Source organism: Mytilus trossulus, chromosome 5, assembly GCF_036588685.1.
Source record: "Mytilus trossulus isolate FHL-02 chromosome 5, PNRI_Mtr1.1.1.hap1, whole genome shotgun sequence".
Classification (NCBI taxonomy): domain Eukaryota; kingdom Metazoa; phylum Mollusca; class Bivalvia; order Mytilida; family Mytilidae; genus Mytilus; species Mytilus trossulus.
In genome coordinates this window covers 39541760-39685938 of record NC_086377.1, presented here as the reverse complement: position 1 = coordinate 39685938, position 144179 = coordinate 39541760, and the positions used below count along the sequence as shown (strand labels likewise).

The 144179-nt window shown below is 32.0% G+C and overlaps 4 protein-coding genes and 1 long non-coding RNA gene across 6 annotated transcripts; 4 read left to right on the top strand and 1 right to left on the bottom strand.

Moving 5' to 3' along the window:
- Positions 1-20886: 20886 nt before the first annotated feature.
- LOC134717934 (uncharacterized) lies at positions 20887-43906 on the top strand. Its single transcript, XM_063580433.1, has 8 exons — positions 20887-20907; positions 21387-21483; positions 22231-22401; positions 28625-28820; positions 36621-36672; positions 37346-37417; positions 41980-42100; positions 43761-43906. The coding sequence occupies exons 1-8, from the start codon at positions 20887-20889 to the stop codon at positions 43904-43906; spliced, it is 876 nt and encodes a 291-aa protein (XP_063436503.1).
- An 8259-nt stretch (positions 43907-52165) lies between these two features.
- Positions 52166-54749, top strand: LOC134719634 (uncharacterized). Its single transcript, XR_010107639.1, has 3 exons — positions 52166-52248; positions 52955-53026; positions 54631-54749. It is a non-coding gene; the product is annotated as an uncharacterized LOC134719634 (long non-coding RNA).
- A 3535-nt stretch (positions 54750-58284) lies between these two features.
- Positions 58285-61472, top strand: LOC134717933 (ficolin-2-like). The gene is made up of 4 exons (XM_063580432.1): positions 58285-58308; positions 58787-58883; positions 59212-59382; positions 61198-61472. The coding sequence occupies exons 1-4, from the start codon at positions 58285-58287 to the stop codon at positions 61470-61472; spliced, it is 567 nt and encodes a 188-aa protein (XP_063436502.1).
- A 19869-nt stretch (positions 61473-81341) lies between these two features.
- LOC134718833 (colorectal mutant cancer protein-like) lies at positions 81342-143753 on the bottom strand. Of its 2 annotated transcripts, XM_063581620.1 has the most exons (18): positions 143486-143753; positions 138972-139098; positions 130929-131052; positions 129372-129538; positions 105092-105205; positions 103716-103858; positions 101877-101980; positions 99781-99944; positions 98163-98429; positions 97376-97482; positions 94267-94375; positions 93356-93737; positions 92693-92837; positions 88376-88601; positions 87859-88035; positions 86675-86974; positions 82928-85894; positions 81342-82352 (listed from the first exon to the last, which is right to left on the bottom strand). In XM_063581620.1, the coding sequence occupies exons 1-17, from the start codon at positions 143635-143637 to the stop codon at positions 85817-85819; spliced, it is 2886 nt and encodes a 961-aa protein (XP_063437690.1). In that variant the 5' UTR covers positions 143638-143753; the 3' UTR covers positions 81342-82352; positions 82928-85816. The 2 variants fall into 2 exon arrangements, with proteins under 2 accessions (XP_063437690.1, XP_063437691.1); XM_063581621.1 differs by lacking the exons at positions 129372-129538; positions 130929-131052; positions 138972-139098; positions 143486-143753 and adding an exon at positions 108788-109016.
- On the top strand, positions 120076-122091 carry LOC134719632 (uncharacterized). Its single transcript, XM_063582619.1, has 4 exons — positions 120076-120357; positions 120811-120962; positions 121204-121308; positions 121499-122091. Exons 1-4 carry the CDS (start codon positions 120318-120320, stop codon positions 121811-121813), a joined length of 612 nt encoding a protein of 203 aa, XP_063438689.1. The 5' UTR covers positions 120076-120317; the 3' UTR covers positions 121814-122091.
- Positions 143754-144179: the final 426 nt, after the last annotated feature.

The following is a 144179-nucleotide window of genomic DNA, read 5'->3' as shown; positions in this document are numbered from 1 at the left end:
ATTTAAAATTCAGTTCAATAGAAAACCGAGTCTGATGTCAGAAGTTGTAACCAAATTAAAAAAAAAATGACAATAATACATAAATAACATAAGACTACTAGCATTTAACGGACATGCCAGCTTCAGACTTCAATTAAACTGATCGAAAGATTATTATTTCATCATATGAATATCAGGCACACTCCTTCCCGTTAGGGGTTTAGAATCATACCATCACAACATATATGAGAAAAACATTACCCGTGTCATGCTAGCAACTGGTTTTGTAATAAATGTGTTAAGTTCCGATGCAAAGACCCTATAAGTGAATCAATATTAAAGGCAAAATATGCAATCTTTAATGACATGACAACAGTATCGTAACTATATCTCTTCTTAAGAAGTCTATTTAAAGGTTTTGTTAGTTCCTGATGTGAATACCGTCATTTTTGTTTCTTATAAAGAATATTTCCACAAAAATTGGATGTGAAATACCTGAACGTATTAGAAGTCTGCATGTTGAGATATATATATATATATATATATATAACAAGTCAAAAAGAGTACAACATCACCATAAAATAACTATAAAATATACAAATATTAGATATTTCGGATAACAGATATCCTTCTTCAATAATAGCACGATGTCAAATGAATCGTGTCAATTCAAATTGAGACTCTATCAAAATCTTGATTTATACAATTTAAGCGAACGCTGGAACAATTTTAAAATTTCCAAACACACCGCAAAGACTACAGAAATATGCCAAAAATAAAAATAGTCATTTACGATGTGAATTGATAGAGTCTCAATTTGAATTGACACGATTCATTTGACATCGTGCTATTATTGAAGAAGGATATCTGTTATCCGAAATATCTAATATTTGTATATTTTATAGTTATTTTATGGTGATGTTGTACTCTTTTTGACTTGTTATATATTATATATTTTGTAGTGTACAGAATCATTTTACATGATCCATCGCCCTGTAAGATTGATCGTTGACTATTTATTCAGTCATTTTATATATATATATATATATATATATGTCTGGAGTTAATCTCTTTTCACGGGAGACCATTGAACTGAGCACATGTGTACAGATAGGAGTAACACGATAACTATTTATTATTTAATGTTTTACAGGTCATTGATGTCGGATTATGCATGCATTCTCGTAAGTAAACATGTTTACAAGATCAGATACAAGTATTTGTATTTTTATGCATGATTACGTCATTGTTCGAATGATGATCGGGTTGTTCGGAGGTTGTTGTGCATTTTTTGTGAAGTTGGTATTAAGATGTTCTGTTGTTATATGTCATTATACATTGCTTTTTGGATTCCTTCATTGACATTTTTTATTGATATAATATTGAATTTATCTGAATATCATTAACAGCAGAATGTTATAAAATTAGATATTGAAACTGATATGATCGTGTTTAAATTAATTACTACTGGGAATGTTTTAAGTAGATAATTCAGATTTGATTTTTTTAAATTCCATACACAATTTAGCCAGTGAATAACGATACCATGCGTTGTGTGAAACAATTTCACGCTTTTTCCTATTCCAATTTTAAAACAAAACTAAAGTTGTACAAATGTACATACATAATAAATAAGATAAATCTCAAATGATGTAATATAGATTTCTACCCGTTTACTAGAAATGAAATGTTTTATCATTATGATAATAATAATTTATTGAACAGCACACCAATAGACTAATTACGAAAATACGAAACCCCGACTTGCTAATGGATGGTACTTATTGCTGATGCGTTGAAAATTAAAATTAAAATGATTCTTTTTTCTGTTATTACCTTATACATGTTTTTTGTTTAAATAAATAATTTGAAAATAATAATCAATAAAGATTGACAAAACCAACCCACATGAGAAAATTATGTTGTTAAATGCTCTGGTAGTTAAACGTTTAACACAATAAAAAATTAGATTAAAATTATAATCGCCCACACATGGCCAAAGTAAAATCTCTAGATACAACCGATAATTATTATTTGCCAAAATGTGTCCGCTAAAAACGCCAGAACGTCTCCAAGCTAATGTGTCTCCAATGAAGTCAATATCGTCTACATTAATTCAATGATTGTCCCTTTAATTAAATGTAATTGTTCGGTTGAATTGTTATCCCTATATATAAGGACATCTCGAGGAAAAGAGTCGGTATCCGTATAGACAAATGTCAAAATATGGTACACCTTACAAAGTGACTTCTTCTGTCAAATAAATAGAATAAGAAAGGCACAATAAAAATAACGTTTACTTGAAGCGGTTATATTTTTCTACAATATGATTGTCATTGTTTTTAATTTTAGATGGAAGTAATTTAATTACAATAAAGAATTATAATCACATTTTAGCACGCAAGTTTTCTCAGTGCTTCCTTGTTAATAATAACGTGGTCATTTATAAGAATTGGTTTGTTTAACACCAGCTGTTCATATTTACATAATTGCAATCATATTTTTCGACACATAATGAACAATTGACTATTAATTGCTTAATGTCTAGTGACAAATATTTCATAGATATAGGAAGATGTGGTGTGAGTGCCAATGAAAGAACTCTTCCAAATAATAATTTATAAAAGTAAACCATTATAGGTCAATGTACGGCCTCGAACACGAAGCCTTGGCTCTCACCGAACAATAAGCTATAAAGGGCCCCAAAATTACTAGTGTCAAAACATTCAAACGCAAAAACCAACGGTCTACTCTATATAAAAAAAACGAGAAACGAGAAACACGTATAAATTACATTAATAAACGACAACTACTGTAAATCAGATTTCTGACTTCCATGCATATTTTAAAAAAGCCTAAGAAATTGCAATTAATCAGAGTTTTGTACAGTTTCTATTATCGTTCAAAAAGTGAATTACTCTATTCTTATATACTTATGCCTAAGTATCGTTATAATGTGTGACGGTTTTGCACGAACGGCTTTGTGCAAACTTGGTTTGTGATCTTTTTGCTTATAAGTACTGGACACGTTTGGAGAGTCTACAAGACTGAACGTTCATAAACAGAACTCTTTGTTGGTGCCTTATAACAGTTAGACTTGTTTTACAGTCCACTGACGTCAATAAGAAATTGCACTCGTTTGAAGGGATTGACACACTTTTGAGTGTTACATCTATTTTAAATGATAGCTCGAAAAGTATTTCAAGTAAATCAGCAACTATGATAATTGCTCAACTTTAGTTCAAGTTTCTTTAGTTACATTTTGGTTTAAATGTATGTTTCTCTTAACGAAACAATAGCTGATGGTTGTACGTGCTAATTTTTTCCAGATTTGAAAAGATCGAAGTTCGTACGTAGGCCTATGATGTTAATGTATGTGTCATTTTGTCTCTTGTAGAGAGTTGTCTCATTGGCAATCATACCACTTCTTCTTTTTTATTAATTATTTTGGATTTACAGAAAGTCCGTGTTTTGTTTAAGTTCCAGAAAATGCACTTCCTAAATTCTTATAAATAAATTAGTTGTATTTATTTAATATCTGCTGGTGCATTTGAAACGTCATTCAGTTATCAGTATTTGTAGTCTGGTAAAATAATATTATTTTAAATACAACAACCTACCTATTCAAATATTGTGGTATCTACACATATAACTTATAATGACGATGATATCCGTCTGAAGACTTTATTTCACTGTCTGTAGACAGAATTACCGATTTCTTTATAGAACAGTAAGTTAAGCCGGCAATATAACGTTGTATGGAATTATGTAAAGCTTGTACACATGTAGAGCAGGATCTGCTTACCCCTCCGGAGCACCTGAGATCACCCCTAGTTTTTGGTGGGGTTCGTGTTGCTTATTCTTTATTTTCTATGCTCATTTGTTTCAATTTTTTGTCTGTTTGTCTTCTTTCGTTTTTTGGCCAAGCGTTGTAAGTTGGTTAACGATTTGTGAGTTTGACTGTCTCTCTGCTATTATTCGTCCCTCTTTTATATATCGAAAACAAACAAAATAAGTATTCAGATTTGCTTAGAAAAGCTATTTTCATTGAAGCCGTGAAGAATTCATGATTCTCCAATAATTCATACTTGTCAAATGATAGGTTTTTTATATGTTCTTGTAGGTGGTATTAAAATAGAGCTGATTTTAATTGTATAGTTTCAATATCCACTCAACCCTCGTAACAAAGCGATTGGCTTACAAACTAAAGATTATTTGAATCTTTGTTTAAAGAACAATAATCCTATCATGGAGAGATGATTTTATTTGTCCTGAAAACAGATTTTTGTCTATCATGCAAATTTTCGACAAAACCTTATCAAATAGGTTAAGGTCTTATGAGGCTATTAACTGTATATAAACTAGTTCATCAGCCTACGTCTTTTGAATTGCGTGCTTTATCAGAGTTTTGTAGCCGATTTCGGAACTTTCTTTTGCACAGTATAACTTTACACGAGAGAGCCAACATTGCCAAAGAAACAATTTTGTGTTGTATTATACACACGGCATAATGTCTTACCCAATACACGGTAAGTTGCTTGGAAACATTTATGAGTATCAGTAAATATATTAATTAAATAAGTTACCTTAAGAATGTTCGTTTGTTATGTTTAGGAATTTTGTCAGATTTTCGGAATTCTCTGGTTCTATCCATTTGAATTCCCTTAAAAAATGCCCATTGACCCCTTTTTTTTCTTTTTATAAATCTTTCACATGTATAATGATAAGCCATCTTTTTAAGTCTTATAAATTTTTTTTAATAGTTTATGAGAACTTAAACTTGTTAATAATAAAGCTATGAAAAGTCATAAAAGAACATTTTCCTGCCAAAATGTCAATGGCTACCGTCTCGAAAACAAGCACATTGACCAATATATTTTTGATGCTCTTTTAATTTCTTATTTTTGACCTATCAATATATACTAGTGTTTTGAAAAGCCTATTACTTTTAAAATGAGAAGTCCCTTGATTGTCAAAAAATCGGTGGTAGTACAACATGAATTTGGTGAATTACATGCTGTTCAAAGTTTTTTTATACACCTTTTCACCTCATAATCTCACTACCAAAAAAAGTATGTATATACCTAACTAAGTGGGCATTTAAGAGTATGTATTTGAATATATATTTTCAATCTGTTGTCTTTTCTAAGTACATGTATTGACAAACGACAGAAACTTTATTGGATGTGCCTGCGTTCGCATGATTTCTTAATAAGAGCTGTTACCTGTTAACATTTTGTTGGCTTTGGAGATTTCGAATATTGTTTAGATATCGGAATTCCAATGTGGACTAACTACGTATTCTCTAAAAAAAACATATTTCTGTAATATAACGATTCAAAAATTATTGCTAGAATCAGCAATAACACCTCTTAAACAACATCTATCCAAAATTCAATAACACTTTTACATGTTTAGATGATATATTGACTCACAATGATACTCTTCAGTATGTAGATTTCACAGGTTTATTCTGATGTACTAACTTTAATAAAAAGCTAATACTGAAGATGAGATGACTATAATAGAAATTTTGTTATCCTGAGTTGATATCGTACATAGGGAAAATTTCTTTTTTTACTTGTAGCAAGAAAACTAATTCGATGACACCTTTTTCTTTTTTTTACATCGTTGTCAATATAATGGAAATTTAAGCGACTGTCATCCAAGTGAGAGGTTTACCTAGCTATTAAACCAGGTTTAATCCGCCATTTTCTACAGAGAACATTCCAATTCAAAGTCCGGAATGTGAAAATTGTTATCCATCGTTGGATATGTTTGAACTTTCGATTTTGCCAATTGACTAGAAATAATTCATTTTTGAATTTTCCTCGTCGTTTGGTATTTTTAAGTTTTTACTTTCTGATGACACGTTTTATAATTCAAACTGCAATGACACCGAGCAACCAAGAATTATGCTCTCAACTTATGGCATCTGATATACAAAAAAATGTCCTGTACCAAGTCAGGAATTCGTCATTGTTATATCATAGTTCGTTTCTGTGTGTGTTACATTTTAACGTTGTGTTTCTTTTGTGTCGTTTGTTTCCTGTGAATTCACATTATTTCTTTCCCAAATTCATGTATTTAGTTTTGATGTTATATTTGTTATTTTCATCGGATTTTGTCTAATGCTTAGTTCGTTTTTGTATGTGTTACATTTTAATGTTGTGCCGTTGTTCTCCTCTTATACTTAATGCCTTTCCCTCGGTTTTGGTTTGTGACCTGGATTTGTTTTTTTCTATCAATTAATGAGTTTTGAACATCGATATACTACTGTTGTCCTTATTATACAATATTGTAATTTGTAGTATTCATCGATTAAAACAACCTTTTTATAAAAAATAACACAATATATGATATTTGTCATGTACACGTCGTATGTCTTATATAGATATAGGAAGATGTGGTGTGAGTGCCAATGAGACAACTCTCCATCCAAATAACAATTTAAAAATTAAACCATTATAGGTTAAAGTACGGCCTTCAACACGGAGCCTTGGCTCACACCGAACAACAAGCTATAAAGGGCCCCAAAATTACTAGTGTAAAACCATTCAAACGGGAAAACCAACGGTCTAATCTATATAAACAAAACGAGAAACGAGAAACACGTATATATTACATAAACAAACGACAACTACTGTACATCAGATTCCTGACTTAGGACAGGTGCAAACATTTGCAGCGGGATTAAACGTTTTAATGGGCCTAAACCTTCTCCTTTTTTCTGAAACAATAGCATAACATCATAACATAGAAAAACATACGATAAAATATCAATTGGCAGACTTAACTCAATCAAAAAACGTATGATTACACAATGAACGAATAAATTTGATCTGCGATATCTGAATACAAATGCACAGTTTGCTCATTTAGGTTTTTTTTATTTAGACAATGTCGTGTTGATTGTTTTATTTGCAGAATTACTTTTTTCTACAGTATTTATGAAGTTTGATAAAACACAATCATATTTTGGATAAATATTTTGAATTTAATCTCATTTGCAGGGATGTTTCAAGTTCTATGCTCTTTGTTACTTATTCTTCAAATTAGTATATCTAGTAAGTATTTTATTCAATAATTTATGACAGAATGACATATCGTTAGTTTTTAATAGCATGGTTTTAAGAACATTTTTAAAAAAGAAAAAAGTCTTGCAATTTCTTGCTTAAGATGTACCTGCCTCAAGTTATAGAGTTCGCTTCGCAAATTTTGTTACTAACAATACTGCTGACAATGACTATGAATAAAGGCAACAGTAGAATACCGCTGTTCGAAATTCATCAATTGATTGTGAAAAGAACAAATCGTTACAAACTAAAACTAAGGGAAAAACATCAAATATATGAGGAGAACTACGACACAACAGAAACATAAAATAAAAATGTAACACACAGAAACGAACTACAACAAGTTTAGCCAAAATTATCAGCCAAGGAAAGCATCTTTCATGTAAATCCGATCACTTTAAATGATTTCTCCTGGTTTCAGGCGGAGTGTATAAGGAATTTTTAGACCGACCATTTTTTTCTTAAAAAGTCCTGTTATCTTTTACTTTGTACTTGTGTTTGTTGCGTTATTGTTTGGTTTTAGCTTACCTGGCCTACAGGGCCAAGTGAGCTTTTCCCATCACTTGCAACCAGGGCTAAATATAGAACATGTGAAATGTACTTTTGGCTTGTATATCTGAAGCCAATGCATTTAGAGCAAATCTGACATGGTTTAAAATTGTTAACGAAGTCAAGATCTATCTGCCCTGACATTTTCAGATGAATCGGACTTGTTATTGGGTTGCTGACCCTAAATTGGTATTTTCAAAGAAATTTTGCATTTTTTGTAAGATCTACAAGGAAATTATCATGATCCAAGTGGTCAGTTGACCGCTAAATGAGTTCGTGTCCCATACAAAAACCGTTAGGTATTCATCTCATTCGCACGAAACTTTATTCATTACCCCTTTCAAAACTTCATTCTCTTTTCAATTTATGTTTGGAATCCACTGTTACAAACCCTCATTCAAACCAATACAAACTACAGGCTATTATTTCGGATATTGCAAGTCACAGACTTTTCAAGCCAGTTCGCATTGGAAAAGATGAAAAAGAGAAAAGATCTTTTCTAAATCTTTCCTTTGCCAACAAAGGTCTCGATGGCGTCAACTTAGGCAATATCCTTCATCATAAATTAGTTCAATCGAAAATACCTCCTTATTTCAAAGACCAGTCTGTACCAATAATTTCTTATACCTATACCAAACCTATTGCAACTAAAATTTTCAATTACAAACGCGTTTTGCAGGATCTCGATATTGACGACTTCAAGTCTAAACCTCCTGATTGCACTCGTGCTAGTTCCCAATTCACATATAATCCTGCTGGCCACGTTATTACCGGTGACCTTAACATTGTTAATAACACTTCTCTACGAAACGTGTTATCGAAAGGTCCGAAATATCGTGAGCCTAAATCCATCAATTGGAAATACAACTTTAAAATTTTGATGGATTCAGTCGAGGATTATGCTAGGCAATGAAGGAAGACGTAGACACTCTTTCCGAATGGATTAAGGCAGTTAGGTCGTTAATACAAATCAGAATTAAGAAACTGAATGGGTCCATCAATGCCCATGCTACGTCAATCTTCAAAAACCCAAATATTGCTAAACACCTATCCGACCTCCATGATAAATATGTTGTTGTCCCCGCAGACAAAGCCCCAAATAACATCGTTTTTGTCTGTAAAAGTCATTACACTAATTGCTTGATAAACGAATTAGGTATAGACAATTCACTTGGAAACTCAACATATACCGTCACGACACTTACCAAAGAGAAAATCCTGGATAATCATAGGTCTGTTCTTTGTTCCTTTGGTTTTTCAACCAAAGATGAAGAACTGTATCTTCCATCACTGTATTGGATACCTAAACTACAAAAGTGTCCTTACAAACAACGGTATATTGCTGGGTCTTCCAAGTGCTCCACGAAACCCCTTTCTAAATTATTAACATCTATTTATCAGCAATAAAAGACGGGCTTCAAAGTTATTGTGAAACTGCCTATTCTAGAGGTGGCGTGAATCAGATGCGGATACTTAAAAATTCCAAAGATCTTTTAGAGTACATACAATCTAACTCTCTTTCATCTTGTAACAGTATAAAACATTTGACTATTCTACTCTTTACACAAGTATTCCACATTCCAAACTAAAAGACAAATTAAAAGAGTTGGTATTACTTTGCTTCATAAATAAGAATGGCCAACGCAGATACAAGTCTCTTGTCTCAGGGAGGGATACATCCTACTTTGTAAAGAATCACTCTGATTCAAACAAAAAATTCTCTGAAACCGATATTATCAAGATGCTTGATTTCTTGATTGACAACATATTTGTAACGTTTGGAGGACGTGTTTTTCAACAGACTGTTGGCATTCCAATGGGAACAAACTGTGCCCCTCTACTTGCTGACTTGTTTTTTTTTATTACTATGAGGCTGACTTCATACAGGAACTTCTTAGGAAGAAAGATAAGAAGTTAGCAATATCCTTTAACTCTACTTTCCGCTATATTGATGACGTTCTTTCACTAAACAATCCAAAATTATGTGACTATGTGGATCGCATCTATCCCATCGAATTGGAGATAAAGGATACTACAGATACAGTTAAGTCGGCTTCATATCTTGACTTACATCTAGAAATTGATTGAGTTTGACTGTCCCTTTGGTGTCTTTCGTCCCTCTTTTAAAGTCAATTTAAACAAATTTTTCGTAAATTTTTGTTATCTTTTACAAATATCGTTTTCTCTGAAACTACTGAGACAGTTTTGACCAAATTTGTCCACAACAATCATTATGGTATTTAGTTTTAAAAATATGTCCGATGACCCTGCTTGCCAACCAAGATGACCGACATGACTAGAAATAGTACATAGGGTAAGATGCAGTTTTTGGCTCATATCGTTTTAATCAACAGATTTGAGCAAATCTGACGGAAATAAATATGTTCATTAGGTGAATATATCTCAGTCCTGAAATTTGCAGACCAATCATGCAAACCATTGTTGGGTTGCTACCCCTGAATTGTTAATTTTAAGAACATTTTGAAACTTTTGATTATTATGGTGAATATTATTATAGAAAGAGATTAACTGTTAACAGCAATAATGTACAGCAAAGTAAGACCTACAAATAAGTCAAAATTACCAAAATGTTCAATTGACCGCTAAAAGAGTTCTTGCTGTTCATAGTAAATTATGAATTATTAACATAAATTTTGTAATTTTTTGTAAATTTTTACAAACTATTTTCCTCTTACAACTACTGGGCTAAGTTCATCGTAGATAGAGATAATCGTGAGCAGCAAGAATTTTCAGTAAAGCAAGATTAACAAACACATCACCTGTACCAAAACACAATTGTGTCCTCAATCAGTAGGTGTTCTATGTTTAATATGCACACAGACGAGCGACACACCTCTTTAGGGCCTCAAATTTGTTGTTTCTATTGTTTCGATGTTTCCCTCTTATATTTGATGTGCTTCCCTCAGTTTTAGTTTGTTACCGGGATATGTTTTCTTTGAATCAATTTATGACTTTCGAACAGCGGCATACTACTGTTGCCGTTATTTAGGAACAGAGTAGAAAGAAGAAAGTCGAGTATAATATTTGTATTTGATTTTCGAGTATAGGATCATTCATATATATACATGTCAATAAAACTATGGTAAAAACTTAAAAAATATCGCATTAGATTATTTAATGTTGATGATGGAGCAAAATGTTCTTACGGGTAAGTATATGTTAAAGACTGTTCGTTTTGTAGGTTGTGGACGAACTTGTTTGTCTTGTAGTGACGTAGGGAGTGTACACGAGTGTACAGATGTAGAAGTATGTGCAGATGATGAGGTAAATATGCATATTATCTTAAATATTAACATCAATACAAACAAAAAGAAATGTTCTTATCAAGTCAACTTATCGGCTTTTTAAAGTCCTGACTTCTTGTCTTTAAAACAAATTTAGACTAGAAATATCTGTTAAATTTACAACACAAATGTATCGATGGGGGGAAACCTGACTACCAAATACTGAAAATTCATAAATCATTGCGGTGTATGAAAAATGGACTAAAATGCGAAATGATTTATTGCTTTTTCATCTGCATAAAATTTCAGACATCAGAATGCGATACCGAGTCAGTCGCAGTAATTCTTGAATTTACAATAATTCCAAATTTGCACATTTTGACCAATATTTCTTTATGGTAAGTATCGAGCACACGCTTGTACCACAAACGTTTTCAATCAATATATGCATTGTATGGTTAAAATTTGTGCAAAATTATCGAGTTAAAGCTTCAATTTTCAGGTCCTAAACCTGTGTGACAAAAAAAAATCTTAACTTCTCTGACAAACATATAAAAAGTATGTTTCAAGTGTTATCCGTCATGTGACTACATTTATTTTCTCATTATTGATGTTAAAAAAAAACACGTTTCTAATTTTGCATAAATTATGACGCATCTTTTAAAAAAGTTTTCAAAGCTCCATAAAAAGATCATGTCTAAACTGTTTATGATAATAGTAGTAGAAAGGGTAGACAAACTTACATCGTTTCATGGCAAATGCTATTTTAATACCAATACGTCATTTATCAAAGGAGCATAATTATTTTTTTTCACAGGTTTGCTATACAAATAGATATGCCACAAGAACTATGGAAATATCTTATGATTTCGGATGTTCATATCATCAGGTGAGCATTTTGTTTAAATAGTGAAGGGAAATAATCGTATATGAAACATAGCATGCCTTTTATAAAAGTATTAACCCTTTCACCGATTGCTGCCCAGACAGAAGATAATGTGAGACGATGGCTTCCCTGACTACTATTACTCTAGTGGGAGATTTTCATAATAAATGTCAATAAAAACTTGTTTGTAGTTATTTGCGTATTTATTTTATTCACTAACACCATGTTCACAGTTCTTTTCGTGTTGTGGACTGTGAGACGACGGCTTCCCTGACTACTATTACTCAAGTGGGAGGTCTTCATAATAAATGTCAATAAATGTTCACAGTTTTGTTCAATTTTTTCTTCATAAAATATTCAAATTTTCGGCATTATCTAGGTGAAATTTTCAAAATTCGCCTTTTTGACCTCAAATCGTAATTTTTAAACCCAAAACGACAGAGTTTGGGAAAAAAATTATGAGGCTGTACACATTCCTCACACTGAACGATGTCCATTCAAAGTGTTTTGTACATAAAGCGACATTTTATGTAAAAAAAGTATACTAGTTTGGCTTAAATTCTTACATATTCCCTCATTTCAAATTCTCGTAAATTCCGTAAATTCCGTAAATTTCCTCTGATTTTGACACGGTTTTCAACAAACGCAAGCGCCATGTTTACACTTTTATCTGGGTATTCTTTAAAGAAAGATGACTCATTTTTGTACTGTTTTGAGTGGGAAATAAAAAAGAGATATTCCGATTCCGGTAAAACGGGACTCGTGCATCGTCAGCTGTCTGAAGTGTGAATCCCGATAAACCGGGACTCATTGGCGAAAGGGTTAAGCGGTTGAATAAAATGAAAAGCAAGAAGGTTTCATCAGAAATCAAGGTGTTTATGTTATTTCAGTTTTGTGCATCGATAATTGGAAAACGTCGAGCAGGTCACCATTTGGTTTGTCAGACTTGCTGCAATACGACAAATATTTGCAATATCCAAAGTTCTTGTATCAACGGCAGCGAATGTTCTACGATTTCTACATCTTCCAGTCCTACCGTTGTATCGCCAGGTATTTATTCCTTATTGTTTTATTTTATGTTAAAACTAGACATTACAATGAATTGATTCACTACGTCTGCTACTTTAAATAGTTTTATTTAGCATACATATAACTAACCCTGCGCATGGTCTTGCTATCATCGCTCTTAATTTACACACGGTTACACCACCCCAAACCCCCTTCCGAAAAAAAGATTTGTTGGTGTTGTTCTATAAATTGTGTCAAGCGTACTAATTGTTTACTGTTGCGTTCATTTTTTTTACACTCTTGGAAGTTAAGAATGTTTCGCATTTCATGGAATATTTTTAATTTTCCCAACCAGTCTGAGTGGGTAAAATGTTAAATGTTGAATTTATACGTCTTTTTTGACGACTGAATTATTCGTATTTTCAACCAAGTTTAAATAAACATTAGACAAGACACAATTTGAATGAATGTGTTATATTTATATTTTGTTTAAACGATAATTTTTCTAACTAAAGTTTGAAAAGGTCATTCATTCTTTTCTAAAACATATGGTATATTTTAGCATCGTGTTTTTATTAAGTGTTTCTATAACGATACGACATTATCTAAACAAGCACATACCATTAAAACGTTTAATTCCGCTGCAAATGTTTGCACCTGTCCTAAGTTAGGAATCTGATGCACAGTAGCTGTGGTTTGTTTATGTAACTCGTACGTGTTTCTCGTTACTTGTTTTTTTATATAGACTAGATTGTTGGTTTTCCCATTTGAATGGTTTTACACTAGTAATTTTGGGGCCCTTTATAGCTTGTTGTTCGGTGTGAGTCAAGGTTCCGTGTTGAAGACCGTACATTGACCTATTTACTTTTATAAATTGTTATTTGGATGTAGAGTTGTCTCATTGGCACTCTTCTTATATATAAGCACATACGTCTATAAATTTGTCAAACTGCAATTCTGGTGGGATAATCTAATGTTATGGTGTGAAAATATATCTCAACTTGTTCGATTCGATCGTGTATATAACAAAGTGTTTGATTTTAACGACAGAAATCTCTATATAAATGAGAGAGAAAAAAAATTCCCAGGATTTGGAATTTTACAAGTCAAAATATTTATCAAATTTTATTATCAGTACAAGGACAACATTCCTTAATACAAATTAGCCTGCAGAAATCGTACATGTTCAGGCACATACAATTTTTTATGGTAGTATTCTTTACAAAGCAAATAAATTTCGGCATTTAACTCGAAAGCTTACCAAACATAAAAAAACAAAATTTAGAAGGTAAAGTTATCATACCGTTGTCAAGTCTATAAAGTTGGCATATGTTGATATTAATATTTGTTTACTCATAGGGCCTTTGCATTGGAGATAAGCCTATTTATTTTAAAACCAGTTGCTGAGATCATATGGGTTATATTATTCGCATACATTTTATAATGGAATTATTCATAATCCTTTACAATGTAACGGAATTTGATGAGACTGTTATTAAAGTGAGAGGGTTAGCGCTATAGAACCAGGTTTAATCCACCATTTTCTACATTTGAAAATGCCTGTACCAAGTCAGGAATATGACAGTTCTTGTCCATTCGTTTTTGATGCGTTTTGTTTTTTGATTTTGCCATGTGATTATGGACTTTCCAAATTGATTTTCCTCTGAGTTCAGTATTTTTGTGATTTTACTTTTTACAATAGGGAATGTGCTTGATATGCATATGATGGACTTAGGCTGATTTCTGCAACTTGGTCGGGTTGTTGCCTCTTCAACACATTCCCCATCACCTTTGGTACCTTTGATAACTATTAAAATCATTACACAAAAGGATGATAATGTTTAATAAATCCATGGAAATCTCGAAAATATATCATATTATATTCGTTAATGAAACTATTGAAGTTTTCGTGATGTCGTAAGGTTTATCTCAATTTCAATTCTTAACCATATTTTTTTTATTGTATATACATTTGTAATTTCAATTTCTTCTTATTCTTAAAATGTTGTAAGGTTTTCTTGAGGAAAGCTAACTTCTCGGTTCTTGAATTGTTGATACTTAATTTTAGTTTCTGTATATTTTCTACCATTACACGTTTCTGTCTTTGTAGCAATTTACGTTAATATTCAAGATTGAAATACGTTTATGTTTCCTTAACATAAGATACAATACACAACATCCTATCTTGTATTGATTTCTTTGGTTTATAATTCATTTCCAATGATACGCAGGACATGAATAGTATTTGTGAACAAATTATCTATAATATGAAACAACTCGCTATGTAATGCGTTTTCTAAAAAAAAGGTAACTTAAAAGATAGTAGATTAAGGACCGAAACATGATGGCAAAAGGATAACAATTATTTTCAATCTATCTACGCATCTACGCATTAATCTTTGCAGGTACAAAGTTTATCTTGTAAGTACTGTGGTTTCAGTGATATTCGTTCGATATCAAAATCTACTGAAGGAATGTATGTAGACTTTGCCAAAACCACGATATAAAATACCCACGAATATGCCACTTTTCCTCTGTTTACAAAAATAAATAAATCCACAGTAACATGATGACATTTGTCTCCTAAATAATGTTGGGGTTTATCCTTTTTTGTCTTCCCAGTCGAGGTTTTTAAAGAGTTTGGAACACAAACAGGACCAACCTTAGCTTTGGTATAATAAACCAGCCGCCAACGATGACACATTGTCAGTCAATTGAAAAATGTTATCTAGACCTCTCTTCCCTTTAATCTGACGCATTCTGGGATCAATTGTGGATTGATAATTAAATACAGGGAGAAACATGAAAGTCTGCTAGTGCAATAGAATGAAACGTTCCTTTCTATCAATTGTATCCGTGATGGTGACTAAATTGTCGGCCTCATTTTGTATCAAATATCACCCTTTGTATTTTGGAACAACACCATCTAGAGCGTTAATACCGTCTTGATTCGGTTAAATTCGTGCATTGCAATGACTGTCAGGTATAGTCTTACCTCGGCATAGGAAACACAAAAGCTATGTGAGTACAAAGTTTCTAACCACGTTCGTAGCCCATATTCCCATATTCATGATAAAACTGCAGGGCCAATCCAAAATGCAATGGAGCGAATGTTGCTACAGAAATGATTTATTTTGTAATAGCCATACATTTACAATTTTTTGTTATCTTTTTGGACAATATACGGTCCAGAAGCTCCATAGTAGGATTTTTTATTAATTACCTAACAAATGAACTTCAGAAGCAATGAGGACATCTTTTCTATAGAAACATCAAACGGAGACATAGTTCATAACAGAGCTTGCGGCAGTGTGAAGTAATTGTTAAAAATATTAAACTCGTTAACTAAGCGTCTTTTTCGAGGTGAGTTGCAGTACTAAAGTGCATTGTAGTTACCCGATAATCAATTGTTTCAATGATCTTCAACTTTGTACCTGTTTGGCGTTGATAGGAGCGTCACTGATGAGTCTTGTGTAGACGAAACGTGCGTCTGGCGTAATAAATTATAATTCTGGTACCTTTGATAACTATTCATAAAACACGAAATACTTACTAAAGTACATGATCAACAACAAAATATTTCTCTTCAGCCCAATAATGCATGAATTTATTAGATTTATCAACTCCATAATTGTAAAAAGCTAGTTTCGAAACGGGATTTTTTTCATGAATTTGCTGAAAATATTTCCTCAGAATTTTACAGGAAAGTATGTTATATTTATATAATTTAAATGGTTTAAGTATGTTTTTATGTATTATAAAATGACTTAGATGATCAAGTGTGTGCCATATTTGTCAGTATGGGATACGAACAGGACGTAAGATTAATTAAGAAGATTTTAATTAATACAGGCATATGAAAACTAAAATAAGGGATGTAGTCCATCAGCTAGTTCTCAAAAGCGCTCTAGTTAAGGAGTTTGTGTTACACCCCAGGGTACCGCGATTTTTTTTGATAGAATTCAACATCATTATCTTATTGATAAAATACAAGGTGTTAGACTAACAAAAAAGTGTCCAAAAGAGGTTTAAAAACCTCCCTTTCAATGGTCCCCTCATTAAGCAATCACGACTAAGTAATTTTTAATTAAATTTTTTGATATAAAGCGACAAAAATTTTTTTAGTAAAGGTGTAAAACAACTAAAACAGATACAAAACTATCATATTTAATGTTAGTCTGAAGATTTTTTGTTTTGAAAAAAAGTTTTTTTACATTACAAACAATCCGATTTTTTGGGTTAAAACTAAGGCATATTTTTTCCTTTCATAAAGAAATTCGTTATAAATTTACCCGTTTTAGTTAATTAAACTTTAGAATTAATCATTATACAATGTTTCAACCATTTGCAGTATTTATATATCGTCTAAAATATGAAATATTTGAAAAAATATATGTACGTGCAAATACTAGTTAAATTACGGAAATCATCATATTACCGTCTTTGATTCAGTATACAACATGTACAATGCATTCACACATAAGCATTATCAATTTGCAACTAAAAACACACATGTAAATGTCGATTAATGATGTTTTGGTGAGACAAATTATTTTATAAAGTGAATGTGTTACAAAATATTACTGAAAAAGTACAAATAAGGGTTGTTTTTTTGCGTTCAGAAAAGGTGCACTCTATTGAACTCAATAAAAGTGTGCTTGATTACATTTTGTGTTTTGGCTATGTAGTGATTGACTTAAGATTATTAAGTCATTCAATCGACAAACATCGCTTTGAATGAACGTCAAATAGTGAGTTATGAGAATTTACTTTTTACGTTCTAAGGTTTCTAAGAGAAACAAAAAAATTGGCTTTGTTGTTTTCAGTTTAAGTAAAGATTCTGTTAAGCGTTGGTTGTTAAATGTACATGAAATTGTTATCAAAGGTACCAACATTATAATTTAGAGTGCCAGACGCGCGTTTCGTCTACATAAGACTCATCAGTGACGCTTATATGAAAATATTTGTAAAGCCAAACAAGTCCAAAGTTGAAGAGCATTGCGAATCCAAAATTCCAAAAAAGTTGTGCCAAATACGGCTAAGGTAGTCTTTTTCTGAGATAAGAACATCCTTAGTTTTTCGAATAAATCAAAGTTTTATAAACAGGAAATTTATATAAATGACCACATTATCGATATTCATGTCAACACAGATTGTTGACTACTGGTCTGGTGATACCCTCGGGGACGAAACGTCCACCAGCAGTGGAAAGAGCTTCAATATCCTTAAAATTCGAGATTTGTTAGGAATGGGTAACCCTGAAACATCCGCACAAAAAGAACTATAAAAAATCGAATGAAGCGAGACAAAACTGATGTTATGAAATTGTTTCAGACACTGCAAAGCTGGCCAAATCCATTTGAAAAATCTGAGCAGTTATATGGCTTGTTCACGGTTCTGTTGCTTCTTCGGAATTAATGTGCAACCTTCTAAACTCGTATGAAAAGGGAAAGTTTGCATCAAAAATTTTCATTAATGAACGGCTTATACAAAAGTCAACCGATATCTTCAAAACAATTAAAAGATTATCATTGCTTACATTTTTAAAAAAGGAAATAAAAGACAAGCAGTTAATGGCTGATAAGAACAACAAAACATTGAGAGCAGATAAAAAAAATGTCGCCTGCTTGTCATAGCCCAGACAAGATAGTTGGTTGCGCAAAAGGCTCTCCAGTTTGAATTAGGTCCTCTTCCAATGTATCTTGCAAACTTTGATGGCACACATGTAATGAAAATTAAAATCTGTCCTGGATGGTATTTTATAAAAATGGTCATTCCTAAGGAGAGCATGCGGATATTTGATGACATGGCAGTTATTCAACCCATTACTAGGATACCAAGCACTTTTTTATTTGGCAATTGTTATTTTAAAAACCATCCTTTTAGTTTCGAAAAGAGGTCCCGCATTAATTTTGTCACTGATTAGTATCCCACAATATCCATAAAAAAATTAAAACAGCAGGTCCTTGGGAGGGCAAAGCATTACGATAAGTTTTAGACCATCACAATCGTGTTCTTGGGAATGGAAGAAATGTTTGTTAGTTGAGGAAAACAAAGTTGCTCTTGTTGAATTCTTTGTTTCGAAAAAGAGTAAATAATCCTATAGATTTACACTTAAATGTATTGATTCATTTGTATCACATGGAAGTATGTGCCACAAAATAAATGTTGGAAATGAAACAGCGTAGAATGGTTTTATCTTATAATCAAACATGAAGAAGCCGATTACAAAATGTTTCTTAATGCAAAAATATGCAGCTGACAAAAGTTACGACTCCATTGTTACAAAACCTTCTGACATTGATGTGGAAGTATTGGCTTACTATTTTCCCAGTTGCATATCAATTCTAACATCGTTAGATTGGTGAGAATATTTGTAGAAAACTGCCAGGATTTCACAGCAGTACAGGTTGTGATTCAGTAAGTGTTTTGTCTGGTAAAGGAAAAAAAGCAAAGTATTCGACTTTTTGACACGTTATGTGTTTTCGGAAGGTCTATTCCATCGTGGTTAAACCTTTGAAGAGGTTGACGAAGAGTTGGCAAAACACTCGAGAGGTTTTCGTGTTCTATATATGGCTACTAAATTAAAAATATCGATGAATAAAGATCAGAACGTTTTGAAATGCAACTAAAAAAAAAATTATTGTCATCTACTGCCCCCAACAAAAGATGCAATGTTAAAGCACATTAAACCATCCAACTTTTAGACGAAGATTTGGAAATCTGCTCTTAAACACAACACTGGTATGTTGCTAAACAACTACAGTTGGATTGTTTAGAACGATTTGATCAGTATCAATTGGATAGACCAACCACCAGCGTTAGATGCAGACTTGGGGTCAATTACATCGGAATGTAATTAATTAAATTACACATTACATTGCAAAAATGATCAATTACATCAATTACACATTACACTGTTTTTGAAATGTAATTAATTAAATTACAATTACTTTACTAAAGTAATTAATTAAATTACACATTACATTTCGTCATGGTATTTTTTTTAACAATATTATACATGCATAAATAATGCATGTGTAAAATATTCATGTAAGCATAGTTTAAGCGTTGCATTTGATAATCATTAGCTATTTAATGTTTTGTCACTTAGTCTGAATCTCTCTGGTCTGAACACTTTGACAGCAATTACCCCATCCCTGGTTAGATGCATTAATAATTCTGAAGTGCTGTTCATTTAAAGCTGGTTGTGCCAACAACAGATGTTAATGTGTTCAACAAGGTTTATCCTGAACAGATACCTGTATGTAAATGCTCGAAAGCTTGTAGATATTAGGACTATCAAAACGTTGATATTGCTAACGATGACGAAGAATATGATGGAAATGATTATAATGATAATTCGGTAGATGATGATTCTATGGATTGGCCTTCTGCGTGACCTTAAAATGTAGTGATTCGGTTGTTAAAAAAAATAAAAAGATAGAGATCTAGAAATCCTTACAGTTTTGTGTGTTTTAATATGTAAGTTAGTTCATGAATATGATGTAAAAATTTATGATAGAATCGTGCATTTCTAGTTGCCTATGTTTGTGTCTGTCGTTGAGTCTATGTTTTTGTTTCTTACCTTTAAACGTTTTTTTCAACAGCCTTTAAATTGTAGTTACATTATACTCTATGTTTCAAAATAAAAAAATATACCATTTTTGTCAAGAAAATTAGTACTTTTGCTTCTTTTCATTCAAAATCATGAATTTTGGAAATTACCCTCCCCCTTTTTTCTTGGTCCTCTACGATTTAAAAATTAATTGTAAATTATTCTGTGTTTTAATAAGATACGATTTGTTCCATTTAATAAAAAGAATAGTAATTGATTATTGTTTTTTTTTTACATTTTTCTGTAAATATGTGCAAAACAAAATTTTTGATATACCCTTAAATAAGTTCACTTTTAACCACTTTTGGACACTTTTTCAAAAGTCTAACACCTCTTAAAATATTCTTCATACATTACTCTTTAAATTTATACCAAAAAATTGCGGTACCCTGGGGTGTAACACAGAATTGAAATTTTGCCCTACCAGCTGATGGACTAATGGTCTCAGTCCGACCCTCTTTTAATTTATTTGATATAGTAAGTGCCAAAACGACCAATTTGGTAAAAAAAAATGCAGATTGAAGAATGAATTATCATGATAATCAGGTAATTGATGCTCGGGAATTTTGTTGAATATTATTCCAAGTTAACTCCTAAAATGTAAATACATTTTTGATTTTGTGATGTTAAGATACCGTTTTGTGGTTGCTTTGTGTTGTGCTCCCTTGAAGGAATACCCCAAATCGCCATTTTTACACACTTTAAGTGCTCTTTGTCAGAAATGTTAAGTTGACATGTTTCTCATATGAAATTTTTAATGAATGAACCGTTCGACAATAATAGTATTGTTATAGGTTCAGATTTTGAATATTAATGCGAAGGGTTGCTGTTTCTTAATGTTCAAGCATTCAAAAAGAAAAGCAATAATTGATCGGTGTGTTCGATATAAACAAATCATTGAGGACCTATTGGTGACCTTCTGTTGTATGTTCTATTGTCGGGTTCTTGTCTCTTTGACACATTCCCCATTCTCAATTTTATGATTAATAAAAAGATCATGTGCCTTTTATAATTAACATTATCAGGTTATACAGAAACGGTTTGATGGTTACCTAAGTTTTGACCGTACGTGGAAGGAATATAAAAGCGGATTCGGCTCTGCTAGTGAAGAATATTGGCTGGGTAAGTTTCTTGTGTCCTAAAGCTTGCGTCAATGAATCAAATAATAATTAACTGATTACATAATAGTTACTGCAAAACTGGTCATTACCGTGATATGTGGTCTTCCCAAAGGACAGTCGTAATGACTGAAAGAGCGATTATGACTGAGCCGAAGGCGGGGTGATTATCGCTGTCGCAGTTAATACCGCTGTCCTACGGGCTGTCAATATATTACGATAATGACCAGTTTTTCAATAACTATAATGTTTATTTAATTGAGAAACTAGCAAAACGGTCATAAGAGTTGTCTGCATTAGCAGACGTGTCTTTCTTTTTCCTAACTGTTAACATGTCTGAATAGCAATTGCGTTATTTATTACGAAACGTCACAAAAAAGAGACACCACGCCCCTACGGTCATTACCATATAAATGTCTGTTATCGATCGGTTTTCCGGTCCGTTTTGAATTATATGACCTATATGATTAATTACTCAAGATTACAAAATGTTATGTGGCCCCTTTTTATCTAATACGACAAGCTTATTATTAACCGATATGAAATAATTATAAATAGTGTATGACAGAGTATGCCATTTTATTCATGCAATAATTACAAGTTTGTTAGGTTAGTTGTCTAATATTGTAATAGCCTAATGCGTTTATGCACGTTATGAAATAAATGTCTTTGAAACACCTGTTTGATATTATTCATTAAAAGTTTAAACACAATTTGATCCCGATGTTATTCTTGTTCTTTTTCATTTCAGGTAACGACAATATTCATCAAATATCCACATCTACTAGTCATAAGTTATCCATTTATCTAGAAGATTTTACAGGAAGTTTTAAATATGCAAATTACTCTCACTTCATTATTGGTGACGAGCTTAGAAAGTATCAACTAAGGATTGATGGTCCTAAAGTAACAGCTGGTTTAGGTATGCATTAAATATATCTCAAATGCAGTAAAAAAAATAACTAAATAACTAAAAATTAACTAAAATTTTAGATACCAAGGGAACATATTCTTGGTATACTTTTTCAAAAAATGTGTCACAAGATATAAATATTGACATTAAACTTATTGAGAAAATTAAAACTTTAAAACAGACTAAAATGTTAAAACCCCAATTAAAAAACGTTATATCAACTATTATCAAACTCTTATTGATGATAAAATAAATAACTTAAATGAAAATAATAAAATATATCTATATAAATTTCTTAAATCTAATATAAATAACCAAATGCAATACTACCTATCACACCCAAGTATAAAAGAGACAAGAAAAACGTTAACCAAATTTAGAATAAGCGATCATTGTCTTTTCATAGAAACTGGACGATATACCAAAATACCACGAAATGAAAGAAAATGTAAAATATGTAATATCTTAGACGATGAATTTCATTTTTTCTTCAACTGTAAAATAAATAAAAATATAAGAGAAATCTTTCTAAAATATTATATACAAAAATATGTAAATTTTAATACACTTAATTTTACTGATAAACTCGTGATAATACTTAATCCAGCAACACCAAATGATTTAAAAGCAGTTGTTTCTTTTATTAAAGAGTCTTTAGAACTGAGGAAAGGAGAACAGAAACTGTTTTTATCATATTTCTTATAATATTGTCGAGTTTTCATTATGTTTCATTATGTCTGTTTGTCAATGTATTTGCCACATCCAAAATTGGTTTTTGTATGTTTTGCAAATAAAGATATATTATTCAGTAAAACATAACATGTAAAAGGCAAACGAAAACGTTGATGCAACACGTAACTTCATTAGAAAAATGATTTGCCTCTTGCAGACAACGCAAAATAACATATATTAACTCGACACTTGATTTACGAACCCCTCCAACAAAATTGGACGACCAAAAAGATTTCCTAATTGTGAAGAATTGTGCACACTGTTTTAAGATCAGAAATAAAGCCCTATATAAGTGTAAACCACAAAAATATAATGTAAGCAATAATTATTTATTAAATATTGTTTGGTCATTTCGAAAATAAAACTATTATTTACCTTTCAAAGTCCTAGGCAGATTCGATTAAAGGATAAAAATAATCTCCTTTCATTTTGATGAAGGACTGACAGCAACGGTAGCATCGGTAACATTGTGGTAAACTAATTTCTAAATAAATACAAAACTAAGCTTCACTGATAACAGCATTTCCGTTAAACAATTTTAAAATCTAGTGAGATTTGGTTGTTATCTCTGTTGATGGGGTTCTTTTTCATTATGAAAGACTTTAATTTGGGGGTTTTTTTTCGTGGCGCTGGAAAGGTTTTTGTTTAGTTCCTGGAGTTGTCACGTTATACTTATAATACTTTGTTATCTCAATTTAATAGTTTAGTAATATGATTATTTTCATCTAAGAATTTGTCTTCCACCTACGTATACTCATCAGTGACGCTCGAATCCAAGAAAGTTAAAAAGGCCAAATAAAGTACGAAGTTGAAGAGCATTGAGGACCAAAATTCCTAAAAGTTTGGCCAAATTCAGCTAAAGTAATCTATGCCTGAGGTAGAAAAGCCTTAGTATTTCAAAAATTCAATATTTTGTTAACTGTTAATTTATAAATGTAACCATATCAATGAATTGCTCATGTCAGCACAAAAAATTGGTGCTGGTGATACCCTCGGGGAAATAAATCTCTACCAGCAGTGGCATCGACCAAGTAGTTTTAAATAAACTCGTCCTAAATACCAGGACTAAATTTTGTATATACGCCAGACGCGCGTTTCGTCTACAAAAGACTCATCAGTGACGCTCGAATCCAAGAAAGTTAAAAAGGTCAATAAAGTACGAAGTTGAAGAGCATTGAGGACCAAAATTCCTAAAAGTTTTGCTAAATTTAGCTATGCCTGAGGTTTATCTTACGTTTTATATTTTAAATCTCTATTTGCCTTGCAGATATTTTTATTTCAAATTCTACTAATAAAATTGTTATATCACATTTCAAATTTAACAACGAAGTGCATAAAATAGTTTGCTCAAGGTCTAATCATCGTTCGGTTAAGCAAGGTTCTAAATAAATTGTGCACAATCAGTAAATAACAAGGACTACCATTGAAACCAATTAATTACCCCTTATCCCTTGTTTTGCTGTTCTAAAAAAACAGGCTACATGTATCATTTGAACTTTGGAGCTTTACGTCTATGTTTGTTCTGTACTTAAATATACTGTCCAAGAAGATAGTATATTTTCAATAGAATGTATCGTGCCGCGCACAACATTATCTATACAAATGTATGGAAAGTGTTGTGAAACACTATAAACGTTATAATACCAGGAAGAAATAGCACAAAACATTACGCAAATTCCATTATTTAAAACTATCCAAGATCAAATAAATGCCTGTTAAAAAGAAAATAAGAAAATGTAGCCTTTCACATGTTTTAAATTTTTGGAGTGGATGATCGGGAACAGGGATTCATTATGTTTGAAACAACTTTTCAAAAAATATAGATTAACTTATTTTAAATATTGACAATAAATATTTAAGATTGAAGTCCAGCTGGGAACAGTATATCTGTAGTATGTAGATTCAAAATTATAGACAATCTTTCATCTAGCATACATATTTGTTTAAAGACCAGCTGAAGGACGTACGCTTCCGAGTGTTCGAGTGTCTCGCTGCATTGAAGAACGGTCAACAATTAGTGGCCTTCAGCTGCTATCTTCTCTATGCTTGGGTTGTTATGTAGTAAGGCCAATTTAAAACAGCAAATTTTCTATGGTAGAATGTCAAATTAAAACACCATCAGTTAATTACAATGCATAAAAAAACCATTTATCGCAATGGTGATACATTCAGGTGGGTCTTTCATGCGTAAGCATGTGTATTTGGGATATAACATTTTCGGGGCTGTACTGTCCTTCATATTTAGGCCAATTTCAAACAGCAAAATATGATGAACATGTTTACTTTAAATATATTTTTTTTTTATATGAAAGTTTATTAGTTAATTAAGTTGTTTACACATCACGTAGTAATTACATGTTACGAACTAACAAAGGTCCAAGAAATGTGTAATGACAGATCTAGGAGAGGGTTCCCAGTATGAACTGTCCCTTTTTTAGGGTGATTAATGCATTTAAATGGGCACATGGGTTTTCTCCCTTTCAAAATGGCTGGATCCGCCCCTGATGCGTTTCAGTTCTGAAAACTATCTGGGACATATCAAGCCATTGCATTTGAACGGGTACATTGTTGGACTTTCCTCTTTCAAAATGGCTTGATCATCCCCTGATGTGTTTCAGTTCTGATAATACTACATGTATTTGGGACAGATCCTTCCAAATTTAAACAGGGGTCCTCAACCATGATTAGCAGGGGTGTATTCAGTCATTTTAAAACGAGGGACTTAACGTAAATTGAGTTGAACAGTTTTCCCAACACTCACTAAATAACATAGGTTTACGTAAAGTGCAGTGGTAGATCCAGGGGGAGGGTTCCCGGTTGTGATCACCCCTTTTATGGGTGTGGTCAATGCCTTATGGTGTGTTGAGACACCCTCCCTCCTTTTAAAATGACTGGATCCGCTACTTATGGGGTGCAGACTAGAGTAGTTGAGACAGAGTGTTAGCCGTTTTAAAAAAATATTTTGAGGTGATCACTGCATTTGAATGAGGACTTGGTTGGACTTCACCCCCTTTTATTGTGTGTTGATACCCCCTAGTTCAAAATGGCTGGATCCGCCACTGATGTGTTTCAGTTCTGACTAGACCAACTGGGACAGATAAAGCCATTTTTTAAAAAGGGGCCTATCCGAGGATAAAGGGTCATTTCCAACTAATATCCATATTCGAATGCCTTGATCGTCAAAATGGGAGGTTCAACAACCCAAATCCCCCTCCTCCTAGATCTGCCACTCACCAGAAACTTAATGTGTACAAACCTGACGTCAATTTATGTACTATGGTAAATAAAATCACATCTCATAACCTCCAAAACTAAATTACTGTTACCTTACATTTCAATAGTCCAAATATTACGATGTCAATGTTTCCACGCCAATATCACGTGTTACCGGAAAGGGAAACAAAAAAAAGTAGGTGTATATTGTCATTCGCTTTCCGAACAATTTACAAAATTCAATAAAATATATATGTTAACTATATCTATATTGCTTTGAATTCAGTTACTTCATTAGAAAAATGATTTGCCTCTCGCAGACAACGCAAAATAGTATATTTTCACTCGACACTTGATTTACGAGCCCCTACAACGAAATTGGACGACCAAACAGATTTCCTAATTGTGAAGAATTGTGCACACTGTTTTAAGATCAGAAATAAAGCCCTATATAAGTGTAAACCACAAAAATATAATGTAAGCAATAACTGTTTATTAAATCTGCTTGCATAATAATTTTAAGTTGAAACTATCAACGATTATGTGTATCCTGCCAACCTTTAAAATAAATTATATTGTCTTCTTGACTACTTCCGCAATGTGTGGTCAGATGAGATGATGTTTTCTATATAGTATGTCAACTATACCCAGCGTACCTTGAGGTCAGATGAGATGATGTTTTCTATATAGTATGTCAACTATACCCAGCGTACCTTGAAGTGAAGAAATGTAACAATAATGCAATGTAACCGTAGACTCAATAATTATTGTTACATTCGCAATTAATTGGTTCCTTACCCAACCCTGCATTTTGGCAATTAGTCTTCAATGTAACAATAATATTTTTATTATTGTTACATTACCATGTAAGCCTTGCCAGTACCATAAAAAGTTGTATCTTTCCTTATTAGGTCTTTCCACTTTTCTGTGGAAAGACCTATTGTTTTTCTTCTTATTATTTTTTTTTTTTTTTTTTCTTCCGCCTAATTTTGTTCTTGCGATAAATGTTTTAGATATTTTGTATATGATATCGAACAGTTTATACGCTTTTGAAATTTACCCTGCGTAAACGAATACTTTTCTTTGTGGGAGTTATCTCCCCAAACACTGTTTTCCTTGTTAGCGCATCTCCTTCGTAACCGTTAAAGATTATGACAAATTTATTTTACAAAATTGCTCGTTATATCCTTGGCATGATTTGTCCTATTTTGACCGAAGCGATATGACCGCTCCATATGAGAGTTATTTCCCCTTATGCATCTGATATAAGTGATATGAATTTCTATCTTATAAATCATAAGTGATAGATACCTAGGACCTTTTGATTTGAGGTCCTTGGTCCCAAAAAATAAAAATTAGGTCAAGGTCAAAGGTCAAGGTCTTATTCTAATATTTGAATTTGGCTTATTTTCACTTATATCCAAAGACTGTATAAGATATCAACAAATAATTTTTACTAAATTGTTAGTTGCGACATGTCGTAAGATGTAAATTTTGATTGCAAGCGTACGTTGAATGTAAAAGGGAGTTTTCTCCCCTCTTGTATTTAAAAATACGCGTTTGGTGATATAACTCATTAACTAAATATAATTAAGACCTATGGTCTTTTGATTTGAGGTCCTTTGTTTATGACCTTGAAATTGATCTCAAGGTCATAGCTTAATTTGGCGTTCTAGATTTTGACCTTTGCTTTTATTCTATATGCATACATGATAAAGATATACAACTTTTAGAAAAAGGTATCAAACCATTTAACCTTGAAAAAAACAACCGGAAGTGACCTTTTGTAAACCGGAAGTAGCTATTTTTTTGTACTTTATTAATATAAAAGTATATAGAACCAGATATTTTTGGAATTAGTGTCAAGTAAATATTCAAATATAATCGGAAGTAACATTTTTCAAACCGGAAGTAACAAATTATCTCCCTTATTTAAAAAAAATGTATGGAAACAATATATTTTTGGAATCAGCTTACTAGGAGCTATCATTTGACGATTGAAATGACATTTTAAACTTAGTTTCACAACTTTTCATATCAAAATACATTGTTTTGATGGAAAGACCTTCAATTGTTCTCTGAACAATTTTTTTTTATTAGTCTTAGTGTTTAGATTATTGATTTAATGTAGCTCTTTTAAACATGTGTAAATAAGTTAATCCTTTATTGTCTTTTCAAAACTAGGGTTTATTTCTCTCTGCCAAATGGAACAGCATTCTAAAAAAATAACAAGATAAGTTTATTTTATATACATTACAATCCGTAGTATTTCTATTCTTTTCTTTAGGTGACTATCTAACAGCCACACAAAACACATATCTGTTTACCACTAAAGACCAAGATAATGACATATATGGATCCGGATTAAACTGTGCCGTAAAACAAGGTGGCGGTGGAGGATGGTGGTACAGTAACTGTGCAAATGTTAATCTTAATGGACCCTACTTGGCAGGACCAGGGACAAATCAAACAGCTATGTTTTGGTATGCATGGCCGTCGCACTGGTACTCTCTGAAAAAGGCTACAATGATGATAAAAAGATATTCTGAAAAACCATAAATATTTTTTTAATAATAAAAATGCATAATAACAAACATTACTTTTTGCTTACCCCCTGTCGCGAAATGATCTATACAAAAAATTATTCCATTATTAAAGTTTGTATTTAGTTATATTATTTCAATGTGCATTTGTTAAGTTTTGTCTTGAATGTATCTGTTACAAAAACAAAAAGGAACCAACATTTATCATTTACATGCGTCCGAGATTCTGTATTTATCTTTACCAGCAACGCACAAAGCCGAATATTTAAAAGCAACGAATATATAAGAACTGAAACAGTTAAGAGCTGTTTAACTTAAACGATCATTAGATAAAATATATAGATATCGTTGTTCCTGGATATGCGTAGACATGATTTATATATTGTTGCTGTACGTGTTGAACTGTATTAAACACAAGACATTTCTTACGGCTTTCAAAAGCAAGGAGTAATGGAGTGAAGGACCAAGTTTCAGTAAACACTATTCTTTCTTCCGATGATCTTATTTTTCGAACCTTAATGGCTCTCCAGAACTGCTTATGTCCAGACAAAAGCAAACTTTTCCGATGTGCGTTTTAAATAATGAGTCTATCAGACTTTAAAAAAATGAAAATATTAAAAAAGAACAAACACAAATAAGAATCGTTATACAAACCAATGACTGCGAAAAAAAGATGGTTCTATCGCTCTATATGTTTAGCTAAAGGAGTATACTGTATCAAGGGGCAACAGAAAACTAAAGTTGAAATGAAATAAATGGGCAACGCCATGGTATAAAAATAGTAAAAACAAAAGACATGTAAGAATTCACGATACTATTTGAAGAAGTAAGGTATGGAATACTTCAACTAGTTCCTCTAACTAAATATGACAGGAAGAACACTAAGTTTTTCGCAATCGACCACATAGAACGGTATTCTAACTTCTTTTTTTTTTGGTTTCACTACGCTAAAGTTCAACAAGGTTCAAACTTTTGAAACTTTAGTTTAAAATTGAGAAAGAATAGTATGAATATGTCAAAGCGACAACCACCCGACCATAGAGCAAACAACAGCCGAAGGCAACCAATGGGTCTTCAATGTAGCGAGAATTCTCTCACCCGTAGGTGTTCTTCAGCTGGCCCCTAAAAATATGCAAAACAGTACAGTGATAATGGACGTCATTCTAAACTCCGAATTATACACAAGAAACTAAAATTTAAATTCATACAAGTCTAACAAAGGCCAGAGGCTCCTGACTTGGGACAGGCGCAAAATTGCGGCGGGGTTGAACATGTTTATGAGATCTCAACCCTCCCCCTATACCTCTAGCCAATGTAGAAAAGTTAAAGAATAACAATACGCACATTATAATTCAGTTCAAGAAAAGTCCGAGTCCGATGTCAAAAGATGTAACAAAAGAAAATAAATAAAATGACAATAATACATAAATAACAACAGACTACTAGCAGTTTACTGACATGCTAGCTCCAGACCTCAATTAAACTGATTGAAAGATTATGTCTTCATCATATGAATATCAGGTACAATCCCTCCCTTTAAGGGTTTAGTACCATACTATCATAAAATATATGAGAAGAACATAACCCGTGTCATGCCAACAACTGTTTTTTTTAGAAATAAATGTGTTTAGTTCCGATGCAAAGACCATATCAGTGAATCAAACATATTTTATTGTTCAAAATCGCAAAAGGATCACAAGGGTAGTCAAGTATAATGAATACAAGCGTCCATACAAATTTTTTTCATCATGCAAAATCCAATGGACAACGGAGTCTATATAAAACTGAAATGATTTGTAGTGACATTTCACTATTTCATATACATTTTTCAGAAAACGTGTTATGTGTGCATCACATTGTGAATTTTGAAGTCTTTTGCCCAACAAAACGTTGATATCGAGGTTTTGAAAATCTCATCATTAAACCTTACTCGGCAAGTTAAAACAATTGTGTATTCAGAAGGTACACACAAGAATTTATCGTAAACAGTCTGATGCTAAAATGTGAGATGTCACTCCAATCTTTTTTGCTTAATGAATAGTTAACAACATTAAATTTTATCATAAAAATCACCAAATTACAAACCTTCACTTGAAGAATATATTCAACTCTATGTTTTGAGTATATAAAGACGTTTCGTGTATTAACCTACCAATTACCAACTAACAAGCCCATGTATTGTGGAAAAGCATGAAAGAGTACAAGAGGGACATTTGAATTCATATATAGAAAATAAACTGATCCTTTTCTTGTCCTTTACGATGTAGTTTTTAAATGTGAATAACCTATAAATGCGAACTAATATATACTAGGCAATAGAAACGTTACATTGGTTTTTAATTTGAAAATATCACAAATATTAATTTCAAATATACAACTTATAAACGGATTGATTTATCTATCAAATTTACTCATTTATAAAAATATCGGAAATGACGTGACGTCATCTTCTGATTTCAAACAAATAACCATTTTCTCAAATATTCACCTGTATAGAGTTGGAATCGAGTTGTCCTTTTTGTCATTTATTGCGTCGAACACGAGTGTTAAAAAAGGGCGCATTCAAATATTGAAAAATTTACACGTAAAATGCCCCGTCTATGCCAAAATGAGAGAGAACGAGCTATTGGAATGTTGGCAGCAGGAATGACTCAAGTGCAGGTTGCAAATCATTTTAATGTCTCTAGAATGACTATTGCAATGCTTGAACCTCGTCTTAATAATACTGGCACAGCAAATGATCGCCCCTGTAATGAAACGACGTTACGTCAAAACAGACACATACGCATCATTAATCTCCGGAATCGATTTGTAAACGCGTTACAAACTGCACGATAAACCCACGGAAGACATAACAACAGAGTATCTGCTCAAACAGTTCGTAACCGATTGTGTCAAGTTGATCTAAGAGATCGTTGTCCATTAAAGGGACCTATCCTTACGCAGCGTCACAGGATGGCGCGACTTCAATGGACACGGGTACGGATTCGATGGAATAGGCAAACATGGAGACAGGTTCTTTTTACCGATGAATCTAAATTAAACTTGAAATTTTGCGACGGCCGAGCCAGGGTCTACCGGAGACGCAATGAACGATTTTCTGATGCGTGCGTGCAGGAAACAGATCGGTTTGGTGGTAGCGGAATCATGGTATGGGGCGGAATTACCTACCAGGAACGCACCGAGCTCAAAATCATCGTTGGTTCCCTAAACGCAACAAGGTATTGGACGAAATTCTGGCTCTAATTGTTCTCCTGTTTTCCGAAGACATCGTTTTCACCAAGTTTTTCACGTTTTTCAGCAGGACAACGCCCCTTGTCACGTGGCACACATTTCGATGACCTTTTTGGAGAATAACAATATTCAATGTCTCCAGATTTATCACCAATTGAACATCTTTGGGACGAACTTGGACGACGTATCTAAATAGTCAAAATCCACAGGAAACGCTAGCCCAGCTCCGAACAGCACTTTTCAGGGAATGGAACAACTTCCCTCAATATTTTATTCGACGTCTTATTGATTCCATGTGACGGAGGTTTCAGGCGGTCATACATGCAAGAAGTAGTCATACTAGATATTGACATGTTAACCGGAATTGTGTACTCGTCCTGTCAAAATTGTCCGAAAATGTGCAATATTGTTTTCAATAAAGAAAACTTGTTATCGGTCTTTTCAAAATCATGTAAGCTTACTATTCCATTATTTTTTTGTTATAAAATATTTAAATGATCTTATAAGCAGGTAAAGTTTCTTTTTTTGCCTAGTATATGTTTCATCCTTCGTCCCAAATAAAAATCTAACCCACTTACTCATAAATAGGATGCAACATATCGACTTTATATCATTTGTTAATACCTTACACTATTTTTGACTAACATTAAGGCCTTCCAACAGTAACTCTTATTTAGAGTTCTATTTCTAAACAGTAGAGAGGACCTTATATTAAACCCTGTAAACGTTTACCCATGTTTCAATTCTTGTGTCTTGTACAGCGCAACTCAATTAAGTGTTACAATAGGGCGAACATAATAACCGACGTGTTTAACTGTCATGGTCAATACCAGAGTCAATTGAACAAGAAAAGGAACTTAATATTATATGAAAAATTAAAAAACTATGACGGAACTAATTCAAACTGCTATAAAAAAAAAAAGGTGACTTGTGTTTTTATAAATTTCAGTTATTAATTATTAACCTAAAATAAGGTTGCAACTACGTCAGACGAAATGTATCTACGAAGTATTTCCTTTTTTCTCCATATTGACGCTTAATAAGAAAGCACGTTAGTTAAAAAGTTTTAATACGAATGCTGTGTCATAATAATGTATTGGTTTTTTTTCCTATAAATATGAAGCTTGTGAATACTAAAAACTATAATGGCAGAATAATACCATATTGTTCCCACAAATGCGTATCTTAATATATATTAAATGAAAAATACGAACAAAGATATAAATAGTCCAAATTTTTACTGTTCAGAAACTATTTCATTTTCCTATTTTTAATCGTGGGAATTTCTACATTTTTTGTTATTATTTCTTAAGAACATTAAACTGTCACTACACGACAATTCAGAGGAAACATGAACAAATGTATGTGCTCTTGATGCGTGTCATTATTTTGAATAACAAAGAACACAATTTGCAAATTTGTCTTTTAATTGCAAAATATTTTAGTCTTTATAATTTGTTTTAAAATCTAACACTGTCATGTTTAATAAGTTTTTGTATGTTTCCCCTTCAAGACGCAAAAATAACCATAAACGTATTCGTAACTTAATACATACACCGTACATCTTACATTGATTTCAATTGCAGGAATGTATACAATTCTGTGCGTTTTATTATTTACTTTACATATAAGTTTATCACGTGAGTATCATATTTAACACTAAGAACATTAATACATTATACAATATCTTTGTCATTTAATGATAATGTATTTTGATGACACATTCTTTCGTCCTTATGTTTGTTTGTTTGGTGACTTTTTACAAAAAAAGGTACAGTTCCTGGCTGAAAAAATAATAAAATAAAGTGTTTCATAATTATATTCAAATGAAACGAGTGACTAGTAAAAAGTAACAGTCTTTTGTGCACAATTTTGTCATTTTTTACGTATTCATATCTTAGTATCATCCAAAAAATATTTCAATTGGTCAGTGTTGTAGCGCAAATATGACATCTAATTGATGGTCGTGTTTTGTAATTGAAGTCTACCGATTGGCCTCTTTGTAAACAATTAAATAAAATCATGAATATTCAGGTAACCACGTGTAAAATGTACAATCAGTAATATACAGTCTTTTTGTTTTCATGATGACTTTCTTAACGTTTCTTGACTCTCTCACCTTTGCATTTACGTATAACGTTCCCCGAAGTTTTACGAGAAGGGTCATGATGAGGTAACTGCATACGAAAAAAAAAACATGTCGACGAATTGTCGGCTGGAAATGAACAAAAAAAAGAGGATATTTCTACAAATTAAAGAATTTTCGAAAGAAAAAAATTAATGTTTATAAGATTTAAAATACAAACTAGCAGTTAAGTAATAAAAACACTATGCATCACTTTTTTCTTATTTTGAAGTTGCAAATGACTTTAAAACAACTGTTTCGATTGGAGAATCACTTATAAGTCCTATACAGAGGAGAAACACATGGTATTGAATAACTCTTAAACACCGCAATATTCGTATTATTTATATTTAAATGATTATAACATTTCGGTGATAGATGGCAATATATGTTATATTTTCGAGTACAAATATCTGAAGTTTGTAGGGCTATTACTGTTCTCCGTATTTCACAACGTGTCATGATTCAGTCCATAATCACCTATGTATTATTCAATGGCGTGACGTTGATTTATTGTCAATTTTCTAGATGATTATTTCTATTGGTATATATACATCTTTCCGATGACGTCTCTTTTACTACTAAGATTTTCATCAATACGTTTTATTCTTCCATGTCAACTTGTGAATAAATGTCAATATCTAGAACCAACATCAACTTCCATTGACGCATCCGTGTTATCATTGTAGCGTGTTCGTCTAAAGGTCATGGATTCGATTCCCAGCCGGATAAAACCAAAGATTTGAAAATTGACATTTGAGGTCTAACTGTCACGGCTTATATAAGTATGCGTCATTTTGGAATAGGATCACATTCTTGTTCACTCCAAATTCAGTATAAGATGTACATAATAGATATATGGTCCTTTGTATTGATACCTTGTGTTTGAGCACTTCAAAGTTCTGAATCAGTTTACCAATCTAGTTCAAAGCAGGATGCATTTATATCACGATATCATGTTCCCGTTCTGAATGTGCAATTAATTTGCCTCTGAACGCTGTTAAAATAATCTATATAAGATAACTTGACATAGATCATACCTGTAGTAAAGGAAGTCATAGCTGTTGCCAAAATACAAAATAAAAAACACAGCCAATGATGTTAAACCAATTGATTTCAAAAATTAAACAAAAAAGTATCGTAAAAAATTCTATCAAAATTAAAAAACACCCTTCTGCAACATGTTTGTCAGACATTAGTTTTCACATTTCCTAAGTGTGTCGCAATTTCCTACGATCATGGACGTCATACTTTTTGTATTTTATACTCATCTTAAAAATAGCCAAAAAAAGCCTCGTTTAGTGATCTTGTCAATATTATCAAGATACATACCAAGGCCCTTTTTTATTTGTATTACTGTGAAAGTACTTTAATTCGTGGGTATCAATTTTCGTGGTTTTAGCAATATTTACATGTTCGTGGATTTAGTTTTCTAGAGAGTAAAAATTGAAAAAAATTAAAGCCTTTAGACACTAAGGTTAGTCTGGATTGAAGGAAATTGCAAAGTAAACATTAACCCGTGTAATGACAACACTAATTAACCCGGCCAGATAAAGTGATCAACATATTGAAGACCATCAAAGGTGTTAATGAGGCCATAAACATGTCACCTAAAGAAAACAGTAACATAAACAAATGCTATAAACGTATCTTAAATTGTCAAATAATTCTTATCAGAATCCAGCCAAGCATGAAATTATTATTTCCCATGTGTACGAGAACTATGAGGATATGAAATGAACACTTTATCATACAAGCACAATAACGGAAATCTGACTCTCATTGATCAAAAATATTTTTCATGAGAATTAAAAGATAAACAGTTATAAACAGTTTAGGTTACTTAAGATTAAATGGGTATACTCCTGCATGCATATATAGTTCTGTGACTGCCAATAAAGTATTTTCAGATTTGGCGTTATTCAATACATTCTCTTGATCATATCAGTAGTCAAACCGACATCATGCCGGTACATCGGGATCTTTCCTTGTTCTGATTTTGGACAATAGTTGTTTTATTTCGTTGGACACTTAAATTCGTGGATTAAGCCATCCACGAAAACCACGAAAATTGGTACCCCACGAATAAAAGTACTATATTATAGAAAGAGGTCAAATATTTTGTTTGGAATTAAATATTAACATGACTGTCCTTCTGGTAAATTTCGCCCCTCTTTTGTCCAAAAAGAATGTTATTCTTTTCGCCTTGTTTATGGCGTCATTAGTTACATCAAAACATTATTTTGTCTGAACCCAAGTATCAAGATTATATCATCATCATTTTTTTTTCTATATTAATAATCAGATACTTCAGAACTTTACGAATGCATTTAAAATGTTTGTTTTGTAGATTGTGGCAAAATTTGCTTATCTTGTAACAGTGTAGAGACTGTCAAAGAGTGTTTAGATGCAGAAATATGTGGAGATGATGAGGTATAGCTTTCCCTTTTAATATAAGAAGAGGCGTTTTGTCGATAGAAATAACATGAATAAGAACTTGTTGTGTCAGTTCCTATGAAACAACTTTACATCCTATTCACAATGCGTAAAACATAAAAAGGTATAGTTCAAAGAAAGGCCTTCAACACAGAGCCTTTGCTCACACCAAACAGTGAGCTACGAAAAGCTCAAAATAACTAGTGTGAAAGAATTAATACAGAACACAAACGTTCTAATGAATATATGGAAACGAAAAAAAAGAAACAAAAATGAACCACATTAACATGCGACAACCACTGCATAACAAATATACTTCTGTATCAGTACAGGTGTTCACAAATGCAGCGAGTGTAAACTTTTTGACACGCGCCAACCATCACTCTAACCTGAAAAATAGTGCAACATTACAACATAGAAAGACACGCTATAAAGTATTAATTGATCAACTCTCATCTACTGACGTTAAGTTACAAAAATTCAAATGTACACATTTTGAGGTTTAAAGAGTCCAATGAAAAAAAATTACAAAATAAATGAATTTGTTGTTCATAGTACAATCACACAATTCAAAATCTATATAAAAAAAGCATAACGAATATTGAGAAAATAGACGTACTACTATTACCTTTCATTTTATGTGCGTGTATTTATGATTATTTATTAACAGGTTTGCTTTACACAAAAATACCAGACTCGTTTGAAGCAGGAATTGTATGATTTGGGATGCTCTCTTCAGCAGGTTAGAACTTAATCTACTTAGAAAAATACACAATTTATTTGTACATCATGAATTAAAAACATTATTGCGTTGACATTCTCTACTTCAAACGAGGTATGCTAGGCTATATTTTTATCGTTTTACGTACACTTGTTTTGTTTCTATCTACTTTTAAAACTATTAACCAAATTAGCAGTGATCATCCTATTTTAATGAATTTGCAGTACGTTCAATAATTAAAAAAGAATTAATTAATTTTAACGTGAACTTTCTGAATACCAACATTAACATAAAGGAGGCAAACGAAAAAAATAGCATTTGAGACCGAGGATATATATAATATCAAAATACGGTAGGAGCTATATTACCAACAGAGGCATAAAAGAATATCTAAATCTGGAGATACGAAGGAATAGGATTATGCCAACAACATAGAGTGAAAGCAGGCGTGTGTCACATTGTTTTAAAACAGATATCAAAAAATTATACAGACGACAAATGCATAAATGCATTCAGAATTGAAACAACCGTACAAAACGATTAATCAGACTTTTTCAAAATAGACGGGGGAAAAGTTAAAATGTTTTCTTTCTAACAAAATCAATAGAAGAAACTATATATATACCATATCAAAGCGCATGACCTATAAAGGTAATACAAATAGTTCCGGTTATGATATTAAGAATATTAAAATCTTCATAGATACCAAGCTCAAAATTTAGTACGCGAGACATGCTCAATTTTTCTATAAGATTCGTTTATGGCTCTAAAATAAAACAATTATTTGATCATGTGAAATTTAAATTTAAAAAGCTTCGGAAAATTTAAAAAAAAGGTGCCAAATTCTGATAAAAGATATATACTTTATAGTCACTTGTTCATATTATAGTTTGACATCTTTAAAATATATTCTTCACTCATTATGTTGAAATTTTTCCTTCTTGTTTTATTTTTATACCTTATTATTAATTCTAAATGGAATTTAGAGATTTAAGCATATGTTATTTATTAGTACCTCTTATTATTCATGTTATTCAAGCACTAAAACATTTTGACAAAGTAATAATAGTTCGTTAACATAGCACTATAGTCTATTGTGTTACTTTTTAAGTACTGTATGTGTTGTGTTCCTACTTATTTTCAAGTATGTATTAACGAAGAAAATCAAATGAGTAATACTGTTACAGTATTGTGTATCTGGAAGTTCTGGATCGGTATTTGGAAAACGACGCACAGGTCGCCATATACTTTGTCATACTTGTTGCAACAGTACAAATGTATGCAATATGAAAAGTTCATGTGAGCCGGACACTAGTTCATCACATGAAAATAAAGGTATAAATTGTCTATTTTTATGTTTATAGATATAGGAAGATGTGGTGTGAGTGCCAATGAGACAACTCTTCATCCAAATAACAATTTAAAAATTAAAGCATTATAGGTTAAAGTACGGCCTTCAACACGGAGCCTTGGCTCACACCGAACAACAAGCTATAAAGGGCCCCAAAATTACTAGTGTAAAACCATTCAAACGGGAAAACCAACGGTCTAATCTATATAAACAAAACGAGAAACGAGAAACACGTATATATTACATAAACAAACGACAACTACTGTACATCAGATTCCTGACTTAGGACAGGTGCAAACATTTGCAACGGGATTAAACGTTTTAATGGGCCCAAACCTTCTCCCTTTTTCTGAAACAATAGCATAACATCACAACATAGAAAATTTCTTCACATATAATAGCTACACTATCTGAATGTGGAACATGTAAGGCATGTATTCCTATGATTTTCGTAAAATTTTATTTCTGTTATGTTTAGATTTTATAATACAAACCATCCGTTAATTGTTTGCCATAAGAAAAGCATAGAATTGAAGGATTTTGATCACTTCATTGTTATTAGCTCCTTGGACAAGTAAATATTGAAATAATAACAAACATCCAGATATCAAAGACAAGGCAATTTCCTAATTTCTATTAATGAAATGCATACAAAACAAATGATTACAACATAACAATATAATGTTTTGGCTTTGAAGTTACTCTTCGTCATATTTACCTTAACGCCAGTAAAAAAACTAAATTAAAACAAGATTACTTAGACTAGAGACAAATGAATAACGCATACATTAGATGGGCTATAGAAAGGTATAAACAGTTGAACGTTGCATCTAAACGAAGAGGCAGTTATGTTAAATTGTTTTATCAAATACTTTAACATGTTTTAGAAATGGCGAATCTTTATAAGATAAATAGATCGACCGTACTGGAAAGTACTATCGTATTATTCTCCTTTGTCTAGTGTCCCAGCAAATTGTGCTGAAAGGACAAACTGGTTTTATTTCTTTATTGGATAGTCGGACCCATAGATTTTGAAAAGCACACTAAATTTTCTGTCATTTCCACCTTTTTTCACAAAGGTATTGCTTCGTAATATGAGCCTGCCAAAACATACTTGTCCCTGAGATTTGCGCAAACATCTACCCATCAAATTATCTCTTATTACTTGTTGTAAGAAATGAAATATATCTACGCAAAATGTGTCTATTTTTTATTTTATCAAAACGCTTACTGCTTTTTACCACTCGTCTTATAATTTGCAAACATAAAACATGATTTGCCATGTATCCCCTAATTATTTAATATAATTTGGATGTAACGCGTCTCCTGATTGCCTGACAGTGTTTTGTGTATGAGCTGATAGACATAATTTGACATGTGACCGTCACGTCATCAACGTTTTGTTAATGATTTACCCCGGTTTTAAATGAAATTTAGAATCAAATTCTAAGGAACGACTGTTATGATTATCCTGTCTATTCAAAATATCAGACAAAATATGATGCATACTTTAAAATTATCCGCTACGCGTGTTATTCGGTGTACACTACAATTTTTATATTATTTCTTCATAGACAGAAAAAATAGTAGTCATTCCTTAAAAGAATGTAAAGCGATGAAAAACCATTCAGATATAAATAGTTTGTCCTCAGTTCTGTTAACCTCACTGAAAACTACACGGCAACACTTCATTTACATTTCCTTGTTTCATACTAAAGCATAAGCTCTATGCATACATTTTCTGAAATCATTTTGTGGATGGCTGATGATAAGCGCTACTATTTAATCACGTATCAAATGTAAAAATCAAATATAGGCATGCCCCATAAGCATATTTGATGTAGTAAGCTTTGAGTTCCGTGAGTTTCGTTCATTAGTTATGTTAATTTGTAAAATGTTGCAAAAAGTGTATCTGATACGTTAAAAATTATCATATTTACTTCATTATAAGTATCACCACTTTCTAATAAAGTAGAAGGTACTCTTTTCTTACAAAGCATTTAGTTTCTAATATAAATTGGATTTGATGTCGCATTTGTTTGATCCTATCAGTGATATGCAGCGTTTCCTGTTAAAAAAAGTTAAATTTTCTTTTGTTTGATTTAATGCAAATAAAAATTAAGAATGAAACCTTTTTTTCTATAAATATCTTTATTCAGACAGCAACCTACCAAGATAATGTGACGATTTCTTTAACTCTACCACATATGTGTATACCATTTTCCCTGATGGTATTCATCCAGTTCAAGTGTTTTACATTATGGCACACAATGAGAAGTGGACAGTAAATTGTTCAAGTTGTATTCATTTATGAGCATCGACATAATAAACATAATCACCAGAGAGACAAGGCTTATTATTTAAAAATAACATCTTACATATTTCATGATGTTTTATCAATGCGTCCAATCATCAATGACACTGTTTCAAAGCTTCACAATGAGGCATTAGCCAAAACATTTACGTTGAAAAATGACGACATTTTTAATGTTATATTTCTGAAATGTATGTGCGAAAAAAAAATTAACTTATATAATTATGATAATACTGTTATAAGTTAAAATTATGTATTTCCGCTGCACTAGAAAACATTATTGTTGAGGGCATGCTGAAGCACATCCCTGGAGGTGGGATTCTATCGCAGTGTTGAAGACCAATAAGTGGCTTTCGGCTTTTTTCTGCTCTTCGGTCGGGTTATTGTATCTTTAAAAAATTCGCCATTTTCATTCTGATTTCTATAGCACTTTATTTGATTTTTTTTTTAAATAAAATTTTGAATAAATTATTTTTGGCTGCAATCATTGACAAATATATATACATCACTGGTCGATGCCACTGCTGATGGACGTTTTGTCTCCGAGGGTATCACCAGCCCAGTAATCTGCATTACGGAGTTGACTAGAATATCAATTATTTGGTCATTCTAATAAATGTTCTGATTATAAAACTTTGAACTTTTCGGATTTTCTTTTCCATGACCTTAGCCGTATTTGGGACAACGATTTGGAATTTTGGGTCTTCAGTGCTCTTCAAATTTGTACTTTGTGTCACTGATGAGTCTTGTGTAGACGAAACGCACGTATGGCGTATTAAACTATAATCCTGGTATCTTTGATAACTAATTAGCCAATTCATCATGCAGATATATCAACTCCGTATTTGTTTTTTATAACCATGCATTGGATTTATTTTTTATCACAACTAATATATCTTTTATCATATCTACTTTCAGGTAATACAGAGACGATTTGACGGAAATGTAAGTTTTGACCGTACGTGGGAGGAATATAAGAGAGGATTCGGTTCTGTTAGTAGTGAATATTGGCTTGGTAAAAACTTATCGTTCCAGATGGGTATTTGTAAATGTCACTTACTCATTGTAAATTATGATTGCAAAATCTGAAATTGACCTTAGACTGCACGGACTTGATATGAAGAAACGTAGTTTTATAAATATATGCTGTTCTGTTTGATTGGTTTGGGTATTTTTATGGTTATATTTAAATGCATTTAACAGTTTTATGTGATATATAACATTCCTTTGAATAGATATTGCACTATGTGTTCCAACTGTTGGTCTTTTGCGTATTTCCGGAAGCCTTTTTAAGTAATTAAGGGTTTTTTTCTTTGAAACGTTTGATTGACACTACTCAACATTTTTTTTTCTTTTTTTAATATAACTTTTTTTATTTGTCCATTTCAGGTAACGAATATCTCATCAAATATCTCAATCTACAAGTCATAAGTTCTCAATTTATCTAGAAGATTTTACCGGAAAAATTGCATATGCAAATTACGCTGTTTTCTATCTTGGTGACGAACATAGAAAGTATCAACTAAGGATTAATAAGTTTTCTGGAACATCTGGTTTAAGTATGTATAGAATATTCCAGCTATTTTTAATATTCCAAAATCCGTAGATGTTACTTATTTGAAAAGGCTGATCGAAATCAACAAAACAAAAGACAGACCAAAGACACTAAAGGTTTAATGAAATATGGCCCGAAAAAAACTCATAATACCATGCCAAAATAAAAGAAGAAAAATATACTAAACAAACAAACAATGGTATACATTAACACAACATAGAACACTAACGACTGATCTACACGAACCCAATCTAAAACCAATAATTATTCACTAACATTTTACACGATTTACATCAATACTCCAAATTTGGGGAATTATACAAATCCTACCATTTCATCTTTAGTTATTGTTCTGTAATGTGATGTATAAAACGCAAAAGTTCTTACATCACTAAAACTTTTTTATAAATGATTTTTTTAAGACGGAAGACGGAATTTGTTATCAATAGTTCACTGACAATGAAACGAATTCTTGATTATAACAAATTAACCAATCTTTTGAGGCTTTGAGAACTTTTCAATATTTTACGTTTTTATAATTAATAAATATTAACCCGTCTATTCATATCAAGTACCCACCAACGTTCGAACTTAACCATTAAGAAAGAAATTATAATTTTCTTATGTCAACTTAGAAATCTCTGTTCAGTTACAATGTAAAATCAATAAAAGATAGAAAAATAGACACTAAATGTCCAATAAGCAACAACGCATGAAATAAATGTTTAGATCACTGCAGTTTTAATTTTGAATTAGGTAAAGGAAATATTGTAGCACATTTCATTTAAACTTTGTATTGCCCAGGTTGTTTCTTTAAAAGAATGACATGTCGTTTTGAAAGGATATAACTCCATATAGATCTACATTTTTGATATATAATTTTCAAATCCTTTTATGGAATACTCACTCTTGTAGACTAATTTAGAAAAACACAAAACTCAAAACCCAGAACTAATTTATGATTTGTACATTGGCATGCTAATATCTTAAAAATCAATTGAACAGAAACCTTTTTTAAAACAATTTCAAAATGTATGATCTCAAGATTTATCTTAAGAGTGAAAAAATACTCTCAGATAGACCTAGATCATTTAAGGATGTTATCAAATCTTATGGATTTATTTCAATATATTTTATTGTTTAGCTGATTATTTAACAAGCTCGCACAACACATATATGTTTACTACCAAAGATCAAGATAATGACAACATTGATTATAACTGTGCTGTTTATGAAGGTGGTAATGGAGGATGGTGGTATAGTAGCTGTGTGATTGATAATCTGAATTGACCTTACAAGGTAGGTCCTGTACAAAATATCACTGCAATGTCTTGGTATACATGGCCGACGTCGTACTACTCTCTGAAAAAGTCTACAATGATGATGAAAAGATACTCGAAAAGGCCTTAATTAGCAAATAACAGTCTATTCAAAACAATAAATTTGCACATTTATTAACTTTTTTTTATTATTTAATGTAGTTTCTTTTTTTATAAAAGCAGGACGTGGAAGAAAGTAGATTGCCACCAGCGTTTATAATTTGGAGTTAAAGTGATCCCTGCGAACATTTTACGGACGCCTCCACGAATGTTTCATTGTTACGGAATATTTCACGCAGATGTGTGTCCAACTGTCGTAAAAATAATCTTAACAATATGACGGATGCCACATGTGTAATAGAATATGAATACCGTAATTTGTTTGAGTTAGTGTTGCTCATTCTTGAGTCTCCTGTATGGAGTTTTGTATACGAGTACTGTTGTTTGTATTTTTGTCGTTTTTCGATTGTTGCCATGTCAATGTCAATTCATTTTCGACTTACATAAAAATAAGAACGTGTTGTGAAATTGGCAATGAGACAATCCTCCTCTGAAGTAACAATGTGTCAAAAAAAACAATTATAGGTCAAAGTTCGACCGTCAACACGGAGTCCTTGCTCACAATCTATGAAGGACCAAATAATGACTAGTGTAAAACAATTCAATCAGGCCAATCAACGGTCTAATCTGTAAATACAAATCGTGAAACGATAAACACTAAGAATACCTACAAAAGTAGACTGTTTACCGGATTTGATATCACATAAGCAACACGAATGGTGTCATATGTGGAGTAGGATCTGCTTACCCTTCCGAGCACCTGCGATCATCCCTAGATTTTTGTGGGGTTCGTGCTGTTTATTCTTTAGTTTTCTATGTTGTGTCATGTGTACTTTTGTTTGTCTGTTTGTCTTTTTCATTTTTAGCCATGGTGTTGTCAGTTTGTTTTAGATATATGAGTTTGAATGTCCCTTTGATATCTATTGTCTCTCTTTTAGAACATCATCAGCAAACGACAAACAGTGAATAGTATCAGCTATTATTTCTCTATGGTTTCTTCCGTGTTTCTATTATAAAAAATATGGGATTATTTTTCTGGCCATTTTAAGTGTCTTCTCTGAAATATTTGTAATAACTGCGAACTTCAAATTGCAAATGGTTATCAATACTGCTTTAGCATCTTTTAGCCATCTTTTTTTCTAACGTCAGACACTCAAATCAATCCATGTGTTCTTAGACAGTAGATGTTTTTGTGTCCTGTTAAATTGTTCCTTTTAAAAGTTTTGGATTCTCATAAATTCTATGTATAACTTTTGGACTAGTTTGATTTCTGTAATTTATTCTTACATACTTTTGATTTTTTAACCCTGTCTGCGCTCATTGCCTATGTAAAATTTAAAATTGTTTATAATCCAGGTACTTTTGATAACTATTGTATGCACATTGAACGACACATTTATGTGACGTATATAATTTTTCTGACGTCAGACACTCAAATCAATCCATGTGATCGTAGATAGTAGATGTTGTTGTGTCCTGTTAAATTGTTATACGATGATGACTGATGTTCCCATATTTTGACTATTTTATTGATTGTGACTGTTTATTTAACGCATCATGTAAATGTAACGGAATTTGATGAGACTGTTATTAAAGTGAGAGGGTTAGCGCTATAGAACCAGGTTTAATCCACCATTTTCTACATTTGAAAATGCCTGTACCAAGTCAGGAATATGACAGTTCTTGTCCATTCGTTTTTGATGCGTTTTGTTTTTTGATTTTGCCATGTGATTATGGACTTTCCAAATTGATTTTCCTCTGAGTTCAGTACTTTTGTGATTTTACTTTTTTTTTAAAAACAATGTTTGATTCTTAATAACGTATCGCCATTGAGATATATTATATGTGTTCGACAGATCCGACTGCGAATACGAATAAGAACAGATTGGACAAAATGTGTGGTGATAACTCAAAAAAATCAACGAAATATATAATCTTTGATTTTTCATTATCATAGTATAAGTTGAATTCCGGTTACAATCTATAATACAACTATTCTCTTTTAAGCTTCGTAGACATTAACTTTTATCTGTTTTAATTTGTAACAACATGGTACTAGTGAACATAATTTATAAACGATTGGATACATTTTGATCTAAGAATGGTTCACTACATCTGCAGTTAAAAATGCCTAGATAGCTAAACGTTTTCATTACGGGACATTTACAATACTTTACACAATACATTATATTAACGCATAAAAAGTGTGAAAAAAACAACACCAATATTACAGAAAGAAACATAGAATGGGAGTAACTAGAAATATTTCAGATAACAAATATCCTTCATCTGTATGATTATAATGTAAAACGAATCCCATCTATCTGTTCTGACTTTACTATAACAATCCTTAAATGTATATAATTTCAATACGAATGTAGATTACATGTGCTGTTTGCTGGAATATGTTATATTGAAATTGCCCCAAAAATACTTTTAATATTGATTCAACGTAATAGCTGCAATGCCATCACATTCTATCTTATATTGTATAGAATAGAATTAAAACATCTAAAATTGATATATTCCAACTCAGAAAATTCCTACAAATTTCAAAAACACATACTACAGGTTACAATTGTACTTTCTGCCGATGTTTTTCTGTACAATTCTGACACACAATACGGTGGGGTTCAACCAGATTTCCGTGCACACAAACCACCCGTTTACGTATATATGTGGTTGCTCTTTATAGATTCTTTGTTTTATAGTTATCTTACTCTTTGATGTATTTAACATCTTTATCTTTTACATAGAACGGTACATGGGGATGATTCAAAACTCTAAAAAAAAAATACTCTGTGTTATAACGTTTGTGCTAAAAGAATAATCGGTAATGTTTTTTTTTTTTTTTTCATATATTAAATGATTCTCTTAAATAGTTTCTATAGAAATGTTATTGAACCAGGTTCAACCCACCATTTTTTTCTAAATGTCTCGTTCCAAGTCAGAAAGATATCAAGTGTCATCAAATATTCCGTTTCTATAAATATGAAGCTTAGTTATGGAAAAATATTACATCCTAAACTCATTCAGGGGTACGTATCTACACGTGTCAATCTTCAAAATCTCTATCTAAAAATACGACATTCGATAACATTTTTACCCTTCAATCGATAAGTGTCATGCCAAAAAATTACTTACATGTCCCCGTCTTTCCACTAACAATTTGGTAAGGTCCACAGTTAATGGTAGCACATTTTCTTTAAAATTTGAAACTGATATAACTTAGAAAACAAACAGTATTATTTATTAACTCACATGAAACAAACCGGGATGCGGTATTCAGTACGTAGGTGAAACTGGACGACATTTATCTTAACGCAATCAGGAACATCTGTATCGTTTTAAAAGACCCAATAAAATCAAAAGTAGCATTTATCAACACCTTAAGAAGCACAATCATCCTTTTAAATATTTAGCAGTTCAACATTTGGGAGTAGTAAATAAGCAGCCTACTGAATCTCATTCAAAGTTTGTACGATCACGGAAAATAATTGAATTAAATTTAATTAAAGAATTACAGACAGTCTACCCTCTCGGTCTTAATGATAATATCATGGGAAATAGAAATATATCAAGAACCGATTCTGTTAACATTTTGGATATTATTTCTTAAACTGTTCGAAAAAAAACGTTCTCGTGGTCGTAGAAAAAATCGCAGTCAAGGAAAATTCGGACCAATCCTACCACTATTTCTAACCTAATTTCTATTTCAAAAAAATAACGGCGAACATTATCTGTTAATAAAGCTCTGTTCATTACCGTTTAATAAGTTAATTTTTGTTTAGAGGATTGCAACACAATTTCATATCGCAACCCTAAGAATGAAATCGTTCAAATTATAATGGCATATTATTATTCTGAACTGTTTCCTAAAATTGATCGCCCTGAAGATCATAAAAAAAAATTATTAATGGAAAAAATCAAAATTCATTGCAAAAACAAGTACGGAGTGAGTCGTTGATGATACTACGACAGCAGTAAGAGGAAGCGTTTGAAGTATTGATTATCCTTCCGAAGCCACTCAGGTAAGCCCGTTTTTATTTGGGGGAAGGGGTGGGTAGATTCCATTGCTCAACCTTGTTAATCTTTATACTGCATTGGTTTGATTTTATGAAACTTTCCGGATAGAGTATAAGTCAAGTATCAATAAAACAATTCGGATTGGTTTTGGATGCATAATTATACATCTCGCACAATCAAAAGTTTCTTCTTGAGAGAGAGAGTGGTACTGCACAACTAAAAAAACTCCAGAGATACTATAGTTTATACATGTACCACAGTCAATCTCTAGGTTTTCTCATATTTGATGGAACCTGTACTGCCCAAGATCCCGTATGTGTTATATTGGGTCGACAATATAATATATGCGATAAACCATCAAGTTATAGTTAAACGAGTTTTAAATATTAAGAATAAATCGCATTGTGAAAATCTATATATTACATTTACAATAAAAAAATAGAACAAACGTAACAAGCTATAAAATGTGTTACTTATTTAATGAATTACTTGTTGGCCTACACTAAAGTTGGAATTTCATTAAACAAAGTTAGTTATTGTTATATAGAAAGGTTATTTAAAGTCATAAGAAACCTCAAATTAAAAAAAAATATGCACATGTTTTTTTATATCTAAATGGAGAGTTTTCATTATACAACTTATGTACATATAATTTTTTTCTGAGCGAAATTCTTTAATTTGTCAACATTTAAAAGAAGTTAACTTATTTCTAATTGCTTGCTTCCATGAAGCAATTCGCCGACATATTTTCCGTATGCATAGTGGCCCGAGCGTAACCCTCCTCGTAAAAATCCGGTGATCGCAATACGCATGGATCTGTCATTGAAATAAACAAATATCTGATTGTACATGTAAAACACGTGCTTAATGCCCATGCTTTTTGTGATTTGTTTACTATAAAGTGACAATCGGTAAAACTCGGCTTCAATCACGGCATTTAATGAGCAGCCATATTTGTTAAATCATAACAAACAGAGAGAAAACAAAATGACGATTATATGATATATTTGCGAAAATAATGATAAAATCGTGCACAGAGGACTAAGTTTATGATATATACATGCATTGGTTCAAGAATTGGATAAACACTTTTTTTCACCGCACACTCGTTTCATATGACTTTAAAAGCACTTAAAAAGATTTCATCAATCATCTTTTTGAATTAAACGTACAACACGTGACAGCTTAAACACTATTGGCGTAATAATATAAAAATCTGATATATAAACGCATATCGCAGTATCAAACGAGAAATACTAACCCGATTAAATAAATGAAGGTCTTTGTAGTCAATGCGGTTTTTAATTGTCCAGAAACTATTTCAATTGCCTATATTTAGTTGTTGTATGCGTTATCAGTGTTTGGTTTTCTGAAATTCCACTTGTAACTATGTCATCTTACAAAAGATAGCAGATAGTTGTAAATTAGAATCTCAGCTGAATATATTTAAGGTAAGTTGGTTAGTAAATGGTGAGAAACGGTTATAAAGATATTTATATTAATCACTACATAACTGTAAAGTATTCTTTCTCACCACTTGTGCCTCGCACATATATTAACAATGATTAACCATTAAATTTGGTATTTTACGTTTACCAATATAGATACCAGAGGCTCTTTCCTTGGTGCGTGACAAAATATTACTGGTTAAAACAATCAAGTCTACGTGACCGCAAGGAATATCTTCCTGTATGTGATATGAAACACTTTTAAGTTTGAACGCATTACATAAGAGCTATTAATTGTATACATTATTTACCTCATCTATATTTTCGTAAAAATTTGGGGAATATTAATTTTATACTTTTTTGTCATCGAACCAATAAGATATAAATTCGTTCAGATATTTGGCCAATTAGAGAAAATGCATTGATGAATTTCTGTAATTAAAATCTATTAGATATCGAGACTATACGTACTTTTGAATTTCTATGCAGCACCGTATGAAGTGTCTAAAAGGAGAACGCCGATTAGATACCTTTTTCGTCCGCAATTATATCATTTTTACAAATATGTTAAATATCCACTGTAATGTATTTGTTTGAAAGTAGAGTACTTTTTTACATAAACATGGGCCGTTTTTACAATACAATGAACATGCATCATGTACTTGGATCATTAATTTATGCAAAATGAATTACTGAAATCTTTACTATCTTACCATTTGTGATAATTTGTGTACGTCTGTGTCTAATATGGAAGTGGGCGCCCTTATGTTCAGTCTTTACATTTCAATATTCTATTTGATGATAATAATAACATATGTAAAGATTGAGACTGAACACGAATGCATCCACTAATATTCCTAAAACATTATTATTAATCTAAAATACGTTTATATGTATATTCTATAGATGTATTTATATCTAAGCTAGAATTTGAGAGACTTAATGACAAAACCAGTTCAATTATTTTACATTGATTTTACTAAAGTCGACACTTAATCTTTCATCAAATCAAGACTAATCCTAGCCTTTACCGGAATTGTCTTTTTAGTATACCATAATTTGTCAATTTCTGAGAAGAACGGAACAGATAACTTAACTGTGTGTCATTTATCTATATGGCTTTTTATTTCAAACGCTATACGACTTCATTATTTGTTCTTAAATCTGAGGGTGTCCGGTTTAATACGGATTTTGATTTTTTCCATTAACAAAGATAATATGTTCATTATCAAACGTAACCAAAATTTATAAATATACATCTTACATAAATCTTAATTGCAGGAATGTATCCAATTCTGTGCGCTCTTTTACTTACTTTACATATAAGTATTTCATGTAAGTATCATATTCAGCAAATTTAAATGTATTATACAATAACTTAGATATTTGATAGATTATATACAAATCCATGGCTTATTACGATAAGCAAATAAATATTACTTTATGTACTTGTCTCGAATTTGCTGATGTACTATGAACTTATTTACTATAATTATATTGCATATATGAAGTTCTTTGCCAATAAACACATTACAAAAAAAAAAAAATATTATTTTCCTTTTGCAACCACAGACATAAATGTCTCTATTCATATTGGCTTGACATGTGTCACCTAGTGGTTTCAATCGTCTTTAAGATCTACCTCAAATTGTTTAATATAGATCAAACCTAAGGTGACAATAAAGGGAAATTAAAGAAACGCAGTCAATTATGTTTGTCCAATTGATTTTGAAAATCGAAATAAGTTTTGTAAATCCGTCAAAATTCACCCTTCAAAGGTTCATTGGTATTCATATCTTCTAATTGGTTCTTACTTATTCCCATAAAGGGTTTCGTACTTTTTTGCTAAATGAAAATATGTTTATAAAAAAATGAACATGTGATCTTGTTTTAACAATTACGATATATAATAAGTAAAATGAGAATGGAGATGAGGAATATGTCAAAAAGACAACCAACCGACCAAAGATCAGATAAAAATCCTACTAAACACATGTGTCTGATTCCAATAACTAAAACTTAGATGTAAATGCAGGTAAAATATATTATGTGGTAGACCTCAGTTAGAAATTAGTTTTAAATAACAACAAATTGTTCATATTTGATTTACTTATTTAATTAAATACATGTACATCGATTGTCGACTTGTTTTTGGGCGTCAAAAGGAAATGTTGATGTGCTATTGCCAAAAAACACATCTTTTATTTAGAATCTTCAACATATTTCCTGCTAAATATGTTGTTATGATTTAAATGCTTGATTGAAAAATTCAAAAAGTCTCGTTTCTGTGTGGGTTACATTTTAATGTTGTGTCGTTGTTCTCCTCAGTTTTAGTTTGTAACCCCGATTTTGTTTTTTTGTCAATGGAATTATGAGTTTTGAACAGCGGTATACTACTGCTGCCTTTATTTATGGGGAATTCGAACACATACACCTGTAAACCTCTTGAAATTTGTCTTAGGTGTCCGAAGACCGTTGTTGAGGTAAATGTCTGTTTTTATACACAATACCCTTTTCTGCCCAAGAGTGGTTCACATCCCCCCCCTCAAAGTAATTTGCTTAAAAGATTTTAAAAAAAATGAATTAAACTATGTACCTGGTTGAACAATATTGTGTCAAGTAATGAAAATATGCTTAGTCTTGTGGACTGGTAATGCTGACTCCCAAGTACATTATCTAAAACGCTTGTTTTGTAGATTGTGGCAAAATTTGCTTGTCTTGTAATGGAGTAGAGACTGTTAAAGAGTGTTTAGATGTAGAAATATGTAGCGATGATGAGGTATTACTTTTAATATAAGCAGAAGCATTTTGCTAAACATGGTTTTCGTTATATCAATTTCAATTCATATGATATGGAATCTTCGGCAATACAATGTAGCCAAGATAATTGAAAGTCAACTTTAGCCAGGTTAGTTGGAAATATTGGTTTAAATCAACTTGCCTATTCTTTAAATAGTTATCAAAGGTACCAGGTTTATAAACCCCATTAGTACCAATTTAATGTTTAACATAATATATAAAATAGTTATAAAAACGACACAATTACGTATATGATAAAGATAATAAAAAGAGGAAAACTGGTAGGAATAATGTAAACCAATTTTGATATAAAGCAATATTTTATATTTAATTATTGTCATTATCTAAAACATACAAAATAAACTCATCATATATATCAGGATTAAAATTGTGTATTAACACCAGACACGCGTTTTGTCTTCATAAGAATCTCCAGTGACGCTCGAATCAAAAAGAATAAATTCAATAAATACCAACTTTCACGATCTCTTATACACATACAGTATTCAGTATTTGCTTTTTTTTAATATCTGTGTATTTTTACACAGTTTTCTGCCAACGTGATAGTTGTTCAAAATCATTCGGAAAGAGTTCAAAATTATTTTGTAAAGAGTTTCAAATTATTCCAAACTATTCGTAAATTATTCTAAATTATATAGTATTTACCCAAAAAAAATTATTAACAGGTTTGCTTTACACAAAAATACCTGACTCTTCAGAAGCAAGAGTTGTATGATTTTGGATGCTCTCTTCATCAGGTGAGAATTGAATCTATATATATTTATACGAGAAATACATCAATTTTTTAATCATAAACTAATAAATATTCTTTCATTGCAATTGCCTTATACAACATGGCGTCTCGAGGGCTATTTTTCTGAAGTGGTGTCTTTCAAAAAATAATTACGCTCATATATTCTTTTTATCGACCTTTCAACCCGATTCAATAGTGTTCATTCCATTTAATCTTGTTGAATAAAACAAAAATGATAACTGCAATATGTTCGATAAGTACCAACCGACCAAAAATATTCTTGAATTAAACTATCTTAATACTTAGACTAACATACAACAGGAAAAATTGGAAATAAAAAAGACATAAAAAACCAATAACGTGTATTAAATACCAAAATACGAGAAGAGTAGCTATACTACCAATATAGGCGTAAAGAATATCTCATTTCGAAGACAGAAGCCATATCCCAACTAAATATAGTGAAAACAGATATTCGTCAAAAAAGATATATTGAGATATATATATAATAGATTCTACCACTGTATCGATTGTGATACGATATTTATACACTCCAGACAGTTGAAGTTTAAAATAAAGATCGCAGAGCTTGCCGAGGGTTTTGAATGTTTAAGGTTTAAGATTCAACTGTCGAGAGTGGTAAAATATCGTATTGCACGAGATTTTGTGGTAAAACCTGTTTCTCTAATGATTTATAGACGATGTACAGACAAATTAATCCTTTTGTTCGAACAATCTGTAAAGAAATGTGTTCTTTTTATGTGACGTCATCAGGTAGGGTGGTCTTTTTCGTTACGTCACAATAGGAAGTTCAGAAGAAAGCAAGACATTTTGACGTCATAATCGAGATTTGAGCAATGAATAACTGCGATTAGCGAACACACGTTTGTTAAATAAAAATATCATCAATGATTTATAGACCATGTACAGACAAATAAATCCTTCTTTTCGAACAATCTGCAAAGGAATATGTTCTTTTTATGTGAAGTCATCAGGAAATGTCACATTTTTTCATGACGTCACTTTTGATAAATCGAGCTAGAATTAAAGACTTAAGATCAAAATTTAAACAGCTATAGGTTTGACTAAAAAAATAGAATTCGAAATAGCACTGACAAAACAAGCAAGACATGTAAACGAAACTGAAATTGTTGAAACCGAACCCTAAAAAAAACAATCATGACTTCTGATGTTCAAGACAGGTTAAAGTAAAATCAGATACATTTATGAAATCAAGTAAACTATAAAAATTCGGCAAAGATACAAAAGCTCAAATGGTGGTACGCCAAACGCTCGCTGCGTCTCTTCGACTAGTCAGTGGCGCTTTAATAAAAAAAAATATAATTGTTATATGATATTCGTAATTGAAAAATGATAAATTTTAAAAGTTGTCCCAAATTTTTAGAAAACGAAACAATCTTTAAAAATACTCATCTCTCTTCGTGTTGAGATATTTTGCTGTAAGACACTAAAACTCTCCCTTATTTTTAAAACTTTTTATCAATTCCATTAGAATTTCGTCTCTTTGTTTTTCATTGCTTTTTTTGTGCTCTATCTTATTTCTAAGTATGTATTAACGAAGAAACTAAATGAACGATTCTGTTATAGTATTGTTTATCTGGAAGTTCTGGTTCAGTATTTGGAAGACGTCGAACAGGTCGACATATACTTTGTCATACTTGCTGCAACAGTACAAATGTGTGCAACATGAAAAGTGCATGTGAACCTGACACATCACATGAAATAAAAGGTATCAATTGTAATTGTATGTCACGTTCATCTTACTGCACATAACATATACATTTCGGGTCCTTTTATAGCTGAATATGAAGTATTGGCTTTGTTCACTGTTTATGACCATACTGTGACATATCGTTGTTAATTTCTGTGGCATTTGGTCTCATGTGGAGAGTTGTCTCATTGGCAATCATACTACATCTTCTTTTCTCTCTATATATATATATACTATTTGTTTGTATAACAAGAATGGTAACATTTCCTTTGATCTTCGAATGAGTTATATTCTGATATTTATGAACGGCTTAACTTTAAGGACTTTTAGCTACTGCACTATAAAAAGTTAAATAAAAAGACTGAACTCTGAGTGAACTTTAAAACGCCAATTCCCTAATCAAATTGCAAAATCAAAAGCACAAACACATCAAACAAATAGACAACAACTGTCATATTCCCGACTTGGTACAGGCATTTGTTATGCACAAAATAGTTGATTTAACCTGGTTTTATAGCGCATAATCTCTAACTTGTATGACAGTCGCATCAAATTCCATTATATTGACAATGATGCGTTAATAAAACAAACAGAAATAATAGGTACAAATGTCAAACTATGGGGTACAGCAGTCAACACCGTGTCACAATCCTTGTCACAACAAAACAAACAAATATCAAACAAAGAAGCAAAAAAAGCGTATATCACATACATTTACCAGACACAAGTTGGTTCCTTTTTCCTTTTTCCTTTTTCGATATTCAAATTTTGAAAAATATTAAAAAGTCCAAACTAAAAAAAAATTTTCCTTCAAAAATTTTTTTTCCTCAGAATTTTTTTTTCTTCAAATTTTTTTTTCCTCAAATTTTTTTTTCTTCCTCAAATTTTTTTTTCCTCAAAATTTTTTTTTCCTCAAAATTTTTTTTTCCTCAAAATTTTTTTTTCCTCAAAATTTTTTTTTCTCAAATTTTTTTTCCTCAAAATTTTGATTATTTTGATACTGATTACATACATATGCACATGTACAACACAAACAGTTAGGCTAATGTATTAGAAATCCAGGAATAGGAGATGATAAAACATTTTGTGGCTCATTTTTAATTTTATTTTCTAACTGTGGAGTGCTACCTAAGGAAATAGAAACCGAATATGGAAATAGAAACCGAATAAGGAAACAGAAATCGAATAAGGAAATGGAAATCGAATAAGGAAATGAAAATCCAATAAGGAAATAGAAACCGAATAAGGAAATAGAAACCGAATAAGGAAATAGAAACTGAATAAGGAAATAGAAACCGAATAAGGAAACAGAAATCGAATAAGGAAATGGAAATCGAATAAGGAAATAGAAACCGAAAAAGGAAATGAACATTGAAAAAGGAAAAAGAAACCGAATAAGGAAATGAAAATCGAATAAGGAAATGGAAATCGAATAAGGAAATGAAAATCCAATAAGGAAATGAAAATCCAATAAGGAAATGGAAACTGAATAAGGAAATAGAAACCGAATAAGGAAAAAGGAGCCGAATAAGGAAATGAAAATCCAATAAGGAAATGAAAATCCAATAAGGAAATGGAAACTGAATAAGGAAATAGAAACCGAATAAGGAAATAGAAACCGAAAAAGGAAATGAATATTGAAAAAGGAAAAAGAAACCGAATTAGGAAATGGAAATCGAATAAAGAAATGGAAATCGAATAAGGAAACGAAAATCCAATAAGGAAATAGAAACCCAATAAGGAAATAGAAACCCAATAAGGAAATAGAAACCGAAAAAGGAAATGAACATTGAAAAAGGAAAAAGAAACCGAATAAGGAAATGGAAATTGAATAAGGAAATGGAAATCGATTAAGGAAATGAAAATCCAATAAGGAAATAGAAACCAAATAAGGAAATAGAAACCGAAAAAGGAAATGAACATTGAAAAAGGAAAAAGAAACCGAATAAGGAAATGAAAATCGAATAAGGAAATGGAAATCGAATAAGGAAATAGAAACTGTAAAAGGAAATGAAAATCGAATAAGGAAAAAGAATCCGAAGAAGGAAACGAAAAATAAATTTGAAAAAAAATTTTGAGGAAAAAAAACATTTGATGAAAAAAAATTTTGAGGAAAAAATATTTTTAGGAAAAAAAATTTGAGAAAAAAAATGAGGAAAAAAAAAAATTTGAGGAAAAAAAAATTTGAGGAAAAAAAAATTTGGAGGAAAAAAAATTTGGAGGAAAAAAAAAATTTGAGGAAAAAAAATTTTGAGGAAAAAAAAATTTTGAGGAAAAAAAATTTTGAAGCAAAAAATTTTTTTAGTTTGGACTTGTAATATCTTTTAAAATTTGAATATCGAAAAAGGAAAAAGGAAAAAGGAACCAACTTGTGTCTGGTCATACATTTTGTATAACAACCTCATTCATTGGTTACTTTGTATTTATTTATGTTTAAAAACAACTGCTTACCGTCCGCCATAAGCAAATCACAGAAAGGAATGAGTTTCGACCAGTGTATAAAGTTATATCTCAGTTGTTGTTGTTGTTAAAATCTCATTGATTTAAGACTGATAAAAAAAATGGTTGTCTGGTGGCATGTGAATAATAAATCAACGATGAAATGATAAATAGGTAGCCCGTTCCTGCAATATTGAGTAAGAGAGAAAATGTACACGTGTTTCTTTCATTTTCTAGTGGCTAATGTATTCAAAGGAGAAACTCATTTCTGTACGGACGTCTTTGGTTAGATATCCGTTTTTATCTAGTCAGAATAAGTATTTAAAATGTATATATCATTGGAAGTTTAAGTCATTTCCTTAACTTCACAAATGTTTTTTTCTTTCTCTGTGAAAAAAAAATGCTTTAAAAAGTTAAATCTCAAAAATACTGAACTAAGAGGAAAATCAATTCGGAAAGTCCATAATCACATGGAAAAATCAAATAACAAAACACATCAAAAACGAATTGACAAGAATTGTCATATTCCTGACTAAGTAAAGACTGTTTCAAATGTAGAAAATAGTGGATTAAATAGTTGTTCCCCGGCTTTATGCAATCAACAACCTAAAAAATATATTTTCTAAATGTCATTCTAAATACAGCGGTCACCAACAATAACCCCATGTCCTTCCTGCTGTATAAACCACATTGTTGACATTATTCTGTGTGATGCACTAAAATCTAGAATTTTCTTGAATGTCAGTCTTGCAATATGTAAATTTGTAAATATTATTCAATTCTTCCAGCTTGTACTTCAAAAATTCATATATTTACTTTACTATACATATTTACTTTTTCTAAGTTTTCTAAAACAGTTTTCAAATGCATTTAGCATTTAGCATTTAGTTTCTGAGCTGAAATGGTATTTAATGTTCTCAAATTAAAGAAACAGAGGAATATATATAATATATATAATGACACATTGTTTACTATAAATATTTCTTTCAGATAGTAACCTACCAAGAGAATGTGACGATTTGTTAAACTCTACCACAGGGGTGTATACTATTTATCCAGATGGTCTGCATCCTGTTCAAGTTTATTGCATTATGGCAAACAATGAGAAGTGGACAGTAAGTTTCGCAACTCTTTTGTTTTTATATCATATCATCCGCATAGTATAAATTATTTCCTGTCAAAATAATGTAGCATGCAAGTCACGGGTATTAAACTACAACTTGCAAACTTTGGTTGGCTGTTTGATTTGACGTTGTTATAAAGATTGACCCCCTTAATCAATGGAGTAACACAGTGTTTACTTTATCTTAACATACAAATCATTGGCCCATCCATTTAATGTAGGTGTTAATCGTAATGACATTGTCTGAGCAAATAACCATACAAATTTTGCAAGCAAGGGATTTCAACTCTTTACTTGCACGCTACATTATTTTTAACTATAATTTGCAATTTGAAATTTTGAATTAATGATTAGTTTAAAATAGTTTATATCGGCAAAATTTGAAGAATTTACAGCTATCAAACATTGCGACAATGCATTTGATTTGATTAATCAACAATTGATGTATAGTTTACCATGTCTTTTCTTAGATAATACAGAGGCGGTTTAATGGTTATGTCAGTTTTGACCGTACGTGGAAGGAATATAAGAGAGGATTTGGTTCTGTTAGTGGTGAATATTGGCTTGGTAAATACCTTGTAGAAGAATACCTTGTTTTCCAACAGCACTTACTTATTTCAAATTTAGATTGAAATATTTAACGTTTATTTAATTCCTTTTAGGAAATCGTAGTTTTAACGATATCTGCTGTTCTGTTTAGTTGTTTTGGTCGCGTTGTTATAATTGAATCCACCTAATAGACTTTGGTGAAATATGAATAGTTTATAAACTTCGTGTCAAACGTTAAGTCTGAGGAGTGTTTTTTGTTAGTTATACCAAAAAAATATACTTGTTCTTTGATACGTTTGTTTGGCAGTTTTCAAAAATATGTTTGCTGTTTATTTGTTCATTTTAGGTAACGAAAATATTCATCAAATATCCTCATCCACCAGCCATAAGTTATCGATTTATCTAGAAGATTTTACAGGAAAATTTGCATATGCAAATTACTCTGTCTTCGATCTTGGTGACCAGAATAGAAAGTATCAACTAAGGATTAATGAGTTTTCAGGGACATCTGGTTTAAGTATGTATACTATAGATTTAAGGTTTAAGTATGTATACTATAGATTTAAGGTTTAAGTATGTATACTATATGTATACTTTAAATAAAGCTAATACTAACAATGACCACTGCCCTTTCCTCGATCTTGATATCTATATCACTAACGGAAAGCTGAATACTAAAATTTATGATAAAAGGGATGATTTTTCATTTCCTATCGTTAATTATCCGTTTTTAGATGGTGACGTTCCCTTGTCACCATCTTACGGTGTTTATATATCTCAACTTGTACGATTCGCTCGTGTATGTAACAATATTTTAGATTTTAACGAGAGAAATTTATGCATTACTGAAAAATTATTACACCAGGGTTTTCGATATCACAAACTAGTCAAAACATTTACTAAATTTTATCATCGGTATAAAGACATCATTCGTAAATATAGCTCAACATGCAGACTTCTTATACGTTCAGGTATTTCACATCCATTTTTTTTTGGAAATATTCTTTATAAAGCACAAAGGTGTCAGTATTCACCTCAGAAACTTACAAAACCTTTGAATAGACTTATTAAGAAGGGATGTTATTACGATACTGTTGTCAAGTCATTAAAGATTGCATATTTTGGCGTTAATATTGAGTCATTGATAAGGTCTTTGCGTCGGAACTAAACACATTTATTCTTAAAACAGTTGTTGGCATGACACGGGTTATGTTCTTCTCATATATGTTATGATGGTATGATACTTAACCCCTAACGGGAAGGATTGTGCCTGATGTTCATATGATGAAATCATAATCTTTCAGTCAGTTTAATTGAAGTCTTGAGCTGGCATGTCAGTTAACTGCTAGGAGTCTGTTGTTATTTATGTATTATTGTCATTTTGTTTATTTTCTTTGGTTACATCTTCTGACATCAGACTCGGATTTCTCTTGAACTGACTTTTAATGTGCGTATTGTTATGCGTTTACTTTTCTACATTGGTTAGAGGTATAGGGGGAGGGTTGAGATCTCACAAACATGTTTAACCCCGCCGCATTTTTGCGCCTGTCCCAAGTCAGGAGCCTCTGGCCTTTATTAGTCTTGTATTATTTTAATTATAGTTTCTTGTGTACAATTTGGAAATTAGTATGGCGTTCATTATCACTGAATTAGTATATATTTGTTTAGGGGCCAGCTGAAGGACTCCTCCGGGTGCGGGAATTTTTCGCTACATTGAAGACCTGTTGGTGACCTTCTGCTGTTGTTTTTTTTATTTGGTCGGGTTGTTGTCTCTTTGACACATTCCCGATTTCCATTCTCAATTTTATATTCTTTATTTTTTGGTATTCCCAAATGCATGATTCCAATTAATTCTATATAGAACCTTAAAACTGAGCATCAAGTTCCCACCGAAAAATCAACAAAGTTCTATTAGTTATTCTATCATTGAAAAAATGTCTGGCTTATTTTCATTATTGTTTTCTGAGATCAGCTCTTAATTTTAAAGAAAAGTATACAATAGAAAAGACCTGATTCGATATAACTGAATAGTACATGCTAACTTTCTGTTTATCTGATACATGTACTTTATTGAATATTTAAGAGTATTATACTTCTTGGTGTATATTACGCATAATTTGAAAAACTTTTCTTGATGATATACATGTAATAATAATTCCAAAATCAAAATATATTTATCACCAAAATGACAATATACATGCCATCAAGAATCATTACCTTATCAAAATTTACAAAATGATGATGTCTTCACAACAACAACAAAAAATCGATGAAGAAATCATTTTAGAATGACTGTTTTAAAATCGTATTTCAAGATATTTTTCTATCTTAGGTGATTCTCTAACAAGCACTCACAACACGTATATGTTTACCACTAAAGACCAAGACAACGACGTTCATAGTAGTTCAAACTGTGCTGTATATGAAGGTGGTAATGGAGGATGGTGGTATAGTAACTGTGCAAATGTTAATCTGAATGGACCTTATAGGGCAGGACCTGTACAAAATCGAACAGCCATGTTCTGGATAAACTGGCCATCGTCTTACTACTCGCTGAAAAAGTCTACAATGATGATAAAAAGGTTTCAGAAAAGACCGCTATCATAAAATAGTATATTTAAAATAATAAATCTGCACATTTACCAACTTTATTGTTTACTTTTAAAAGTCTTTGCTAATGAAATGACTGTGTAAGACAGTAGATTGCTATCAGCGCTTATAATTTGCAGTAATATAAACCGAATGAGCTTTTCGTAAATCATGTCTTGATTTAATCTATTGTGATAATTATCTGTGCTATCTTTAGTTGAAGTAATCCCTTCGAAAATTTGACGGACGCCATCAAGAGTTGTTTGATAGTATATATGTCACAGACAAAGACTCATATAACCCTTCCGAAATACCTGAGATCAAATCCCGTTTTTTATTGGGATTTGTGTTGCTCAGTCTTTAGAATAGCATGTTGTGTTTTGTATACTGCCTTTTTTCATTTAGTTGTTTCTCGTTTTTGCCATTTTATTATCAGTTCGTTTTTTACCAATTTGAAATCTTGATATTTAGCTTTTCTATTATAAATAATATAACATCGCTTTTACAAGAAGTTGACAAAGATCATTAAGGCTTTAAGTGTCTTCCTTGAATATGTTTTACCAATAAAATCATGTTAGATACCAGGATTGAAATTTTGTATTTACGCCAGACACTCGTCTACAAAAAACTCATCAGTGATGCTCGAATAAAAAAACGTTAAAAGGCCAAGTAAAGAACGAAGAGCATTGAGGACCAAAACGTCCTAGCAGTACAGCCAATTGTAGATAAATCATATATTCCTGAAGTAGAAAAGCCTAAGTATTTCAAATATTCAAAGTTTTGATAACAGTTAATTTATAATTAACTGGGCATCAAATATTGCAAAATAAGACAAACAAAGGTACGCAATCGACATTTTAAATTTACTCATCAATACGTCCATGTTCAATACATATCTATGAGGTGATTAGATAAGTCAGAAAAGAAAGACAGAGAATTATTATGTCAACCAAGACAAACTAGTCAGACGAGGGATAAGACAAATTGTTCAGACAAGACAGACGAACACATCAGAAAAGACAGCCAAATTAGATATGTCATATAGATATACGGATAGGTAAAATAAAGTCAGACAAAATATACAAGATAGATGAGACAGATAAGACACACAAGACAGACACGACAAACAAGATAGACATGTCAGACAAGACAGTCAAGATAGACAAGTCAAATGTGACAGTCAGACATAAAATATACGATTTCATTCCGATACAGAAATTCAGCAGGTATTGTTGCATGTGTCAATTAGAGTCAAAGTTATGTTTGATTCGATTTTTTTGTTCATCTATATTATAGGTAGTCTAATCGTACTCGAATTATCCAACAATAAGTTTATGGCTCTGTTAGCAAATATCTTGAATGAGAATTCATTTGCTGTGAGTAATCCTGAGTGTATTAAACATTCTGAATATATTTTTTTCTAAAAGAAGAAGGATGATACTAAATGCCAGATATTTATCTGATGAAATAGTTACATTTAACGAACACACATGTTGGCGTATGAATACACAACGTCAGAGTGGGCGTGTCGCCATACGACTTGACAACATTGAAAAAAGTAATACGGTTAACCAATTAGAAGACAGTAAATACCCCAAATTAATTCATTGTAAAAAGAAATAATTGTAAAAAAAAGGTAAACAGTGACCATTTCAGCTTGTCCGATTGACGACTTTGTGGTGTACACAAAAATGCATTGTTTCCTATAATATTTTCCTATGAAGCTAATATAAATAAACGTAGCATAAGGCTGATTAGATGTTTAACTTACAGGATATATTTAAACTCGAGATCATTTCTTCAACAGCACGGACTAAAGTCGTGCTAAATACAATAATTCGGTTAAAACTATCTTTTCTGTCGATATTTGTTTGGTGAAAAATTCCACATTCGTTATCAACATCCGAAAGCCCGAAAGAAGAAAAAAGAACTGTCAAACACAAACAACGCAGAACAAGACGTGTTCCATCATGACTTGGTTCAGACAAACATTGTGGTGGAGGTAAACAAGTTTTACGTATTCGCACCCCCCCCCCTTGTATATTGTATTGGTTGATTTATATAGAATTTTGTTTTTTCGAAAACCCAGAAATCTGTAATATTAAGGTATTGCTATCATCATCAGTATTGACAGCGTCCGTTCCTCAATTTGACGTCCAAATTTTTCAAATCCATGTCTATTTTGTTATTTTCACTTCTACGCAATAATTAGCTTCTGTGAACCTGTGATCGACGTCCGTTTTATTAATTTGCCGCAATTACGTCATACATTTGTTACATGACATTCACTACTCAGAGTCTGATTTGACCAGTGTGTAGTGATCGTTAATGGGTTCAACAATGGTCGAATAAACAACACCTATTGAAGAACATGTTTTAGAAAGAAAATGGGGAAAAAAAGGAATAAGCAAAGATCCAAACACCGATATATGTAGGCCCGAAATGTCGTGTTTTATGGAAACGTTAGTAATTTTTTATTGATTTATATTATTCTTTGGCAAGAGATGCAACTGACTTTGTTTTTCCTTCTGATACGTCTTCTACGTCATTACGATTCGGTAATGTAGGAAAACAATTTGTTTCTTAAATCAACAAACCGATATTGATGATATAAATAAGGAACAATGTAATTACAATAATGCTGCGCCCAAGGAAATTGACTCTCTGCAAATTAACATTAATACACAAAGGCAGAATTTAAGCTTTGTTGTTAACTGGCCAGCCGAACGAGTGACTAAAAAAAATATACTGGTCCGTCTCCAAATATACTTATCCTGCAAAAATGACATTCATTTGTTCACCACTAATATAAATGATAGATGTCTATTTCTATTTTCATCCTTTGTCATATGTTAGACAAAAAAAGGGTCTTGATCCTGATGTTGATAAAGGATTTGATTTTCTTTATCAAAAACAAGATCAAGAAGGAAAACATTTCAACATTGTCTTCCACATCATCACAATCCTTACGACGACCATATGGTGCTTGATTTGGGACGTCGGAAGCACTTTCAGGACCACAAATCAAAAACCAATATGTGATCGGGCGTCAATTCTTAGAAATATCATGTGCTTTTCTAAATATGTTCACCAACCTTTAGAAAATGTTTTATTTAAATTTTATATGATTTTTCCTGTTTTTTATTCCTCAGGAAGTTTCCTCTACTTAATAACCGTATTTTGTTTGTGCTGTCCGTCCTGATTGTTCAATAGCAAGTGCAGAATCTAACTTAAAATTCGTAGATCCCGTAACAAAAATACATGTTTTATCTAGGACTGTCGATGCAATTTTTTTTACATGTTATACAATTTATTATAAATTCCTTTAAACATTCGCGATTTCTATCAACGTTTTTTTACGTTTACGTTAATCTTTCCTTCTGTCAGTTTCCGATCTTTATTTTAAATGTCCATAGTTATTTAAAATTTTGTGATTAATTTGTATTAATAAAAGAAGTGTTTTAGGCAACTTAAACATGGTAAATTGATCTTTCATAATAATATGGTAAGTGATTAAGATCGAATACGGTGTATCCCCCAAAGATTTTTTAGAAGATTACAAACAAACCATCGATATACATGGTGTGAAGTTCGGGTACTATTTATTTTAGATGACAGTGAGTTTTCTTGAGTCAAACAATTGTGCTTTTTAGTTATTCAGGTTTTCCAAGAGACAATTATGAATTTATTGATCGTTTGTTTACAACACATTATTACGAGTGTATTCATTAATTTATCCTCGGCAATCGGGTCCCTTCACGGTTTTGGGTCGGTAAACTAACTCTAAAAATGTCGTCTATTTTGCAATATTTTAGATGTTAGCCAACACATGAAAAATACATTATCGAGACTGTACTATCATGCATAATAATCAATAGGGAAAATGCGATGAACATCGTCACCAAACATTACATTATTCATTGAACTAGCTTCATCAATGATTCGAGGTGCTACTAGTAACAAACAAACGACACCCAAATTACTACGAACTACATCATACTTTGAAAGATATGAGAAGTAGTAACGAAAAAGCGCAAAAACTTAGGCCTTAATATCAGCCAAAACTTGTTATGGCCCTAGCATATAGATACAATAAATAAGAAAACTAACAACATAAATTCTTTCTGGAGTAGGAATATAAGCTCAAGTCAAATAAAGATCAATGGACAATGTTTCATCCCACCTATAGCTAGTAAGACCAATTATGGATTATGCATGTATCATTTTGAACCAAATAACTCAGAAAAACATCAGAGAATATGATATAGTGCAGAAAAGAGAAAACCGCTTTGTGACTATCGACTACAGAGCCATCGGCAGTGTTACCCAGATGATTAAAGCCTTGCAGTGGGTGAAATTACAAGAATGCAGAAAGAGGGTAAAGATCATTGCTCTACCGCATATACATCGACCTGTTTCATTACCACTTGAACCATACTTAGTACCGGTGTAGCATTAACAACAAGAGATTATGACACCCGATTACTACTACCTATCTCAAGAAAACAAAAACCCCGGCAATCATTTTGTTTCATCTGCCATTCGTCTGTTGAATTGAATACCATCTGATGTTGTCACAGCTTCGCCATCTACCGTTTCAAAAACAGCCCCCTGACATGTAAGACATTTTAGTTTCAATTGTATATAATACCACGATGGCCTTAACCGTGTTTGAGTACATAGTAGGCTGGAAAGATGTTTCCATTGAGCAGGTGTAAATAGTCATTTGCAAAAATGCACCAGAGATGAATTGCAAATTAATGGAAGAAGAACAAGGTGTTTAACTAGCATCATGCATTAAAATAATGCGAACTTAAAGGTAAAGTCTAAATTTTTTTCAAATTTTCTCTCTTTTTTATTCTTCAAATTCTGCTAGCTAGCGATTGATCAGAATTCTTGTTTCTGTCAACCTAGTTGCTATTTGAAGATTGTTAGCTTATGTCATATGGATATTTCAAATGACACAAATTCGAATTGAATGGATAGAATGATCTTGTTGATTGACCTTTTAATTTGCCAGTATTTGCATACGAAAGCGTCCGCCTTGAAGAAATTACATGTATATGTATATAAATTATAATATGAAGCGTTAGGACTTACACTAGAAAACGTGACTGAATCGTAAATGTGATGACAAGTGGAGAAAAAGAGGAGGAACAATACACTAGCAGTGATCCCAGGGTCGAAATTCCAACAGGAAACATTCTAATAATGTCTTAAATGATGAATTTGACTCTGAAATTACGATTTGATTTTCTCATCGCTTAAATTGATTGAAGTTATTAAATGTATCTTCTGTTCAATCCTGTAAAATAAGAAAACACTTCAACAACGGATGAACAAGAAATGTCATATTCATATAGTAATGTAACGGGAAAATTTGTTATATACACATACATATCCTCCTACTAATGGGGTCCGCAAGAAATGTTTTCGCCGTATTGAAAAGGTGAACCACTTACGGGAAGAGGCAAAACGGCATGAGGCTGATATTATAAAGCTTATTCGCAGTGTTTGTCTAACGTTTCAAACATCTCTTTGTCAAACAAAAGGCTTTTAAGATCAACAGCAAACACAAGATCCAAGTTAAAACAAAAGACGGAAGAACAAACTACTATTTCCATCGTTTGAAGTCAGACAATTGGTGAAAATACCGAACTTGCAACTTTGAATGAGACTCACAGTCAAGAGTCATGTTGATGTTATAACCCTGCAACCTATTTTGCAATGACTTTTAATATGACTGCACTGTGCCGAGAAAGGAAATTACACACAAATTCTTATTTTACAGGATTGAACTCATTCAGATTGGGCTTGGCTATACATTTACACATTGAGCACAGTCAAAATGAAACATACTCAAGCTAGAGTTCCAGCGCTTCACACGTTATTACCAGGGATAACTATATTTCAAACAAAAGCAAATCCTAAGGGGTTCTCATTTCTGATGAGACCTGTATAGGACTTACTCAAGGAGGGTGTACAATGGGAAGGGTTTAATAATCTATGCAATCTTCTTTCTTGTTTCATATCAGAATTGAATGTACAATAAAAAATATGATATTTAAAAGACAAAAATGTCAAACACAACACAAACAGCTATACAAGAGATGACCTGTTTGATAATAAAATTTAAGGTTGTAATTTTGTAATATTTATTTCTATCATGTAAGTTTAAATCGTATTTTTAGGCTGTTCTCAATCTAACAAAACATATAGCGTGGACGACTGAGAACTCTAGTTCCGGAATAATATACAAATATCATTATATCTCACAAATGCATATCTCAGTATTAAACAAAAAAATATACAATCCCAAGAAATAAACATATCATATCATATGAAAAGGAAATGTGGTATGATTGCCAATGCGACAACTCTCCACAAAAGACCAAAATGACAAAAAATTTAACAACTAGATGTCATCGAACGACCTTCAACAATGTGCAAAGCCCATAGCACATAGTCAGCTATTAAATGTCCCGAAATGACAATGTAAAACAATTCAAACGTGAAGGTATGTATAGTCAGAATATTTTTACTGTCCAGAATCTATTTCATTTGTCTACTCTCAATTGTTGCGTGCGTTATCAGCTTTTATTATTACTTTCAACATTTTCCTTTAAACAATGTTAACTTACATAAGATAAAAGAAAGTTGTAAAGTTGAACATCTTAGCTGAATACCTTTATTTGTGACGAGGAATTGCATCTATACGTATTAAAGGTAAGTTGTTGTGGAAACGCAGTAAAATTACCATAATATGAATTGCTACAGAACTATAATCAGATAAGTACTATTGCCTAATACCACTGGTGCTTATCTTTATACTGTTATTTATCTGTTGATTACCTACATAGAGTATAAAGTAGCTTAACAAAATTAATGTGTTAAATTCCCGATATACTCTTATATCATTTTGTTTTTCATTAATCTTTTACCTTAATGTGCAGAAACAACAAAAATTGACAAAACGAGTATTATTTAACAGCTATGAAAGAAGGAAAAAACCTTGTATGTCTATGTGTTTTTCTTCAATACGACTGTATCATGTTGCTTAAATTTCATATTTCACATAAAACATAGCATAAGTCATTTTAAAACGTATTTTAACAGGAAGTATACATTCGCCATTTATTTCATTTGCAGGAATGTATCACCTTCTGTCTGTTCTATTATTTACTATAGAAATAAGTATATCAAGTAAGTATATCGTCTTCAGACAGATACGTAATAACTTCAACATTTTTTATGTATTTTATTCCCCGTTCTTTTGCTCATAATGTTGAGCACACATTTCTAACAAATTATTGTAGGAAAAAGAGCACCAAAATCAATTTCCATGTTTTTATAAAGTAATAAGTAAATTATTTCCTATACTGACATGTGTCAACATGAACACATTATAAACATATAATTTATGATAAATTTTAATGCACCCGACCAAATGGACATACAGGTTATCTCATATGAAAAATATATATGTAAGTTTTATAACAGCTGTATGTACTATTCTTAAATCCTTTTAAAATAAAAAAAAGAATGAAAGATTTTATTATGAACAATAATTCAATGTAATACAGATTCAAAAGTGCAGACATGTCAATTATAATGTCCTTTTGATAAATACACGGGTGTTAATTAGTTGTGAGAAAGAGCCAATTTTACAAAAAAAAACATATATCATGAGTCTCAGAATAAAAGTAATAAAATCCTAATGAATATCATTAATTTTAAGGTCTATATCATACCTATAGTAGGAACGACGGATGCCAATTGTGATTTAAGCTCACTGGGCCATGTGTGCCAGGTTAGCCAAAAAATAGAGATGTGATATAATTGCCAATTAGACTACTATCAACCAGAGAAACATAACGGCTTATTTATAATAGAAAAGAAAATATTACAGACATAAACACGGTAAACAATGACAACCATTGTAATTCAGATTTCTGAAATAAAGAAGGTGGCTATGTTAAAGATGTTTGTAACCGCTTAACCCTTATTTTACCTGGAACAGTGGTGTATATAGTATAACGTTAGAACACACTACAAACAGTTCTAACTGACCTAAATCAAAAGGTTGATACTTACACATTTATCATTAAACTCAAAAGACATCAAGGACTGAAATTTAAGTACTCGCAGTCACGGAAAGCTAATAAGTCAATTACAACTTCCATCAGTTTACATCAAACGAATTTAGTGTTAATACGTCATAAAAGACTGAGAAACGCATAACGTATGCACTGCAAAATTTAAGTAATCGGTTTCTACTGAATAAAAGAAAATGAGCATCATTAGGCATATAAAACTATTTTATATTTTATCTAAGTCTCAGGCAATGTATATTATGTTACATTTCTGACTTAGAGTTTATATTCCCTGTGCGGCATGTGAATTACAAAAATATTATGAATAATCCAAGCCTAAATGATTTTTTCGAGTATGAGGTATTTATTAAACATTCACAATGTTGTATAGATATATTCCTAACAATTTTTTTGTTTGTTTCTTAAAATGTTTGAGAAATTCATATCAATGCATTCTTCTTATCTATACAAATATTTGTTTTCGTTTAGAATATTTTTTAACGAAGTTGTAAGATCTCCATAAAATAACGAACCTTTACGAAATATTTAGCTCATGCAATGAATATGAAAATATTAACCGGACATGTTTTTGCACATAGTCATACGTTGTGGTATTTTTAAAGTTGGTATATGTGTTCTTTATTTGCGAGTTCAACAACTATCTGAAAAGATAACTAAACTTTGTTTTATTTACGAAATCTTATTGAAGGAATTTTTACTACGATTAGATTGTTTTAGTATAACTGAATTCATCATGGCCTCTTGAATTGCATACAGCTCATTAATCCAACTGTTATGCAGATTTAAATAGATATCTCAAATTTCATCACAGGTTATTCCTATGGCTGCAAAACTATAAGAATATTTTATATTAAGCATCACATTCCTTTTCAGTGTTTTATCTAAAGATTTCAAATATTATTCTCTGCAGAAGATCATTACAATAACAATAAAGCTGTCATTAGGTAAACGGGTCCTTTAGTTCTTTTATATTTATTATAAAATGCTTGTTTTGTATATTGTGGATGAATATGCTTATCTTGTAGTGGTGTAGAAAGTGTGAGAGAGTGTTAAGATGTAGAAATATGTGCAGATGACGAGGTACATACAAATGGATACGGCAATTGATTATTATCTTATAAATTGAGCAAATAATCTGATGTTCCGCATGTGCTCATTTTCAAGTTCCCGATTTGTGTACATTGCAGACAAAGGGAGACCTTTGGCATACTTTAAATTGTCAAAATCACTTATCTTCACGTCAATACCATGAATAATACACATAAAAATCTTGCAAGATAAATAGCATAGCGTCCCACATGTCAAAATAAAAACAGTAGATACAAGGATACACGAAATGGAATGCTAACCAATGAGGTTGTGTGTTGATATGTCATATAACCTTCTTATGGTTAATTTATAAGGCATTATTATCACGTTGCAATTAGAACTTTAGTTTAATGTCAAAGAGGAGGCGTGTATTTGGATATTACATTATAGTTGATCTACATAATTATATGTATGTAAGGAATTATTAAACATAATAAAATCATTTATATATAATTGCACCATCATTTCACGTGCATTTAAACGTTTTCTGTTACATCACATGCACAGTTATGTATTTGTTAGTCAATATTAATAATAAAAACTGAATGACCCTATCAAACAACTATTTTTCAACAGGTTTGTTTTACACAAAAATACCAGACTCCTACTAAGCAACAGTTGTTTGATTATGGGTGTTCTTATCGTCAGGTGAGAAACGATGTAATAGTCATAAACTTATTAAGCTATCTTAAACGAAGAAACGTCTTAATTACTATTTTCTTTTATTATATTTTACCATATATTCTAATATGACGTGCTTATTTGGCTTTGTGAATAAACCCATGCTCTAAATACAATAAAATATGTTTGCAAATGCGTTTATTGAACACTGCTGAATAGTGAATTTTATCAAATGTGCATGCATTTAATATATTTGATTAACTTAAAACACTTCCAACCTCTTTAATGATGCACATGTTGGTAATAATTCATTTATTCTGACTGTAACATGTTGTAGATCGAAATTACCATATTTGACCTACATACGTCAACCGTTCATGCCGGCTGTTCAAAAGTCCTCCCTCTGGTTGGAGCTAAATTATGTGACACTTTATTCTTTAGGAAGCATTGTCATGTAGCTAATTTTCCCCGTATATCAACGCTTACTGTAATGAATAGCAAACCTCTATCATCTTACCTTGACATGTTTATGCCATAGTTTTACAAGTAAAGTCCAAATCTATTATAGTTTTGTGTATCTGGAAACTCTGGATCGGTATTTGGAAAACGTCTAACAGACCACCATATACTTTGTCATAATTGCTGCAACAATACAAACGTATGCAATATAAGGAGTTTGTGTGGGTCGGATAAATGCTCATCACATGAAACAAAAGGTACTTATCATCATTTTAATCTAAGTTTTTGTGAATCAGTAAAGATACTCTTCTTATGATAAATTGCACATTACCTCAGTTGGTTCTCACAGGAAAATATGTAATATCCATTTTGGAATATACAATTACAGTTTCAGTCTAAATAACACCATTCTAACGTTATCATCAATACTCTCATTTTTTAATAACGTAGAGGATATTCTTATGAAACGTACAGATTCTAAATAAGGATGAAATTTGGAAATTTATTGTTTGCATTGTTTTGTTGTTGTTCTGATTTGTGAAAATGTGTGAGTCTTTAACATGTTCGTTAAAATTATTACATTTGTAGCTGAATAATGATGTTGTTTAAGATAACGCAAATAAGATATTATATATATTTTGAGACAGCAAACTACCCCGAGAATGTGATGATTTGACGAACATTACCACAGGAATTAATACGATTTATCCCGATGGTGTTACTCCCGTGCAGGTTTACTGCATAGTAGCCAACAGTGAAAAATGGACAGTAAGTTTTCAATAAAGTCAGAAAATACAACTGCAAGGTTTTTGTACGGATACACGATGAGTTTCTGTTTATTATACTGCATTTGCATTTATAGTTCTCTTTGAAATAGGTTGTTATTGTACGTTTTTGTTTAATTTATGTGTAGACGAAATGTCAATTAAAGAATCTTAATTGTTAGGCAGGTGCATCTGCTACATGTGGGGTTCCTACTCACAACCACAATGTTAATAAGCTAGTAATATAGTAGATGAACTAATAATACCACGCAAAAACATATGCAGAAAATCCGAGTTTCGAATTAAATATTTCAAAAGTTAGTATATCTATCTCTTCCAACGATCAATTAGTTTTTGTATCTCTTAATGTAATTTTTAATTCATTTAAAAATAAATTGCATGAATTTGCTTTCGCATTAGTATTAGATCAGCAAAGTTGAGGCTTTGGGATATTAATATGACATGAGTGACATACTACTGTTTAGTTTATAAAAACAAAATTTACTAAGTATTATTTTCATCAAATGTTACATTATTAATTAAACTATTTCAACATCAACAGTGTATGATCTTGAATCGTAATTACTTTCAGGTCATACAGAGAAGATTCAATGGATTGGAAAAAATTGACCGCAATTGGGAAGAATATAGAACAGGGTTTGGATCTGTCAGTGGTGAATATTGGCTAGGTAATACTCCAAATACTTTTGAAAATGTATTAGAAAAAACAGCAGATGCAGATGAACATATGTTTCTAACGGTGATATGGTGTGTATCATTCAAGTAGTACTTACATTTTATTGCACGAGATTAGTATTCCAAAAATCGTTGACCAATGTATCTTCATAGATGTTAGAAGCCAAAATATTTGAAAGTAAAATAACTTTGAAGGGCTGATAAAACCCAAATAGAACCAAAGGTACAGTAAAACCCGAATAAGAATCCAGATCTATGCACAAGGGGGCTACATCATCAAGTTAAAATATTTCACAATTTTAAATCAGCTGGTGCTCGTAGTTTAACATGAAATAAAATAATAGTTGTGCGGTGGCTCTAGGGTTGATATTTGAAATACAAATATATGGATAAACATACCAATGGCTTGTAATATATGATTGTGTCATGATGTTTGAAGCATTGTTGTTACATATGTTTAAAAAAAACAATTAAGATGCGAGTCCTGTATTGACACTCCTGTCAAGATGTGGAGTGCTATAAAATAAGTTTTTTTCAAGATCAATAGTTTATGCTTAATCAAAAGAATGTTTTGAGAATTTTTTTAAAGACTGTAGCTAGATTTAAAAAGAAGAAAATCTTAGATTAATAAACTGGCCTTTCAGCTATTTTGATTCAAGTGCCACTGATGGGTCTTATGGAGACAAAGTGTGCTTCTGTCGTATAGAAAAATAATGGTACCGTTAATGTTATTAAACCTGTATGGTTTCTTTCGTGTATTTTGTTTGATATCAAAAAGTGAATATATCAAGCATGTATTCATTTGCTTGTGAAAGCATGAATGTGTTTCTTAAATTTAATGTAAAATGTATATTCTGAATGCTGTTTTGCTGCGGAATGAAGTACTTATATTAATCCGAAATAACTGCATAAAATCAACTAACACGGACGGTGGCATACGTTTAAGATATTCTTAAACTCAGTAAACAAGTTGATAGGAGAAAACAAAAATCAGCTCACTAAGTCTAATGCGATTCTTGTACATTTTAGGGAATGATAACATACATCGAATATCCACATCCACCAGTCAAAAGTTGTCTATTTATCTAGAGGACTTCAATGGCAATTTTGCATATGCAAATTACTCTGTGTTTTCTATTGGTGATGAACAAAGAAAATATCAGCTGAGGGTAGAAATGTTTTCAGGAACAGTTGGTTTACGTATGTATTCTGTAAATTATAGTTAACTCTGTAACAATTTAATAACACCTAATATTTAGTTTCAATTTTGGAGAATTTCCTTGCAAGTCTCTCGTTTCATTTTTTTTTATAAAACTAAACATTCAATTGAAATGTTATTCAACTACACGTATTATCTGGATTTACAAAGAAGATAACATGGTTTTAATTATGTGGTACTTATACCACTGAAATCACTAAATAAGTTTTATATATTGTGGTGTTTAAAATGTACAAAATATATGGTAAAATTGAGACAGGAAATGGTGAATGTGTCAAAGCGACAACAAGCCGATCATAGAGCAGACAACAGCCGAAGGCCACCAATAGGTCTTCAATGTAGCGAGAATTCCCGCACCCGTAGGTGTCCTTAAGCTGGCCCCTCAAAAAACATGTATACTAGTACAGTGATAATGGACGTCATACTAAACTGCGAATTATACACAAGAAACTAAAATTAAAAATCATACAAGACTAACAAAGGCCAGAGGCTCCTAACATGGGACAGGCGCAAAATTGCGGCGGGGTTAAACATGTTTATGAGATCTCAACCCTCCCCCTATACCTCTAGCCAATGTAGAAAAGTAAACGCATAACAAAACGCACATTAAAATTCAGTTCAAGAGAAGTCCGAGTCCGATGTCAAAAGATGTAACAAAAGAAAATAAATAAAATGACAATAATACATAAATACAGCAGACTACTAGCAGTTAACTGACATGCCAGCTCCAGACCTCAGTTAAACTGATTGAAAGATTATGTCTTCATTATATGAATATCAGGCACAATCCCTCCCGTTAGGGGTTTAGTATCATACTATCATAAAATATATGAGAAGAACATAACCCGTGTCATGCCAACAACTGCTTTTTAGAAATAAATGTGTTAAATGTAGGATAAAAAACTTAATTCAAATAGTTTTTTTACTGACCCCCTACCCCCCTCTTAACTTAATTTGGAAAAAATTGATTGACCCATATGGATATATGTAAAATCGATGTAGGATAATCAAAACTTGCAGCAAGTTTAACCCCCACCCCAAAACTATTTGAATTAAGTTTTTTATCCTTCATTGATCTTTTGATGTCGTCCTTAAGTGAATCAATATTAAAGCCAAAATATGCAATATTTAATGACCTGACAACAGTATCGTAAATATATCCCTTTTTAATCATGTTAATAAGTCTATTTAAAGGTTTTGTTAGTTTCTGAGGTGAATACTAACATTTTTATAAAGAATATTTCCATAAAAAAAATGGATGTGAAATACCTGAACGTATAAGATGTCTGCATGTTGAGTTATATTTACGAATTATTTCCTTATACCGGTGATAAAATTTAGTAAATGTTTTGAACAGTTTGTGATATCGAAAACCCTGGTGTAATAATGTTTCAGTAATACATAAATTTCTCTCGTTAAAATCTAATACGTTGTTACAAACACGAGCGAATCGTACAAGTTGAGATATATAAACACCATAAGATGGTGACAAGGGAACGTCACCATCTAAAAATGGATTAACAATAGGAAATGAAAATCATCTCTTTTTTTTTGTATTAAGCTTCCCGTTAATGATATTAATATCAAGATCGAGGAAAGGGCAGTGGTCATTGTTAGTATTAGCTTTATTTAAAGTAAGTTCAACAGGATAAATTTCTTTAGTATACATACTGAAGTCGTCATTATTGAGAGCCAATATATCATCCAAATATCTAAAAGTATGGTTAAATTTTTGTATCAAATGTTGTTTTGATGGGTCTTTGCTAATTTAAGTCATAAATTGTAACTCATAACAATACAAAAACAGGTCCGCAATAAGTGGTTCACAGTTAGTTCCTATTGGAATTCAAATAACTTGACGATATACGGAATCTCCAAAGCGAACAAAAATGTTGTCAAGTAAAAATGCAAGCGCATATATAGTATCAAAGCATGTCCAATTGACATAGTTCTTTTGTTTATTGCTACTAAATAATGACCTAAAAGAGTTTGAACATATGTACTCGCATTCTGACTTTTTAAATGCCCAGTTAATTAGGGATGTGATTTTTTTCTTAAAAGGAATTTGAGGCAAAGTGGTATATAGGGTAGAAAATCAAAACTTTGAACAGATTCAAAATCACCAATATATGCATGCAATTTATCAAGTACTTCCAACATGTATAACATGAACCCAAAATTATGTAATATCGTTTATTGTTGCAGTATTATAATTTTGTCCATTTTAATGAATTGAAGATTTATAGTATTGCTTTTCAATTAGTTTTTTTATCATTATGAGCGTTTTGTTCTAATTAATTTGTCTTTAACTAGTTTTTGTATGCCCATTTACGTGATGAATCATTGTATATTGTATTCGTCCGTCAGTCAGTCAGTCCGTGGTCAATATGTTGGACAATTACTCAAAAACGTTTTAATTAATGTGTATTAAACTTTGATGAATTGTTTATATCTGGTCAAATTTGTGCTAGATTGACTGGACTATGGTGCATGGTGGTATGGTAGTTGCGGGACTGTAAATTTAAATGGACCATACATGGCAGGACCTATCTCAAACTATACTGGCATGGTATGGTATGGATGGCCCAAGGGATACTATTCACTTAAGAAGTCTACAATGATGATAAAGCGATTTTACGAAAGACCGTAATCCAGAAATACTGTATCCGGTACAACGATTTCCCGAGAAATACAAGTACCTTTATAATATCCCCAAAACAAACTGATATATCCCGATTACAAGATTGTTTATGGTTTTATGCTAATTTTGTATGGTGTTATACTACTTTTAACAACATTAAAGAATATTAAAATTCAAGATATTACTCGTTTTTACTCAATAGAAGTGCAATTGCACTTCAAGAATTCGATTTGTATGTCTTGAATTGTATACAAAATATAACATCCGCCAGATTGTTTTCAACAAGGAATTTGCATACAAGATACAAATCGATTTTCTGAAGATTGCGTGTAATTTTATTAATTATAAACGCCTTAAACCTCCTTATTGTATGTTTTTACACTAATTAACCGTCCAGTACAACACATATATATCATGTATATAATATTTCTCAAAAGTATAAAGTGGCATATTTTACAGTTGCATGTACACTAGTACTCATGACTAGTATGTCTTGATTGTAATAAAGACAATATTATAACATTTTATTTATATTTATATATTATTGTCATATGAAATTTTATTATACCTCAGTAAATATTTGTATCATAAAATTATAGAAGAATGAATTAACTGTGATTACGAAATTATTTTGAAAAGACTATTTACTGGGGTCAAATATTATGATTTTCTGTATAATAAAACACGTATGTACAGTCTATTTGGACTTTGGCAAGTATTGGTGTCTCCGCTAATCGTAAGAAAAATGTTGGTTTTTCGTGATAAACAGTTGTAGAATATTTTACTTGGTATCAATAAAAGTTATAAGACAGATGCAAAAATAAAGAACAAGAGTGCACACCTGAAATTTTTAGCCTTCTTTACTAGATACTATCTTGATATACCTAAATATAAAGCTTTATTACAACTGTCACATAAACTAAACATTAAGCAAGAAAACGATACATTGATCAATGAACCATGAAAATGAGGACAGTCTGATGAACCATGCCAGGCAGACATGTACAGCTAACAATTCTTCAATACAACAAATATGGTTGACTTATTGCTTATAAAATAAAGAACCAGGTGCTCCACGGGACCTAGCTTTATACGACCCCAGTGGTTGAACCCTGAACAGTTGGGACAAATTTGGTCACAATATTCAAGCTTCATTCTGTCTGAATGAATTTTTGGTTTTTGTAACAAAATTTATGTGGTCAAAGATCTAATAAATCTATTGCACAATATTGTGCAATTGAAGATTTCTTCTTGAGATTTTTCAAAATTCGAAATATGAAAAATTTTGAAAAAAAGGAAGCCCTTCAAAAAATTGTGAACAAAAAATCCCCACTACGGACGTTTGAAACCCCCTTGGAGCAATAACCCTTAAACTCAATCCCATGCTTTCCATTGCAGTATTGAACCTTGTAGTACAATTTCAGAGAGATCCATACACTTAAACACAGGTTATTGTCATGATTGTTTGGAAACTAGAAACATGCTTCTTTTTGGCCACTAATTCCTACATATGTTGGGCAATTTACCCAAAACTTAATCCCAGCCTCCCCTTTGTTATATGGTACATTGTGGTACAATTTCAGAGAGATCCATACAATCACACAAGTTATTGTCTTGAAACTAGAAAAATGCTTGTTTTGACCTCTTGTTGGTCCTTAACTTGTAAACTTTGACCCCATAACCCTAATATGAATCCAAACCTTCTACTTGTGGTTTTATACAATGCGGTATGATTTCAGAGCAATTGAAATACTTCTACACAAGTAATTATCCTGAAACTAGAACAATGCTTGTTTTGGGACCCTTATTCCTAATTGTTTGGGACTATCATCCCCAAAATCAATCCCAACCTTCCTTTTGTGGTATTGAGCCTTCTGAAAAAATTTCATGAAGATCTATTCAATTAAACTAAAGTTATTATCCGGAAACCAATGTGTCTTCGGACGACGACGACGCAGACGACAACATTATACCATTATACGATCCCAAATTTTTTTGGGTCGTATAAAAACAGACCAAAACACAAACAATTAACACTAAGCAATGGACCGTGAAAAAAGGTCAAGGTCAAATAAAACCTGCGTAACCGACATATAGATCATAAAATATGTCCATACACCAAATATAGTTTACCTAATGCATAAAGTATGAGGAAAATAGACCAAAACTAAAAATCCTAACTTTGACCACTGAACCATGAAAATGAGGTCAAGGTCAGATGACACCTGCCAGTTGGACATGTACACCTTACAGTCCTTTCTCACTCCGAGTATACTACACCTATTGCTTATAGTATCTGAGATATGGACTTGACCACGAAAACTTAACCTTGTTCACTGATCAATAAAATGACAAAAAATCTTAACTTTTTTTCAAGTAGTCACTGAACCATGGAAATGAGGTCAAGGACATTGGACATGTGACTGACGGAAAGTTCTTAACATGAGGCATCTATATACAAAGTATGAAGCATCCAGGTCTTCCACCTTTTGAAATATATATAAAGCTTTTAAGAAATTAGCTAACGCCGCCGCCGCTGCCGCCGTCGGATCACTATCCCTATGTCGGATTTCTGCAACAAAAGTTGCAGGCTCGACAAAAACTGAACAGTACAACCACAAAGTTTGAAAGAGATACCACACTTTAAATACACAAACTAAGATAACAGGCTAAATCAACTTGTTCCCCAATCTTTCGATCTAAAAGATCTTTATCAATGTGTGTAATCACTAAAGTGTCTAAATGGAGATGAATATATTGTTTAAAGTAAAATATTGATAATTTGTATACAAGTCTATACTGAACAGATTTCTGACAATGCTAAATGAAATAGGATTGGTACTACATGTATTGTTGCTCTACCATTGAAATAAGTTTAACATTTATATTTTGTATTGAAAAAGAGAAAAGAAAGCAAAAAATACAGATACATCACATAAATTTAAACATTGATCAATGATTCATTGAAATGAGTTCAAAGTGTGCCTTTCTAGACAGACTAGTACAAATAAATCGTTTAGTACATTGGTTATATGTAACCTTTAGTATCTGATAAAAAAAATCATCCTGAACAAAATGTGGGTAAAACCAGGGTTTATACTAGTAGTAAGATTAACCACCCACATGTATAACAACTTGTGATGCAAGTTTTTGCTTTTGCAATTTCTCTCTTTCTATAACCTTACGGTACCAAATTGACCATTGTAGTATTTTCAAAATATGCCAAAAATAGATAATTATCAAATTTCAAGGGTAATAACTCCTATAAAGTGTCAAATGTTGACTTATTGGTTAATTTTATTGCTCTGGTAGTTTATACTATTAAAATTTTATATGTCTTTTAGTTTTGAAGATATTAACTTCCAAATTTGCGAACAAGACTGTCCACTCTGAATGTCTTGCTTTATATACCTTTAAAACATGATTGAATTCATGTTGATTTACTGTAATATGAAGTTTCACACACATCATGTAAATAATACTAAGACCTGGTGAACCCTTTCTGATAGACATGCAGACCTTGTAGGGATTCTGAATCCCCAATTTAGTGAGCATATTGCTTAAAGTATTTATGAAACAGCATTCCTTACTTAAATTGAAAATTGACAAAAAGACCTCAAGAATAAGGTCAAGGTCATATGAACCCACCTAGACATGTACACCATGCAATCATTACATACACCATGGTTGATCTACTGTTAATAGCATCTGTTTAACTACTAAAGATTAACATTGACCAATAAACCATGGAAATGGGGTCAAAGTCAGATGAGACCAATAAAAATTGTAAGCCTCTCAATTATTAAATTCACCAAATACAGTTTACATTGGCACAAATATTGATTTCTTAAAACAAAACTTTATTTGTATTCTTTTCAAACGATAAAGACACACCCACATTCATTTGTTTCTGTTAAGGGGTAAACTCATAACTATCCTACTGCCTGTGGATACTTTTTTTTTTGCATGGCACAAGTCATATTTTCTTTGACTGTCCCTGACCCTAAAATACTAATCACTTGGATGTGTTTTAGTTGAATTTAGTCTTTAATGCAGGATTTTTTTATAATTGTTTTTTACTTTTAACTAGTTAAGTGCTAGTACTCACAAATCGTGATTTCTTGGTAATTTGACAACATACAAGAAGATAATATTATTTTAGGCATAAAATCTGATCTATACATTCTATCCAAATTCTAAGACACCCTTTTGTAGAAAATGGCTCCTTTTTCAATTGATATGGCAAAAACAAATGATGAGGAATAATGTCAAAGGAAACAAACAAAGTATTTAAATGGTTTATTGAGATTGTCTGCATCACAAAAGATACTATCCATGTAATTATAAATGATAGATAGTAAAGCTACAAATACAGTATCAAAAAATTAAAGCAGGCAACTAAAAAAAATCATTGATTGGTTAATATTAAAAAAAGTCAAGTTAACCCTATTGTGTAAGCAAGTTTACAAACTGACTGGTGAAATAATTGACATTTTGGCATGATATGAATGATTTTAGCATGGAATTTCATCCATATTATATTATCTTTTGAATGATGATTTTTTTTCAAGATCCAACAAAATCAAACAAACTTCTCACACTACACATATAACTAAAATAACAGTCTTATAGCTATAACAATCTCTTAATGATTTTATAAATATAAAACACAAATAATATCAAAAATAGCACCAATGAAATAAATATATTTGTTCCCTTTCATCTTACTAACAACAAACACTAAGATATATAGAAAAGTTTGAATAAGACATATAAGATATGACAGATATTATATGGTTATTGCATGAATATTGGAGAATATTGTCCCGAGTAGAATCTTGCGAGTGCAATATATGTTCTACGAGGGACAATATTCCCAAATATTCATGCAATAACCCTTTTATTGTAAAGCAATATAATATTTTAAAGTAAACATTGTTATAAACTAAGATTTTGTCGCTGATGACGTCATGAATTTTGAAGATTTATTGCACTAGTGCAATATTGGAATTTATTGCACACTAACTTTTGGTTACTTTCTGTGGGAAATATTATATTGCTATACAATAATATCGTTTCTTGAAGCTGCTACCACAATAAGTGCTGTTCCATTAAAATGTATGTGAGAGGTAAGGAAGGGAAATTTAATTATTGAATGTTGGTCAGGGGTCTTTTTCTGTATGTGTCTATTATTATTATGCAAAAATTTCTAAAATGTTTCATGGTTCTATGGATATTTAAAAGTCCCTTCCTATCCACCTACAAACATTGTAATGGAATAACCCTAATGTGTGTCTTAAAGTCATAAGAAACCTCAGAAAAAAAAAATAATGCATATGTTTTTTATAACTCAATGGATAGTTTTCATTATAAAACTTATGTACATATACTTTTTTCTGAAGAAAATTCTTAAATGTATTCATATCTAGAAGAAGTTTACTTTATTTGAATTGCTTCCTTCCAGCAAGCAATTCCCCCGACATATTTTCCGTATGCAAGGTGACCTCAGTGTGACCCATCTCTTAAAAATCCAGTGACCACAATACGCATGGATGTCCTTAAAATAAACTATTATCTGAATTTACATGTTAAACACATGCTCAATTTCCATGCATTTTTGTTTATTTTTTGTCAATTGTTGACAAACAGGTGACAATCATAAAACTTCGGCTTCAAAACACGAACTTTAATTACCTGCCATATTTTCACAACAACACTGACCGATTGAAAAAAAAAATGATGATGATACGAAATTTACACACAAAAAAATTATAAATTCGAGCACAGAAGACTAAGTTTATGATGTTTGTATGCATTGGTTCAAGAATTGGAAGAACATTATTTTTCACCGGTCACTGGTTTCTTATGACTTTAAAGATTGAAATCAAAGACTAAACACAAAATACATTATGAAATCAGCATTACTTATTTACTTTAAAAACGCAGCATAGTTTCAAGGTTGTTTCTAATCTTTAAATATTTTGTTTTACATTTAATCTGTATGGAGGTGTATTGACTTATGTTAAAAAAAAAACTTCCAGTATTTATCATTATCACTCAGAAAATTATGAAAATATTAAAAATGGAAATCAACCAAACAATAAATAGTAATTAAAAATAACAACTGTGGTTCAATTCAGTTCAAATATTATCATAAAACAACTAAACATAAATAAGATATAATGTATTAAAATTAAACTAGATGAAATATTCTCATTGCAAAGTCTGAAATACATCAACAGGATTTATAGCATTTCCATCATTTTATCACTCTTAAGTGGAGTTTGAACTTTGAGCTCTGAACTTTAGGCTTGATTTGTTTATAATTAAAAATTATACCCTGATACTAATTTTAGTAAAATGTGTTAAAAAAAATCAAGCGTATCAGCATTTCTAAAGTTCCCTGTTTCAAAAAAACACTCGATTCAATGACATAAAATTATGCGTACTTAGAATTTCAAAATAAAATTTAAGCTGCCACACATTCTAAAACACAGTTATATACGAAGCATTTAGAACTTCTGATCTCCATTAAAATACTGACCTGTCAAAAGCCATTGAAAGACATTTTCAATATGTACAGTGTATGACCATATTTTAGCCTGAAAATAACATTCATTCAGAATGGAGTCCTGGGTACCTGGCACTCACATTGAATACAGTGGAACCAGTCTAATATGCCAAAACAGGGGACCAGACAAATATGGTGAATGAAACATGCAATAAGGAGCTTTCAGTAAGTTAATGCCTAGCTCTATGTTCTACACTATGCCCTATAAGTAGGGGGAAATAAAATGTGAAGTGGTATTGCAAAAAAATATTTCCCAAAAAACGTAACTAAAAGTAAGCATACAATATTCTATGATATGGAAATATAGCTTCAATTTTTTCTAAGTCACCAGTGACAACAAAAAACAATTTTAAATTTGTTTGCTATTCAAACAAGGCTTACTGCATGAATATTGGTGACTGTTTACCCTTTTTGAAAATACATTGCAATTACAATTTCAGAAGTTTCCCATTCTTGAAAAATAAAAACAAAATTTGACATGTTTTCTATGAAACAAATAAACTTATATACAAAAGTCATCTTTTTTAATGAAGTGTTTAATATTCCAGTGGTATCTCAAACACAAATGTTTATAAAATGTTATACAAAATTATTCATAAATGTCATTTTTACACTAAAATATGGTCACATATTGAACTTATAAAATCTTTATAACTTACAAAACCACATCAACATACATTCATTATCACTCTATAAATTGCATATCTCTGACAATGATAAATGGTATAACTTATAAAATCTAATACAAATTCATCGTAATCAACTATGGCACATAAAATATAAAGTCTTTGCAAAGGAAGGTATAATATGAGCCACCATTTAGCCACTGAAATTGCAAATATTGTTATTGCCTTTTACACTTTTGTTTTATTTTTAATGATAAATAACCAGATCTATATAATATGGACACTTTAAAGTCAAAAGATCACTAGTGATGTCACTAAGACATCATTGACATGCTGAAATGTACATATTTGACTATAAAATGGCCATTTCACACATACATTTTAAAACTACAATTTGTAGTTGGATATATAATTTCAGGTAAAGCTGTTTGCTCATATCTAAAATTAATGAAAAACAAATCAAAATGAGGCTATTTAGACTTTTTGGGCTGTTAGTCACTTAATGTAAGAAGTTTAATGCTTAAAGGCCAATATATTTTTAGACATTTCAAAAAAAATATTGATGTCTAAAAAGTAACTTACATAACAACTGAACGCTGAGGAAAATTCAAAACCAAAAGTCCCTAATCAAATGTCAAAATCAAAAGCTCAAACACATCTAACGAATGGATAACAGCTGTCATATTCCTAACTTGGTACAGGCATTTTCTTGTGTATGCTAAAGACATATTTTGTTATGAATATCTATGAAGACCTATATTTGACAGATTTAAAATGCTTTTTGAAATTGTAATTCAAGCGGCCAAGAAAAGGGACCTTATAATACCTTCCTCTTTATATATTTGAATAAAAAATCAAATAAAACATCTTTAAACTTTTAAAACACTGCATATACATTTACTTAATGCAATAACAAAGATATAATTCTCAAATTCAAAGCAAAGCAATACTTTCACAAATTTAAAATAATATGCATAGGAAAGTTTCAACTGCTCACAGACATAAAAACATTTGAAAAATGATTATTCATATTGCATAAATTCTTTCAATTCAACAAATAAACAAATAAGTTGGATTTATAAAGCACACTCTCTCAGATCTATATTAAAAATATGTCATAGGTGAAACTGTAATGCATTTTAACAATAATGAAAATCATTTTGGCATTCTGTTCTCTTAAAAGAAGGATGTTTATTTTCTACATACAGGAAGATTTATCAAGATACTGTGTATCAAGCGTACATATAATACATCTTTCCATACAGTAGTTAGTTTTCTATTCTTACTTTTGTGTCATTTAAATGTTCTTTTTTAAATGATCATTACTAAATTTTCATTGTGCAGGCTAAGTAAAGCCATTCATAACATATAAACAGTTGTATAGTTAACTGTTTTGACACTAAACATTTAAGAAACATTGGGTAAAGGCAACAAGATTGCTGATAAATTGCAACGTATGGTTTCAACGAAATTTTGAAAAAAATCCACCTTTGTTGATACATGATTTTAAATATGACACAATATAAAAGTTTGATCACAGTCACATGACATTAAAGCTTGTGTTATAATGACGTCTCGCTGAGCGGAACTTTTCTACACTCCTCCTCTAACATTAATATCTTCTGTTTCATCAGGCGTATCTGAAAAAAAAAAATTTTAGCATCAAGGTTCAGAACTACTTTCACTAAAATTAATACTATGACAAAATAAAAGTAAGAATGAAAATGAAAATGAGAGTATAAATATGAGTCAATTACTTTGGATTCTTTGGGTGCCATTTTTCACAGATTTTTGTGGATTTTGTGGATGATCAATTATGTAGAAAATTATATTTTTAAAAGATAACATCAAAAGTTGTATGTATGCTTATATCCATATTGGTTGGATTTTAAATATATTGTGATTTTATTGGCAGATACCACATCCTTGTTTTCAAATAATCTCTAGGGGCGGATCCAGCCATTTTAAAAAGGGGGTGGGGGTTCCTTACCCAACACCCAGAACCCCCTCCCCCCTCCTGGATCCACCACTGTACTGATATGAGGTAGGGTTTGTTAATCGGTTGAAATTTTTTCAGGTAAGTCAGATCCAGCCTCACTATAGCAAAAGCCTTATAAGTGTACAGATTGGAATCAAATGTAACATATGAATCATCAACCATAACAACTGATGATTTTCAAATAAATGATTTAAAACTTTTTAAACCTGTCAAGTACTTTCAATTATTTTTAAAAATATCAATTCTAATATAAACTTTTGAATTTAAACAGATTTCATACAGTTTTTGTTTGTGTTGTTTGATTGCTGTCTTCTTGCATAACCCCAAATCTCCTTTTATTCACACACTTATTTATCTTTATTACATTATATTCCAACAATCAATACAACAAAGAGAGATAACTCCTGCTTGTTATTTTTACCTGTGTTTCATATCTTTCTGTTAATCCTTGCATTTGAAGTTCCAACTTCTTTAATTTACTCTGATATTTTTTCTTGGCTTTATCAAAAGCTGAGATCAGAGCACTATTGGCTCGTTTTAAGTCATTCACAAATTCTGTAGACTGTTGATGTCGAATTTCAGAATTTCTTGACAAGTTTTCTAAAGCTAACACAAGTTCTTGAATTCTGGATTTCATTTTTTTCTCCCTCCTCAGGGCCTCATTATAGTCTTTAGTTAAATCACTGGAAATGTCTGACGCTGACAGCTGCTCATCACTTGTCTGAAAAAAAGGAAGAAAAACAAGTTATTTCTTTTTTTATTTTGAAAGATGACAAAAAAATTATTTCAGACTGTGTCCTTCAGTTGTTGTCATTTGTTGTCGTGGTTCATAGGTGTTTCTTGTTTTTCATTTTTTTTTTAAAGATTAATGTTGGTTTTCCTGTTTTTTAGAGCAATGTTTTTCATCAAACTAAAACTGAAAAGGTTCCAATTAGTCAACTTTGACATTTTAAATACATCTTTTACAGGTACCCATGATCAAGTCTTTTAGTAAATCTATCTGTCTTAAAGTTTTTTTCAACACAACTTCTGACTGAAAAGAATAGAATAAAAACATTGGTTAAATTGTGTGTTTTTCTTGTCTTCACTGATTTGTGCATTCTGTATGATTGATTGATTGATTGATTGTTGGTTGGTTGTTTTACATCCTGTGGTAAATATTCAGAAATACCAAAGTTAGGTTAGTCAAATTTCAGACTGCTACCTAAACACTGTAAGCAAAAGTTGAGGAAACAGGTCAAAATTGAAAATCACAACTTTAACATTTTTGAGCACATGATTAAGTAAAAGCATAACAACATGTATTTTAAATGTATGGGGTGGTAAAACTGTTGGTATAACTGATCACAGAAACTAACATTTTCCTTGTCAAAAAAGAAAAATTGGGAAGGGCACTTTTTACTCTCAAAATTTTATCATATATTTTTACAATCCTGACAATCCTTGTCAATTAAGATTGTAGTTAAGTGAACCTGCACCATCGGAGTTTATACTCACAACCTCAGACAGTGTTGACTGGCTAGTGATTACAGCAGTAACTACTTAGACCACTTGGCCACTGAGGCCCCCAAGGGGTAGTAGATGTGCAGTAAGATAATATAATACCTGATTCCTCCTCCTGTCTGTCAATCTTTGTTCTAAATCTCTTACTTCACCCTTTAAATGCTCTATCTGTACATAATAAGCCTGCTCTTGAGCCTCTTTTCCACTCAGGCGTAGCTCTATCGATCGTTTCTCCTTTTCTAATAAATAATTGTGGGATTTCAATTCAGCCTTTTCTTCCTGTAACAAAGAAAATATTTTTAATTCTAACAACAGCTAATTCAATGTTCCATTAAAACAAGGAAACCACTTAAATTGGCTACCATGGGTTAACCTGAAATATGATGTACTTTTAGTTTAAATAGTCCATTTTCATCTTACCAACTTTTGACTCCAGAATTAATGTTACCTTCTCTGTGGTAGGACATCTTGGTACTTGGACAAGCAAGCACAACATAAATAAGTAAATTCAAGATTTCAATCAGTAAAGTTTTGATTAAAACTACTATTGTGGGACTGACATAGAACTGTGAAAATATCAAAACTATAAAATGAATTCAAAAGGATTTATCCAACTCACCTTAATTGCCATTAACTCCTGCATCAACACAGCATTCTCCAGATCAAATCTCTGTGTGTCTCTTCTCGTCTCCATTGCTGGAGGGTCTACATGTATACTCTCTAAGTCAGCCACTGTAAGTCTGATGGCAGCTCGGTCGGTCGTCAGTCTATGTATGTATTCACGTAACCGGGTCTCTTCTATTTTGCTAACATCACTGTCCACAGAACTGGTTGTAGAACTAATACTGAAAATAGTCATATATAATATTACAATCAGAATATTGTTCCATTTAAATGAATGTGAGAAGGTGGGAAGATATGTTTTAATGTAGAATAATGTTTATGGGGCATATGAATGTATAAGTATGCCCATGTGATGTAAACAAATAGTATTCAAAGAAAGTGTGTCACCTGTGGGGATGCTGTAACTAAATTGCAATAGTGTTTTGTGATCATTTCCAGTTCTCCCAATGCTGTTTTAAAGGGTATCTAAAAATCAACCCATACAACTCTTGAAAATAAAAGTTAACTTCGATAGATATACAATCAAAAACTGGAAAATAGGCAAAACAATTGTATCTTTGTTTGCCAATTAAGAAATTGCCAAATCTAATAGCTACATATCCACACAATTCTGTTATATCACTTTTGTTCTAATTTAAAGGCTTACAACCAATTGGCCTTTAAACTTTTTAAGATAGTCTGAAAGTATATCAGAAGAAACAAACAGTTGCAAGCTGATTGACAATGTAACCTTGCATTTCTTAGTTTGTCAAACTGATACTGAAAAAGGCAATATAAAATTCATTATTATTCGTTAGATACCAATTTTTCATGGATTTCGTGGGAACAGTTCTATGTTCAACGAATACCAAATTTTCAATAGGCTTGTATGCACAAATCGGCAAAACAACGAAATTCAATATCCATGAACATGTAAGTTTTCAACAATCCCAGAAAATTGGTACCCACAAAAATAAATGAATCCACAGTATTTAATGTTTCTGAGAATCAAACTAGCAGTGTGACTTAACTGACAGAAGAAATTCCCCACACTATAAATTTGGTTATCTCCCCTTTCACATGTTAGACAGGATTATTTGATTTTTTGTAAAATGTTTTGTAATTAAATGAGGCGGTTAGTGTTTCATGTTGGGACCTTTTCTAGCCAAATGTATGAATACTTTTTATCTTATAAATACATGTTAAAGTTGAAGAGTGAACGGTTGCATATTAATTGCTTACATCAACTTCATTTAAACTTTGGTGGATAGTTGTTTAATGAGCAATCATACTAATTTTCCTTGTTTTTATATTCCTTAATCTGCCCTCTACTGGAACATACTTTTCTACAGCTTAATTATTATTATATTTTTCCAATATCAATCTCACCAAATTGGAAGCATTATGCCTATGTGGCAGGAACAGTCCCACCCACGGAAATTCCTATTCAACCCCCAAATCTTTGTTTGTGGTATATATAAATATGCAAATTGTAGTCATAAATACCTGAGTGTGTCAAAGGGTTGTGTGATGACTGACAGATGAACCCCTGTTGTCCTTACTTACCTGAGTGTCAAAGGGTTGTGTGATGACTGACAGATGTACCCCTGTTGTCCTTACTTACCTGTGTGTCAAAGGGTTGTGTGATGACTGACAGATGTACCCCTGTTGTCCTGTCTTACCTGAGTGTGTCAAAGGGTTGTGTGATGACTGACAGATGTACCCCTGTTGTCCTATCTTACCTGAGTGTGTCGAAGGGTTGTGTGATGACCGACAAATGAACCCCTGTTGTCCTATCTTACCTGAGTGTGTCAAAGGGTTGTGTGATGACCGACAAATGAACCCCTGTTGTCCTATCTTACCTGAGTGTGTCAAAGGGTTGTGTGATGACCGACAAATGAACCCCTGTTGTCCTATCTTACCGGAGTGTGTCAAAGGGTTGTGTAATGACCGACAAATGAACCCCTGTTGTCCTATCTTACCTGAGTGTGTCAAAGGGTTGTGTGATGACCGACAAATGAACCCCTGTTGTCCTATCTTACCTGAGTGTGTCAAAGGGTTGTGTGATGACCGACAAATGAACCCCTGTTGTCCTATCTTACCTGAGTGTGTCAAAGGGTTGTGTGATGACCGACAAATGAACCCCTGTTGTCCTATCTTACCTGAGTGTGTCAAAGGGTTGTGTGATGACCGACAAATGAACCCCTGTTGTCCTATCTTACCGGAGTGTGTCAAAGGGTTGTGTAATGACCGACAAATGAACCCCTGTTGTCCTATCTTACCTGAGTGTGTCAAAGGGTTGTGTGATGACGGACAAATGAACCCCTGTTGTCCTATCTTACCTGAGTGTGTCAAAGGGTTGTGTGATGACCGACAAATGAACCCCTGTTGTCCTATCTTACCTGAGTGTGTCAAAGGGTTGTGTAATGACCGACAAATGAACCCCTGTTGTCCTATCTTACCTGAGTGTGTCAAAGGGTTGTGTAATGACCGACAAATGAACCCCTGTTGTCCTATCTTACCTGAGTGTGTCAAAGGGTTGTGTGATGACCGACAAATGAACCCCTGTTGTCCTATCTTACCTGAGTGTGTCAAAGGGTTGTGTAATGACCGACAAATGAACCCCTGTTGTCCTATCTTACCTGAGTGTGTCAAAGGGTTGTGTGATGACCGACAAATGAACCCCTGTTGTCCTATCTTACCTGAGTGTGTCAAAGGGTTGTGTAATGACCGACAAATGAACCCCTGTTGTCCTATCTTACCTGAGTGTGTCAAAGGGTTGTGTGATGACCGACAAATGAACCCCTGTTGTCCTATCTTACCTGAGTGTGTCAAAGGGTTGTGTAATGACCGACAAATGAACCCCTGTTGTCCTATCTTACCTGAGTGTGTCAAAGGGTTGTGTGATGACCGACAAATGAACCCCTGTTGTCCTGTCTTACCTGAGTGTGTCAAAGGGTTGTGTGATGACTGACAAATGAACCCCTGTTGTCCTATCTTACCTGAGTGTGTCAAAGGGTTGTGTAATAACAGACAAATGAACCCCTGTTGTCCTGTCTTACCTGAGTGTGTCAAAGGGTTGTGTGATGACCGACAAATAAACCCCTGTTGTCCTATCTTACCTGAGTGTGTCAAAGGGTTGTGTGATGACAGACAGATGACAGACAGATGAACCCCTGTTGTCCTGTCTTACCTGAGTGTGTCAAAGGGTTGTGTGATGACCGACAAATGAACCCCTGTTGTCCTATCTTACCTGAGTGTGTCAAAGGGTTGTGTGATGACTGACAAATGAACCCCTGTTGTTCTATCTTACCTGAGTGTGTCAAAGGGTTGTGTGATGACCGACAAATGAACCCCTGTTGTCCTATCTTACCTGAGTGTGTCAAAGGGTTGTGTGATGACCGACAAATGAACCCCTGTTGTCCTATCTTACCGGAGTGTGTCAAAGGGTTGTGTGATGACCGACAAATGAACCCCTGTTGTTCTGTCTTACCTGAGTGTGTCAAAGGGTTGTGTGATGACCGACAAATGAACCCCTGTTGTCCTATCTTACCTGAGTGTGTCAAAGGGTTGTGTGATGACCGACAAATGAACCCCTGTTGTCCTATCTTACCGGAGTGTGTCAAAGGGTTGTGTGATGACCGACAAATGAACCCCTGTTGTTCTATCTTACCTGAGTGTGTCAAAGGGTTGTGTGATGACCGACAAATGAACCCCTGTTGTCCTATCTTACCTGAGTGTGTCAAAGGGTTGTGTGATGACCGACAAATGAACCCCTGTTGTCCTATCTTACCTGAGTGTGTCAAAGGGTTGTGTGATGACCGACAAATGAACCCCTGTTGTCCTATCTTACCGGAGTGTGTCAAAGGGTTGTGTGATGACCGACAAATGAACCCCTGTTGTTCTATCTTACCTGAGTGTGTCAAAGGGTTGTGTGATGACCGACAGATGAACCCCTGTTGTCCTATCTTACCTGAGTGTGTCAAACGGTTGTGTGATGACAGACAGATGAACCCCTGTTGTCCTATCTTACCTGAGTGTGTCAAAGGGTTGTGTGATGACCGACAAATGAACCCCTGTTGTCCTATCTTACCTGAGTGTGTCAAAGGGTTGTGTGATGACCGACAAATGAACCCCTGTTGTCCTATTTTACCTGAGTGTGTCAAAGGGTTGTGTGATGACCGACAGATGAACCCCTGTTGTCCTATCTTACCTGAGTGTGTCAAAGGGTTGTGTGATGACCGACAGATGAACCCCTGTTGTCCTATCTTACCTGAGTGTGTCAAAGGGTTGTGTGATGACCGACAGATGAACCCCTGTTGTCCTATTTTACCTGAGTGTGTCAAAGGGTTGTGTGATGACCGACAGATGAACCCCTGTTGTCCTATCTAACTTCTGTAGTAAATGTCGTGCTGCACTCTCTGACATCTTCCTATGCTCATGGGCCTTCTTTATCACAGTATTATCTTCTTGTTCACCTGCAAAGCAATATTATCTGTTACAAATTCTTCCCTGCATTTTATTCATGAAATGATTTGGTTTATGGGAAAGTGGTTTATTTATGTGATCTAAAACATGTAGAATTAATGAAGATTGGAGCTCTTTATAGCTTGCTGTTTGGTGTGAGCCAAGGCTCGGTGTTGAAGACAGTACTTTGACCTATAATGGTTTACTTTTAACACATCATTATACATTGTAACTTGAATGGAATGTTGCCTCATTAGCACTCATACCACATCTTCTTATTTCTACCAACACTATTGATAATTGTCTGGAACAATGAATAGGGAACTTTTCTATTGAGAGCTACTGATCTTTACATCAAAGTTTTGTTCTTAAAAACCCAAATAATAAATGCACATAACAATTTCTCAATTTACAGCGTATTTAGTTTTCATCTCACTTAAAAACTCTTACATGTAACTAATAACTTTACTTTTTTTACCAAAGATTTTTTGATTTTTTTCAAAATCATTAGGAAACATTCCACATTTACCTTCAGGTTTCCAAGACTTTGTAGCCAATATGGCCATTTCACTTTCAACTAGATTCACCAATGTATCGTAAACTTCCATCGCCTGATCGGAATAATTGACGGCAAGTTGTAAAGCTGTTACATTAGATTCATATTTCCCAATTAGCACCGTTAAACGATCTGTCATGGCTTTACTCTCGTCTAAAGTCAAACACAACAAATCGTTCTGAGATTTTAAATTATCAATTTTACTCTGTAGTCGTTCAAATTCAATTTCAAATTCACTAACATGGTTGTCCATTATTTCTGAGCCGCTGGTATAAATGTTTTGTACGATTTCCTGCATGTTAGAACACTCTTGTAATCCATGAGATAAATGTTCAGCAACCTTTGTATTAGGAAACTGGAATGAAAATAGAAAATATGCATATTATTTAAAAATCAAAGTATCAATTAGAGGAATTTTGAAGAAAGAAAAATAAAATTATACATTTAATCTATAAAGTCAATGCAACAATTGTTTTCAATAAATGGAAATTTTCTGTAAAAGAAAAAAAAAGAAATTTAATTGTTGATATTGAGCATTTTACTTTCTAAAACAAAGCTTAAACATCTAAGCAGGATCTTCTAACACTTCTGCAGCACTTGATGTCATCCCTGGTTAATAGTTGATCAGTTATACATGTTATAGTCAGTTATTATTTTCTTATGTAGTGTTTTGTAAACTGTTGTTTGTCTTTTAGTAATTTTTCCTATTTATGCATTTTTTTTTCTCTCTTTCTTTTGATTGGCTAGCAATGTCCTAAACAATTTAAATTCCACCAATAATTTGACATAATCTGATATTTGGAGTACAAACAATGAATTTAACCATAGTCCATGAGTCCTTCTTTGTGCAATGACAAAGTATACTCAAGTACAAGATAACTTACAGCCCCAGAACTCATCCCTGGTCCTAACACTTGTCTTTCACTGGCACAAGTTTTCAGTTTCTTCAGCTCAGCTACCTTAGCAACAGGTGCTTGTTCAGCATGCACACTCCTATAAATCATAAAATAAGACAATGTGTTCTACATGATTTTTTTATATTCATTTTGCAAAATAAAATAGCCCTCATAGTGTAAATCTTTGTAATATTATACAAAACCAGATGCTTCGCAGGGCGTAGCTTTATACGACCGCAGAGGTTGAACCCTGAATGGTTGGGGCAAGTATGGACACAACATTCAAGCTGGATTCAGCTCTAAATTTGGATTGTGATAAATAATTGACACAGCATACGTTTCTGACACAGAATGAATGTGTTCTAATGAACTTAAAATTTTTGTTTTCTCTTAGAGCAATTCACTATGCTGTTCAATATTAATCCTCTCAAAAAAATGTTTGAAGAAATTTTCTTTTTATTTATGAAATTTCAAATGAGAAAAATTGAACCCAATTTTTTAATCCCATCCCACTTTCCCTTATTCCAAAACTAATCACAATTAAAATATTCTAATGGAGTTTGCAACAATAACTACTCATTTAAATACATCATAAAATATTAAGATGTAAAAAAACTGCTTGTTATCACTGAATGGTAAAGATTATTTAAATTTATCAGTTGGTAGTAAAAAGTGAATATACATTGTATATTGTATATAACAAAGATTTAAGTTGATTCTTGACAAAGAAAGATAACTCCAATTAAAAAAAAATCTTGCAATAAGATATTTCTTGCTTACTATTTTGGACAAAGAAAGATAACTCTAATTAAAAAAAAATTTGCTATTTCACAATATTGTGAAATTAGATATTTCTTGCCATTGCACAATACTGTGCAATTGAAAAGACTTGCTATTGCACAATACTTAATATAAAAATTTTAGATCCTGATTTGGACCAACTTGAAAACTGGGCCCATAATCAAAAATCTAAGTACATATTTAGATTCAGCATATCAAAGAGGCCCAAGAATTTAATTTTTGATAAAATCAAACTTAGTTTAATTTTGGACCCTTTGGACCTTAATGTAGGCCAATTTGAAAACGGGACCAAAAATGAAGAATCTACATACACAGTTAGATTTGGCATATCAAAGAACCCCATTTATTCAATTTTGATGAAATCAAAAAAGTTTAATTTTGGACCCAGATTTGGACCAACTTGAAAACTGGGCCAATAATCAAGAATCTAAGTACATTTTTAGATTCAACATATCAAAGAACCCAACCGATTCATTTTTTGTCAAAATCAAACTAAGTTTAATTTTGGACCCTTTGGACCTTAATGTAGACCAATTTGAAAACGGGACCAAAATTGAAGAATCTACATACACAGTTAGATTCGGCATATCAAAGAACCCCAATTATTCAATTTTGATGAAATCAAACAAAGTTTAATTTTGGACCCTTTGGGCCCCTTTTTCCTAAACTGTTGGGACCAAAACTCCCAAAATCAATACCTACCTTCCTTTTAAGGTCATTAACCTTGTGTTTAAATTTCATAGATTTCTATTTACTTATACTAACGTTATGGTGCGAAAACCAAGAAAAATGCTTATTTGGGTCCCTTTTTGGCCCCTAATTCCTAAACTGTTGGGACCTTAACTCCCAAAATCAATACCAATCTTCCTTTTGTGGTCATAAACATTATGTTTAAATTTCATTGATTTCTATTTACTTAAACTAAAGTTATTGTGGGAAAACCAAGAATAATGGTTATTTGGGCCCTTTTTTGGCCCCTAATTCCTAAACTGTTGAAACCAAAACTCCCAAAATCAATCCCAACCTTTCTTTTGTGGTCATCAACCTTGTGTCAAAATTTCATAGATTTCTATTCACTTAAACTAAAGTTATAGTGCGAAAACCAAGAAAATGCTTATTTGGGCCCTTTTTTGGCCCCTAATTCCTAAACTGTTGAAACCAAAACTCCCAAAATCAATCCCAACCTTTCTTTTGTGGTCATCAACCTTGTGTCAAAATTTCATAGATTTCTATTCACTTAAACTAAAGTTATAGTGCGAAAACCAAGAAAATGCTTATTTGGGCCCTTTTTGGCCCCTAATTCCTAAAATGTTGGGACCAAAACTCCCAAAATCAATACCAACCTTCCTTTTATGGTCATAAACCTTGTGTTAAAATTTCATAGATTTCTATTCACTTTTACTCAAGTTAGAGTGCGAAAACTAAAAGTATTCGGACGACGACGACGACAACGACGACGACGACAACGCCAACGTGATAGCAATATACGACGAAAATTTTTTCAAAATTTGCGGTCGTATAAAAATCATATTAAAATCAAGGCATTACAGTACAAAAAGCGTATACATAATTTTTAGAATTTCTAGAAGTTCAAGATTTTCCCCAATAACAATATTCAAATAAGACAAAGTTCAGAACTAAAGTTAAGGCAATGCTGATTGAAACTTGGACTCAATATAACAATTTGACTGCAAAAATTACACAAAAATCTATTTGTCACACACAACCTTTTTATGACGAGTGCCGTATCTGCACGGAAGAACGCGAAATAAAATTGCCCTTAATAATAAACGAATAATTGAAAATTTCCTGCCCACTGATCTTTATACCAATTTCATGAAACATGGTGAATAAAGAACTTTTTTCAGGAATGCATGTGAAATAAAAATGGCAAAACACGTTGAACAAAAATAACCCTTTACCACCCTCAATGACCATTGTCCCTGTTTTGTGGCATTACAGTATATTTAGCATGCCAGAAAAAACATTGTGGTATACCCAGTGCCCAGTATAATTATACAAAATTTAGATACAATGCTGATTCATTATTCATTCTATCTTACATTACAATGAAATACAGAGACTTAGTGAAGAGATCCTTATGTTGGTCCCCTCTGTAAAACATTCAGTATGCCTTCAGAATATACAAATATTAACAAGAATTTCAATAACGGCCGGGAAACAGACTAATAGGTCCTAATCTAGTAAGGACTGGTACCTACCTTTCCCCAGATTGAGCAGAATGTTGTGACTTAGTTGGAGTGAATGTCTGAGTCTGTTGTGAACTGGTACCTACCTTTCTCCAGATTGAGCCGAATGTTGTGACTTAGTTGGTGTGGATGTCCTACTCTGTTGTGGACTTGAGGAATCATATGTTTGTACTTTATTACAAGTCTCCTTCCACTACAAAATAAATCATCCTTATTTTATTTATTTTTTTGGGAATAGATTCTGGGTATGAAAAAGTGCCAATCAACAATATATTTTTTTCTTGGAAAGAATATTTTTTAACCTAATTCTTCAAAATATCATATACTTAGAAATTAACGAAATGCACTTCATCCATTAATTTCTTTGGTGTTATATTTTCAATTGCATATAACTTTTTAAAAACTTTGATTGAAATGAGTCAAAGTTTTGACACACAAATTTCAATAGACTTAATTTTGTAAAAAAAATAATTTTCTTAGTTTTGAACATCTCAAAAAAAGCTTTTTCACAAAAAACTAAGAAAAAATTCCAAAAAAAGGGAACATCTTCATGCTGAAAACACAGAAAATTATTGATTTTTGACGAAATCTTTACTAATGATCAATTTTTGAAATTAATTATCTCAGACTTTTTTTTTTTTTGTTTTTGAAATCTCAATTGTCATCACTTAAATGAAAATTTCTTATTCAAACTTTCCATCAATTTAGAGGTTATGCTTAAAATAAGTTTATATAAAAAAAAATGTGAATCTACTATGAACAGTATTATGTGGTGAATTATTTGTGTTATTAAGTATATGTATGACCAATTAAAACATCATACTGATTTTTTACTCAACATAGATTTCATCAACAAATAAATCTACTACATACTTTTCTATAATATCTGTCCCTCTCTTCACGTAAACTACCAAGGGCTGCCCTATGTAGGTTCAATTCAGCCTCCTGTTTTCCTATCTGTTCCTGTAGGATGTAGTTCTCAGCCTTAAGGCTGTTGATCTCCTCCTGTAGATACGCTGGCTCTGGGTACTCATTAGGAGGGGGTGGGGGTGGAGGGTGGAATGTTGCAGGGCGTAGTCCTCGTGGGGGTACCTCAGGAGGTTCTGGATCAAAGTCAAAAGCATTCTTCAGCTTACAAGCCTGAAAAAAATGGAATAATATCTAGTAAGTTATTTCAATTTGTTATGTTTTGCCAATTTCAATGATCTAGGTTCTATATTTAACTGACTACTTGCGTCTCAGTTTTTAAGCAAAAACTGACAAACACAGGCATGAATATGTCTTACGGTAAGGTAAGAGTCAATTAACAATTATAAATCTTTCTTATCATCACATTCAATCAAAGGGGTGTTATCTCAGAAGCAGGATCTGCTCCCCCTTGGTGAGCACCTTAGATCACTGAATTTTGGTTTTTCATTTTTTTTTTCACAGCATTCTCAATCTCTTTTTTCATCTTGTTATGTTCTGCTTCTTTTTAAAACTGGTTCACTTTGTTCTGTAATGTTTTCAATCTATTGCTTTGAGCATTGATCGTCTTTCTTAAACTTCATTGCAATATTTTACTTAACAACTTTTTTAAACAAAAGTAAATAGCTACATGTGAACCTACTATTGCTTGTTAGCACTGATAGGTTAAGATTGTTTTCATTCTGCATTGTCATATTAAAATAAAACAATGAATCAAAATGAATGCCAAGTAAATAAATTGGAGTTATCCTCCCCTTGCCATTAAATGTTGAATTGGAATTTTTCATGCAACTGGTACTTTATTTGTTAACTTATTTTGTTATTTTGGTTGTACACATCATTTATTCAATAACTTGAGGACTGTAAGTTCAGAAATTATTGCGATGTTTTTATTATTGTGAAAAAAATGACTGAGTTATAATCTCAATAATTTAAACTCGCATTTGGAAATATTTTATATGAATAAAAAAGGATTTTTCTCAATATCGCAAAGATTTAAATTGCATTTGAGTCTAAAATTACAAAATCGCCATAATAATTGCACTCAATAATTTCTGAACATACAGTATATAATATTAATAAATTGCTTGACATGGACAAAGACATAATCTGAATTTTAACCTCATTTCACTTTTTTAATAGAACTGTCAAAACTAGAAATGCCTCTTGGAAGATGTAAGAAACCAGTGACTTTTGTTTATGTATTAAATGTTTGTTTTTGTTAACTTTTTGTACATAAATAAGGCCGTTAGTTTTCTCGTTTGTATTGTTTTACATTGTCTTATCGGGGCCTTTTATAGCTGACTATGCGGTATGGGCTTTGCTCATTGTTGAAGGCCTCATGGTGACCTAAAGTTGTTAATTTTTGTGTCATTTTGTTCTCTTGTGGAGAGTTGTCTCATTTGCAATCATACCACATCTTCTTTTTTTATAAATATACATTATGGTTACATTTCATAAATTATTTCACCTACCCCCAAAACATATATTTATGAATTGATTTTTTCTCCAAGTTATGTCATACCTCTAGAGCCTTTTCCTCTACTCCATCATTAACCTCCTGTTGTATTTCATCTACATTTTCATCTTCATCTCCCTCCTCAGGACTGTTCTTTCTTTCATCGATGGCATTCTCTAGTTCAGACACGACTCTTGACAATTCCTCATTTAGATTTGTAACAATGTCTCCTGCAAGTATAAAGCAATTTAGCCTAATATAGTAATATAATGACAATAGACCACTTTCGAGTTTGTCCGTCACAGGAGAAAACTTAAAAATATGACTTCTTTTACTAAAAAGAGGGATCGCCTGTATCCCTACACTATAAATGTCACTGATGAGTCTTGTGTAGATGAAACGCGCGTCTGGCGTACTTAATTATAATCTTGGTACTTTTGATTACTATTATCAAGCGTCTTAGTGATCGTCTTGTGCAGGATAAACTAGAAAAAAAAATTGTTCGGTAGGTACTTAATAACAATTTCCTAATGAATGCAGTGTTGAAAGACAATTATGAGAATTCTATTTGCAGAATAAATCGTGCAATATAGCTTTCTAGTTTTCCAACCACTTGCTCAACATTAGAATGGAAGTGATGACGCCCCTAAACGCACTAATGATGTTCACTTAACCAATGTGGTTGACGGAAATGCATCAAACTGGAAAGGAGTACTGGACCGATTTAGGCCTCAAATTTCAGATTCATCTGACGAAATATTTTGACCACTTTTTAAACACTTAAGTGTCTATTTCATTTGAATCAATTAGTTAATGTGAAAGATTTAAACTGATTAAGTTATTAAAAACCATCCGATTCAAGCTCAAATATTAAAAATCTACCAAACATGGCAAAAAATGTCACTTTTCAGAGTGTTTTTGTCAAAAATGAAAGTGGCCCCATCCGTGTTCATCCTCAACCTTTATATATGTTATGTAATATCATTAAATACAACTTACATTTCAATATTAAAACCGTCTAAAATTTAACTAAAATGCTAGAATTGTGAAAATTTCAGTAATTCAGCATGACTTTATGGTGCTGGTACCCTATATATGTGCATTGTTTTGTCAAAAACAGTCCATATTTATGAAGCAGAAGCATTCTACAGTCCAATAAATAACTAAAAGTTTATATTTTAACAATTTTGTAAAACTGCTATATTTTGGAGCCAGAAAGGGGTCTTACTGGACCTAATCCTTTGTCTATTGAGAATTCTGTATTTGATATATTAAAACATTGGTATAAAATGGAGATGGTGTCCTAAATTATCAAAGAATATTAAGCTGATACTTATAGATTATCCTTGGTCATCTCAACAAGGTTAATTTTCTCGCTTGAGCCAGTATGGCGAAAGTGAATAAAGCAATCAGTTGTTAAATTCATTGACAAGAGGCATGTAAGGCCTTAGTTTCTAGCAAAACTTTTTCATATCACTCTACTGTGCTGAGGAAGGAAATTATCAGTCAGTAAGGTTAATAACAAAGTTCGTAAAATAGTGATATTGTGAAATAGTTATTTTCAAAATTCACCATATCTTGCCTGTTTGCTTGGTTATATTTTCACATTAATTTTTTCCATCATGCTAGTTTTCTTAGAATTTAATAGATGGAAGATTTTTGTAATTTAATATAAATCATAAAATTAGATAAGTTATTCCTGAGAAAAACTTGTACATATATATACACACAATAGCAGCCTATAAATTATTTTTTATATGCATTATTCCATATGGATGTGCTGTACTCATACAATGTATTATTACTACCAAACCTATCCATGTGGGTCATCTTCTTCTTCTTCTTTAGTTACAGAAAACCATCAACATTTTGAAGATTACATTTTGGCGCATGTCTGATTGAGGTTGCTTTTTAAAATTAATTTCAATTTTTCTTTATTTTTAAGCTTTACAATTTTTATTGAACTCATGCTCGCCACAAAAGTGTTCGGTTAATGGCTAAGCCAGGTTTAACCAGACCTGTCATTTATGGGCCATTTATAACTGGTTTTATCATGTTTACAAGGCATACAATGACGGTGCTTAAGAACATGTTTGGTTTATACAGGTTTTCGGTTTATGCAAGATTCGGTTTAGTCAGGTTTCGCTGTACTATACACCTACCCACACTAGCAGCTTGAGACTGATTATTGTCATCAATACTCCTGGGATTATTACTCTTTGTACTCTGAACTCCTGGGTCTGATTCTTCATATTCTTCTTCTTCTCTGAAAAAAAACCAACAGTAAATCAAAATTGAAAATTTACAGAACTAATTTTATACAATACATTCTTTTATTTCAATTAAACCTTGAGTTTACTGTGGATTCATTTATTATCGTGGATACCAATTTTCTTAGATTGCTGAAAACTTTCACTTTCATGGATATTTAATTTCATGGTTTTGTCAAAGTATGCATACAAATTACAAACCAATGGCCTTTGTTAGTCTTGTATTATTTTAATTTTAGTTTCTTGTGTACAATTTGGAAATTAGTATGGCTTTCATTATTACCGAACTAGTATATATTTGTTTAGGGGCCAGCTGAAGTACGACTCCGGGTGCTGGAATTTCTTGCTACATTGAAGACCTGTTGGTGACCTTCTGCTGGTTTTTTTTTCTTTTTCTCTATGGTCGGGTTGGTGTCTCTTTGACACATTCCCCATTTCCGTTCTCAATTTTATTTTTATACAAATTACAAACCAATGGCAAATATGCAATTGTGGAACAGTTATATTTGTGGTTAACTTAAAATCACAATTTCCTGAAAATTGGTATCAAAAGAAAATTAATGAATCCACAGTACTAGGAATTAAATTGCTTGTGAACATTGAAGGTTAAAGATTACTTCAATAATGCAACTATACTTCAAATTAACATTGAATTGTAACTCTGCAATGTGAACTTAAAACTAAGATAAAATTGTAATTTTGCAATGTGAACTTAAAATTAACATCAAATTGTAATTTTACAATATGAACTTAAAACTAACACCAAGTTGTATTTTCAGATTGTGAGCTTAAAATTAACATTGAATTGTAATTTTGCAATGTGAACTTAAAACTAACTTCAAATTGTAATTTTGCGATGTGAACTTAAAATTAACATTGAATTATAATTTTGCAATGTGAACTTACAATAAACATTGAATTGTAATTTTGCAATGTTAACTTAAAATAAACATTAAATTGTAATTTTGCAATGTGAACTTAAAACTAACTTCAAATTGTAATTTTGCAATGTGAACTTAAAATTAACATTGAATTATAATTCTGCAATGTGAACTTAAAATTAACATTGAATTGTAATTTTACAATGTGAACTTAAAACCAACATCAAATTGTTTTTTTCAGATTGTGAGCTTAAAATTGACATTAAATTGTAATTTTGCAATGTAAAATTTAAACTAACATCGAATGGTAATTTTGCAGTTTTAACTTAAAATTAACATTGAATTGTTACTTTGCAATGTTAAAATAAAATTAAGAATTAATGTCATTCTAGAAATAGAACACATGAAGGAAAACTTAAAATTATAGTAGCGGGGTTGCTTCCCCTCAATACAGGTAGAACATATAAAGCCAGTCTTAATCAACTGAGCTAAGGAATCGATTCTTTGGCTCAGTGAGTTAACGCACTGACTGTCACGCAGACGACTGGGGTTTGAATACCGGCGGTGATGAAATGAATTTGTAGAGTAGATATGTGCTCTCCGGTTACATTATGTTGAAATTGAGTACTCTTCCCTTATTCATAATCACCTTATGTCTGCCATACAACCCTAAATTAATAACAAGTTAAATTTCTGTGGGTAAACTCTGTTCAAATTTAATTCACAGTATAAGAGTTTTGATAACAGAAATATCCTTCATCATACAAGGATTTTGTCCCAAAACAATTCAAACATTCTTCTGTCATGCTAATACCTATCTTCTTTCAGTTTATTAAGAAAATGCCAATACCTAATGATATTAATTTGGTGTCTCTCTATCTTCTTCCTTAGTTCAGCTATAACACTGTGCAGTTCGGTTATTCTCTCTTCGTATCTTCCAGTTGTTTGTTCCAGTCTATCCTCAAAATCTCTTTGCTGCCTAAGTTTATCAGTCTAAAAAATCCACATATTATTAGCTTTATTCAAATATCAGGGGAACTAACTGCAAAATTGATCATATCTTTTCTTATTACATTGGTTGCAATAAATTACATTGATTTCCCAGTTAGATAAAAACCGATAATTTCACATGTGAAATAAACGTGGTTATTTCACTCTTTGACGTCATACAACAATAGGCGTTGTTAAGACGTCGATAACGTCTGATCTAAACAAATTGTGAATGCGTAGGAAAAACATATAGTTCCTTTCATTTTCTACATTAATTTCATAAAAAAAAAGCCATTAGCCAATGTAATAAAAAGTATAACTTATCGCCGTATTTAAATATAAAAAATAAGACAACTTGTGACCAAACGCCGCTATGGATTAAACTCGTGCTGTGCACTCGTTTAATCCATGCGTCGTTCGGTCAGGCGTTGTCTTATTTTTGATATTCAAATACAGCGATTAGTTATACTTTAAATATTTCAACATAATGTGTAGTTTTTTCTGTATTTATATAAGGTGATTGAGATCTTCTGCAAAATGGGTTTGAAATAAAATACTGTAAATTCGGAAATTATTGCATGCATGTATTATTGCAATTTTGTCATTTTAAACCAAAATGCAATTTTAATTTTTATGATTTTGAGAAAAATCCTGCTTTTTGGGGGATTTTTGATTTCTTGGTTTTGTCAAATTCTACATACAATGTACATGATATACTGGTATATCATGTTGAAAATGTGTAATTTGCAGAACTTTAAACTTATTGTTCATCTATCCAATGAACACTTCAAATTGGTATCACACAAACAATAATGAATTCACAGTAAGTCAGTATTATGTTGATAAGGGATAAAGCAAAAGTTGTATTGTAGAGGTACCATAGACGTCATCATGCTGAAATTGTCTCAAACATACCAATTTCTAATTTTTAAAACCAACATTTTACTACTGTCCCAAAAGAGGGGCGAAAGATACCTGTAGGACATTTGAACTCATGAATAGTCAGCAACCTATGGCTTTTTCTAGATGTGTATGGTTTTTTTTTAATTTGGGTCATTATTATGTTTAGGTGCTAATTGTGACGTCCGTGTTTGCTGAACTAGTTTACATTATTTTGTTTGAGCTAGCTGAAGCCTGCCTCTCGGTGCTGGATTTTCCAATGTTTTGAAGATAAGTTAGTCTTTGACACATACTGTATCCCATTTATTTACTCAATTTTGTTTACATTTGAATTACCTGTAATTTGTTGAGTTGTTTTTCAAGTGCATCTCTCTCACTTATTACACGATGAAGTCTGTTGTTGATTTCAATTATCTCCCCTTTCAATGAAGTTAATGCTGCCAGGTGGAGCTAAAAAAGAAAGAATTTCTGAAAATAAGTTATTTATGTACATCACAGAGGATGATCAACTGCCTTGATGGCAGGGTAATGATCAGATTCCCTTCTTGTATGGTCATTCCTAGGTTCACTCACTTGGTCAAATCATAGTCTTTTAAAACTGACAATTGCTACTTACCATATAGCAGGTTATTTTCACTGGTGTAAAATTTCGCTATTTTCATTGAACACAGAATACAAAATATTTTGGCGGATTCAAAACCTTATTAATGCCTTTGAATGTGCTGTTTTAAATTGGCGGAATTTATTTTGGTGATTTTGTTCTGAGTGGAAAATAAGCGAAAATTTACACCCAGTGAATATTCGGTATCAGAACAGCACACACTATTAAAAAGTAAGAACAAAGAGTAAGTCAGAGCTTAGGTAGAGGAGAAATTTTACAGGAGGAAGGACTATTGTTACCTTTATGAGCTAAGTACTATGTTTAAAATCTGGCTCAGTGAGTCAGTCAGTAAATGGGAAGAGGGAATTTTGTTCCTACAACATAGGTAAGGGTGAAGGACGGTACCTACTAAAGTGTTTTAACCCGCTGCATTTGTTTGCACCTGTCCTAAGTCAAAAACCTAATGTTCAGTGGTTTGTTGGCGTGTTTCATAACTGTTTCTAGTTTTTTTTTAAATATAGATTAGCCCGCTGGTTTTCCTGTTTGAATGGTTTATAACAATAGTAATTTTTGGGGTCTCTTATAGCTTGTTCTTCTGTATGAGCCAAGGCTTCATGTTAAATACCGTACTTTGACCTACAATGGTTTACTTTTACAAATTGTGACTTGGAAGGAGTTATATAATAATAATATATATATAATAATAATTTCCTTATTGGCACTCATACCACATCTTCTTATATTTATTATGAGTTACCATGTTTAAAATCTGGTTCAGTGTGTCAGAATTGAAGGAAACAGGTGTCATGTTCACATCATTTAGAACACCATGTTATTATCAGTGATTGAGACGGATAGGTTTTAAATCTTGAGATTAAACAGACATCAATCAATCCGTCAGCAGAGAATTTTTACTCAGATGTATGGGATATTTAAACTTCTTATATGTGTTAATGAATCCATCACAGGTTTCCAAATATTGTTCTGAAGATTTAGATTTGCCAAGTTTTCTGATATTACATTGCAGTAACTGTAATGTACTGTGAATAATATACTGTAAACCAACTTATTTTCGCAAGCGATCTATTTTCGCAACTTTTGTGAGTAGAAAAATAACACGAATATAAATCGTCGTGAATGTGTGAATCTTGGATCTTTCCTAATTAAACTTCATCAAATAAACAGAAAATCGCGAAATTAAAAAGTTGCAAAGTGGTCAAGAAAGGGTAAAATGCACAATAAAGTATCCGCGAAAATAAGTTGGTTTACAGTAAGCCAAGCTGCACACTGGACATCTATGAAAACACATTTGAGTAAAACACAGACAATGAAGTGCTGCTGAGTTGAAAGACCATCTAAATTATGCAAAATGTTTAGTTTTGAATTCATGATATGATATCATGTGCTACCATATTGTGGGTATAAACTAGATGTAGTTACCATGATACCTTGGAGTAACACTCATTCATTAAGTCTGAGAATTTCAAGAAATACCAATAATTCTATATTTGAATAGTACATGATGAAATACTGGAATATTTGCAGAGCACTTTTAGGAAAGTCTTGATTTTAAATTAAATCTGTTTTTATTAAGTACTACAATTGCACATTTTGTTTTTATTTTCAGTTTAAAAAATCTGAATTTTTCTATGTAGTTTCCAGCTGTTCTAAAATTGTAACATTGAATATTTGCTACTAAATTTAAGAAGCTTTTATTCACTTAATGGATATAATTATCAAAGATAAAACGTATTAAAATCTTTGATTTCAACCTTTTAGGTCACAATATTTGGCCATACTTCTATCGATATTAAGTGTAGTTTATTCTGTGGTTGTTTTCGTAGTTATCTGCACTACCCCTGTGAAAAAAATGTGGGAATTTCTAGGATAATCCTTGGATAAAGCTGGAAAAAGATCCCAGTTTATCCTAGGATAATCCTAGGTTTTTAATCTAGGATTATGTGGGACGGTATTGGAACAAGGATTATCCCAGGTTATCCTGAGACTTTTTTGAAAGCTGGGTTTTTTCTAATTCAGTTATAGTCCCAGGTTGTCCCAAATATTAATCCCAGCTTTATATCATATCAATCCCAGCTTTATCCCACATCACTTAGCCTCAGTCCCAGGATGTCCATGATAATCCTATATAAGTCCCAGCTAAATTTTTTAAATTCCCAGCTCTGTCCTATACCAGTCCCAGCTTTTCCCAGAAAATATGATGATCATTTGGGGTAAATCTTCCTTATAAAGCAGTGACACTCGATAATAACTTCTTCACACTTGTATTTATAAAGTGTTATAATCTTTACTGAGAAATTATTGTAATGTGATTGGTTTATAAAATACAAGTGTAAAGAATTTATTATTTAAAGTGCAAAACAATACTGTAAATTCAGAAACTATTGCAAGGTTTTTATTATAGTGAAAAATGTGACAGAGTTGTAAAAGCAGTAATTTAAACTAGCATTTTGAAATATTTTATATGAATTCAGCAGGATTTTTCTCAAAATCGTAAAAGTTTAAATCACATTTGAGTCTAAATTGACAAAATCGCAATAATAAATGCACGCAATAATTTTTGCATGAACTTACAGTAATTTCTCAGTTCCTGAGTAAAGATTATAACACTTTGTAAATTTTATGCCTCAGAATTAAGTGCGTTTCTGTATTTACCATGCATGTTCAGACCATAAAGTTGACATCCATTAAAGGATGTTTAAATTACTTGATTCTATGAGGAGCTATAAATGACCTAACAGGCATCAAAAAAACAATGTGGACTCATGGAATAACAATTTCCATGATTTCATGAGTAGTCAGCTGGTGTAAACCACAAATATAAATGTTCAATGATGTATAAATTTTCAATAGACTGAAAGTAAAAGCAGACTTTGGCAAGTCAAAGAAATCAAATATTCATAAAAATGAAATTTTCCAGGAAAATTGAGAGTATAGTGAATTCAGAGAAGCCTTAGGGAGAAGGGTCCTTACTTTTCCTTAATATTTTTTCATAATTTATCAATAGAGAAAGATATTTAATAAATCATTTCAGAATAGAGGAACTGACTATTGACGAGCTAATGATATGTCACAACTGAGAGGCATGTTAGAATTAAAGCTTTTAGGGGACATTCCATACTCATCAGTTAAAAAGCCTTAGAAAAAAACAACAAAATGAATGAAACAAACCCAGAAAATAATATACACAGAAAACTTGACATGAGGAACAAAAACCATAACCATTCATTGACACTTTAAATGTTTAAGGACACTTAACATAATACTCAAGTACTACAGCCCTCTGTAACATGCAAGATAACTACAAACAAATTGTGTTGAGGAAATGACAGAGCACTTTTAAAAGTACTTTTCTTTTAAACATGAATTGTTTACAGTATCATTTTCCTTAAGATACTAACATACTTATGTACCTTTAAGTCTGAACCACTGTGAAGTCGATCCTTCGATGATGACAACGTATGATTAACTTTGGACGGCGATAAGTCAAAACTTGACCACAACTTTTTACAAGTTATTATCGGTGGTCTATGTTTAATGTCACTTTTCTCCTCTACGGAACGAGAATGGATAAACTTCCCCTGTTTATCAACAAGGCAATAGTAAGACATTGTCAATGTTAAACTTTGAACATCGACCTGATTTTCTCCTCTACAGAACGAGAATGGATGAACTTCCCCTGTTTATCAACGAGGCAGTAGTAAGACATTGTCAATGTTAACTTTGAACTTCCAACTGATGTACTGTGAATACTGTGTCTGAATTTCTTGCTTCTGTTTAAGTGTCATTTGGTTTTAATTGTCAGTTTTCAATTCTATATTTGCAGTATAGCATATATTGGTTCTTTGAAAAACTTTCTTGTTACATATTTTCAAAGGCTGCTTCAAGTTTCTATTGTTTTATCATTAACACCAATACAAAGTGCTTGTAGTTATTATACCACTTGTGTCAAGTTCAGCTGTCCAAATTTTTACCTTTTCAAGATCAAAAGAATAACACTATCAATAGTTTTGTTTCATTAATTACCACACAATAACAAAACTGTCTGTATAAAAACATTGGTTATAACAAGTTTCTTCTGCTTTGCCTCGGACTGTAAACTTATAATGCAGGAGCTATAAAAACAGTTTCTGTTGCTTCCAATTATTTTCAACTTTGTCCATCAGCAATATATAGTCCAACATTGAGCTAAACGGATAAAATATCTCGCCAGTAAGAACAATTCAAACAAAATAAACCTGAGAAAATGTTTACAAACTTATAATCAATGTCAAACAGGAAATTCACATTTTGACTCGCATTCAAACATCAAAGACACAGAACTTATGTCAAATCATCCTTCTTCCTCCACGTATCCTATAAATACATATCAATGTTTAAAAGTCTTCATTTCATTACTTCATTATTTCTTTCCTGTGTTTATTTTTATATCTTTTCCTGTTGTAAAATAGATTTCTTCTAGTTAGGGACGACATCAAAAGATCGATGTAGGATAAAAAAACTTAAATCAAATAGTTTGGGGGGGGCAGGGGGGGGGGTTTGTATATCTGAAATGGATTTTTACATATATCCTTATTGGTAAATCAATTTTTCCCAAATTAAGTTAAGAGGGGGGGGGGAGTATCAGTGAAAAAATTATGTGAATCAAGTTTTTTATCCTACATTGAAGTTTTGATGTCGTCCCTTATTGGTCATCTTCATACAAGGCTATTCAAAAGTCAGATGATGTATTTTGGGTTTAAAAGGCAATTTTTTCACTGGACCCCACATATATATAATTTGAATAAGAAACTTGGTTCCAACCCCACTTTCCCTATAAATAATTATTTTAGAAGCCTTCCAACCACCCACTCAAAATGATTTTAAATAACCTTTTTTTTTTATTTTATATTAGCAATAAAAATATACCCAAGATATAAAAACTATTTCCTTTTCAATGATTTCATTTTATTCAAAACTACAGAAATCAATCATGGAAGTGTACTGAATTTTAAAACAAAATTTTACTTTTTCATGCCTTTTAATGGGAACACATTTCATATATATAATATTTGGTGACTCTTATGAGCATGTTAAATGGGAAACATAAATACAATTCCCCTGACAATACCATACAGATGTCAACTGAAAAACACAATACTTTGAACACAATTATTTATACCGTAATTATCAAATGCATAAAACCAAGTAGATTAAAATTTAAAAGTTGTCTCATTGGCAATCATACCACATCTTCTATTTTATATTAAAAGATATTTATATTGCCAAAGATACTCAAGACATTTTTTTTTAATAATTACATTAGATGTAAGTTTCATTATAATACGTTATTCTGATTGGCTAACATGTTAATCGTAAACAATTGCATCAGACAATAACATTTATCATGCATGATGACACGAGGTCCCACAAAAAAGTGCACAGATGAATTAAATAAAACTGGATAAAAATCGTGTTTTCATGATTTTAGCTAAAAAAAAATGTAATTATAAGTATTGAATACTTCTTTTTGAAACTTTATAGGGTTGTAAAAGCGTTGACCGTGCGTACATTTTTAGAATGAAGCGCTTCCGCGCTTCATACAAAATGTACTTCGGTCAACGCTTTTACCACCCAATAAATTTACAAAAAGAAGCATTCAATTCTTAAATGAATTTCATTGTCTTCAAAACTGAAATAAACATGAATTAAGTAACGTTTGTGTAATTACAACACAACAAGCAGACGTCAATAGTAAAGATCTTCTGCAACATGTATAAAGCTACAGATGACAGCTGAAAAACATGATACTTTTAACTAATTTTGCAGTAAATGGATAAAAATCAAGTTGATTAAAATTTAAAAGACATTTATATTACCAAAGATGCTCAAGTCATTTTTCTTTAATGAATTTTACTGAAATAAACATGAATTAAGTAACATTTTCGTAATTACAACAAATCAGCAGACTTCAAAAGGAAACAGATCTTCTGCAACATGTATAAAGCTACTATTGATTATTCAGCTTAAATTCTTGTTAAAACAATTTTCTGTTTACATTTTCTTGTTGCCGTGATTCTTTGCTCTTTTAACATCCAGTTTAAATTCATCTAAGAATTACTGGTATAATAACAGATTATCTTTGGTTTTGAAAACATAAAGGGTATTTTCTCTTGAACATTTGCTTTTTACATTCAGTAACAAGCACAGCAGTGACATAATTACGAAAACAACAGGGATTTTCTAATAGTTCTTCCTCTTTTTACATTCAGTTAAAATTAATCAAGAAGCACTGACATAATAACAGCTTAATTAAGTAAATGGTTTTGAAAACAAGAGGGATTTTCTCATCATTCTTTGCTCTTTTTACATTCAGTTAAAATTGACATCCAAAAACCTCCTTAATTACCTATTACCTATATCGTTTTGAAAATGATGGGGATTTTTTGGTGATTCTTTGCTCTTTTTACATTCAGTTAAATTCATCCAAGATTGCAATTCAACCTCCTTAATTTATATTATCTATATCCTTTAGAAAATGATGAGGATTTTCTGGTGGTTCTTTGCTCTTTTTACATTCAGTTTAAGTTCTCCCAAGAATCACTGACCTATTTACGAATAACCTATGGTTTTGAAAACATTAAGGGGATCATCTAGTGATTCTTTACTTACAGTTAAAATTCATCCAAGAACCACAAAGACTGACATCCCTAGAGATTATCAATAGTTTTGAAAAAGAAGGGGATTTTCTACTGATTTTTTGTTCTTTTATAAACAGTCTGTTGAAATTCATTCAAGAAGCACAAAATACTGACATCCTTATCTTTGGTTATAGAAAAGAAAGGGAGTTTCCATGCTGCAACCTCATTGATGGCAGTAGAAACTTCCTGAGTTGAATTAACATAGGTAATTTGTTTATCTAGACAATGCAAATGATGTTGGCTTATGACGTCAGGATGATGCTCTGACTTTTCTTAAATGTTTAAAATTCATTCTAGTTTTACATTCAGTTCAAATTGATCAAAGAATTAAATTTAGCCCTGTACTGGCATCTTTACAGTTTATCTATGGTTTTGAAAACAAGAGGGAGTTTCTATCTCATTACAGGGTCTGGGTGACTTCATTGTGTTGAAATACCATAGATTATGTTTATCTAGACAATGCCAAAGATGTTGGCTTATGACGTCATCATGTTTTATCTTCTAATTAAATGTTAAAATCCATTCTAGTTTTACATTCAGTTAAATTATAAATGTTTATCAACGAAGCACTGACAAAATTTATTTACATTGGATTGCCCATTTTTATTTCATCTACTTGGAGTGTTTTACATAGAAATTATTTGAGAGTGGGTAGAATTGGTAAGGGGGTAGGTGTCAGAGGCGGATTTAGGAAAATAATTGGTTGCTTATATCGGGAATCACTGAAGCGTGACTGGAGTAGTCAGTGGGCCCCCACTTATGAAAATTTCTGAATCCGCCACTGGGTATAAGCCTCAATGGGATAAGTTTTAAGGGAATTCAAATTGGGAATGAAAAAGTCTTCATGCATGGGAGTCTACTCAGTATAAATCATTGTAAATCCTCCAGGGTACACTGAGTATCGTTACATTGGTACAAGCTTTGATATTTTGTGCTAGAAATTTAATATTCCCTCCCCAAATAAAAAGTGCCTGCAATGTTTACGTCTTCCTTATTCATTTTTTATATTCCAGAATTTTAATTTAATACGTTATCTATAACTTGAGTATGATGTAAGTAGAGAGCTAATTTAGGTAGTAGGTTTATGAAATGTTTACAAAATAGTCCAGCCCCTTATAAAATACAGGAAAGACAGGTGCTAGACATATTAGACACACACTTATTTGTACTCAGTGCAGGGACTTATATAAACACTTAACCTAGGGAAAAAACTGGAAAATCACTAAAATGATTATTTAATTTTTCATCAATAATTAATAAATTTTGGTTTTTAGAGGGAAAATTTAAGTGCCAAGTTAAAGAATTTAATTTTAAAAAGAGCTCTTACACATTTCATTTATCAAATCACCATGAATATTTCAGACCATGAAACCTCCAGTGAGATAAATTTTGACAGGTTAATTATCCTTTTGATATGTAACATTTTTTATCTCCTATCTTAATACAACTGCAGAGAGAGTCGATAACTATTTTGATGTATACTGAATCATCCTCTAAGTCACTACATCAATTGATTCTTAGAAACATACATATTTCTTCATCAATCCCCTAGTGGATGTCTATTTCAAACGGACAATTTAGTTAAGAATGGATGCGAAAGTCTTAGGGATGATTGACTAATTATTGATATTTCAAAATTCTGCATAGCAATAATTTCTTTAAATGTTATGATCCAACTTTTTATATATTTTCTTTAAGCTGAAGTTTTATAGGGATGATTAACTATAAATTATTGATATTTTTCGAACCTCTGCATATTCCTCAAATGTTGTAATCTTACTCATGCATTAAACTTTTTATATATTTTCTTTAAGTTGAAGTCTAAACGATGATTTATTAATTATTAATATTTTCAAAATTCAGCAAAATAAATTCCTTAACTGTTGATCTTGAATTGTCATACATTCAACTTTCTACATATTTTTTTTTTAACTGAAGCCTATGGATGATTTATTAGTTATTGATTTTTTTTTATTTCTACACATTCCTAACATTTCATCATTTTACTCATGTATCCAACTTTTATATTATTTTAATAAACTGTAGTCTTTTGGATGATTAATTCATTATTGACTTTATTTAAAACTAAAGTGTTCATTGGTTAATATATTTGGTAAATATTTTGATCTTTTTCATGCATCCTTCTTAAAGCTGCACCTACATTTATTATTTTGCAAACAATATTTGGTTTTTAAATTATTAAGATTCCATTAATTAAATGTCCACAAACCAAAAAACCTCCACCAAGATGAAGAAGTCAAACCATCTGCATTCAAAATTTTACACACAATTTAGCATCACTCCTATATAATTCCTCAGTGGATTATTTCGATCATATCCAACAAGGAATCACACTTATTTCAAGTTGTCTCCCTTTTAGAACCAAACAATATCTCGGATTATGCTCCAAATTCCAATTGTTTTTTAACGGATTGATTCTAAGCTAATAACTTTCTATTCATCCAAACTGAATATCAACTAATAAAACTCCTTCTTATCCAAATCACAATCACATACAGGGATTATTTCCCCTTATAACATGTCAACTCATATTTTCAAATAACTTGAATAAAATCAAAGTCCTGATTTTTAAACATATTTTTTCGTAAATTAAACAATTTCTTTGTTATATTTAAAATCTTTGTTTGTAATGTCAACACTTGAGTAGGAGACGTAATTTCCTGAGGAAACTTATCGTAGGATCATGACGTTTCCTATGCTCTTACAAGCAGGAACATACAAATCTTTGCTGGTTATCTTTACTTAAACAAAAGGAAACAAATCAATTGTTTTTATTTTATGTTCTTAAAAGGAATTTAATATTTGGGTCAACTTATGCTGTGGACTATGCTTGATTTCCTTGTTAATGTTAAGGCAAACTAAAACACTGGTAAAGACATACATATTATTATGCGTTTACTTTTCTACATTGGTTAGAGGTATAGGGGGAGGGTTGAGATCTCACGGGTGCTGGAATTTCTCGCTATATGGAAGACCTGTTGGTGACCTTCTGCTGTTGTTTTTTATTTGGTCGGGTTGTTGTCTCTTTGACCCATTCCCCATTTCCATTCTCAATTTTAATCTATATTCCACAACTATGATGGGCAAAAAATCATGCAGCGTTTTTTAATTTATTTTTCAAGTTACTGCATGTAGATTAATAAATCGTAGTGTTTTTATTTTAAATTAAATATTGCAAATCAATGAGTATCTCTATAATAAGAACATCCTTTTTATATCTGATACACATATGCATAATACACATATCTGTATGTAGCAGCTTTTTGTAGCTTATCTAAAAATGGCAATAATTAAATCCCATCTTTGGTCTTTCTCCAAAAAAAGCAATAATAAATGCACACAATTAAATTTTGGAATTTATAGAATTTCAAATGTACATGAAATGAAAGCAAATGACTGTTTGCATAAGACAGGAATACTATTAAACCATCAGACAACCATCTTACTTCTGTACAAAAAAACAAGTTGCAATAAAAGAAGGTTTAGTGGTTCACTGGTTTAAAGAATATAGAATAATGGGTAAATCTTGCATAACAAGTGAAACTGTGATGATACCCCTGCCATTATTCAATAATTTTAATACATGTAAGTGTTCAGTAAACAGGAAGTTGTTGAGTGATGAATCTGAAAATGCTTCACACAGTATACCACACTTATTTAAACCATGAAACATTTAAACCATGAAACTAAATTTCAGAAATCCCTAAGATGTATTGTTCCTGAGAAAGATGCTATGAAACAATATTCATGGGACAGACTGATGGACTGACAGAAAGGGGTGAAACAGAATTACCAACTTTTTTAAAGAGGGATATAATAAACATAAAGAATAGTAACAAATACAGGCCAAAATAATAAAGAATACTGTAAATTCAGAAATTATTGCGTGCATTTATTATTGCGATTTTGTCATTTTGCACTTGAATGCGATTTTAATTTTTACGATTTTGAGAAAAGTCATGCTTAATTCAGTTAAAATATTACCTAATGCGAGTTTTAATTATTGCGTTTACAACTCAGTCGCATTATTCGCAATAATAAAAACCTCGCAATAATTTCTGAATTTACAGTAGATACTAATGAGGTTCTAAAATATAAAGTATAGAGAAAAATTTAGAAAAGTATAAGGAATGACCCCCAATTTTCCCCAATCCCTACCCTTATACTTGAGCAATATATCCTTACCTTACAAGATGACTTTTTAGGATCACAGACATGACAAGAAGACTCATCTTGTATCCCATTACTGTAAATATTCTCTTTTCTGGCCATACTAAGTCAGGTGACCAAACTTTTACAACAGATCACATGATCATCATGTGCTAATTATGTCTATGTCTAAAAAGTAATTCCTCTTCAGGATGTTCAAACAATAAATCAAATCTTTAAATATGTCAAATAATGTCACCAAACATTTGAAGTCACATGATTATAGCATGTGCTTATTATGTCTATGTCTAAAGATGAATTCCTCTTCATGATGTTCCAAGAATAAGTAAAATATTGAAATACGTCAAATATTGTCACCAAGCATTTGGATTCACAAGATCATCAAAAATTATGCCTTTCTTCAATGCTCAAGAGCAATTAAGTGTTTGAAATATGCATAAAAACATCAAGATACTGTTCTCCGAAAGATGCCAAAGTACGATTTCTACAACTAAATTCACTATTCATGATCAATATAACGTTTCTTCCATTCCACATGAGAATCGTATAATTCCATGTACACGTAATTGTGACATGTTATGTAATCTTAGGTTCCAGGACTGATATTAAAGTCAATCATAATATATGAGCAAATGTAACTATTATATGAAAAACAGGTGGCATTATACTAAAACTTTGGTTTCCTCTGTTAAAACACTTTTAATACTTCCACGATGTGTCATTCCTTTCCCATTTCAGTAAAACAATAAAGTCTCGTCTAATCTTTTATATAATGGCCCCAAAATGTTATGTAACTGTTCAATGCCTCAAAATAATCTTCGAACCTTGGTTCTTCATCGCTTTGCTATGTTATGATATAACTATGAACACGATGAATAATTTAGTAGTTTTTGTCCATCATTTTCACACAGAAAAAAATAACATTGTTATTCATAACATCCAATTTTGGATTTGTACTGTACAACTATAGATTCCTAATGCATTAACTTTATCAAGCTGAACTTAGTTTTACAAAGGTCAAATTGGCACGGTAATCTATTTTGACATTATAAATCCACTAACAGTATAGAAATATATCCCTGGAAACTGACAACTTACCATTCAAAAATGCATTTCATATTGATAACATATCCCCAATTTTACACTTTCAATTCACAGAATGCCTATTAGACTTTTCGATCACGATAACTTTTCAAATATATATTTATATTTAACAGTAGATTTTTTCTAAAATGTGTTAGCTGTGAATAATATTGCTTTAATAAACTGTTGCTTCCAAAATTTGAGAGAACTTTCACTGATTAACGATCATGAGTAAGATCACATCCCCTTTTTCTGTTAAAATCATTTCCATGGCGTAAATTAATTGACTCCATAATAAAAATCTTTTTATCTTCTCACTTAAGAAATTCCTCCAAAACTTGCAGACATCTTATTTCTATTCACTGTAAACTGTCTGAATCGCTAATCAATTAATAACTAAAAGAGCATGTTGTTCAATTTTCTCCAAACATCCACAGTTGAGTCAGTCATGTCAGTATACTCTATAATTACTTTAAACAAAACAATTTTCTCATTTGCATTTTTATGCATCTGTACTTTACGTACTTAATGCACAAAGTATTCAATTACAGAAATATAAATTTACCCAATTCCAAATTATGCATGCATGCAATCCACAGAAACATGCATCCAAATAGAATTAGTCAAATGTCTTATTCCTCCAAATGTACTTTAAAACTGCAAATCTAAATTTCTATGCTGACATAAGCTTGTTATATTTTATTATATTTTCAAATTAGTAGAATCTCTTAAAATTAATTCAAATGCACTTTAAAACCACAATTTAAAGTTTCGTAATGCTGACATCAGCTTGTTAAATTTAATTCATATTTTCAATCAAAAAACATCTGTGATTTCAACAGGTGGTTTCACGAATCAATATCAAAATCAAACATGTGTTTTAAGATAATTCAATCTCTAAACCATAAATATGATTGCATATCTCATCAGAAAAACATTCTCTTCTCCATCCTGTATAAAAACTATTCACCATAGGTCAATAACCATGTAATTGGACACTTGATTGGTCAATAATTCTCATCATTTAGGGCTAATATTGTAGACATATATCCTACAAACTATTCACTGATCAATTCTCAAATGAATTTTTAGCCAATATAGCAGATATCCTTTTTTATAACTATATGTATACAATACATTAAATATGACTTCAAAGCAATTATTCTGCTACTATTTACTAGAAATTTTCCTCCTGAGAAAAGGTACTGAACTAGTTCTTGTAGCAAACAGATCTTTGCAATACTAATATCTTGAATTATCCATCTTTTTTCACAGTTTATATTTATATAAATGTATATGACTTCAAAAAAATTGTTCGGACACTATTTAAATTCACATTAATTTCCCTCTAAGAAAAGATGACACCTGCTATCCTTACACCAAAAAATATTTTTTCAATAACAATATGTGTATATATATGTACGCCCTCAATATATTGTCTACCAGGTTTTAAATTTCCTCTCTTGAAAAAAAACCTGACACCTTTTATTCTTGCAGCAAATAAAATCTTGGATATATATGTAAGCCTCAAATCTATGTCCGGCCTCAAATCTATGTCCTTTCCCCAAATCTATGTCCTTTTTATATTGCGTCATAGATTTTCCAAATCTATGTCCTGTATTGTCTCAAATCTATGTCCTTTATTTACTCAAATCTATGGCCATTTTTGGCTCCAATCTATGTCCTTTCATCGACTTTAAACATAACAAAACGTCATCAAGTATATGACGTCATAGCAAAAAAAGAATGATGGCGGAGCAGGACACTATTCCAAATGAAGGATACACTATATCAAACAAGCGCAAAAAAGGTATTTCAAAGGATCCAAATCCAGAATCGTTTTGGGCGGATATGCCGTACATTGTACAGATTGCAAAGGCCAAAGAAGAACATCAAAATTGGGGAGCAAAAAAAATTGTTGACGAATTGAGAGTGCCGTTTTCGGACAGAATGGTAAAAAAGTTTTTATCGCTTTACTTCTATGATCAAGAATCTAAATGTATCTACAAAAAATCTCAAGACTTAAATAGCAATCATAGAAAATGTTTAGACAAAGAGCAATTAATTCACCTGATTAACAAAAACCACTCGAAAGACCATAGAAAATATGAGGCAATTTATGACTGTTTAAGAAGTACAGTATTTCCTGTTGTTAGAGAAAGCATCAAGGTACTATTTAAATTAAACGTAAACTGCCAGGGCTGTAACAATGCAGTAGAAATTCCCAAAACAACAGTTTTAAGGCGCCCAATTCCTGCAACTTATGCTAACAGTCGTTGGCAAATAGACTTGAAGAAAATGCCACCAGTCAGAGGTTACAACTACATTTGCAACATAGTAGATTGCTTTTCTCGCTTGGCATTTGGTGGCCCATTAAAAGGAAAATTTGCAAAAGATGTAGCGGAACTAACTTTAAAATATGTATATCTGTATGGTCCGCCAAGAATATTACAGAGTGACAACGGCAAAGAATTTACAAATGTAAACTTGGCTGAAGTTGTTTCAATTTTTAAGACCAGACAGATACATGGACGTCCCTATCATCCACAAAGCCAAGGACGCGTAGAACGCTTTAATAGAACACTTACTGAATATTTTAGAAAAGAGATGTCGTTAGAAAAAGACTGGCCTTCACAACACAACACAACACAAACAAAGTAACACACACACACACATCTTGTGAAACTATATGAAAGTTTAACACTAAATTCATCCTATTCTATTCATAAATTATTATAAAATATTATAAAATGCCAAAGTAATACATGTACTGTATTAAAATATAACGTATTTATCTATTGTAGTAAAGGTGAAAATATTACGTGCAATAAAACCGTTTCTATTTTTATAGCTTCCATTTGTGCTCCTAACTGAAGATGAAAGAAAGTTCCTAGCACAGGCACACTTAGATGTAGAGAATGAAGAAGAAGAGATTGGTGAAATATTACCTGAAAGTAACATAAATGAAGATGAAAATGGAAATTTGGAGATGTTAAGAAACATAAATGACAGAGATGTAACGTTTGAAGGTAATAATATAAGTCTTTATTTACTTCAATAGTAATCTGAAAGGTTTTACTTTTTAAGGCTCTGATATTAGTTAAACAAAGTTAATTTTAAAATTGAATTTTATGAGCAAAATAAATGTAAATAGATATAGGAAGATGTAGTGTGAGTGCCAATGAGGCAACTCTCCCTCCAAATAACAATTAAAAAAAAAAGTAAACCATTATAGGTCAATGTACGGCCTTCAACACGGAGCATTGCCTCACACTGAACAACAAGCTATAAAGGGCCCCTAAATAACTAGTGTAAAAACCATTCAAACGGGAAAACCAACGGTCTTCTCTATATAAAAAAAAAGCATATTTTAAATTTACTGTGTTAATATTCTATATGTTTGCGTTAAATTTGCCACTGGACGTTACACAACCATCGACTGTACTATTTAATTTGTTTGTTTAAACTTATTTCTATTAAAGAAGCCATGGATATTGTGTCGGAACCTAATGAAGAACACCAAGAAGTTCAGGAGACAAACAAAGGGAGGCAGTTGGAAAATGATCATATAGTTACAGAAACCGGAGATACATACTTTACTACGGAAACAAATGATATTGCACCTTTAGAAGTTGTAAGTAATGTTTTAGTATGATAGAATATTTCTGCTACTTTGCACATGTGTACATAGTCTATGTGTGTTTTGAAAAAAAAGTTATACGCTAATTTTAAAAAAAAAATAGGTTGACCCGTCTTACATGTTTTCACCTTTGAATGAATTAAAACAAATCGAAATGAAAAAAATCATGTAAAATTAATGATGTTCTTTTTAAATTAATTTTTTTCTCCACATATTTTACTTAATGTACTTTCAGATGCAAAATAATCTCGATCCCATGGAAGGTGCTAGTCCGTATTACAAGGAACTTTACAAAAGGCGCTTTGTAAATGATAGCAACGATAAAGAAAAGGCTATTCCCGTAAGTCATACATGTAGATATGTAAATAGTAATATCAAATGTTAATTTAATATTTTATTTTCTTATCCTTTTACTTTTTATGTATCTATTCATTATCAGTGTCAATGTGGTTTATACGAAAAAAGTTAATGTTGATATTTTATTTATTAATACAAATGGTTTAAAATTGATTTATGATTTGTTTTTTTAGACTGGAGGAAAATCTGTAATGAATAGTGGGCTGATGGACTATTTTCAAAAACGTCAACTAGAGATATATCCTCTTGAACTGTTTTCTGACAATTATCAGGATATCTTCACTCCTACTATTGGGGAGTATTTGCAATTCAAAACAAATCCAGCTATGAACAAAGGGACGGCAGTGTTTACATCCGGTTTCTGGAGAGAAGGAATATGCCAAAACATAAAGAATGATCCTTCTCGGGGAAAGATTTTTGTGATTAAAGACATAATTACAAGTTTCACATTTGAACTAAATAGATATCAGCTAAGACCAAACAATTGATATATGCTCTATTGTGATTCACAAATATTTTAATTAAAAATATAGAGCACGTAACTTTTATTTTTAACTATTCAGAATGATTTTATTGATATTTAATGTAACATACAATAGATAATGTGGTATGAATGTCAATTTAACAGCAATATGAAACAATTTAGAGACAATTAAAGTACGCTTAAGTTGCATACAAATAGTAATTCTTTTCTTTTTTTTAGTTAGAAAAAACGTGTAGTTGAATTCTTCAAGGCGGCATACAATCCACACACATAATTTTAACCACAAACATGGAGATATTACTTTATCAAAACAAAAATCATACAAAACCGTACTTAAATAAAAAAAAAAATCACACCACATCTTCTTTTTTATATATTAAAAAACAATATTTTAAATCAGGGACTTTTTAGTCCCTCTTTAAATACAAGCAAAATAATCTATCTAGTATAAAAAAAAGAAGATGTGGTATTATTGCCAATGAGACAACTGTCCACAAAAGACCAAAAGACCAAAATGACACAAACATTAACAACTACAGGTAACCGTACAGCCTTCAACAATAAGCAAAGCCCATACCTCATAGTCAGATATAAAAGGCCCGATAAGATAATGTAAAAAAACTCAAACGAGATAACTAACGGCCTCACTTATGTAAAATAAATTAACAAAACTGTAACACATGAACAAACAACAACCACTGAATTACAGGCTCCTAACTTGAGACATGCACATACATAAATAATGTGGCGGTGTTAAACATGTTAGCGGGATCCCAGCCCTCCCCTAACCTGGGACAGTGGTATAGCAGTACAACATAAAACGAAAGATTTACTGATACTTAAGCTCTTGTACACACATGGAAAACACATAGGTCTACCACCAAATTAATATTGAACTATGGGAATGACAAAAACCTAGAAGGCCGAAATTTTAAGACGGGCATAAATTTGCGCATGGCTAAAAAAGAATCAAACATTACAGTTTTAAAGCCTTTTCTTTTATAACGGACATAGATTTGAGAAAAACGTCACAAGTAAAAATCGGCCACAGATTTGAGGCCGAATTATTTTTTTAAGGACATAGATTTGCGAATGACGTCATGATTAAAAATCGGCCACAGATTTGAGGTCGAACAATTTTGTATGGACATAGATTAGCGATTGACGTCACGATTGGGCATAGATTTGAGAAACGGCAACAGATTTGAGGTCGTACATAGATCTGAGGTTTACATATATACACTATTGTAAAGTCTTCAACATTTTTACAGTATATTCCTAGGTGCCTTTAAACTAATTGTCAGCTATCATTTTTTTTTTTTTTCCCCTCTTGGTTAAAAACTGACACCTGGTGTAATCCTTGCAGCAAAAAGATCTTGGAACAACTATCTTAAACTTTCATCACAAAAAACAAAATATATCATAGATCATATAGATGTTTACCATCAGTATAAGCATATAAAGTTCCCAATACACATTTAATAGGTAGACTAGTCTCTTCCCCTACTGTGTGTAAAGCTACCATTTTTTTTATTTCCCCTCCTGGTTAAAAACGGACACCTGTTGTAAAATATTAATCCTTTCAGCTAAAAGATCTTGGAAATACTATCTTAAACTTTTATCACAAAATATATATAATATATATATATCTTAGATGTATTGGATCATAAAATCCTGTAAAGTTTCCAATACACATTTAACAGGAAGAGAATGGACTCTCCTGAGTTCTCCTACTGTGTGTAAGGCTGCTTCTTTTCAATCTTTCACAATTATCTCTCCTCATGATCATTAATCTTAACACCTTTAACTACCTATACATCCACAACTATGTTTATCTACAATTAGCCAGGGGTACTGATACATAGCAAACACCTGTTTAATTCACTTTTTTTCTGTCAGGCCAAGGATATATAACTCATATATTATCAGCCAACCCCAAAGAGAAACACATGTTCAGGGATGCATTATATTTTAAAGAAATTTTACATAATTTATTTTTTTTTGTAGTTGCTTTTCTCCATTCTTTTTTTAAAGGGGGGGTGGGGGGTGGGGGGCTTTGCAACGTATATTTGTTTCATCTTTTCCAGAACAAGAAGCTGCAAGTTACAAAAGACGCAACAGGAATTCTTTCCCTCAAACAGCTGCCCTCAAAAGAAAGTTTTTATTTGTAATCATTGCAACCACTTGCAGTTTCACTGAATCATAAATTTACTTCAGATAGAAATGCATTGACAGACAATATCACAAATAACAAAAATCTTAGTCTACAGCTAAATCAATCCTCCACTACAAACAGTTATATCTTGTGAAGTTTCCAATGTTTACACAAATTCGTAAAACACTTATAACACTGCATACTGTCCAATTGACAGTACTACTCATATACCAATCAATACTGTAGGTTATCAATGAAGTCTTCATAGATCTTTTCTACAGAACTACAACCAAAAGCACTTTTGAATAATCGACTGTATCTGACAATATTGACAGTGATAAATGAATAATTGTCCCCTAGGGATTCATCTGTTAATCTTTCAAAATAAAATCTTACAAGAAAAATAATTTTTAGACATGGTGGATTTAAAATTTCAAATTAACACTTACCATGCTGAATTGTTTTCAGAAAATATCTCATTTTCTTTTATTTGCAAAAAGCATTGATTTTGACGATTTTTCATCATTAGAACTAAAATCAAAACATTAGGAAAACCAAATTATTGGTACTCATTCAAACTCTAGTATCTTTGGGTTGTTTGTTCCAAAAAAAATGCATATATAATGGTTTACTTTTATAAATTTTTATTTGGATGGAGAGGTGTCTCATTGGCACTCACACCACATCTTCCTATTTCTATATTCATCTTAAGTGTACAACTAAAGGGTGATTGAATAACAGAAATACAGTCATTTTGTTTTCTTCCAGCAGTAAAACCCATGACAAAATAGGTTGTAAATAGTTTGGTTGTGCAGGGATGTATAAATTCCCAGCCATGACAAGTAAGAATCAGGACGCTAAATCTGATTCCAAAATCAGAGAGAATGCCACATTCTCTGTATATTAAGAACCTTTGCAACAACTCTTTGAGTGGTTGTTAGATGTAGCCAAGCCGAAGGTGGCCTATTACAAGGCTAAATTTCTTCCCTTGTTTTCCAACAGCAGTCTAAACTTCCCACCCTTCACCCAAGGTGACCCCTGTTAGAGGACCGGCAGTCTAAACTTCCCACCCTTCATCCAAGGTGACCCCTGTTAGGTGACCGGCAGTCTAAACTTCCCACCCTTCATCCAAGGTGACCCTTGTTAGAGGACCAGCAGTCTAAACTTCCCACCCTTCATCCAAGGTGACCCTTGTTAGAGGACCAGCAGTCTAAACTTCCCACCCTTCATCCAAGGTGACCCTTGTTAGAGGACCAGCAGTCTAAACTTCCCACCCTTCATCCAAGGTGACCCCTGTTAGAGGACCAGCAGTCTTAACTTCCCACCCTTCATCCAAGGTGACCCTTGTTAGAGGACCAGCAGTCTAAACTTCCCACCCTACATCCAAGGTGACCCTTGTTAGAGGACCAGCAGTCTAAACTTGCCACCCTTCATCCAAGGTGACCCCTGTTAGAGGACCAGCAGTCTAAACTTCCCACCCTTCATCCAAGGTGACCCCTGTTAGAGGACCAGCAGTCTAAACTTCCCACCCTTCATCCAAGGTGACCCCTTTTAGAGGACCAGCAGTCTAAACTTCCCACCCTTCATCCAAGGTGACCCTTGTTAGAGGACCAGCAGTCTAAACTTCCCACCCTTCATCCAAGGTGACCCTTGTTAGAGGACCAGCAGTCTAAACTTCCCACCCTTCATCCAAGGTGACCCTTGTTAGAGGACCAGCAGTCTAAACTTCCCACCCTTCATCCAAGGTGACCCTTGTTAGAGGACCAGCAGTCTAAACTTCCTACCTTCATTCAAGGTGACCCTTGTTGTTAGAGGACCAGCAGTCTAAACTTCCCACCCTTCATCCAAGGTGACCCCTGTTAGAGGACCGGCAGTCTAAACTTCCCACCCTTCATCCAAGGTGACCCCTGTTAGAGGACCAGCAGTCTAAACTTCCCACCCTTCATCCAAGGTGACCCCTGTTAGAGGACCTATCTATTGTATGTTTTGCCAATTTGTTCTCTTCCTAAACATCCAAGAAATATTTGCCACGAGTGATTGGACATTAAAGAAACCAATAAATAAGAAGATGTGGTACAATTGCCAATGACACAACTTTCCATGATAGAACAGATGACATATAAGTTCACAACTTTTTAGGCTATTTCAGATCATATTTCAACATATGGTTTAGTATTAAACATTTCTGTTAATGTACAGGCTTTTGACAAAAAAAGCTTTAAAATTCCCGATTCCTAAAACATGTAAAAAGCTGTACTAATCATATAGGTGTAACACCACTAATTCAGGCCCCACTAGAAAGCACATACCAGAAAGTAATACATTTTTAACACAAAATAGTTCCAATGCATGAGTGTAACTTTCAAAATATGTAGATTATTTAGGTTTTTTTTGGTATCGAATGAAAGTTGGTGATCATTATAGAACACTGTTTGACTTTAAATTTGAATATTAAAAAAACTGCATCAAATTCTAAAAATTGTGTACATTTTGTCTGTTTGTCAGATCTGAAGTACCTGTTTTTGGTACATCTAAAGTTCCAGAAACCAGTTCTTTCTTATATGCCATTCAAGGTATGTTGATTTTTTTATAGAACAAGACATCATAAAGTGTTGCTTTGACATGCAACGATTGTCACCTTATTTGAAATAAAAAAAAAAAGAGGTGTGCCTGCTGGAAATGGAGGATATTAAAATAGAAGGCAAAGGGACCATGAATTAGTGGTGTACTTCCTCTGTTCTACAAGAAAAGTTTAGATAACAGCATTTTATTGCAGACATGATTCACATTATTTCCCTTTTCATCCTGAGCATATGATAATGATATTAAGGTATATTGTTTATAGGTCTAATGTTTTTGTCTCAAAGTTTTTACACAACAAAGTCATATTATAATTCAAGCAACATTATTCATTTCTGAAAAATGATCAAAGGGAGATAATACAATTCATCACAGCTGATCATCTTACATTGTAAAATTTGATAAACAAAACATATGTCATATGAAGTCTGAAATGTCTACATAAATTTTTAATACATTTTTCATTTATTTCCTCATCTTTTTTTTATTATTTCTGAGCAAAAACTCTACTAGGTTCAGAAATTAAGTCTTTACTAATATCAAAACAGTTAGTTGAAATTCATGTATAATCTTAAAGTAGGTATGCCTGTCTCAACATTTACTTTTTACAGTAGAATGTTTTTTTGTTATTGGATTGCGGTCTCATTTACTCTGGATTCATTAATATTTGTTGGATACCAACTTTCATGGATTTCGTCGGTACATGGAAACCACGAATTCAAATATTCAACGAATGTCAAATTTTCTAAAGAAATGTATGCAGACTTTGCCAAAACCACAAAATTAAATATCCACAAATAAGAAAGTTTTCCTCAAACCACAAAAATTGGTATCCATGAAAATAAATGTATCCACAGTATCCTTTTTATTCATATCATGTTCCTTTAGTCAGGTTTAAGTTTGAAGTATGGCTTTTAGAGAATTTTAAAACTGTTGACACAGAGATATGTCTAACCTGCAGGTAATTTTGATAATTAAAATGGCAATACATGCTGAAGGTTCTGAGCTAAATAATATTGGTGGAAATGAGCTTTGTGAATACAGTTAAACTTGTCTTATTATAGAGTGTTCTCCCCTGAACTTACCAAAAACTTGAACATGTGTACACACCAAAACATTCAAATTCAATGGAACGTTAACATGAACTAATGGTTCAAGGCAAATAATCTCCATGGATATGAGATAAGCTTTAATAATGCTGATTTGACTATAAAACAAACATCTTTGACTCACCATTAGTGGTTCTCCTTAAACTGGCCTAATCATAAACATTAACAACTTACTAACACTACACTAAACAGCTTCGTGACTTCATTGAGGCAAGATAATTAAAGAATCCTTAAAGGAGTAGGTCCGGTAAGGACCGATTTTGGCCTCAAATTTCAGTTTCATCTGACGAAAGATTTTGACCACTTTTTAAACACTTAAGTGTCTATTTTATTTGATTCAATTATTTTTTGTGAAAGGTTTTAACTCATTTAGTCAATTAAAACGATCCGATTCAAGCTAAAATATGAAAAATCTACCAAAAATACGAGAAAATGTCACTTTTCAGATGGTTTTTGTCAAAAATGAAAGTGGCCGCATCCGTGTTCATCCTCAATCTTTATATATGTTATGTATTATCATCAAAGACAACTTCCGTTTCAATATTATGGATGAACACGAATGCGGCCACTTTCATTTTACACGGAAACCATCTAAAATTTAACTAAAATGCTGGAATTGTGAAGATTTCCGTAATTTAGCATGACTTAATGGTGCTAGTACTCAATATATGTGCAGTGTATTGTCAAAAACAGCCAATATTTATGTAGCAGAACCATTCTACTATCCAATAAATAACTAAAAGTTTACATTTTAACAATTTTGTAAAACTGCTATATTTTGGGGCCAAAAAGGGCTCTTACCGGACCTACTCCTTTGCAAAAGTTTAAACTTTAATTTATTGTCTGTAAAATGATGCAGTCCTTTTATTTTGTTCAGAAAATCAAAATAAATAATTTGGAAAGGAATAATTTCTGATTCCATGGTTACTATGAAAATAATGGTTCTCCTTCAGGGTATTCTATAATCTTAATACCATGTTCAGGCTAGTCATGCTAGTTGCTATACATTTTACCATTGATGCTCTCTAAATTTATATTATTGTACATTCTGAAAATTACCCTGGGCCTGTTAGCAACCTCTAGTGAGATTTTCTATTTCGGAAATTCAGATACATGTATATATATATATATATATCATGTATATAGCCTACAATTGTATTAACAACCTCTTGTGAAATTGTAATTTTTCAAACTTTTGAGTACCCTTTTTGCAACTACATGTACAAGTAAAATTCAAAATTTCTGGAACTTCTCCAATTTTCATCCTTTAGTGCAATTGGAAACTTCTGAAATAAATGGTTGCCATACTTGCAATAGGTCATTTCTGAATTTTTTACTTTTACCGGAAAAGATCGTCAATTTCGTGTGCCTTTATGATGTCATTTACCAGATAGAAGGCGCGCCTGTATCCCTGCTCTTTTAAAAGTTTCCAGCACTTTCATAATTGTCATTCTGTAGGGTAGGGTAGAAATAATTAATGTTCCATTAGTACATAATCATGAATGCCTTATGACTGAGGGAGGGTGACCATCTTTTTAGATTTTAATTTCCAAAATATTTTGTGCAGTATAAAATCAAACTTTTTTCACCCATTTGCTCTACATGTGTTGGAAATTTCTATGCATACATTTTGTCACCTGGTGATGGAAGTCACATGACAGATTTGTCTGAAAACCGTATCCTGGAACTTACAGAAATTTAAAAATTTTGACACTTACCCTATTCGCAACCTCTAACAGTTCAGTTGACTTTGTATCTTCTTGTACTATTTTTAGAGTGGTTGGGTCATGTGACTCCATCAACTGGTGTAAACTGGTTGGTTCTGGACTGAGATCTCTTGCACCACTGTCATAATCTAAACTGTCAGGTTTACCAGACAAGCCACCTATAAATTACAATATAAAATCATAATTACAGTAAAACCTGACTAAACCGAACCCTTTCGGGACTTGAGATTTTGTTCGGTTTTGGGAGGTATTCGGTTTCATCAGGTTCACAATACATAAAATGTGATATGATTGGTCTTCAGAACAAGTTTGGATTAGGCAGGTTTCCGGTTTATTCAGGTTTCGGTTTAATCAGGTTTCACTGTATATACAATATTCTAACCACAAAGGGGGATAAAAACACATTGAGATCCACCTTGTAATGTACTCAGAATTGATTGATTAATTGTTTGAGTTTTTACACCACTTTTAAGCACAACTTTATGGCCATCAATTTATGTTGCAGCCAGTTTTTATTGGTGAAGGAAGCTGAAGTGCCTAGACATGCTGGAGAAAAACACAGAACTTGGATAGGAAAACTGACAATCCTAGTAAATATAATTGGAGTGCACCTCTACAAGCAGGGTTCGGAATCACAACCTCACTGTTGACTTGCTAGTGATAACAGTAGTAGAAGTAATTAGACCACTTGGCCACCGAGGCACCTCAATTGTACTTAGGAAAAATATCACTATGAAAGCTCAAAGCAGATAAACCAAATCTTAGGAAATAACAAGTATGTGTCCATAGTACACGGATGCCCCACTCGCACTATCATTTTACATGTTCAGTGGACCGTGAAATTGGGGTCAATACTTTAATTTGGCATTAAACATAGAAAGATCATATCATAGTTAACATGTGTACTAAGTTTCAAGTTGATTGGACTTCAACTTCATCAAAAACTACCTTGACCAAAAACTTTAACCTGAGCTTCACATTATGTTTTTCTTTGTTCAGTGGACCATGAAATTGGGTTCAATACTTTAATTTGACATTAAAATTAGAAAGATCATATCATAGTTAACATGTGTACTAAGTTTCAAGTTGATTGGACTTCAACTTCATCAAAAACTACCTTGACCAAAAACTTTAACCTGAGCTTCACAATATCTTTTTCTTTGTTCAGTGGACCATAAAATTGGGATCAATACTTTAATTTGACATTAAAATTAGAAAGATCATATCATAGTTAACATGTGTACTAAGTTTCAAGTTGATTGGACTTCAACTTCATCAAAAACTACCTTGACCAAAAACTTTAACCTGAAGCGGAAGAATGAACAGACGGACAGACGGATGAATGGACGAACAGACCAGAAAATATAATGCCCCTCTACTGTCGTAGGCGGGGCATAAAAAGTGTGTTCCCATTTATATTTATGGAATACATGCAATCAGCAGTACAATCATTCCTTAAAGATATAAATAATTACAGGTCACTATATAATATACATTAATTACCATTTGTATTCACATTTTAACAGAACAAAGATTTTTTCTATTTACCAAAGCTGTCACTACTCATTGTTGGCCATGATGTTACATTAGTGTGCTGGTTCCCTATACCACTGGTATCCAAATCAACCGTAGGGTCTTCTGAGAACTGACAGCCATCCAGGTCAGACATTACCTGATTTCAAGAGAAAAAGAATCACTTTATATCAATCAAAGAGCTGAAAGCTCTGAGGAAAAATGACGCCACTGTCTCTAATATTGGGATAGTTTTTATGCAAGTCTTGATTTTCACATACCTTAATTAGTTTAACAATGCAACATGTCTCGTAAGCATATAATTGATATTTGTATATGTGTGTGTGTGTGTGTGTGAAGTGAAGGTGACAACTGGCTGGGTTTTTTAAGACAAATGAATAGGTCAAGACTACCTGAATTGTACAAATAAATACTGTAGAAAGGCTTGTATATTTCTCACTGGTACATAGTCTGAATCCGGGTCCGTTCGCGCCCATTTACGTTTGCGCCCACTCATGTTCGCCCCCTTTCACTTTCACACCCTACATGTTCGCACCCAATCTTAATTGGTTTTGTGTTTAATAACTCTGTAAGCAAATGTTTTCTTATAAGTATAATTGTTGTCATTGTCTCAAAATAAAGTGTTGAATAAGTCTTAATCATGTTTTGGATAGGGTATTGTTAAAAATAATAATAATCCTTTCTAAATAAAGTGGTATTTTGTCAATGTTTTATTTTGTGTTGAATAACTTTTAATCATGTTTTGGTTAGTGTATTGCTATAACTTTGTTTCATTGACTTGTTTCAAAATGAAGTGAGATTCTGACTATGTTTTTTTCTGTGTGTTGAATAAATTTTATCATGTTTTGGTTATAATAGTGGATTGCTATATTTTGGTTCCTATATTTTATTGCTTCGTTGTTTCAGATCAAAGGGACCAAGCTGTTAAATACAATTATCTTTTGTGTTTTTCCTTTAAAATCTTCAATGTTTTACTCATACCAAGCTATAAATACATTCAGTATTTACATCAAAGCAATTTAAAACAACAATCATGATTTTCCAATTATTCAACTTGAATTTGAATTAAAATTGGGCGCAAATGAGAAGAGTGCGAACAGATCTTGGGTGCGAAAGTGTATTGGGCGCGAACAGACCTGATACCACAGTCTGAACCCCCTTCTCCCACAAAATATTAAGTAAATATTCTTTTTGTTACTGTTATCAAAGGTCTAATGAAACTCAGGTAATTTCAAACATTTGTCAAAGAATTCTAGTCAAACCGGCACCTGTTTAAATTGCAATTGGCACCTGGAAAAATCAGCACCTGGTTAAATCGACACCTGATATAGTCAATTCGTCACCCATGTTAAATATATATTTTTAACAGTATTTTAAGCAAAAAGAGTAAAAATAAGAAAGGGGTTGCCAGAATTTTTTTCAGTATTTAAGCAAAAAGAGTTAAACTTTCACATTTTTGGGTGTTCATGTACATTTTGTATATATTTATTTTTCTCAACTAAATGACTTTTTTGGTGTATTTTTAATGATATATATATGAGTAGTCCAAATAATTATTACGTCTGGCAAGGCTTTTTTAATTTTATTCTGGGACACCTTCCTATGACCACAAGGCTATGTTAATTATTTTCTGGGACGCCTTCCTACGAACGTTGTAGGAAGGCGTCCTAGAAAAAAATAAAATATCCTTGCCAGACGTCATAATTATTTGGACTAATACATGGTTAATGGATATTTTTATGCATTATTTTAACCAGTTGAGCATTTTACAGGATTGTTGGTTTAAAGCTGTTTAAACTTTACTGAAAACAAGAGTGCACACACTGAAATGTCTCGCCTTCTTTATTATACATTGATATTATGTTGATAGTCCTAAATATAAAGCCTCATTAAAACTGTCACATAAACTTAACATAAACCAAGATAACTAAACATATACCAATGAACCATGAAAATGAGGTCAAGGTCAGATGAACCATGGCAGGCAGACATGAACAGCTAACAGTTTTTCCATACAACAAATACAGTTGACCTATTGCTTATCTTAAGAAAAACAAACCAAAACACAAAAAGTCAACACTGAGCAATGAACCTTGAAAATGAGGTCAAGGTCAAATAAAACCTGCGCTACTGACATATAGATCATAAAATATTTCCATACACCAAATCTAGTTGATTTATGGCATATAGTATTAGAGAGAAACACCAAATCTGAAAAACTTTACTTTGACCACTGAACCATGAAAATGAGGTCAAGGTCAGATGACATCTGCCCGCTAGTCATGCACACCTTCCAATCATTCCATACAACAATTATAGCAGACCTATTGCATAAAGTATGAGAAAAATAGACCAAAACACAAAAATCTAACTATAACCACTGAACCATGAAAATGAGGTCAAGGTCAGATGACACCTGCCAGTTGGACATGTACACCTTACAGCCCTTCCATACACCGAATATACAAGACCTACTGCTTATAGTATCTCAGATATGGACTTGACCACCAAATCTTAACCTTGTTTACTGATCCATGAAATGAGGTCGAGGTCAAGTGAAAACTGTCTGACGGGCATGAGGACCTTGCAAGGTACGCACATACCAAATATAGTTATCCTATTACTTATAATAAGAGAGAATTTAACATTGGACATGTGACTGACGGAAACTTCGTAACATGGGGCCTCTATATACAAAGTATGAAGCATCCAGGTCTTCTACCTTCTTAAATATAAAGCTTTAAAGAAGTGAGCTAACACCGCCGCCGCCGTAGCTGCCGCCGCCGCCACCAGATCACTATCCCTATGTCGAGCTTTCTGCAACAAAAGTTGCAGGCTCGACAAAAACACCTTAAATTTGCTAATTATTTGGCATGAAAGTTTGATTTATTGAAAGGGACTCATAGTTTTTCATTTTATTTTAATAATTGTCTAATTGTTAAAACAACAGTTGGGTAAGGGCTTCGTTGTTTACCTTTATACACATCAACATATGGACCATAATTTGGTATTCGGCCTTTGGTTTCTTTTTGTATCCTTTTTTATATAAGTTCTAAAATTTTAACTTTTATTTTGTGGGTTGTGTTGGTGTTAGAATAGTATGAATGGAACAATTGAGTTTTTCGAGAAAAAAATAATACATTTTGATTCACCGTTTCACGACAGGAAACCAAACAGGAAACCAATCTTTATTTTTTTTATTTTGCACAATATAATTCAAAAGGCATAAATAAACACCATTACTAGTGTTTCTTGCTTCATGTTAATATTTAAAATCTATTTTCAATGTTATATTAAAGTTTTTTTTAAAAGTGACAGGAAACCATAAGAAACCGAAAGCATTTTTTTACTTTTATTTTATTGCAAAATCTGCTTAAAATAATCTAAACAGTATACTTTTTCTTAAAATCCATCTTAAATGTAACAGTATTATAAAACTCCTAAATATGTGCTTATTTTGAAAACAATTAGTACAATTTATTCAGAATTTACCATATTTTCTTCATTGATACAGGATACCATAATCGTTGTATCTTGATGTTTTATATTTATATTTGGTTTTGAAATTCCAGTTATACAAAATTTATTCCAAATCATTGGCAATGTAAAATTCTTTAAATCCAGTAAAGAAAAAAACTTTGAATTAAAATCTTTAAAATAGGCACCATGTGATATTTGTGACCTGTACACAATCTACATGGTTTCCACATTTTAACCTACTTTAGTGGGCTAAAATCAATAAAGTACTTCCTTTCAAGTCATGCCTGGTAAAAGTTTACTTTTCCTTTGACAAGTTTATTGCGTTTCTGAAAAGTGTTTGCAGAACATGAATAGAAAAAAATAATTATAAATTGTGACAAAGTTACCAACTTTGTACATTCCAAGTGTAACGGTATATTAACATGCATTTTTCATTTAATTATCTTTATTCACCTAAAATATCCAGTAGTATTTACTGCTGAAGCAAAATCAATCCACGTACATCGGCACCATGATAAGAGACGTAATTTCGATTGAATTTTCCAAGGACCCTTTACGTCGTTATTCGGAAAAATGGAAACGTAGTGTGTTTAAACGTCGGTCAAATCTGAAATCGATTTTGTCAAGTCATTGGGCATTTATTTTCACACAAGATCGTATGTAACATATTATGCACATAGGAAAAATAATAGACCCCCGGCGCAATCTCTTTGAAAATTGTATTTTCCTCTTTTAAACAAGACGAAACACGTCTACAGATTATGTTTGCTAACATCCCGTTGGAAACAAAAACAATGTTTAGACCTAGTATTTCGTACATCCGGCCGTAATGGCGTGATCACATGTTAGTCACATGTTTCACGTATGACCGGAAATGATTAGAACTTAAGGACAAAAACAATTTTAATAAATAACTGGACTTCTGTTTCGTGTGAAATGTAATGCATAACGATAACGTCATTTTCTTACTTAATTATTACGAAGATCAAAACAAGAATGTAAATCATCTCTGATTTACCTGTTTGAACATCTCGCGAGAGTTCATATTTGCATATTGTTTTTAAGAATTCTATTACAACAAAGCAGATAACATCATCTAAAATTTGCGTTACGAAATCGGACACAAAAGTCACGCCACTGTTCTTACATCTGCTACATAAATACTTATAGTTCTCTGCATTTTCTTCTCACTCTTCTTATTGGTCGATGTTCTTTGTTATTTGAAAGCAAAATATGAATTTGCCGGTGACGATTATCTATAAATCAGTCAGCGTTATGCTCTTCGGAAGCAAAAAGTAATGCGAGAAACGACACAAAAATACGGTTGTAAAATCTTTGAAATTCGTATATTTCAATTTTTTTTCTAGGGAAGAGTAGCATACACTTGTATGTTGATAAAAATAATGGCATCTTTAGATGTAGTTACAACTTTTCTTACAGTAATTTACATTTTATCACTTTTCTATAGTTATAGGAAACGGAGCCCAATAGCAAATTATGGTCCATATTCACTTTGGTTTCCTTGTTTACCTAAATACACAACAACATATTCACTGTGTACTTGGTAACAGTTATTAATTAATTGAATAGAAAATATTATAACAAATATTATTGGATGCCGAATTGACGTCAAATAGGTGCCGATTTGACTATATGCCAATTTAACCAGGTGCCGACTTGACTTGAACTTTTCAATTCCTCTGTGATTGTTTGCGGTATTTTCTTGAGAAAACCTATTTTCCATCATCAAAGAGAAGAAGGAACTGTTGAAAATGATTCTGGAACGCTTCATGATTGTAAAAATAAGTTTAATTCACTCAAATAACAATTTTGAAAATTGCGATGTTTAAACAGGAAGTTTCAAAAGCACGTGTAAAAGAAGAAATTAACCGGTGAGAGTGGAAATCCGTACATGACAGATATCACTATAGTATGACTTTGAAAGTAAAACAGTTCTATCCTTTTGTAAAACCGTCTTTAATATACCTATCACATTAATGTTTGAAGGGTCTTAAGCTTATTCAAACCATTTAAGTCGGTATGAAACACCAAAACGGAATGAACAATAATCGATTACGTTTTGTAGTTTACAAATTCTAAACTGGTTCCAGTCAAACTACAACACTTTGTTCGAGTGTAGTGGAATACAAGCAGAAACCAGTTAGTAAATATGAACCTAGTGTAAACTGGTTCCTGGCTGATAACTACACAATGATCATGCATAATGATAACACAAGCAGATTCCAGTTTGTATGGAAAATAGTAAATACGAAACCAAGCGCGGTAGGCAGAGAAATGTAATGAAGTTCAGGTCGGCAGTAATGGAACAATGACTGCATCATTTTCCAACCAGATGCTCCGCAGGGCGTAGCTTTATACGACCGCAGAGGTTGAACCCTGAACAGTTGGGGCAAGTATGGACACAACATTCAAGCTGGATTCCGCTCTAAATTTGGATTGTGATTAAATAGTTGACACAGCATAGGTTTCTGACACAGAATGAATGTATTCAAATGAACTTAAAATTTTTGTTTTCTCTTAGAGCAATTCACTATGCTGTTGAATATTAATCCTCTCAAAAAAATGTTTGAAGAAATTTTCTTTTTATTTATGAAATTTCAAATGAGAAAAATTGAACCCAATTTTTTAATCACATCCCCCTTTCCCTTATTCCAAAACTAATTTCAATTAAAATATTCTAATGGAGTTTGCAACAATTACTACTCATTTAAATACATCATAAAATATTAAGATGTAAAAAAACTGCTTGTTATCACTGAATGGTAAAGATAATTTAAATTTATCAGTTGGTAGTAAAAAGTGAATATACATTGTATATTGTATATAACAAAGATTTAAGTTGATTCTGGACAAAGAAAGATAACTCCAATTAAAAAAAATTCTTGCAGATATTTCTTGCTTACTTTACTGGACAAAGAAAGATAACTCTTAATTAAAAAAAAATTTGCTATTTCACAATATTGTGAAATTAGATATTTCTTGCCATTGCACAATACTGTGCAATTGAAAAGACTTGCTATTGCACAATACTTAATATAATAATTTTAGATCCTGATTTGGACCAACTTGAAAACTGGGCCCATAATCAAAAATCTAAGTACATGTTTAGATTCAGCATATCAAAGAGGCCCAAGAATTTGATTTTTGTTAAAATCAAACTTAGTTTAATTTTGGACCCTTTGCACTTTAATTTAGACCAATTTTAAAACTGGACCAAAAGTTAAGAATCTACATACACAGTTAGATTTGGCATATCAAAGAACCTCAATTATTCAATTTTTGATGAAATCAAACAATGTTTAATTTTGGACCTCGATTTGGGCCAACTTGAAAACTAGGCCAATAATCAAAAATCTAAGTACATTTTTAGATTCAGCATATCAAAGAACCCCAAGGTTTCAATTTTTGTTAAAATCAAACTAAGTTTAATTTTGGACCCTTTGGACCTTAATGTAGACCAATTTGAAAACGGGACCAAAAATTAAGAATCTACATACACAGTTAGAATCGGCATATTAAAGAACCCCAATTATTCAATTTTGATGAAATCAAAACAAAGTTTAATTTTGGACCCTTTGGGCCCCTTTTTCCTTAACTGTTGGGACCAAAACTCCCAAAATCAATACCAACCTTTCTTTTATAGTCATAAACCTTGTGTTTAAATTTCATAGATTTCTATTTACTTATACTAACGCTATGGTGCGAAAACCAAGAAAAATGCTTATTTGGGTCCCTTTTTGGCCCCTAATTCCTAAACTGTTGGGACCGAAACTCCCAAAATCAATACCAACCTTCCTTTTGTGGTCATAAACATTGTGTTTAAATTTCATTGATTTCTATTCACTTTAACTAAAGTTACATGTATTGTGCGAAAACCAAGAATAATGCTTATTTGGACCCTTTTTTGGCCCCTTATTCCTAAACTGTTGAAACCAAAACTCCCAAAATCAATCCCAACCTTTCTTTTGTGGTCATAAACCTTGTGTCAAAATTTCATAGATTTCTATTAACTTAAACTAAAGTTATAGTGCGAAAACCAAGAAAATGCTTATTTGGGCCCTTTTTGGCCCTTAATTCCTAAAATATTGGGACCAAAACTCCCACAATCAATACCAGCCTTCCTTTTATGGTCATAAACCTTGTGTTAAAATTTCATAGATTTCTATTCACTTTTACTAAAGTTAGAGTGCGAAAACTAAAAGTATTCGGACGACGACGACGACGACGACGACGACGACGACGACGACGACGCCAACGTGATAGCAATATACGACGAAAATTTTTTCAAAATTTGCGGTCGTATAAAAACTATGATGCTATTCAATTCTTCTTAGGCAGTATTTTTTGTTAATGTAAAATTAAAGTTTCAGAGTTTGTACATGTACAAAATGTATTATGAATGCTGAATATTCAGTCATCAGCACCACAAAAAAGGAAAACAAGTATACATTGTACATGGTATATGTACGTAAAAGATAATGTTTACTGCATGAAATTCAGACAAAAATATTTAGAGATTTCATTAAAATAAACAAACTTTATTGAACAAGAATTTACCTGTGTTCTGAAATGTATAAAGTCTTGAAAGGTGAGTCGACTGTTGGTATTCATGCCTAACTGGTGCATGATTTCATGGGTTGATTCTTCCATGTTCAACTGCTGGCACATAAATATGAAGTCATTTCTGAAATTAAATTCATACATTTTGTATTTATCACTAAACAAGTATAAAAATGATAAGATAGAAATTTCTAATGACATATATGAGAAGTATGTAAATATACTAATAAATACAACAGTCTTAGTGACTCAACCGAGTCAAATGAAGAGAGACCATCTCATTGGTTTGTGGAGGGTGCTTACATTTACCTAAAGTAATATAGATTCCACAACTGCATTAAGTGTATTACGAGAACAGATTGATCACTATTGAGGAGAAATATTTTTCTCACAAAGGTCAGGAAATGTAACTAGAGGCTCTCAAGAGCCTGTGTTGCTCACCTTGGTCTACATGTATGATAATGTGCATATTAAACAATGGACACAGACAAATTCATGACATAATTGTGTTTTGGTGATAGTGATGTGTTCGTAGATCTTTCTTTACTGATCATTCTTGTTGCTACAATTATCTCCATCTATAATGAACTTGGCCCAGTAATTACATTGCAAAATATTTTTCTAAAAAAACTCAAACAATTTACAACCAGATGCTCAGCAGGGCGTAGCTTTATACGACCGCAGAGGTTGAACCCTGAACGGTTGGGGCAAGTATATATGGACACAACATTTAAGCTGGATTCAGCTCTAAATTTGGATTGTGATTAAATAGTTGACAAAGCATAGGTTTCTGACACAGAATGAATGTGTTCTAATGGACTTAAAATTTTTGTTTTCTCTTAGAGCAATTCACTATGCTGTTGAATATTAATCCTCTCAAAAAAATGTTTGAAGAAATTTTCTTTTTATTTATGAAATTTCAAATGAGAAAAATTGAACCCAATTTTTTTATTCACATCCCCCTTTCCCTTATTCCAAAACTAATCTCAATTAAAATTTCTAATGGAGTTTGCAACAATAACTACTCATTTAAATACATCATAAAATATTAAGATGTAAAAAAACTGCTTGTTATCACTGAATGGTAAAGATTATTTTTATTTATCAGTTGGTAGTAAAAAGTGAATATACATTGTATATTATATATAACAAAGATTTAAGTTGATTCTGGACAAAGAAAGATAACTCCAATTAAAAACAATTCTTGCTATTGCACAATATTGTGCAATTAGATATTTCTTGCTTACTATTCTGGACAAAGAAAGATAACTCTAATTTAAAAAAAAAAAATTGCTATTTCACAATATTGTGCAATTAGATATTTCTTGCCATTGCGCAATACTGTGCAATTGAAAAGACTTGCTATTGCACAATACTTAATATAATAATTTTAGATCCTGATTTGGACCAACTCGAAAACTGGGCCCATAATCAAAAATCTAAGTACATGTTTGGATTCAGCATATCAAAGAACCCCAAGATTTCAATTTTTGTTAAATTCAAACTAAGTTTAATTTTGGACCCTTTGGACTTTAATGTAGACCAATATGAAAACAGGACCAAAAATGAAGAATCTACATACACAGCTAGATTTGGCATATCAAAGAACCCCATTTATTCAATTTTTGATGAAATTAAACAAAGTTTAATTAAGGACCCCGATTTGGACCAACTTGAAAACTGGGCCAATAATCAAGAATCTAAGTACATTTTTAGATTCAGCATATCAAAGAACCCAACCGATTCATTTTTTGTCAAAATCAAACTAAGTTTAATTTTGGACCCTTTGGACCTTAATGTAGACCAATTTGAAAACGGGACCAAAAGTTAAGAATATACATACACAGTTAGATTCGGCATATCAAAGAACCCCAATTATTCAATTTTGATGAAATCAAACAAAGTTTAATTTTGGACCCTTTGGGCCCCTTATTCCTAAACTGTTGGGACCAAAACTCCCAAAATCAATACCAACCTTCCTTTTATGGTCATAAACCCTGTGTTTAAATTTCATAGATTTCTTTCTACTTATACTAACGTTATGGTGCGAAAACCCCAAGAAAAATGCTTATTTGGGTCACTTTTTGGCCCCTAATTCCTAAACTGTTGGGACCTAAACTCCCAAAATCAATCCAAACCTTTCTTTTGTGGTCATAAACCTTGTGTCAAAATTTCATAGATTTCTATTAACTTAAACTAAAGTTATAGTGCGAAAACCAAGAAAATGCTTATTTGGGCCCTTTTTGGCCCCTAATTCTTAAAATGTTGGGACCAGAACTCCCAAAATCGATACCATTGACCTTCCTTTTTTGTGGTCATAAACCTTGTGTTAAAATTTCATAGATTTCTATTCACTTTTACTAAAGTTAGAGTGCGAAAACTAAAAGTATTCGGACGACGACGACGACTACGCTGCCGACGACGACGACGAAGCCAACGTGATAGCAATATACTACGAAAAAAATTTCAAATTTTGCGGTCGTATAAATAATTACAAAAATTGACTATAAAGGGCAATAACTCTTTAAGGGGTCAATTGACAATTTTGGTCATGTTGACTTATTTGTAGATCTTACTTTGCTGAACATTATTGCTGTTTACAGTTTATCTCTTTCTATAATAATATTCAAGATAAAAACCAAAATCTGCAAAATTTCTCTCAAATTACTTATTTTGGGGCAGCAACCCAACAATGTGTTGTCCAATATGTCTGAAAATTTCAGGGCTGATAGATCTTGACCTAAAAGACAATTAACCCCATGTCATATTTAATTTTAAGCCAAAATCTACATTTTACCCGCTGTTCTATTTTTAGCCATGGCAGCCATCTTGGGTGGAAGGATAGGTCACGACACATATTATTTAAACTAGATACCCAATGATGATTGTGGCCAAGTTTGGTTAAATTTGGCCCAGGAGTTTCAGAGGAGAAGATTTTTGTAAAAGTTAAAGGACGACGAACGCCAAGTGATGAGAAAAGCTCACTTGACCTTTTAAAAATAGCCCAAAAATTAGAGAAAAGTAGAGTCATACCCAGGCCAAGTCAAACAATCATGCACATGATCCAGTATTTTAAAAGAGACATCAGCCATATTAAAGCTATAATTCAAATGAAAATTTTAAAAAACATGTATGTATGATTTTTTTGTTCTTCAAACACATGAAACATGTCAAACATTTATAAAAGCAGAATAGTCAATGTTGAAATATATTTTGATAATCCTGATAATAGCAGCTCTGTCCAATGTGTTCTCATTTGAATTGTTTTAATGTAACCTTAGCTTGGCCCTTAGCATGATATGGGTAACATATGTGCTAAGCTTGTTAAGTTATTAAAAAAGAAAATAATTTCAACATTGAAAGTGACATCAGGGGACAAACAGGGAACATGTGTGATTCGAAATGATCATGACCTTTATTTTTTATAATTAGAGACTTCAAATAAAAAAACCATCATGAACGTCTTGACTAAGTAGAAAAATGATCGATTAAAGATGAAGATGCTTTTCTTATTTATAGATGTCTTTATCAGATCGTATGATCATTGTGATGTTTAATTAGATTTGGTCAAGTCTGCTGCAAGAGTTGTTTTTTATACAGGACCTGTACACCTTGATTAAAAACTATTATCGCTATTTTGTGCATTTTTCATTAGATCTTTTTTTATGATAATTTTCATATCATGCTACTCGCTTGAGATGGAAAAATTATCGCTAGAAACTTAGAAGGCATGTGGCGTTGCTAACAAAATTGACATGAAATTGACAGCGTCATCATAGGTAAAATAGAGATACATGTAAACAGATTATCATTTGTCATCTCAACTTGATTGCCTTTCCCTCTTTCGCCGTCTCCTGCTCAAGCGATAAAATCAATTTTGGTGAGATGATCAACGATAATCTATAAGTATTACTACTACTAGTAGAAAAGAATGACAACTGTGAAATATCAAAAACAATCCTTTTTTGGGGGGAAATTTTATCCAAGAATCACCCTGATATAAACAATTCTTTATACATTTGACACCTATGAGTACATGTGAGTAAATAAAAAGCGAGAACATTTTTTACACTTGTAAGCCTATTTACACAAACCAGTCCAGTGTTATGAGATGGCAGATTATGAAATAACATTATACATCATACATTTATGTATGTTAGACACACACATACAGAGTGGGTCTCATTGGGGTCAAAGCCTGACATGGGATTGACGATTTTGTGTAAGCGTGACACGTGAAAGTCAATTTTTTTAAATGTGTCAGCCATGAAGTCATTGGGTTTTGGTTGATTGGACCTTGGTATTTTATGCTAGTATCACTATGACATGTAAGAAATATAAAAGTTATTTTTTTATGTCCATGTCCATGATTTTATCAATCAATTGTGAGTATTGAACAGTTGAAGTCAATGAAATCAGTAACAGAATTGGTCAATTCGATAGAATATGCCCTTTCTAATACTTTTATTCTGCCAAGTATAGACTAGGCATGAAACCCTTGTGATCCTCACCCATCGAGATAGCCATCCCCATCCGCATCACAACTGTTGAACAGCCTCAGCAGCCGTTCCTCTTCTCCAGTGCTGCTGGAATTACTTCCAGAGCTACTTCCGGTCTTTATTGATCTCGGCGATTCCTGTGGTTCATCAGGACATTCTGCCATTGTTTATAAGGTATCATAATGTACTTTGACATGCAAAAGTTTGCAAAATATTAGTTCAAAAACTTCACATTGTCTTAACAGGAAATAGGTACTCGATGGATTCTGACAACTTCCGGTCTAGACAAGTACAGAAAGATTGCAGTGCGATCAACAATATTAATACAACTCTGAAAGTAAAAGCTGATTTTGAAATTTGCCCAAAAAAAATTCCAGATTGAGACATAACAAATTAAAATCATTCCAATTCTTAAATTGTTTAAATGCGGAACCAATAACATTCAGCTTTGAATCAGGTTCCTTATATGAAAGAAGAAGAAATTGAATAAGTTTAATTGGTTTCTCGATTGGTTTATACAAATCCTTGGTTTATAAAATAAATTATTTTTCAGTATGTATGAAAAATGTAGATAGTCAAAGCTAAGCTAAATTTGAAGATCTAACCCTAGCAATAAAGGTATCCCGGAAAAAGAATACTCCACGAGTTACTCTACTTGAGATTCCTCACTACTCAATTGTTGAATTTAATTCTTCTAGAAGTCACC

Bases quoted from the DNA above. Each gene is read 5' to 3' on its own strand.
- LOC134717934 (XM_063580433.1), top strand. From the start codon at position 20,887: ATGAATTATCATGATAATCAG. The intron at 28,821-36,620 runs GTATGCATGGCC...ATCTTGTAACAG, and splicing joins AATCAAACAGCTATGTTTTG to TGTAGAGACTGTCAAAGAGT. The intron at 36,673-37,345 runs GTATAGCTTTCC...ATTTATTAACAG, and splicing joins AAATATGTGGAGATGATGAG to GTTTGCTTTACACAAAAATA.
- LOC134717933 (XM_063580432.1), top strand. From the start codon at position 58,285: ATGGCAAACAATGAGAAGTGGACA. The intron at 58,309-58,786 runs GTAAGTTTCGCA...GTCTTTTCTTAG, and splicing joins CAAACAATGAGAAGTGGACA to ATAATACAGAGGCGGTTTAA. The intron at 59,383-61,197 runs GTATGTATACTA...TTTCTATCTTAG, and splicing joins TTCAGGGACATCTGGTTTAA to GTGATTCTCTAACAAGCACT.
- LOC134719632 (XM_063582619.1), top strand. From the start codon at position 120,318: ATGTTAAGAAACATAAATGACAGAGATGTAACGTTTGAAG. The intron at 120,358-120,810 runs GTAATAATATAA...TTTCTATTAAAG, and splicing joins CAGAGATGTAACGTTTGAAG to AAGCCATGGATATTGTGTCG. The intron at 121,309-121,498 runs GTAAGTCATACA...TTGTTTTTTTAG, and splicing joins ATAAAGAAAAGGCTATTCCC to ACTGGAGGAAAATCTGTAAT.
- LOC134718833 (XM_063581620.1), bottom strand. From the start codon at position 143,637: ATGGCAGAATGTCCTGATGAACCACAGGAATCGCCGAGATCAATAAAG. The intron at 129,539-130,928 runs GTAAATAGAAAA...TGTAATTTATAG, and splicing joins AATGAGTAGTGACAGCTTTG to GTGGCTTGTCTGGTAAACCT. The intron at 92,838-93,355 runs GTAAATGTGGAA...ATTGCTTTGCAG, and splicing joins AAAGTCTTGGAAACCTGAAG to GTGAACAAGAAGATAATACT.